Source organism: Scomber japonicus, chromosome 20, assembly GCF_027409825.1.
Source record: "Scomber japonicus isolate fScoJap1 chromosome 20, fScoJap1.pri, whole genome shotgun sequence".
NCBI lineage: Eukaryota > Metazoa > Chordata > Actinopteri > Scombriformes > Scombridae > Scomber > Scomber japonicus.
In genome coordinates this window covers 21639748-21761643 of record NC_070597.1, presented here as the reverse complement: position 1 = coordinate 21761643, position 121896 = coordinate 21639748, and the positions used below count along the sequence as shown (strand labels likewise).

Here is a 121896-nt window from a genome sequence, read left to right as displayed (position 1 = left end):
GTGCACGTGTAGACTTTTTATTGTGTTTGACAAGGAACAGATTGCAAGGACGTTGCTCAGGAATTTTTTCTCTCCCCAGCAGAATTTTCCACAATTGCTGTTCTCAATCACCTCTCAGTGGTAATTCCCAGTCATCTTGAACTTTGATCCTCAGACTGATCTCCAGCCACTGATGCAACTGTGTATTTTCTAAATGTCCTGTTTCATTCGGTTACAACTCTGACTTCTTGCCAGCCAGAATTGAAAAGTTTGCTGTAAAGGACAGTGGTAATGACTTTGTAACAAACAAATTGGATGATGGTGACACAAATGAATGGTTTTTCATTAACAGTCACCTTTCAGACAATGACAATATTTTCCTGTGGTTATTCAGTGTACATGACTTTTAAATAGATAAGAAGACAGAGGGATGAGTTGTTGTGTATCTTTTATCTGATTACACTTCTACCTTTAATACAATACTGCACATTTTACTTAAAAAGTGAATGGAGGGTGAATAGGACACTCTTTTGAATGCACCATTTGAAGTTGCTCATAAAACAAGTAGAGAATGATGAGTCATCTATGAAGTGGCCTTTATTGTAATCACCAAATTAAACACATATCCTAATATATTAATGTTTTCTGATGTTGAATCTGATGTATCTTCCAGTTAATTGTCATCCACTGTGGTTTTTGTCAAAAATGCATTAATAAATAATGAAATTATAGAATTAAAGGGAAAAACAATGTCCAGGCCCCACAGTTGCATCCTTTGATTAGTATATGATCCACATTTTCCACAAATATTAAATGGAATAATAAAAAGTATTTACAGAAATTAATAATAATAAATAATAATAAAAACTAATTTAATTCCCATAAAGGTGCAAAAGTCAAGGGGATGAATTCTGTGACATTGTTTGAAGTGAAGTTTTGACTCATGTGGCATATCTTAAACGTCTCTATCCATCCTTATCTTTTTTAAGGGCAAATCTGTAAAATCTTTCTGCTTATTCTTCAATGCATTGCTGTCTTTGCTGGATTACTGAAGATCTGTTCAAAATGGCAGCTCCAGAAAGAAGCCCTTCGCTCTTTGATTCTGAGGAACTGACATCAAAACCTCATGTTTACCATTGATGTTTGAGAACCCTGCTGTTTTATGCAAATGCCACTTCAAAAACACCTGCATCGGAAATATCTCAATGTGACATCACGTTGCATATTTCGGACAGTTCTGCATGATAATAACAGGAACACGCTGCCAAAGAATAACTGCTTATCAACAGTGGTATGGTGCCACTAGCCCCTATTACAGTGTTAGTCAGTTTAAATACTTTTAGCTGTGACTAACTGTCTAAAAATAACTGCTATTATCAACCATTGTGAAACATAAAAGATACTCTGCTATCCAGGACACAATAAATCACCAGTGTTGTATTTACAATATTTTATGGCAGCTTCACCCATGATGAAACGCAGATGTTGAAGTGCAGTTGAGATCACAGTTCTACCACCATTTCTGTGAATATTTTTAATTTCAGTGTTGCAATTACAGGAAGCCAGATTTGTATAACTTATGTGTAATTCTAGATTTATAGTCAGTGTTGCCGGGAAACAATAACGAGATGAAAATAAGCTGATACCCAGAAAGAATAAACACAATAATTAGACTTGTGGACTCTCCAGATTTCTTTTCTGGCTTCCTCTTACATCCAAGAATGCTGAAGGCATTTGGTGCAGAATGCCATGTCACATCGTTTACTGAAAATGCCCTCTTATGAAACAATTCTGTCAAAGCTAGAATAACACTGCCTGATTCACATTTTACTGGAATAATTATACTTTTGCATGCAAACCGCAGATGGTCCCTGTTATTCATTTGTGGATAGTGTAGCCACGTTAGAATCGTGGATTAATGGATGGCAATGTTGGTCCACCACTTTGATTAAACTATTGGATGGATAGCCATTAAATTTGCCAGGGATATTCATCATTCCTTGAGGGAGAATCCTAATGATGTTGGTTGCCCTCTGACTTTTCCACTAGCTGAAGTAGAGGAACGTTTTCATCAATTTCAGTGACGTGGTTTACTCCTCAAGATGGACATTTTGTACCGGTTCCCAGAGGATGTATCGCAATGACTTTGGTGATTTGGAAGTCCTTGTAGCACCATCATGAGGTTGACATTTTTGGCTTTAAGTGAAATGTCTCAACAATTATTGGTTTGCCCTGATATTTCCTAACTTTTCATTCTATTTATTTTTTTCCATTTTATCAGGTTGAATTTCAGTTTGTCCAATATTTTGGTTTACCACCACATAACTGCAAAACTAATGACATTCTACAAGCTTCAGTTGTACTTGGTGTTAAGTGCTTATTGGTGAACTAAGATGTTGAAGACAATAAATATCATATCTGCTAAACATCTGTATGATTGCAACATTATTGTGAGCATGTTAACATGTTAGCGTGCTGACATTCACTGATTTCATTGTGTAACCTAAGTTTCAATTCTACTTAAACAGATTCACAACATGTGTCAGATACTGTATAGTCTGATACACACATTCCATACCTCACAATCAGTGACATTAACAATAAGTTGACATTTCATTACTAAATAATACTTTTTGACACCAAGGGACACTCCATAAAGACTATATTTTTTGGAGTATATCGGGAAAGTGTTGTCTCAATAACCCAGCTTAAAGATGACAATCTAAAAGTAAGGGCTACAATGAAATGGACACGTGGGCTTGTGTTCCCATTGTAAAAACATTTATTGTTAAGGTGCCAAGCTAAACAATTGAACAATATAAGGACTGCACAAACAACATTATAAAATCATTAAATCAATAGGGGGGAGGGGGACGACACATATCTAAGTACATATCAGATGTTAATTGTAGTAGCACTGTGCAGAAGTACCTCTCGGCTAGCGTGACAGTAGACTAATGACTATTTGGTTAACATTTACATTTTGAGTTTCATGCTCATCTGACCTGTGTAAGGGAAGAATACACTTTCTTTTCTCAAGTATCAACATAACAAATAACCACTCGAAAGGAGTACAGAGTTCAAAGCCAAAGCTGTCACAGTGAATGTGAAAACCTCTTCTTGTGAGCCCACAATGATCATGTAAGATTCTGAAGTGCACAGAAAGTCATTGGAGAAAAATAAGACCTGGCTACAGAGGTAGACAGAGAGAGTTTTTTTCTACTTTCTGATAAATAGCAAAGTGTAGCCCTTAGCCTTCACTTTGCCAATGTGAGAGATGTTATTCATTTGATTCCACATGGCTCGTCCTTTTGTTACAGACAGCCCTGCAGCACGTGGACGTGGATGCCAGACTGTCTCTCTGAACACCGCAGTGAAATACTGCCTGTGAAATACGAAGCTGTCAAACATGTCCAAATTTAGCGCCAGGAAACAAAGTGTTTCCAGTGAGGTTTTTATGGGGGGTAGAGAGGCGGGCTTCATCTTATGAAGTGCTGCTCTCCTGGGGGTACTTAAAGTAAAACCTAATCAGGAGTTTGGACTACAAAGGCATTTTTTCAGTTAATTAGAACCAGTTAAAAACCAGAGTGACGGTATGTTTCAAGAAATCTCTAAGGAAATCTATGGCATCTGATAAATAAGCTCAGATAAGCTGTTAAGTGCCTTTCAAATTAGATAAACGTGGATAAAGGTCAGAGAGAAATGGGAAGAATTGCCTAATTTTGAGTGAGCTTTGCTTGTGTTGATGGTAAATTGCAGCACATGCTGGAGTTTTTCTGGGGGACGTTCCCGGGGTATTCCAACAATGCGTGTCAGAGCAACAACAGGTCATCGTTCATCCATGGTCTTTAATCTTCACCAAACACCCCCCCACACACACACACACACACACACACACTTTCAATTGCTCCCCTTCTACTACTTTCTCCATCTTTTCCTGCTTTTTCAGATTTTTTGAACTACTTCTACTTATATGTCCTCCTTTTCGTGATAAATGAAGCACCCTAGGAAAAACAAGAAGTAGTGTGGAAGGAGTTGCAGAAGCGAAAACAGCATCCCATGTCAAATGTCAAAAAACAAAAGCACCGAAAATGGACTTCTCACAGATTTCCTGTGTTTGGATTTTTAAAGGTGGGTGGCCCAAGGGACAAGATGTGAAGTGTGTGTGAAGTGTGTTCAGGTTTGTTTGTTCGGGTTGTATTACTCCACCACTGAACTATGAAAGAGTAAAAGAGGCAGAAAGGGAGGGAGAGGAGTGTGGTGAGACAAAATAGATGGAGGTGAGGGTGGGAGGGGGTGAAGTAAACAGAAGCAGAGGGGAGAGAAGAAAGGCTGGAAAGAAAGAGATATGAAAACAAGAGTATTGTAGCAGATGGGGCCAAGGGTTTACCTTGGAAACAGCGGTAGAGTAGAGGAACTGGGGGAGTACTCAGAAGGGGGCGTGAGCCAAGCTGGAGTTTATCACGGTCTCTGCAGACTGATGAGCGAGAGGGGTGGAGGGGTTCCACACACACTCACACACACACACACACACAGAGCAGCAGACACACTCCTCATGCTCTGTGGGGGGAAGTGATATAAAAGGGCTCCCAGGGAGAAAGAGCGGTCAGGCAAGAGTCTGATCGGCCGTCCTGCTCATTTCCACAGCGCTGTGCATCACTGAGTGTGTTTACGTGAGTGTGTGTGTGTGTGTGTGAGAAAGTCCACATGGGCATCAGAGAAAAGTCTCTACCACAAAGGAATAAACTGACAGTTTTTTTATGTTAAAGGGAAGTAAGAATTCACTGGTTTGGGGGAGTTGCTGAAGCCTGGCTGTTCTCAAACCTGAAAACGGTGTTTGATTTTCTCTTTTTTCGGTTCAGTTGTTTGCTCCTCAAGTTTTGAGTACTTTTCACTTCCACCACGGGAAGTCAAGAGGTGGCTCTTGATACTGCTTTTAGAAGGATTTGACCTGAAGCAGAGATTTTACTACCTGTGACCTGTCAGCGTTCTGAGCATAATTTTGTTTTGTTTTTTTCATTTTCCTTTTAATCATTTGACACATTAAGGCAAAATGGACGTCTCGTTTTTACCAGATATAGACTACAATCAGACCTATGTGGATGAGCAGTTTTACGCTGAAGACAATATCGATGGTTTTGGTATCACCATGGCCATTCTCTACCTGGTGGTTTGCATCCTGGGACTTGCTGGGAACTCCCTGGTCATTGTTGCCATTTTGAAATTGGACAAAATGTCATCAGCCACCACGGTGTACATTTTCAACCTGGCACTGGCAGACGGACTCTTTATGTTTGGTCTTCCCTTCATAGCCAGCCAGAACTTCCAGAACCACTGGATGTTTGGCGACATTGCATGCAAAGTGGTCATGGTGCTGGACGGCATCAATCAGTTCACCAGCGTCTTCTGTCTGACGATGATGAGCATCGATCGCTACATGGCACTTACCTACCCGCTTCGGTTCGCCCGTTGGAGAACTCCACGATGCGCCAAGATAGTTTCAGCGTTCCTGTGGCTGTTCTCACTCCTGACTATTCTTCCCATGGCTCTTCACTTCTCAGCAGAACGAGGTCTGTGTATACCAGAACTTGTTTCAGGCACCTGGTGGCTCGGCGTCCTCTCTTACACCTTCGTCATGGGCTTCGCTTTGCCATTCACCGTCATGACTGCCTCCTACACAGCGCTGCTGCTCACTTTGAAGTCCAAGCGGCTCCAAGCTACAACCCCAAACCCTGAGAGCCACCGGCTGGAGAAACAGGTCACCAAGATGGTGGTCGCAGTGGTGGTTGTGTTCGGCATATGCTGGCTGCCATTTTACACCTTCAACTTTTGCTCCTTGTATCAAAATGGCTTGGTCCTTACCTTTGCCCGGGCTTTTGAGGTTGTGGTCCTGCTGTCATACTCGTGGAGCTGTGCTAACCCCATCCTCTACACCTGCCTCTCTGAAACCTTTAGGAGGCATTTCCGCACCCTCCTCTGCCCCACCACCAAGACGTCTCCCAGCATGCAGTGCAACACTGAACGGTATGACCTTACCAACACAGATGTGCGGGATATCACAATTCTGGCATAGAGAGATGACAAAAAACTGATACACCATGTAACTCTATTTCTAGTAATGATGCACCGTATTGTGCTTTTCAGCTTCTTCAAGCTGAAATACTCATCTGAGGGACAATTTCTTTATATGTCATTAAATCTAATTTTGCTTTTTTGGCTTCATGAATAACTATTATATTTACTCTATCTTGAAATCTGTTGAAGGTACATTATTTTCCTTGAAAAAGAAAGCTGTATATGAGCTGTCTTCTTGTCCAATTAATTGTCTTTCTGTCTTTCTGTCATACTGTGTGTTTACAAGGTGTAAATTTTGTTCATCACTGTCTGAAATGCAGTTATTTGAACAGGTGTCTCAGATTTTGGGGTTTTCAAACCACTTCTATTGATCACAGAGTGTCCTGTTCGAGTACTGACTGTAAATTTTACTGTCAAGCCGAAGAGTTGACTCTGTCCTCCCTGTGGAAATAGAAATGTTGACTTTGTGCTTTCCAGTTTGTCAGGAAGAGTTTCTTATGCCAAAAAGAAACTAAAAGGCTCATCAACAGCATAATTCAATTCGATTTAGAGGATTTACATAGCACACTCTCTTTCTGACAAATCCTGAGTCTTGATAGAGTACAGAACCATGTGTACTCTGTCTGAGTCAGATGTTGTATAATTTGCCTTCGCATAACTCACCCTTCAAACAACCTGCTCTATTGCACCTCCTCTTACACTGCATTTCACTGAACTGATGAAATGAGGCACAAGAGGGATGAAGTGTGGACAGGTGGAGTGTAAACAGTCTTAACATGGGTCACATGCTGGAGGCCAAGCACACACACACACATACACACACAAACCCCTACTAAACAGCTGGATGATGTCCCAGCACTTTAAAAAAAGGTAGGAGGGCATCAGATGTGTGTTTGTGCCTGGGTGGCCATGTGCATGCACCTGTACACATGCATGTTGGGGACTGTGTGAGCCTCTGGCTAGCTGTGGTATTCTACTTGATCCTGACTTACCTAAGAGGATTTCCAAACCAGCCAAAGGCCGAAATAAAAAGTGAACTCTTTGAAATGAGTAAAAACAACCCATGACTTTTCTTTTCTTAAAATGTCTTCATTATCTGCATCACTATTTGATCTTGAATAAATACTTGCTTTTTGATGTTAGGTGAAAAGATTTAATCTGAAAATTGTCAGCAGTTAATGAAAGCAGTCTTGTCTTTAGCTTGAGGAATGTTGATGAATTCATTCTGATGTTATTCAATGTCACTGGAAAGGCTTTCATAAAGTCACACAGTGGTGTGTAATCAATCAATTTCTGTGAAAATATAACAGTCACCTTGATTGAAATGATAACAACATGCTTTTTTTCCATTTATTTCAGCAATGTGGTTTTGGTTCTAGGTTCTATTTTCCTCTGGGGTTAGCACACATACAGGGTGATCAGATTTAAAGGGGAAAGATTTGAAAAACAAGTAGGAATCAGGTGTAAACACACCCAAGATGAATGGGTGGATCTTATTAACAGCACTTGGCTCAACACTAAACACTACCTTTACACAGATACTTGTATACCTTGTCAAAAGTGGATTGTCAGAATGATTATCAGTGATGCAAATGTGTAGAAATGGGAAAAAAGATGTGTGCGACAATCTGTATTTTGCTTCGAGAAACAATCTGATGTGTATTAGAGAATAACATTGTTGATAATACATTGTCGATTAACTCAACATAGCTGTATTGAGATTGTGACTCAAAATATGGGACTGGACATTATTAGATACTATATATAAGTGCTATTGTCAGATGTGATTGCTATATTGTTTGTAAATAAATATTTTTTCTTGAGTTTTATCGTCATTTCTGCTTCCTACTATATATCTGAATGAAATACATGAAATCACATTATGTATTAGATTCATGAACAGACTTGAAAATGACCACCACGCAATCACGGTTGTTGTGTTAAGTATCTGCTGTAAGTACATTTACTCAAGCACAAATTTTGAGGTACTTCACTTAAGTATTTCATTTTTATGCAACTTCACACTTCTACCCCAGTGAATTTCAGAGGGAAATATTGTTTTTTTTTTCATCCACTACATTTTTAACAAGTGCAGTCAGTGATACGGTTCGGATTAAATATTAAAATTCCATTAAAAATATGCTAAAATGTGAAATCTATTTTCATTGGTAAACATTGAACCAGTGGTTCCCAGCCTTGTTCACTTGTGACTCCCCTACAAAAAACCAGTTGGCTCCTCTTATCACTCTCCAGATGTCTATGAGTAGTTTGGAGCTCCACCAAGGAGACATTTCCTTTTTAAACATCTCACAATGGTTTCAAAAAGACTAGAAAAAAATAAAAAATAGTACAGCAGATTTTTTTTCTCAGTTCTAGCCCATTAATCACATCACAACCTCTCTAATATATCCTGGGAACCTTTGGAGCAGGGCTGACCTCTCATTTGGGGAACTCTGAACAATCTAAATGTAAAGTAGTTAAAGTTTGCTCCACCTCAACCAGCTACAACAGTAAAATCCTGCTTACACATCCATGTATCAGAATTACCAATTTAATAGTGTAATACATCATAATATATCAGTCACAGGGGCATTTCTTTAGCTGAACAGGTCATTCAGCTTTCAATACTTTATTTATATTTTGATAATAGTATATTATTACTTTAACTTCTATTTTAATGCAATCTATTTGTAACATTGCATTTCTACATTGTTTTATTGGTAGTTTTACTTAAAGGTACCTAGTGGAGTTTTTGTCCACTAGTAGTGCTGTTGAGCTGCTTTCATGCGGGGGTCCCTGTTTTAAAAGCCACCGTATACAGACTCTATTGTAGAAAAATAGTTGTTCAAATGCTGAAATAGGCTGGTACACGTTTGGTTTTCCAAAATACCATGTTCCTCACAGGCTGCAAGATCAACAAACAAACAGGGTGTCTTCACAACCGTCTACTCTGATTCTTTCCCCTAAAGGGCATTCTGTGGACTGGAAAGACTCTGTAAATTTCAAGCCTGCTAGCTGAGACCAACTAGCAGACCGACTTGTTTTTAAAAGAGCTAATAAACTCTGCCACATCCATGGAAAGTTTTAAAGAAGCTCAAGTGCCAACGGCAAAGAAGAATTTGATGGACAGTGAAGTGCCAGAGGAGATCAAGTTCAGTGACACTAAAGCCTGAAACATTCACAACATGATATTATGGCACAGCACTGATTATATCTCACAGTGAAACAGTCTTGGAAACTGTCTTGATGTGATACCATAAACAGGCTTGATTTCAAAATGATGGTATCAATTAAAGTTAAGGTTTAATGACTTGGATTTATCCCAAAAGATGTCATTTTAATAATAGACATCAAATAAAAGAAAGAAGGAAATTATAATTAACAGGTTTCTGGTGTCAGATTAATATAACCAGATTGGTGGATTTTGAAAATGAAAGCTCTATTTCATGTTATATCTTTTAAATCTAAGCAGTTAATGCCTCACAGTGGGATACTGCAACTTTATAAATAGAAATGAGTCATAAGGTGTTCAGGTTTACCTGAGGGGGTCATTGAGTTCTTGGTAATGCAATCTGTCTCTGAATATTGTGGTGGGGTAGGGTGAGGTGGTGGAGTTCAGGGAAGGGAGAGTTTGGGGCATGTGTGCTACTCTGTGTCATATTCCCTCTGGCTCCACCTAACCTGAAGTGCCTTGGGGTGAAGTTCTTTAAATGGCCACTAGATGGCTGGCTGTTTGTCTCACGTGTGTCTTGATTTCAATTATTATTATATTTTTTCATTAGAAAGATATCGAAGTCTTTAGTCCCGCTCAGAACAAAGCAGAAAATAGCTTCTTTGTGAGTCATTATGATTTCTTTTGAAAATGCCACCACAAACATGTCAAATGCCAAGACATCTTTTTCTTTTTAACTTTCAAAAGGAAGCCAACTCAAAAACTGCAGCGCACCATGGGGCCTCAGTTGGGTTGAGTTAAGTTAAACTAATTTGTCAGCAAATTATCACAGCTTAAAAAGTACTTTAACTTTTCATTAAAGGTTTAAAGATAAGTTGACTTGGGTGATGGGTGGGGAATGTTTACATTGAGGTGTCTCACTGTACATTTCAGGTGTGGCTTTTGTTACTTGTGTATCTTCTCTGAGCCCCTCTCTCAGCTCCACCCAGGCTCCCTCTCGGTCACTTTAGTATTGATGTCACGGTAAAAATAAATAAAAATGGATGACTAAGAAGTGCCTTCAAAATTTGTCTCATGTTTCCTTTTTGAATTTCTTATAAAACTGTATTTGTGTCACAGTATTCATCTGACTCTCATAGTCTCCATATTAGCTTCAAACATGGGTCTATTGCACATTTTCTTTTATAGGATAACTAGAGCTATTTGAAAATGAAGTATTTAGTATAAATTGCATGCATTATTCATTATACACATTGTAAACAATGACAGGCCACTAATTAGTGAAATCTGTGAGGTATTTAGTGTCAGTGGTGTCAACTGTGGCTTTACAACACCCTTATATCCCTATACATAAAATGAGAATTGATAAAGTGCAACAACAAAAAAGTTCACTCAAAGTTACTGGCTTTGAACGCAGTCAAAACAAGTCACTAAGTCTTCTAACTTCATAGAGGTCAGGGGTCAAAACCTAGAATGTGAACAGTTTACAAAAGTGGCATAACTAATAAATAACACACAGGCAACTATTCAGTGAATTCTTTACAGCTTCACCGAGCTCAGACCACCATAGAACTAACACCATCTCCAAGAGATTATACAAATATACTAGATTGTTTTTCCAGTTTGTATATTCCTTGATGAATGTAATTGCTGAGTTCCGTCTGCGGTGTGGTCTTGGCAACAAAAGCACTTCAAGTTTAGAGAAAGATTGTGGTTAAAATTGTTTAAATTTCCATACAGATATTTGCTTCAAATCACTGCACACTTCTCTCTATATTGATTTAATCTTGAAAAAGAGTCTTTAAAAAGTTTAATAATGCTGTAGTTACTGCCAGCAGATACTGTACTGCAAGTTCAGATATTTTGGGAGATTACTTATCATTAACCATTTACCTTGCTCATTCCGTATCAACATATTTACAACTTGCCAGATCCGATAATTAACCACATTTTCTAATGATGTTGACAGAAACCGTAATTTAAGCGCCATTAGGTTTCCTTCTAAACATATTTTTTCACTGTTGCAACTTAGTCAAGCATAATGTCTAGCAAGCATGATGGCTCGTTTTGCTGAAAGGGACCGTAGCTTTTGATAAGTCGACTGATAGCAAGATACGAGAATCGGTTGTGGAGCAAGCGTCACGTAAACAGCTGGCGGAGGACAAATAAAGGAATGCTTAAGAATGAAAGAGTGGGGTTTTCCTGGTTCATTTAGAGTGTCTGTTTTTCTAGCAGAACATACTGTGTTGTACAAAGCATTAGCAGCTTTTTAATACTATATAAACTACATACCAACGATAAACCGCTGCGCTGCATAACTACACGATCCAGCAAAATGTGTGGTGTATAATACAATTAACAGCCATTCAGTCAAATGTGCAGAAAGATATACAAGATGTATAAGGTATTGTTACACCACAGTCCAAAAGGTCACACTGATTAAAAGGTCTCAAGTGTGTGTTTGTGTGTGTGTGTGTGTGTGTGTGTGTGTGTGTGTGTGTGTATACTGTATGCCTGTGTTGGTGGTAATTAAAAGCACTGGCCGACAGCAGTTATATTCATTGATCCTCTTTACTCTGACTGATTCAGCCGTCACCCTCTACATGTAATTAAGACCAGATGAAAACTGCCGGAGAGGTTCCTCAGTAAAGAATATTGATGGGACCCCTGAGAGAAAGAGAGAGTGCATGTGTGTTTCTGTGTGTGGATGTGCGGATTTGTCCACGACATGAGTGGAGGAGCAGAACAGTAAAAGGTCAATTCATCCATTTATATATCCACTTGCTGTCAGACATTTCTTCATATCTTTCTCCATATCGCCTTTTTGATTGCCACCTCTGCCTTCCTTTTGTCTCCTTCTCCCCCTCCCTCCCTCCCTCCCTCCCTCCCTCCCTCACTCACATCATTTCCCAATAAGGGATTGATCTTTTTAATCTGTAATTCCTATTTCATATTGATTGTACAATTAGCCAAAATTTACATGTTTATGACAAAAACAAGCTGCTGCTGAGCAGGGGGACAGATGGAAATTGTTGTCACTCTGCTATAACAACAATAATGTGAAATATGAACTGAGTTAATGCTTTTGCCATGACAGTGTTTTGCAATTTTTGAAATTACTTTGACATCTGCTCAATGGAGAAGATGTTGGCTCCAGTCAAAGGTTTGTACAGCACATGTACAGAAGCAGCTTTGTTTTACTTGCTTAACTACACCTGCCCTTTGCCTCTAATTCCATTTTTCAAGGAGCATTACTGGGAACCTGAAGTTTCGTGCTTTCCAGCTGTTGTAGGAATCTTCAGAAGAAAGACAGAATCTAGTAACTAGTGAATGAGTTTTGAGCAAGTTGTTTAACATGACTTTTGTACAATCTGCTATGTTTCCAAAGTTCTATTTATATTGCAGTGGTTTATTTAATTTGATTTCCACCAAAGCTCTGTGTTCTTGTAAAGTACATTTTGTCTTTTTTGAAGTTTAGAAATGAATAAAACGCAGTCATTAAAAGTGGGTTATAATCTGCTGAAGGCATGGTTTGTGGTTGAGTCAATACAAGATGGTATTGTCAGTTGAAAAATTGGAGTATCCGATGCTTGACTTTATTTTCATACCCAACCTAATTTGGTTGTGATCCATTTGTGTGGATTATTAGAAACACCTGCTGTACTAATGTATTAGACAGCTGCTGCTATGGTTATAAAGAACATACACAATGTAGAAGAAAAAATAACTCCTAATGCCTTTTTATTCATGTGACATGTGATGATTTAATTTTTTCATTTAATATGTATTGTTTTTACACTTTTGCATTTTTAAAGGTATCATTTCATATTTATTGCCTGTTTTTTGCAAAACCTAAGGTGCAAGACAAAAGCGTTGATGTTTGTAAATTAGATAAGAAGGAGACTTTAGCAGGGAAGCTAATGTTGGTTGTTCACTGTCTACAGATCTTGTGTTGTGTATCAGGATGCAATCAGGCTCAGTATGACTGTCTGCTCTGCCTATGATCAAACGCAACATTATTGCATTATGCAAGATTTGATTTAGTGTATAGACATAAGGACTCAGGCCATTTTTTTAATGAAAAAACTAGCCGATGCATTCATTACTTCTTAGCTGGATTATTGTAATTCATTATTATCAGGCTGTCCTGATAATAATGAGTCGTTAAAGACTATCCAGCTGGTCCAGAATGCAGCTACAGTACATGTGTACTGACCAAAACTAGAAAGAGATTATATTACTCCCATTTTAGCTTCGCTGCATTGGCTTCCTGTAAAATCCAGAATAGAATTCAAAATCCTTCTCCTCACTTTCATAGCTCTTAATGGTCAGGCTCCATCATATCTTAAAGAGCTCATAGTACCATATCAACATACTAGCACACTGCACCAGCATGCAGGCCTGTTAGTGGTTCCTAGTGTCTCTAAAAGTAGAATGGGGGCCAGACACTCTCTCTACATTTCAGAGTAGCCTTAAAACTTTCCTTTCTGATAAAGCTTATAGAGCCGGCCAGACTTGCCTTGGACCAGCTCCTAGTTTACGCTGCCATAGGCTTAGACTGCCGGGGGGACTCCCATGATGTGCATGATGCATGATCCTCCCTCCATCTATCAATCCATTTACATTCATGCACTATTAATGCATTCACTAAGTTAAACCTCTTCCCCGGAGTTGTCTGTGCTCTCTTGTCTCACAGGTAACCTGGGGGTGTCCACGTTCAGGACCTCAAAGATGTTTGGAGCTCATGACTACTTTTTACACTCCTGTTATTTTCAATGTTGATTGATTGTCACTGTGCCTGTCTCTCTCTCTTACTCAACCCCAACCGGTCAAGGCAAACAGCCACCCGCTTAGAGCCCGATTCTGCCTGAGGTTTTTTCCCGTTAAAAGGGAGTTTTCCCTTGCTGCTGTTGCCAGTGCTGCTCATGGGAGAATGTTGGGTCTCTTTAAATTATATCAGAATGCAGTCTAGACCTGCTCTATATGTAAAGTGACTTGAGATGACTTTGTTGGGGTGCTCTATAAATAAAGACTGATTGACTGAATTAAAGAATTTAAAAGATACATTCCTCCCTGTTGTGTTTTTTTTTTTTTTTTTTTTAGTGGCTCTTCTTGAAATATGTGGTAGTGCAATACTGTTATTACTGTTGCTGCAGTATGTCAGTTCATATGATATCTGCTGTGACTTGTCTGACCTATTCAGTAAAGTTATATTTCTGCAAATAGCTAACCAACAGGGAGGCAAATATATATAATATGCATCTCAGGGTCATGCATGTATATTCAATTATTTTTCTGCATTCATTTTTTAAGGCCAAGGTCAGTGTTGTTTCACATGAAGCCTTACATCTGGTGGAGAGCATAGTAAAAAATATATTACAGGGAAAAAGCAAAAGTGCTGCATAAGGTACCATTGAATATAATCAGAAAATATATCTAGCTATAATAATGTGTATTAGCAGCATTCATCAGTTATCCAATTGTATCCCAGAAAAAAATAGTTGTCGACTGGTATGTGGGCTGGTCTTGATAAAAGTCCAGGCCTGAATTTTGGTTCCAGTTAATCCCTACAAAGAAAGCTTCAATACACAGTATATAATGTGTACTTGAATTTAGTGATACAGAGACAGTTTGATTACATATAGTACATATCTCCTTTCAAAGCCATGTTTGTGCCAATCAAACAATCTGAGATCTTTTTGATTCCTGTGAAAAACAATCTGTATGTGTACACTGATCAACTTTTGACATGTGCAGGGGGTTCACAATGTTCTCATCAAGTTAACAGTTCTTTTTTTATACACAATCAATCAATAAAATTGTTGAAATATAAAATAAATAAACTTCTGATGTCTTACACATGCATAGCCAATGACCCCAAACAAGAGAGACATAATAGATCAATATGGAGCAATAGCCAGGATTTGGTCTTGGTAGAAAAAAGCAGAGGTAGAGGCCTTTAGCCCTTAGAGGTGCAAAGTCTCGCACTATCTTCTTTCTGTTATTTGGGAGATATCAGAGGGAGAAAGTGCTGGCGTGACCAGAAAATTGATTTTTCATTCAGATGAAAGCTGCGCTGACACATATCTGATCCTTTTCAGACTATTTTTTCACCAAGGCATGTGAAAACAAGTCGATTCTTTTTACATGTTCGTGATATATAATTTTAGCCGCATCTGAGCAATAAAAACAACCTATAATTTGTTCACTTTCACAAAGCCTGCATTAATGTGAGCCTGAGTGTTCCCTTTAACCAATTGTTTTCAGAATGAGTTTCAAAGTGATTGATATCTGCACTCTTCCTTTTAGCTGTTGAAGTGACTGCTATTCTTTTTGAAATCAAAAGTAGACCCAGAAAATGTTCCTGCTGCATACAAACACTAAATTGGTGTTTCGACAGGGTCATTGAAGATTTTCTTTTGAATGATATTCCTTTTGTTATGTGTGTGTGTTGGGGTATGTAATGTACACAGGAGATATTTTTGGAGTAAAAACAAGATAAATGACGTTTAGTGTCTTGACCACGGACACTAGAGAACAACAAAATCTCTTTTTGTCTGTCCTTTTTGTGGATGTTTTTGTTTTCTTTTTGTATAATCTGAAAAGATATTTTTCCACTTCACTGCGTCCAAAACTGACCAAACCATCCATCTCAATTCACATGCTTCTCAGGAGGGAAACAACATCATTTAAATTCCCACTGGAAATGGTCCCAGGATCATGCAGAGGGCAGTACACAGGACCAAACAGTTTATCAATGCTGCATGGGGATACGATGATGAGCCAAGTCTCACAGTGATAAGGTATTGAGTTTGGGCTAGTGTGTCCCCAAAGGGCTCCATAGGCCCTTCAGTTGAGGCTTGTTATAGAAATAGAAAACAGAAACATGCCTATTTATTGCAGATGATTAGCTGCTACACGCTGATAAAGGTTATTGAACTGCCAGAAGGGGCCGTGAATATTCAGGCAATTACCGCTGGAGTCTCCCAGTCAATTGGTCAATAAGTTGGTTGATAAGCTCATGACCAGATTCTAATGGGTCGCACAATTAAGTCACTGTTACACCCACTACCTAATGCATCTTAACGCTGGTTGCCACCCGCCATAAGACAGAAGAAATGAAAAGACAGTGGTGCACAGCCAGTGGATGCCTGAGAAGACAACTGCCATTCAGAATGTGTCAGATCGCGGGGCAGAAGCAGGACAGCTGCCTGGAAGAAGAGAGGCCTTTGGCTGGGCTTGTCAGGCTCAGAGATAGCATTGTCTTTTTGATTAGGAGTGATGAATTTATGGCTTACAGCAACTCAATATATGTTGACCCCGGATTTTGTTTGTCATCTAGTGTTGTGCTAGTCTAGTGCTGCCAACACTCGATATCACATGTAAAACAATGTAGCGTGCTAACTATGCTACGCCATTAGCGGCCCACCCTCATTTTACCTCATTTATGTGCACTTGTTTTATTTCATGTCAGTGTGAGAGTCTCTACTGTGTTTTGTTGTCATTTATGGTCAAGCTAGTTTCTCTCCTCTACTTTGCTATTGTGGTTGGCCTGGGTGTGCGTCACTCAGACAAAGTTGAGACGCACAAAACGGTCCATTTAAGGCAATGAAACAGAAACAGCTGTATGCATGGCTGTTACAGCTGTAACTAGGTGCCTTAAAACATTATGTCATAATATATTATGACTTTGTTCATTAAAAATTTTAATTTGTGATGTAAAGCAACAATTTGTACACAGTGAAAATTCCCAACTGTAGTGTATAGTAGCCTGATACACCTCCAATGGTTCCATCATGCATCCATTTCACTGGGATTTTCTTATTTTTAGAAATTACCCTTTATACCAGAATGTTTTTAAAGAGGATATAATCACAAATCTAGATGTAGTGACTTCAAGAAAACAAGGGATGTCATATTTCATTAATATTCATTCATCAATGACTGAAATGCACCAAATTACTTTTAAAGCCTGATTCAATCTTCTCTAAATTGCCTCATTCCAAACATGCAGGATTTATTAATTTTCAACATCAACCCAAACATCATTTTGACATTGTTACACAGTGAAAAAAATCATATTAGACGAGCTTATGAAAAACTTTTTAAAGTGGTGACTTTGTAAGCAATTTTCTGAAAGTATGTAGAAAAATAGGATTAAGGCTATTTATGAAAGAACTTTGGTTGTTTGTGGTAGAGTCTGGCATACACATAAAGAGGGAAAAATAGAAAGAGAGAGACAACCATGAGTCACAGACTGCCAAAATTTAAAACTTGTAACTACATGTGTTTTGCACACTGGTTCAGGCCAGAAATCAAAATCTATTTAACATCGAAATATTTGCAGAGAGCACTCTACAAATATTTCGATATTTCAAGGGGCATGGGAAAGATTTCAAATATTGATTACACCGTTAAAAATTATAGGAATAACAAGATGCTCTTATGTTTGGGTTGGATTTGACGCCAACTGAAATTCCCGCCAGTCACTGTCTGTCATCTGCTTGACCTCAGACTTACACATACGTTAACACAGTGTGACAAAGACATTAACAATCACCACAGGAAAACAACTCTCAAATAGGGCAGAGTGGTTATTTTGTTATTTGTCATTTGCTACGTGACAAAAGTCAACCAATAGTGCAGCTCGAGTTGTTTACTGAACAGGCTTGTCACATAAAGAAAGAACTTGCTGAAGATAAAGAAAATTGTTTTGTCAAAGTGATTTGCACTAATTTCTTTTTGTCTGTAACACCGCACAATGAAGTGGTATTTGACTAGAGGAACTCAGCCTGTTCTGTCGGTGTCAGCCAGGTTCTGTCCTCTGAATCAATACGTTGTCAATGATTTCTCAGCTTTTGAAGTCAGGGCTGCCTGTAGGTGAAATGTTCTTCCACTGTGGACTCATGGGGTCAAAGCACTTTTACAATCCTGGTTGTTTATTTCCAGCATACATTTAAAATGTTTCTTTCTGTCCTGATTGTAGTTAAAAAAGTTACTTTACAATAAATTTCTCCTGGTTGTGAGATTAAAGCTCTTAGATGTTCAGTCAGAGTCAGCCTGTACATCTTGTATGTCTGTTCAGTCTTTGAGGATCAAGGATTTATACTGATAAGACCTGAATCAAATGGACTGGAGAGGTTTATGAACTTTGATGACTCACCTCTGAGCTTTGATAAGAGGGAAACATATCAATTACAGGCTGCTTTGTTGTCCTTCAAGCGTTTGTTGCTTAAAGGCTTCCAGTGGCTGTTTTTGAAATTTCCTGTCTGGCTAACAGTGTATGTTGTTCACTACACTTTAATGTGAATTTCTTTTTGTTTATGGCCAAATACCTGCAAAACTGATAACATTTCCCTCAGTCTCAGATAGAGTTCTAAAATGCAAAATTAAGAAGCTAAACATGGGTCCTGCAACACATCAGATGTCAGCATTGTCATTGTGACCATGTTAGATTGCTGATATTACCATTTAACTGACTTTAGAGTACTCCTATAAAATCAAGCTGCAGATGAATGTCCAACCCCATTAATATAAAGTGTTTATAGTAGAAAGATATTTTCAACTATTATTTGCCTTCTATGTATTGTTAGTCTTTTTTTGTTATTGTTCTAGCTCACTGTGTCTCTGTTTCTGCTATAATCAGTACTTAGGGACTCAATTTTGTTCTTAAACTTGAGAGGCTGAACATTAATCTCTATTAGGTGACTGTTGTGCATAATGTAGCAATTGCTATTTTATTTACACTAGTCCAGCATTCAAAATGTCCCTTTTTGGTATGGGTTTCTCAATACCTAGAGAGAACAGTACCTTTGAATAGTAATAGTGATAGGGAATAGTAGAGTTTAACCCTCTGAACATTGTTAATACATTCTATATGGTCATTCGTATCACTAAGGCTGTCCGTATTTCTGCTGGTTGACTCCTCATACTTGTATATGTTTCTTTAGAACTGCTCATCCAAATAACATCACACTCAACACTGCATTTCCTTGGGTCCTCAGCAATGTACCTGCCAAGTGTGAAGTCAATCAGATAAACGGTTTTCAAGATATGCAAAGGACACACATACAGAAAAAAACTAACTAGCTAAACTCATTAGCTTATTCCACAGGTGAGAAAACGTCTTTCATTTGCAAGTCATGAGTAAGTCTAAACTCTTCACTCCTGAGTCACATCCCAAGTCAAGACCAACAAGGCTCTAGTCATGTCCAAGTCCTAAATTTGTTTTTTTGAGTCCTCCTTAAGTCATATTATATGATGCACTGACTGGAGAGCACTTTTAATTTTGTTGTACCTGGTGACAATGACAATAAAGATCTATTCTATTCTATTCTATTCTATTCTATTCTATTCTATTCTATTCTATTTTGCATCCTTCACCAAATTTAATGCAATTTTAAACTTTTTAACAAAATAGACTGTAATACACTGTGGTAAGGCTATATAAATAGTGATAGTGATCATACTCATTACTTTCTTACTTACTTACTTCATAACATTGAAAAGCTAAATTATGAAATGTACCTTTGTATGCTATTGGTGCAGTTACAATCATTTGTACTTTCTTTCTTTTAATCACTTGAAGAGGATATCAAGTCATTCCGAGTCCAAGTAAAGTCGTGAGTCTTTTGTGTTAAAGTTAATTTTAGAACTAACTTTTTATTTTAAGTTAAAAAGCCTGGCAGCTTTTTGCAAAGGTATTTCTGACTCACTGTGTGGAGGAGCTAGTTGGTTTAAAGGTAGGCTTGATTAAGTGGGTCGTGATGTTTAAACACAAGAAAAAGATTGTAGTTGAGTAGAGCTTGATTTGTTTTGCATTTTGTTTTTCATGCTGTTTTCATGAGTGATATTTTATGACTCAGCATGCTTCACAATAATGTAATTCAATGAAAATTGTTTTGGCCCATGTTGAAAATCAAACGTTTTTACAGCATCAGAATAAGAGGGGGATATAGACTGACTATCTTGTCTTCCAACGACTCAAAGCACTTTACACTGTCACTACTGTACATACCGCATTCGCTCATTCACACAAACTTTCACACACTGATTGCAGACGCTGCCGTGCATGATGGGTGCTCGTCAGGAGGAATTTCTAATCATTCACAAACACAATAACAACCTTCGACAGCAATTTGGGATTCAGCACCTCGTCCTTGGACACTTCCACATGCAGACTGGAGGAACCGGGGATCGAACTTCCAATCTGCTGATTATTAGACGAGCTGCTCTTCCTCCTCAGCCACACCTGCCCACGTATCTTTGCTCTTTTTCACAGTATTGTATTGAAGAGGAACACTTAAAACCACAGAATTGCACCTAAATTATAGTCTATTAAAGTGCATATAAGTACCAAATGAAGTATAATAGGGTCGGCCTGATTTTTCTACTTCTTTATGTTTCTCACTGTTGCATTATATACTAAATTATATGTGAGCAAAATTGCAGCTATCATTGAAGACAGCAGATGTCTGCTGAGCACTGAAACCTGTGATCAATGTGAAGGTCCTCCGGAGTAGTAGCACAATTATACAAAAGCTCTCAGTATGAAATCGAATGATATATGTTTTTTGGGGGGCCCACCAATGTATTTACTGCAGTGGTGAACTTGTTGAACATTTTTGTGTGATTTAATGTACTGTATTTTTGCACTGCCTCATTCAAGGAAGAAACTAATCATGTTAAAGCCAGGTGAAGCGGCACTATCTTAAATGAAATTGTATATGATTATAAGATGCAACTGTGGAAATGTTAACTTATCATTCATGTTAAAAGCTTACACATGATTGAGTCCATTTGGTGAGGAATTATCTTTGTTATTGTGAAGATGTTTTTACACCTGCAACATGACATGGTATTATTTTTGTTTTTGGAGGTCAGAGCATAGTTAAACCACTGATTTACTACACTTCAGTTCATATTAATGACTTTTTCCTACAGCCATAGAAGAGGAAATTGTTTGTCTTGCCCCTTTGCCCCTGGCCTGCAATGCCACATCGATTCACTGCTCTGCTGAGAATATACTAAAATATAAAACAAAAAAGGCATTTACAATAACACCCAAAGGCAGGATGTGACTGTAATTTTCCCACAGATTGTCGCTGTTACAAAATGAATCTAAACAGGCTTTAAGCACTGCTGCAAACCTCCAGTCAATCTTCTTTAATCGTCAATAAAACATATTATGGTTGTGCTTTTTATGGATTCCAATTTCACATCACATGGGTGCTTCATGTGAGCAATGGTATATGGTTATTATTCAGCTAAGTGGTACTTCACATCAAATCACCAGGCATGCGACCACGCAGGCCCTCAGAACATGTGTCTGCTGACACATTCAGCTCACAGTCTGATCACAGCAATAACAAAGTAGCATGTAACACACTTGTCATCAAAGGATGATTCATGTTATAAGAAATGCTTCTGCAGAGCCTGGAAGGTTGATGCCTAAGAAATATTTCAGTGGTCATGATATCATCATACAGTATGCTGTCTGGGTGAGTGGAGATTTCTTATGTAAGCTCGCAACTTGCATATGGAGAGCTGAAAGGAGAGTGTTTAAAGTTTAATTGAGGCAGCTGGCAGCAGGCCTGCTGGCTCTGTACATGTAGCAACATGAGTTTGAAGCCCACACTGCATTGACTTTGTTGCCCGATCTACTCTTTACATCATCACGTTCGGTTTTATTGATATCTGCAAGGAATGGGACATTCATTATGAATAATTCTAGTTCATCTTCTCTATCTCACTGTTCTCTCACAACGCGTTGCCACTATTATACACAGACACAATCAGGTCGATCCTTCTCATTCTGTCACATGTAAACAGTAATAAATGCATATTTGATCTCATCTTGACAACTCCAGTTCACTCTGCTCCTGCATTTCTTGACTCATAAAAGCTGCAGCCAGACTCCAGCGAGAGCAATAAAGGAACATGTCACACCGGCTTTAAAGGATAGGTTCACAGTGTTTCAAGTCTGTCTACCCGAAGGCTACTGACTTTTATATCAGTAGAGCTGCTGTGAGTGCAGCCGTCACAATACTGGCTGTCAAAAGATCCTCATCAAATGTGCTTTCAATGCAAGTGATGGGAGACAAAAATCCACAGTGTTTCATTTTGTTCAAATATATATTTAAAAGTAGATGTGAAGCTTATATGATGCTTCAGCAGTCCGAGTTAGTAATATCAAGTGGATATCTGCCACTTTACAGTCTTTTTCTTTGTGTTTCCTCTGACAGTGTTTCCCTGTTGAGCTGTGGTGGAAGTATAGTAACAAAAAGGGGATTTTAGCACTAAAAAGACTGTAACGTTGAAAGATATCTACTTTATTTAACTTATTTGACTAAACTTTTTAATACAATTTTGTTCAGAGGGAGGACTGTGGATTCGTCCCCCATCACTTACAATGTAAGTGTATCATAAAGGGATCTTTTAATGGTCAGTACAGGACAGAATGATTCCAGCAAAAAAAAAAACCACAAGTCAATGACCATTTGGGTGCCAGACTATGGCTTTACAAAAGACTTGAAAAATTCTGAGCCCATCCTTTAATGCTCCTTACATATATTTCTTACTTATTAGCAGCCGGTAAAAGTTCCTCAAGTAGGACACTTCTGGTGCTCCATGAGGTAAAACTTCATTTCTTGGTCACAGTGACATCTGAAACATGAAAGTTTGCAGCCCAGTACATTCCTTTTAGTGGAATTGCAGTAATCAGTGGCAATTCCTCATTCATTATACAAATAATTTTGAGTTGAACTTTGGTGAATTATTACATATGAAGTAGCGCTATTGGCCAATAGCAAGCCACCTTAACTGAGAGAATTGAGATCTGCAGAGTTTAAAATGGTCTAGGTGTGTAGGTGTTCCCTTTTAAGCCATGCAAGCCCAATAAAACCCCCAAAGACTTTAAAGCTTCTGCTGTTATGCACATTGCACAACACATTTCTTGTTAAAGGAGAGTGTACATATTGGGAGTCACCTCTTACAAAAGTCTGAGTGAAATGTAAAGTTATGATATTAATGTTAAGTTGGTTTTTTATAGGCACTGTAAAAGGTCTTTTTTGAGGAACATCATTGTCACGATTGCTGCTGGATCAATACCTGTTTCAAAGAGGTGTTGCAATCAACTGCCTCAGACTTCTCTGACCTCTCTGCCTAGCAAACAAGAGAAAACATATTTTTTTATATCACAAAAAGGATACAAGAGGGAGAAAGGCAATAACCTATTGTCCAACAGCAAGTCCAAAAATCACACAGACAGTATCTGTTGAATATTTAGTGTCTTTCTACTGCTTCACAGTTGAGAAAGACAGTTTTTAAGCTTCATATGTTTCCAAATAAAGTGGGGGATGTAAAATAACCAAATCTGCACTTCAGACTTCAAATATGTATGAGCAGACAGAGTGACGTGGTGATGACGCGCACCTTTAAATCTCTCTTCGCTGTGATGCCTACGCTTCCTCATCAAGAGGGAGACACAATGCATCACACACACACACACACACCACACACACACGCACACACACACACACACACACGCACACACACACACACACACACACACACACACACACACACACACATACACACAATAAATGTAGAATCATAGAATATGGGTACCTGACACCTGGCATTTAAATGAAATATGAAAATACACATACAGGTAATTTACAAACATAAAGCAAGTTAACAATGATTTTTTTATTTATTTCTGAAAAAGCAAGACATAAAGTAAGAAAAAGCACTGATTTCAAAATTCTGAGTTTGTCAGGCAGGTCATTCCACAGTTAAGGTACTCTGAAAAGAAAATCCCTGCCCTGTTTAATATTAAACATAGCCACGGGAACAGCCAAGCGACTCCTGCCTTAGGTCCTCAGCCTGCATGTGGGCTGATAAGGACAAACTAACTCACAGATGTAATCTGGGGCAATGCCAAGAAGAAGGATCTTACAAATTAATTCTAAGGACCTTAAAAGTGGAGGAGCTGCTGCATTCTATGCAATTTCTGTGAATGTTTTTTATTTGTTTAAGTTAAAGGACAAGGCTGGAAAATGTGACGTTTCCCTTATAGTCTGTAGATGTCATGTCAGTTCATCCTACTTACTTCAGTATTGTATCCCTCTGAGCCATAGATCTCTGTTGTTGTCCAAAAACATCCAAAAGTCAATCCTGCACTGTGTGACATGCGTCTTCGCCCTAAAGGCAAAGCTAGTTTGTGTAGAAATGGCTTCAAAGATTAAAACTTTGTACTGAAGTTCTTTGAGAACTTTATAGCATAGAACAACCAGCCAGGGAGACACCATGAATGGTACCCCATGCTTGTACACTGGCGTCTGCTGTATTAGGAACTGCTCTCCTGAGACTGAAAATAAGATTGATTATTAGTCTTGGTTTAACTCGCTTATCTATGACTTATGTGGCCAACACTAAATATTAAAGATGTCTCGAGCAGGTTTCAGGGCCTTACTGACAAATCTGAAAGGATTGTTATCAGCTAGAATAAATAATTTGGGTTCAGCAAGTCAATTGATTCTGACTTCCTGTCAGCAAAATATACAGATTCACTAACCCCTCATTCTATCTCTGTCTCATTGCTAAAGAGTAGCAGAGTACCAGACATCCAGCTCACAGCTTCTCTTTTTCAGCCGGTGCAGACTGCTGCTTTCACTGGTTAAACTGACAAACATCAACAGTGGCAGGTCGTATCAGCTGTCATTAATCAACGTTAATTCTGTGACTAGCTTAATGACAGTCTAAAATGAAACATGCCTGTTGATGGATTGGTGTGCTCTCTCTGCAAGTAAGTGTCTGTTCTCAGTCAAAGATTTTTTGTGAGGGAAGGACCTCCACTCTGTACCATTATTCAGTTACAAGTGGACAGTGGACTGTAGTTCCATAAAGTCCCACAGAATGATTCATCTTAGTGTATCGTGTCATGTCAATTTCAGGAGCTCTTCTGTGAAACTGTAATTGATATCACAGCAAATTTGGATTAAATGGCTTGTGGATAATGTGTGCCAAAGCCAGCAGACGACATCTGTTATTTCAATGTGCCAGATACATATTAAATTAACATTTTATATCCTCTGCTGCTATGTAAATATATTGGATAGGATTCAGTAATGGCAGATATAGCCTGTTGGGAAGGCACCCAAAATTTTGAGATACCTCAAACAATGTTTTCATCTTTTTTAAGGTCTCCCACATAGGAAATGGGTTATTATATAAACATATTTCACTGCAAATTGGTTAAATTGATATTTTAGCGAGTGAGCGATGATACACTTAAAGTCGTGTCATTTTATAAAGCAAGCACTGATTGATCCCAAAGTTGGTGTGACAGCGGATAGGGGGTCCCTCTTCATGCCTGAAACACACAGAATGTGAATATCTTGGCGCACTGAGGAAATGCAGTGCTACAAACACATATCAAATATGAGGGTCTATAATGAATGTTTTTTTACCTTTGGGTATGGTATGTTTCAGCAAAATGAAACAGCCATAAATGGTATGTCTGTAGTTAGTTTAGAGATTGAAAAACACATTCATTCAGGGAGAAATTGTAACAGGCCACTTATCAACTTTAATTTAAGCAGTGACTATATGTTCCTTGATGCAAAAGTACTCATCTGCACTGGCAAAATACACTTTAAAGTATGAATATATAACACTTATACACACACAAAATGTTTCTTGCTTTTTCCATATTTTGTATGCAGCATTCATTCATCCACATTATCGGCTGCAACAAAATGTGGTATGTTTGTGCTCTCAGGAAAGGGGCATGATGAGCAAAACTCAGTGCACATCCATTCCACTGAAAGGCGCAGGTATTTTCTGCGGTCACTGCAGTATAGGTATGTATGGGATGCTTGTGAGCTCTTGTGGAGCAGCCGCTTTCCGCAACAATTTTGCCTCAATATATCTGTCTTCTGTGACTGTTCAGCTTTTTCCAATAGCATTCCAGAGAGGTGTGTTTGGAAGATGGCTCTGACGCAACACTGCTGTCTGATATATTTCTCTGAAATCATGTTGCTTGAAAGCATCTTCAATCAGTGGGAGTTGTGTCGCAGATGTATCACTTGTGGATGCCAAAAGGTATCTCAGCTCATCAAGGCTAGCGCACAGACTTCTGTTCTATTTTCTCTTTTGTCCATACAGCTAGAAGGCATATTTTCTTGCTTCATCCAAGCTGTTAGATCATCCAATGTTTGACATTTCCTCTAAATCAACAGTTGTCTTCCCTTTCCTGTAAAAGAGACTTGTAGTATTATAACCTGTGAGAACATGACATGCAGGTAGACAATGATATAACTGAACTCAAGTTTTTATGAAATAGCACAGATTAGGACTAATCCTTCCTTTGGGCCATGTCCAGAGTGCATGTGGACAGTGGATGATGCAAAGATCCCTTTGCTTGTATAGTGGACAAGCAAAACCAATACATCTGTGTCTCATATCAGCCTCCCCCTGGTTACGGTATAGGTCTACTAAGCTTTCTGCCCCAACTGGCTGACCATCACCTCACCATTTTCCAAGCCTCCTGCCAAAATTACAGTCTTCTTTGATGAGATTCTCTGTGGACCTGTATCTACTATGTAGACTGACAAAGCTGAAATCTTCCTCCAGATGATCTCACATAGGTCGCTGAATGTCTTAAAGTGTGAGTCGTGGATACCCTGAAACAGAGCCAAGCCACCAATGATGGTTCCTCTGAATTTGGCGGTTGCTGTATCTCCTCAACTACGTCCTCAATTTTCTTAGACAGCCTTTGTTGTGGTCCGCTCATGCTTCCATCGTCCTTAAACAAGCACATATTGGACAACATATACCTGCACTGATACAGATCCGTGATTGTCCAATATCAGCCGATAATGTTGGCTGACTAATATATCGGTCGAGTTTTAGTTTGTAGTGCTGTATTTCCTCGATGGGTGGATCTTCCCTCTGGCTTAATATCCAATGTTAAAGGACCCACATCTGGATCAAGCTGCTACATGTAAGTCAGTTCCTGTTTCATTCAAGTTTTAGTCCTCTGGTGCAGTTACAAAGTGACATGTCATTGCAACTAAGAAATCCGCAGTTGAAACACCCTGACAGACTGTGACTGGCAAAAAACACACTGTGTGCCTGGCTTGTCTTGACCTAGTGTGACACACACATGCTCTGGCCCTCAGTGGATTGCACTTAAATGTTGAAATCCTTTAAACATTTGCATGAGGCAAAAAAAAATGACCGGAGTGCTTTTTGTCTGGCATCCACGACCACTGAGAATAGGTTTTGTTTTTCCCCTTCACAAAACCATGCAGAGGGATTTTTTCTTGTCAGGTGACTTGTGTTTGTGTCACAGTGGATTGAAAAGAACTCAGGTAGGACATTTAGAAAATATATTGAAAGCTTTATAGCCTTGAAGACCATTCATTAATTTTTTGCCATGTGAGCCATTTGATGTGTGGCACTTGGGCGCTTGCCATCAGCGTTGGGGTGCATCACATGGTGCGTGTTACATTATGTGCTACAGCGCCGCATTGTCAACAGGAATCAAGGTGATAAACAGCAGATAAATCATGTCACAATGAATGCTTACTTTCTCCCTGGCACATTGTTACGGCGAGCAGACCGTCAAGGTTCTGCCCTTTTGAAGCGGCATCGAATCAGTCACACGGTTGAGTCGTGTTTGTATACTTAGTATGCCAGGGGCCATGAAATGTATGTGCAGAAAGAAAAATGGCATATTTGGCTTGACAGGTTTCTTTAACTGCTTCACTCTTTCCACTAACACCTTGTCTAAAACAGCTAAACCAATTTGTCAGCAGCTCAGCAGCAGCCACTACACTCCCTCCCTCAGTCTCTGTCCTGAATCTGTTCAAACAGATCGGGATTCGGCGCTGGATTCTACCATCTACTTTATGAAGTGTGTGATGGAGAAAGCAAGATCAGTAGAAAGGAAGTCATTTTGTTTTTGTTGTTTGTGCCCCTTTTGGATAGGACCTTTACCCTCCAAACTAGGCTCTGTGTTGACATACTGTAGACATGTGTCAGAGTTGAAGGCCAAGTAGAGAGTTGTTGACCAGCGCAGTTCAAGGCTGTGTGCATGTGTGTTTACGCTGAGAGAGAGTAACAATTTGAGATTCACTAGACATATTTATCAGAAAATTAAAAGGCACAATGAGTATGCATTTTAAACATTGGTGCATCCACTTCATTGAGATGGACATGGTTGCCCAACAAACAACGCTCACTTCAATCAAGTTCCACGCTTTGAATATTTTCATTCCCTTTGATCGTTTGCTTTCAGCGGTATACTCTGTGGGTGGTGGTACTGAGCAGTGGAATCAATTTTAAAAACTGGCATTTTATTGAAATGAGGGATGTTTTGCTGATCACGCATGCAGCACGCTAACTTCAGATGTGTGATGGAAAACAGTTTCATAGCATTGTCGTGGCATGAGAAAACTCTATTAACATATGAGATCAATAATGGAATTATTTAGTGTTGCTGTCCTTGCTGGTGTTTTTCACAGAAGCACAGAGCAAACTCCTTTGATTAGAGTTGTAAAGTTAACATTGTCACCTGTCTCTCCTCTGCAGAGCCTGAGAGGAGCCACAGAGAGAAAAACAATGATTTAACTTTAACTAACTAGTTCTCCTCCTGTAGAGGGCAAACAGTCAGCCGGAAGTTTAAGGAAAGCAGATAAAACATTTCCCCTGCCCAGGCTGGATCAAAGGCATCCTCCTGTCTCACAATAAGTTCATGTTCTTTACACTTATTGTGCTTCCATCTGCATCCATGAAGCTCTGCAGAACCCCGAAGCAGAGTTTCTAATAGTATGAAGGATCTTACAGATACAGTAAAGTAGTAAATTGTGTACACAGAACAAGAGAATGGCAAAAGGCTGAATTCTGTTCAATTGAGAGCACAAGTTATTAAATCGAGAGTACAAATAACTAAATTGGGAGCACACATTACCAAACTGTGAGCATAAATCAGAGCACAAATAATAAGTGGAGAGGACAAATAACTAAACTGAGGGCACAAATGGCAAAAATTGAGAGCACAAATGACTGAATTGAAAGCACAAATAATGAAATCAGAGCAACAAATAACTTAATGGAGAGCACAGATCAATGTATCGAGAGCACAAATAAATTAATCTAGAGCACCAATTACTGAATTGAGAGCACAGATAACTAAATCAAGAGCTCCAATTAATGAATCTAGAGAACAAATTACTACATCTAATTCACAAATTACTAAACTAAGAGCACAAATAAGTCGAGAGCACAATTAACTGAATTGAGAGCACAAATCAGTGAATCAAGATCACAAATTACTAAATCGAGAGCAGAAATTAATTAATCTAGAGCAAAAATTATTAAATCAAATTATAAAAAAATAAAAATTCAATTTAAATAAAGCTCAACTTGTTGTTTTTACACTTTGATTACAAATGAGAAATAATGTTTGGCAAGTCTTATTGCAAAGCTGAGCTAAGTGGTCTTCACCTTATATTGACTAGACACAGATGAGGGTGGCACCAATGATCTTATCTCACTGTGAGTAAGCGAAGCAAACAAGTGTAGTTGCCAAAATGTCAAAAACATCCCTTAAATGATGTCATAGTGCTGTTTTTTAAACCACTTTGTTCTTGTTGATCATTTAAAAATTGATTTTTAAGGCTGGTTCTCATTGACGTCAGACCTCCTGAATGGACACTGATTTATATGAAAGGAAATGTTATCACCCTCTTATGTTATTGTATACATCTCCCTCTGAGTATCCTCGGTCCATCCTATCATTTTGCACACAAATAGAACTATTAATCTTTGATAAGACTATACAGCTGTATTAATAATAGCAGCACTTAAGTGTTGTGATGTTGAGAAAAGCTGTGGGGCATCTTCTCATGCAGCTCTGACAGAGGTCGTGGAATATACCCACCAGCTGCACTTGCTTGAGAACTCCTCCTTTATAAATACTGAAAAGGGGCTGTTAGGGTTTGCTTCATCCATCAGTTCCGAGTGTCCTCACCATCAGTTGACAAGGATGTGTACCATTGACTCTGATCTACAGCTCCAAGGCCTGAAGAACACTTGAAATAGTTTCATTGAAAGCTGTTGGATTAGACAAGAGACTGTGGCATCAGTCTCTGTGTGGCTGCTTGGTTTTCCACACCGCAAACATCACACATAAATCCAATTTGGTTCATTTTGAGATATTTGAGACACTTCAGTGTCGAGCCCTGCACAATTTGCAGCAACACAAATGGTGTAACCCTGCAGTTTAATGATGCAGGGCTCCAGGAAACGAGCCCATTCATTTGCATGAGTCAAAAATCAGCAATCCGGTGGACACCGACGCACACAGGGTGACGCGCTCATCGTTTCTACTAATCTCTCTCCCTCTCTCTCTCTCTCTCTCTCTGGTGCAGTCGTGCGTCCTGCCGCGGTGTCTAGTCTCACGGGATTCAAAGACTTTCTGTTGGACGCAGCGCATTCAGAGCGCACGCCGGCTCTTTCGTAGCGGTCTGTTAAAGTTTCTCTAACAAAACGCGGAATATTTCTTGGAGGTAAAAATGACCTGAGAGACGCAGTTCACCCACCAGCTCTGGTGAAGGCGGCGAGTGGGAGGCTTAACGCCAGCGCCGTGCGTAACACTGAGGGAGCAGGTGGATGGAGAGGCTCGGGATGCAGATTTCCAGCAGGTCAGCGCCGTTTCGGAGCGGCAGGACTCCATATTCTGTGCTGAAGGACACATTGCCACGATGGACCTGATATGAAGAAGTTTTCAGTTTCAAAGTAAGTGTGACTGAAAATAGGAAACAGAGAAAAATGAATTCAGTGTAAATTATTAAGATTGCTCATTTAAAAATCTATCTTCAGGCATGTCGTGAGGACTTTGGCTTGCTTTTGCGCATTGTATGAATATGTTACACTGGTTTTGTGAGGTAAAAGTTTTTTTTAATTGCTCGTGGTGACGGAATATTTAGGTTTTTCATTAAATTAAATGATAAATTAAAACTCACAGCTTTACGCACATTATGATATCTGTCGGTAACAAAGGACAGTACAGCTATAATAATTGGAACAGGTGCAACACTGGAGAAACAAGTGAGAGAATTATCTCAGCTCTCGGGAATCACTGATTTTAGATAAACTAGATGTCAAGGGGAATAAGGGAGGTCTGTCATTCAATTAAGAGTTCAAAGGTTTGATGCCCTGAGCAGCCATTTTATGTCAAAGTGCCCTTGAGAAGAAACATGAAGCAACCTGCTCACTTGGTAAACTGTGCGAGTATTTCCAATGACTGCGGATGAAAGACAGTCCCCTGTTGCGCTGGACATCCATCACACGCAGCCTGCAGGTTAGTGTGAGGCTGCTTTCCCTGGCATCACTTCACCTGCGCTGAGCTGCACATCCATCCTCAAGGAGCCTATTAAACTTTCTCTCTGTAAGACTTTTAATAGAGCAGGAGTAACATAATTACTCTGCTTTATAATTAAAATCCAAGATGCTACCAACTAACACCACACTTAGACAGCTGGGCTTGCTGCTAAGAAACGCAATAAACCCTCTGTGTGGTGAATGTATATTAATGCAAATTGCTTTTCCTGACACTTCCCCCATATAGCGTCGTCCTTATAACTATATTCATGCTTGTTACCTCATATAATGAGAATGCATCATTTTCACCATAATGTTTTAGTCACAAGGATAAAAAACCCTCTAAAACAGCCAAAAGACCAATATGTGGAACTAACCACTCTGCTGAATCTCAGATAAATCCAGTTCTGTTGAAGGTTTGCTGATTGCCATCCTGAGAGCTGTCTCAGCCACATACTCCACAAAAAAAAGAATTGGTGCAAAAATGGTGGTCAAAATCTGCCTCATTTATTGGTTATAATAGTGCAGAAATCATTAATTAGTTGACAGACCCATGAGTGGCTTTAGTCTTTAAATCTTGATTGAACACCTTTTGGTTTTTTAATTGATGGAATGATAAAATATAAAGTTTGAAGTTAAACCTTTAAGCTCTGATAATTGGTGATGGGTTATTTTTAACAATTTATAGACTGAATAACATTTTCTTACCTCTCAGTTAAGAAAATGTTATTCAGTCTATACATTAATTAGCAATTACAATAACCTTTGTAACCACCATACCCCTAATTATCAAAAATATGAATATCCAAATTGGGCCCACATGTGCCTATCACATGTAAATGAGCTGAATGATGAAAGGCAAAGGCAAGATTTGGACTGTTGGGCTGGCCGCTATCACTGCAGGGAAAGAGTGAGTGATCCTGCCACAGTATCAGAGCTGTTTGTCCCCAAGATCAATTGAATAAACATTTGTCTTCAGCAGCGCCGTGCCCTCGTCGTTCTCTCGCTCAGGCGTACCTTTTTGCATGTATGCACACACAGACACACACTCAACTAATATGGACAACTGGGCTCATGTAGCATTGGGGAGATTTATGGTTTGGACCGAGTTAGAAAGGAAGAAAATGAGCAGAGGTTGTCATTATGATGTTGAAATAATGAAGTATGAAAATCATGTAAATATAGGACGTTGAAGGAAGTTGAAGTCGTGATGAGTTTTGTGCCCATACCTTCCTGACATTAGTTCAAAAGTGTGTGAATCAATGTCATGATATAATATTGTTTAAAAAAACTGTGTGTTTGTAGATGTTGAGTGACGCGTGGTATCTTGGTGGTGCAGTTGCAAACCCTAAAGCTACAGTATTTTAAGTTTGAGTCTTACCTATGATCAAAGAGAAAAGGTTATTTTCAGAAAACTGCACATCATGTAAAATTTGGATTTGGCTTGATTTGATTGTCTCCTGCACGTCTGCCAAATACTGGCTGTAGGGGGGAAAGACAGAAGATGAAGGAAATAATTAAGTAAAATAACTGAACATGTAGAAGACTGATTTAGAGTACAGTCTCAAGAGAATATTTTATATGGTACTTTGACTAAAACGAATGAAAGCAGTTATGTAGAGTAACTTTGCAACTATTAACTTGAATCTTAAATTACTATTATTATTTTTCAAAGGATAGATTCTCTCTTTCTTAGTCCAATTTACTGTTCTTTCACTCTTTTGTCTCTTTTTCCATAGATCTATTTTGTTCTTTTGCCATCTCTCTACAGCTGGGATGTGATACTTGTGGTTCCACGTACATAATAATCCCCAGTCATCCCAATCCTCAGAGTCCCAGACCCCTGGATCCCCAAGTCTTAAATGTCCAGTACCCCAAGCTTGTCTTAGAATTTACCTCTAAAATCCTTTTACCCTAATTTTTACAATGGTTTTTAGCATGTAACCCTAACCCAAACCCTACTTATATCTACCATAATCCAAACTCCTGTAGGATCAAACATCTACACTTTACCATGTGCTGTCTGTAGACACTTAGAACCCTTTGATATCCAAAAGCCCTCTTAGCAGTCATGGCCTTGGATCAGTGGCCTTTTCTCCCAACTTCACCCAACATCACCATCCCTGAGCCCCTCCTGTATGACAGCTACATCCAGGGTAACGAGTCCGACCTGGATCTAAACATCACAAAGACTAGAGAGCCTCACCAGGACAAGACCAGCTCAGTGGTCATCACCTTCATCTACTTCATGGTGTGCGCTGTGGGGCTATGTGGCAACACTCTGGTCATCTACGTGATCCTACGTTACGCCAAAATGAAGACGGTGACCAACATCTATATCCTCAACCTGGCGGTGGCAGATGTTCTGTGCATGATGAGCCTGCCGTTCATTGCGCTGCAGTTAACACTGGTGCACTGGCCCTTCGGAGAGGCTCTGTGCAGGGTGATCATGACTGTAGGTAGGTGTAAAGTATATTCAGTGTTTAACTGGGCAAATAATCACTCAAAAAAGTATCTCCAATGGTTGCAATTAAGGGAAAACCTTGTTCAACACTTTAGAAAAAATCAAAAGTAATATAAATAAAAATATATACAATTTTTAAATATATGCATTCTTTAAAATATTTGTCGAGTTAAATCAATAGCCCTCACATCAATAGGGTAAATATGAAGCTATATTCAGGAGTAGCCTTGTTGTATAGTCTTGCTGTCAACCAGGCAACCAGCAGTGAACTCCAGGAAATCACTATGGCCAACAAAGAAAATCAGTATCTGCTATGGTAGCTATTTGATTAGAACCTAGATATGCTTCTTTACTTTTTTAAAGGCTGTAACTCAAAGAGTGATCGTTAAAAATCATTGACACTCAAGACATAAAGATTCCAAGAAGTCACTGCACCCCTTTATTTTTACATTTTAGCTTTGGTGCTGATCAAAGAAGATATAACTTGTTAATAAGTGAGTGTTAGAAGTGCTGGTAGGCTGATTTTTTTTTGGACAGAGCCAGGCTAGCTGTTTCCCTCTGTCTTTATGCTAAGCTACTGGTTCCAACTTCATCTTGAACGAACAATATCAAAGTGGCATCCATTCTCTTATCCAATTTTCTGCAATAAATCAAATAAGTGTAATACCCACAATGTCAAACTATTTCTTCAAGTGAGGATTATAAATATTAAGATTTCAGTTGCAATTCAATCAGCGCTGCTGCTTAATTGTCTTTATCAATTGTAATCACTTCCCCCTTTTAATAAACAAGCAGTACTGATTATTAATAGCTTGCTGATACATATCCTCACCTAACCTTCCTTTCTGCACTCCTCCACTCCCTCCCCTCCTCTACAGACTCTCTCAATCAGTTCACCAGCATCTTCTGTCTCATGGTGATGAGCATCGATCGATACCTGGCTGTGGTCCACCCTATTAGGTCTACAAAATGGCGGAAGCCTCGTGTAGCCAAGCTAATTAACCTGACAGTGTGGGTTGTGTCGCTGTTAGTCAACCTACCAACTATGATCTTCAGCGGCCTAGACAAGGTGCCAGTGTGTGGGATTGTGTGGCCGGAGCCCCAGGATGTCTATTACACAGCTTTCATTATCTACACATTCTTCATTGGATTCTTCATGCCGCTGACAGTCATATGCATGTGTTACCTGCTCATAATAGTGAAGGTGAGACCCTGCTGCTGTGTGTGACATTATAATTTAACATACCATACATGTATTCTGTTTTTGTATCTTCTTATATATTCCTAATCAGATCATTCCGATAATCCTTTTATTAGGGGTAGTCACAGTAGAATGAATAAGCAAGCAATCATTTTTATTCGTGGATTAAGATAAAATGGTGGGATTTAAGATGTCACTGGTACAATTATAGTTCTTGTTAATATGACATGGTCAACAATGGCTGTTGATTTCATCAGTATCCTTAAAAAAGCCCCAAACAGTGAATGTTTTTAAGTTCAAGTTACTTTTGCTTGAGCTACAGTTTATGATACACATGAAAAATGATATTACTCTACAGATACTTAATACAGTTTAGAGTTGTTAAGATTGTTGTCTGTATAAAACAGGTACTAGTAGCCCTTGTGGCTATTTGAGGGAACATTTCAGGCACTATAGACATTCAAACTGGAACCTAAATATTCATCAAGTGGGTTTAAATTAAGAAAAGCATGATATACTCCAGCTATCTTCCACTGAAATTAATAAAAAATGTAAAATCAAAGACTTAGCAGGATTTCTTCTTCACCTGCTGGAGTGCCCACTACTGCCACTGGTGGCTGGAAGCTATCCAGCCACCAACACCCCCTTTTGATGATGTCATGGTTTATATTGACTTCAATACTTTTTTCCACCTTATTAGTTGCTAAAAAGATGCAGGGTTTGAAAAATACAGACTCGGTATGTGATGAGTATTTAAACTTATTTAAAGGTAATAACTTCCTGTTTTTATTATAGGAATAGCTGAGCGACTAAAATTTGGAGTTTTCTGTAGCAAGACAGTTGGAGTATATTATGATCAGGATAATGTTATAGGTATTACTCTGATACGTAGTATGACAGCTAACAGCTAGCCAGCATTTAAGGGTTGGGTACAATTGGAAAATACTTTCTAGTCAGGGTTACATATAACCTCCTAGCTTTGAAATCATAATGTAGAGAATGTAATTTTGTAATCTATTTCCTTGGCTTGGAAGTTATTGTAATGTCACAGTGTGAATGTTGAGCTTTTATGCTGTAGAGATTTTAAGTCACTGACAGTCCTTCCCTTTGGCAGGTGAAGTCATCAGGCATGCGTGTGGGTTCAACCAAGCGCAAGCGCTCCGAGCGTAAGGTAACACGGATGGTGTCCATTGTGGTGGCAGTGTTTGTCCTCTGCTGGCTCCCTTTCTACATTTTCAACGTCACTTCCGTCACCAGCTCCATCAACCCCACCTCCGCTGTGAAGAGCACCTTTGATTTTGTGGTGGTGCTCGGCTACGCCAACAGCTGCGCTAACCCCATTCTGTACGCCTTCCTGTCGGACAACTTCAAGAAGAGCTTTCAGAATGTTCTGTGCCTGAAAAAGGTGGCGGGGCTGGACGAAATTGAGCGCAGTGACAGCAGGGCTGACAGGAGCAGGATGGCTAACGATGCTATAATCATTAACGCCAATTTGGACACACACAATTCTGCCCTGCTCAATGGTGAGCTGCAGACCAGCATATAAAGGAGTGGCAGAAGAATGGTGGTCACATTCAAGGAGGCCAGAGAGACTTATGAGTGCTTGGGGCTTCCAGATTGGCTGCCAGTGTACTGCCAGTGACCCCTACTGAAAGATGCAGAGGCCGGACAATGATGTAATAGCTGCTGCTCATGGACACTGACACATGAACAAAGTCTAAGTGAAATATAAACAATTTCATAAGGGTTTTCAGAGGTCAGGGAAAGTACATTGACTCCAGCTCAGAACTCTTGATATTTGGGTTAATGAGGATACTTGAGCTGCTTAGCCCTGAGGCAGAGCAAAATGCATCTTTCCTCTACTGATCTTAAGCACTAAAGAGGCAAGTAATATTGAAATCAAACAAATAGTATTTCTGTTCATGCACCCTATCATAAAGCTTCTATTGAGTTGTCAGAACTCGTCCTGACTCAACCAAAATCGAAATTTAATGCAATCGTACCAGTTGCTGGATTGGAGGAGGGACTTCAATGGATCCTCTTGAGAAATAGCTTGCCTTTGTGAAAGCTTAGAAGGCCAAACATTTAGTGGAAAACAGCCAGCACATTGGTTCTCTAGAGAAATAAAACAGAAACCACAACACAAAGATGAATAGTTTCATGGTCATGTTTTATTCATACCAGCTGATTAGTCTGGGTTTACATGATCAACAGAGCCACAAAATGGCAAACCTCTCCAAACACGGCATCTTATTTACCGACAGTGAAGGATGCTCTTTTCCCTTTCTGGCTGGCGTCTCCGCAGGAGAAGCGGTATTGATCTGTAAACTCTTGAATTTAACATCCTGGATTATTGATTAAACGGAAGGATGGGAAAACATCTTGGCAGCCACTGTGACCTTGCTTGCTTCAGAACAGCTAAACTTTGTATATAGGAAATGGTTTTCTGTCTGCCTCTAGGGGAAGAGTTCAACACGTGGACCAACCAAAAGGAATTTCAAAGGCAATCATTGCTATAAAATTCTGTCTTGTTGTGGTATGCATTGAGGACAGCTTCTAAACCATGTTTGTGAAACACATACTTCATACTTCACTGTGTCCTGGTACCAACAATAATTACTCCCTGTGCCAACTGTGCCATTGTAAAGAGCCCATTTCTACTTGTAAAGTGTTGTTTTTGACTATGTGAGGTCTCCTCCTGGTTTCATGTTGAAATGTGGTCAGCGTCGTCAGCTTCACATTTGGTTCAGTCAGCGTGTGTTTGCAAAAATGCCTAAATTTCACAGAAGGCAGCGAAATGTGTCATGTAGAGGGAGGGAGAGTGGGGAGTAAGGACAGAAAGAGAGAAGCTTGTGTATGTATTATATCTACAGGGAACATAGAGACAAAGCTGGAAAGATTGTAGTGGGCTGTATGAATACAGAAAAAGGAAGGCTATATATGTCCATGGCTGCATTAAACTGTGCAGGAAAAATGTTGTTGGGCCCCCTACCAGACTCTGTACTTTATGTATATGCCAAGTATGTACTTGACTAATAATACCCTGCCCAAGTCTTCTGTGTGCCAGTGGTATACTAGCCATCAGGCGTACCGGGACAAACCCCTGTGGGCTGCTGAATCACTGAGCTGGTGGACTGTCAGGAAATCCATACAATTTTTGACAGCCCTGTTTGTCCCTTTACCATTCCTCTGTGTGTGCCTATCATTTGGGGTGTGTGTTCCAGGACTAGTCTCACTGATAAATCACAAGCCCCCCACCACCCCCCGCCCAAGTTCAGTCCCAGCAGATAAGGCCATGGCTGTGTGGCAGTTTGTTTGTGATGACCTCATTAAACACAGTTTTATTTAAGAAACATAGGCGCAAACTGCAATAATCAGGGTACAGGCAAATTGCAAGCATTTGGATGGTTGTTCATTATTCAGTTGACAAGAAACCAAACTCTTGATTTTCTTTAAAATAACTCAACATGGCCATCACTATATGCTGATGTTGAGAAACATATATATATATAAAAAGCAATTACATAACTTATGAACTTCAATGAAGACATGTTTCACATGACTATATTTGTATTGAATTATTGTTTCATCAAGATCAGGAATTAACTAATATGTAATGTCTAATATGTCTAAGGCCACCAAACTACTGAGCACATCAGATCATCATTGTGTATGTGCACAACCATGAAAAATACCAAGGGACATGCCTAGAAAGTCTTGACAGGATGAATTATGAACAGAATGAAGTTCTGTCTACCTCAGTTGAATTTATACTTTTTATAGCATTTTACACATATTGGATTTTTGCGATTTGCTATGGGAGACCAGAAGAGTTTACAACAGATGAGCAGAAACAGGCAGGTGCACACAGCTACATATATAGATTACATACATACGTACATACCAAATTAGCTAAAAATGTAGAACCTGCATTTGTTTATATTGCTATTTAGTGGTGTACATCCTTTAAGAAATTGGCAGTTAATAAAATGCAACAAAAGTAGGACTTCTGGGGATACCACCACTAGTACTATAGCCCCAGTGCACTTCCTCTGGTTGATAACTCAGCCTCAGCTAACTCACAGTTGCTGCTTTGGACAAGCGGCAAAACTAGAGAAAGTGCAAACCAACAAATCTACTAGTTTCTAAATTTAATTGTACGGTCCAACATATACAATTATCAGTAATGTCATAAACAACATATGTTTCTGAACATGTGCATAGAACTCCAACTGTATATTTAGTGGCTTCTTTTGTGGTAACAGGATGTCAATATGCCAGATTAATTGATGAAACAATCACTCATAGGAATCATAGAGGTTCCCATCTTTTATTTTGGGTTTTTATTTTGCTACGCCGGTGGAATAGGCAATGTTGTTCTATATGGCAGTAAACCACTTTGGTTTAGACAGGAATATCTCAACAACTCTTGAATGGATTGCCATGAAATGGTGGTATCCATGTTGCCAAGAGACTGAACATGGTACCTTTGGTGATCTTCTGAAGTTCTCTCTTACGCCACCAGTAGGACATATTTTTCATGTACCCAGTGAAGTATCTCAACATCTACTGCATGTTTTGATTGAAGTTTTGAAATTGAGCATGGAGGAATGTTCCACATAGCACTATAGTCATGTCAGTTTGTTTACTTATCCAATACTTTGGTTCATGACCAAACACCTGAAAAACATCCCCATCAGTCATATAAGTTTGCTAATACACTACTAAGAAAGTGAACAAGGATAACTTTATGCCTGCTCACATACAGCAGCTAGCATGGCTGTAGACTAAGTCGTTGCTGTGACTTATTTTTATTGTGACATAGTGATGTCTTGCCTAAACTGAAACAGCTTCAACACATATGCTTATGAATTAACTTTCACATCATTTGACTTCAGTAACAGCTTTCACAAATTAGCTTGGAATTGAATTAGCTGCCTAAAACGATAGTTAACTGTTGAGTTAACTGGGGTCACTTACTAAGATACAGCTTCCTAGAGTCAACTACCTGAATTTGGAAACAATGATACCTTATAATTCATTATTGGCAACTGAAAATGCCCACATCAATAGCAGATATCAATTTCCACATGAGCTACCAACTTATTCGTCTTAAGTGACTCCTCTAATAGACCCCTATGATGGAACCACACTTGGTTGCCAGGCGATTCTTTTTCAAACAACTGCAAAGGCTCCATAGAAGTAATAGGGTCGCCCACCATATGCTGCAGTGTCAGATTCACTTCATCCAAGTGTATTGGTCAAGTCATAAGCCATCAATCAGAGCAATCAAGAGATGACAAGTCAGACATGGCTTGTCCTGAGAGGTTACTACAGAAAATAATTATATGGCCACACACACACACACACACACACACACACATACACACACACACACACACTCAGCACACAGATAACTGTCTCCCAGTTGGCAGTGGGCCACAGCTCTGTAATTTGTCATGGCTATCTCTCTGAGCTGTCAGGGCTCGTAGTAGTATTTCTAAAAGGTTAGATCCCAGCTACACTCACAGGTCAAAGTAGGAACACACATACTCACACATATTTCATCAGGAGGTTATAATAACCCAGAGAACCGTGTGTACATGTGTAGAAATACTATGTGACACAATCCAAGTCCAAAAGCTGTATATGAGTGGTATCCATGTTAATTTAAATCATAACCAGAAACATTTTGTTGTTATATGTATAAAATGTTTGAATGACCCTGTAACATGCATTACCTTCCTGTATGTATCAGTAATATTTTTGTACTTGTGAATACTTTGTGCTCTATCAAATGTTTGTGTGTGTCACAGTGAGAAACTCATTTCGACCTCCCCAACACAGTTAAGGTATTTAGCGCTGTCAAGCCTGAACTGCAAGACCTATTCTCTCATCATCCACAGTTAATTACTGTTGCTCTCTCTCTCTCTCTCTCTCTCTCTCTCTGTGTGTTTGCATCTTTTCCTCCCTCTCTTTCTTTTGTGTGCACAGCCTGTTACGAATAATATCAGCTGACACACATTTTGAACACACTCAAACTGAGCTGGACTGAAATGAACTGAACCATGCCGAAGAAAATGGCCTACACTATTCCTGTCTGTTGGCTGATTGGACATACTTAATGGACTTGTACTAAATGGACCATTCGGATGTTTAGTAGGTGTTTATATGACAGTTTGTGCCAAAACCAGTGTCAATGTAGCGCTAAAGGAACAGCTGAGGCAATGAGACTGTGCCTAGTCGCCCATTGCTACTTCTATTTTGTATAAAACCAAAATATCTCTCTGACTTGAGGCTATATTCTGAAAAGGTTGTGCTCATTTGGGTTGACATGGAGATTGGCAGTTCAGCACCAAATGTGAAAAGAGCATTTGCCTGGATTTCTGGCTGGTTCCTGCCACTGTATAGTGTACAGACGAGAGGCAGAAGCAGGGGGGAAAAAACCTCTGCCTTCTTGCACTCTGTTTTTTTTCCGAAACAGAAGTTCATTTGCGAAGGGCTAGAACGTGCACTCCTGAGGATGTACCGTTCAATATTAACTTTATGTATATGTGGTATCCTGTGCTTATATTTGCATGGGAAGGATTGCATACTGTATATCCCACCTCCTATGTCACCTCACTAACCAAAACCAGTGTTAAAAGTCACACACGTACTAAGTGCCACCTTTTTTCAGTAGATACATCTTTGGAAAAAGGGTGCACGGTTGTATTTTAATCTGGGATCATCTTTAGCAACAACAGATACAACTTTGAAACTTTTGAAGCTATGACCAGTAGCTAATATGAGTCAATCTGTTGGCAAAGAAAAAAGAAACGTGGGTTTTCCACATTATACGTCTAATTCAGATCGAGCCAATTCATAGGTGAGTTGATGATGACTTACATGTGTGTTTCTGACAGTGTACAGCCATGGTAATGTAATTTTTCTGTGCAGTTATTTTTATCAATGTGCCTTGGACCTCAACATGAACTCATGCAATGACATCAGTGTACAGCAAAACAACATTATAACTTGTTTTCCCCATAAGCCAAACAACCAAAGGCCTTTGTACTGCATAGACATGTTGGTAACCAAAACATAACAGAGACCTGCTGTATATCATTTTTAGTACTACTCCCCCAGCGTACATAGCTTATGTTTGTGTGATATAATGCCAGAAGCAGATGTTTATTTGTGACTCTTTATTGTTGCATAGAATATAATGTGATCATTGATTGTAATGGACGGGCCAATGTCCTTGTCTCTGCGATTAAATTGCAGGCCTGTTTCTGCTCCCATGGTCAAACCTGTGTTTTTGTGTGTCAGCGGGTGTGCATAAAGCCTGTATGTGGGTATGTGCTGGCGTGAACTGTCTTGGCTGAATGCAGTATGAAGGCTACCTTATATATCAAAGACAGAAAGCCTGGAATTTGGACAGGACCATTCCTCAATGTATATCCTCCAGGAATACATTCCTTGGAAGAACTCCATGTTTCAGATTTTCTGTGATCCCTGGAGCACAGTATTACAGATTTACATATAATCTCTGCCAGTGATGCCAAATGTGGGATTCAATGACGACCAGCATTGCCCAAGGGTCTGTCAAAGGGCCTTCCTTACACAGAACAGTTAAATCCCCAAAGTTATTGCTGAATTCACTGTTGCTGTTAAGTAAGTTAGCACCGAATTGGTGATTGAAGATCAAATGCTATCTGAATATCTATATTAAAATTTGGATGAAACGGTTCTTTGATGTTCAGGTGAAATTTAAATACTTTCAACTGCGTTCCAGCAACCGCATTTCATCCTGCAGCAAATGCAAGCTTCACATTTAAAGCACCTGAAAACATGACATATTCATGACTAAATAAGCAACATTCAGAATGAAAGTTTTGATACAATATTTTTGCCTTTAATATTTAATAGAAGTTTAACACTCATAAACTCAGCTAATCTACCTAAACAGCTGTGTGTGGGTTTAGTTTAATCAGATGTGAGCACACTGGCCTGGCTATGTAAGCAAAGAACTCCACAGCTCAGTCATGCCCACCTCAAAACAGTGAGAGGCAGTGGTGGATGAAGTACTCAAATCATTTACTCAAGTAAAAGTACCAATATAGCAATGTAAAAAATAATGCATGAAAAATCCTACTAAAGTAAAAGTACATCAGTAGTACTAGTTTAGTCCAGTGGTCCCTAACCTAAGGGTCTAGCCTCTTCAAAGGGTCACCAGATAAATCTGAGGAGTTGTGAGATGATTAATGGTCTTTGGTGCAATACTGGATCATCTGAACATTTATTGAATGAAACCATGCAAGAAGTTTAGAGGGAAAATCACTATTTGGTGGAGCTGTTAATGCATGAAAAATCCTACTAAAGTAAAAGTACATCAGTAGTATTTGTTTAGTCCGGTGGTCCCTAACCTAAGGGTCTAGCCTCTCCAAAGGGTCACCAGATAAATCTGAGGAGTCGTGAAATGATTAATGGTCTTTGGTACAATACTGGATCATCTGAACATTTATTGAATGAAACCATGCAAGAAGTTTAGAGGGAAAAATCACTATTTGGTGGAGCTGTTAACAACTGATAGACATCTGAAATGTGAGCCTGACTACACACTGCTCTTTGTAAGACGTCAAAAGCCAGAAAGGGTGAAAATCTCTGTTTTCGACTTTAACAATATATTGTATTTTAGAAGCTTTTTCTATTAACCATTGTGTCAAATCTTCATCTGAGAAGTAAACAAAGCTGTCAAATAAATGTAATGGAGTAGAAAGTACAATATTTCCCTCTGAAATGTAGTGAATTGTATTTTCTTATAAAGTACAAATTAGCATAAAATGGAAATACTCAAGTAAAATACAAATACCTCAAAATTGTACCTAATTAGTTACTTTCCACCATTGGTAATAGAGCACACTGTCTAATTACATTTAACTGAGAAAATGTGTTTTTAGGGAGTGAAAATGTTAGTTGCAGGGTAACATTGGTGACCCACTGATAGGGTAGTCATTAAGACAAAAAAAGTATTTTTCTTTCAATACTTTAGTTTATGATGGTAAACATTAGTATTATATTAGTAGCAAGCAGCTTTCATGGTGGTAGCTTCTCTGACTTGTTTAAATTTGATGCCTAGATGTGTTTTGATCTACAAATCACCAAATCAATACCTGCTAGGCTCTAATTACAGGAGACAGTTGTGTAATCTTTGTTTCAAATTGTAGCTGACACTAATTTATTGAGACATGCAGAAGAAGATACCCTCCGCACATGAGTGATCCTTCTTGCAACAGCATTTCTTCACATCATCTCTCATTTTCTCTCCCACCTGAGTCGCCTCCATGTGACTCACAACGCTGCACACCGTGCCAGTCCGTGCCTCTGAGGATTCAGTTCCACTGTGAAAGCTGTTAATGTATTCTATAATGATTGCTGTGCTTTGAGGGTGTCTTTTTGTGGTGGTGGCAAGTGAGAGGAAGATGAGGATTAAATGCACAAAGTACAGAGTGAATTTTCATATGCACCTCTAGCCGACTCAAATTGAGTTTTAGGAGAGAGAAGTTTGAATGTCAATGTTAAAAATGTCAGTGAGTGCAGCCCTTTCCTCCCAGTACAATACTTTTATTATAACGGGTCAATGCTGTGCCAAAGCAAAGTGTATGATCCAACCTCGATGCGTATGACCTTTTCAGTAACATGATAGAACAACGACCGGTCCAAACTACCCCTGAAAGACCTTTTGAAAAGTTCTATTGCATGATATGGACTCAAACTGGACTAAAGTTAAGATAAGTAGGCCAAAAGAGAATCAATGTAAGAAAAAATTCATGCAGAAGAGCACGGATGAAGTGCATAGCGTGGGTTACTTCTACTGGACAGGATGGATAAGCTTGAAAGATGTTCTGAACCTGAATTTCCCCAGGCTAGATTAAAGTTTTATAGGAGACCCTTCCAAGCCAGCTGGAAATCTTGTTTTAAGTGTGGCTTTCACATTCTTTTCAAATTGTGTCCTGAAAGGCCTTCCCACACCTAAGAGTATGTCCTCTTTCAGCCAAAATTCAAACCAAGGCTGGTGTTACAAAGCTTGGGTTTTGTGACTAGACATTATGTAATGCAGTATTACCCAGTAATCTTTCAGTAATCTTACAATTTTACAGGGTTAATCTTATCAGGGTAGGTGTCAATCTTTCATGGAATGGCTGCTAATTATCTCTATTGACGTTGCAATAACATTTTTGACCACTTGGGGGCAGCAGAATGATTTGTAAAAACAACACTGGTTTATTATTACCTTTTAGTCTAATGCACCACCCACCCTGCATATACAGTGGAACATAAACATCAATTTACAGTCATGTTTCTGGCCACTAGATGAGTCTTCACTTGGTCTAACTTTCTGACTCTTTAGCTGCCAAATGCTCCATTATGTTCACCAGCTATAGTCGCCAACTGTATCTTCTTGCTGTTTCATGATGGGCAGATAGTGTAGATGTTGCTTTGGGGTTTTTTTGCTGCTGACAGGGCTGATAAGAGCAGTGAGAGTGAATTAAGACAGTGACATTGTGGGTCGGAAAACAAAAAATAATGAACTGACAGATGAGGTGTCAGGTAATAGCACTACATGTGACCACTTTCACACTCAGGTAGTCAAGTGATCCACTGCCAATACAAAAAAAAAAGATTACTGTGGCTTTAATTACAGATGTTTAAATGATGAAATTTAAGTATTGACTTTTTCTGTTTTTAATCAGAGAATCTGAGTAATTTAATCTACTTGAGGCAATAATAAGAGTTTGATTTGATGTCATTGTTGCAAGAACACATTGAGCAGTACACGTAGATATGGAATAGCAAGGTTATTAAGAGATACAGCTGAAAGGTTTTATTGTAATCTGCTGATTTGGAAGTACAAAAGTCGAAGGCAACATTTACACCAATTCCAAAGGCAGAAAAATGGCGATGTTTTGGTTACAAGGATCTTTTACCAAGGTCCTGAGAAAAGGAACTGACTTTTTTTTATTTTAAAATTGAGTTATAAGAAAAGAATCTTTACACTCCAAGATGAATAACGCATTAATGCCCGAAAATGAACAGATAGATGCGCCTCACAAACTGGTTCGTGCGACAGCAGTAGGATCATTTCAGTAGAACCAGATGAGAGCACCAAAGCCATGCCCAGTGCATTAGATGTCTATTCCAAACCCCCCACTTGCACATATTAACACTTTCAGCACGAAAGTCTGGGTGTGAGTGAATTTTTTCACTTTTAAATACTGGCAAGTTCTCCTTATTACTTGCAAACTGAAAATATTCTTAGGGTGTCGCTCTTACGTCTGAAACAAATGTATAAGTGTAACACAGTCTGTTTGATCTAACACAGACAGTGTTGTGGGAGGAAGCCATGTTCAGTGGTCTAGCAGTTATTTCAGGGGAGCATTGCGCAGCAGGTGGGTTCTCAGCCTTTGATCATAGTACATGCTCATACTAATGTCAATACTCTGTGTCTCATAGTGAGACACCTTTCATCCCCTCCAAATCCTTCTTTCAGCACCAACACCCTCATTTTTCACACTTGGTCTTCTCAAGCTACAAAATAGATTTTGTGTGTGTGTGTTTGACTGCTCTGCCTTCCTGAATCATCCATTGTAGGATTAAGAGTGGCAAATGCAGAGTTCCTGTAGTATAAAGGGAGTATTCAGAGGTGAAATGGTGCATGTAATCCTCTGTCAATGTACGACAAGTACATGGAGATTAGGCTGCAAACTGTTGTTGGTGTGGGTCTTTTCAAATACTGCAGGCTGTCTCCATCTACTGGTCTAAATCTGATTCTGTTGGGGTGCCTTTGTGTGTTGCAGCAGTATACTCTGGCTATGCTCAGATTATAAAATGATACCAGAAAAAAAGAACATCGCCCTAAATTCTAAATGTTTTATGGCTTGCACTTTGAGACTCAAGCAAATGTTGCATTTTACAAGTGTTAAATGCTTCTATTTGTCTTCATTTCCACAAAAAAAAAACTTACTATAAAACCAACTACAATAATTATCTCTATCCATTTACCATTTCATCTAAAAAGGTATATTTCACCTTCCTGATGTAGAATATGCAAATATTTCAATGAATCAAGATCTTGATTCGTGTAACATTTTGCATAGGTTGCTAAATTCCCAATTTGGTCATGATTTGGCCATTCTTTGTGTTGTTCTGTTATATTTTCTCTCCTGTGAACTGGCTTCCTTTTTCACTTTAGTTAATTTGACTACCCATCTGCTGTGAGTCTATTCTTGTTGTTAAGGTTTCTGAAGGTTGTTGTTTGGTTAAAGGTGGGATCAGGACAACATGACACCTTCTTTACCATTTCATGGGTTCACACCAATCACTTGCCTTTAATATGTTTTGCTACTATATTAGTTTTAGTTTTAGTTAGTCATTATATTGAGGGCCAGACAACAATATAACAAAATTTAGATAGCACTCACTGAGCCATAAGAACATTTAAGACAATTAAAAACAATTTGAGACATAAATAAAACATTGGCAATCTATAAGAGCAATAAAGTGCAATATGCAATTTTAAGGTGCAAACAGTAGCAATGCTTGTTGTAACAGTAGGTCATGCATACTCTGGGTTAGGGTTAGGGTTAGGGTTAGGTGTGTGGGTGAGTGGGATGAAGGGATCAGGTCATGTGCATTAGTTTAACAGCTCGGGAGAAGAAGCTGTTTTTCAGTCTTGTAATGTGTGACTGACACAGACAACTTTGACATTTTGTTTTTGAGCTCTGGCTTCTCCTGCATCTTGAATTCTTTATCTTTACCGTTTTGTGTATTTATTTATTTTTTTTAACAATTTACATAAATGCATCGTTGAATGCCTTTTTCTGCATGTTTGCATCCTCAGATATGTTATGATATGAGTAATCAGTGCAAATTTTAACATTTCTTCCTCTTTGTAAGTTTTTCTGATTGATTCTTTCAGCTTTATGGATTTAGTTCCTCTATCTGGAGTGTTCAATGAGGTAAACAGTAATGCAAATACTGTTGACTGTTGAAAAAGTTGACATGTCACATTTCTGCTTTTCCATAGGCATAAATATGATCTTGCACTCATATATTTTTTCACATAATTTAATTAGTTTTATTTTGTGTTAAAATATCAAAATAAAAATTGTAAATAATAAATATAGTTAAACAAAGATAACCATTCAATGTTCGAAAAGGGTGTAGAATGAAGTAACTTTCCTAGTCCTACCCCAGTTTTAAACTTTACTATGTATATCTGCGGTCCATTTCTTTTTTCTCCATCTTCTCATTTTTTCATACATAGGTGAAACTCTCTGTCTCTCACTCTTATCAACTAAATTGTGTTTTTTGGTTTGGTTTTGCGTTTTTCAGGATGGATAACCGATTCTCTCTTCCACAACTCACAGAAGATCTTTGTTATACTATTGAAGGTTTACAAGATGATATTTAATCTACTCACAATTTGACATATTTAGATCTCTGTAATGTTTTATATTCTTTCAAATGTTTCATTATCTTTGAACATATTGTGTTATATTATAACATTTTATTTAACTATCTATTTGCTATATTAAAAATTGTTACTTTGTATTTCTTGTCTCTTTTGTATTGGTCTCTCCAACAGTCACTTTAAGATTTAAGTTTTATTTCAGATACATGAACTCCGGTCAGATCAGATAACATTTCATGCCAAAACTTTTGGTTTCACAGTGACTCAACATGGAGCCAAGTCATCATTCTAATCATGCATCCTCACCTTCAACTTCTTGCTTTTATTATCAGATCTTTACTCACAATAAGTTGCATTGAGATGATTTGCATGGAAGTTTGAGTGGAAGTCCCACATTCACTGCATGCTTGCTCAGCTGCACTGACAAATTATTAGCTGAAAATCATTCATTAGAGGCTTTTTAGATTGTTTAATACTTTGCTTTCATCTATCAGAAAAAGCTTTTACACCTGGAAGTCAATGGATTTCAGATACTTGGCTATCATTAATCACAATACGTATCTCTTTAAACCACTCACACATGTTTACCAGCATGACTGCACCTGTTGTTCTCAGTGGGCAGCAGACTCCCATCCTCCTTCTTCCAGATATCTGTTTTAGTTGTCACAAAGCAGAACAAAAGTAACACCTTTTTGCACATTACTTCCGGTTCCAACAGCTGCACAGTAATGCCTCAGTGTAAATCTCAGACTGATCTCAGTATGTGTGAAACCTTTTAAACCTAAAAGAAGTTGATCCTCCACCACATTTTGTTGTGATCCGTCATTACTGTCCCTCTTTTCTGATATCCTCTGATTAGCTATGTTAATTGATCAAAGTGGCGTCATTGACTTAGACCACAAGACTTTCTCATACCTGTTACGGAACAAAAACTAATCTGTGGTTGTTTCTGGTGCACAGTGTTAATCATTTCAAGCATTCATGCTGGGATTGAGTGTTACTACTTGTCTAAAACTGAGAGGCACACGGACAGATATGAGAACTGAACCGAGATGAAATACTGAAATCATGACTTGTGCTCAGTGGAGAGTAAAGCACAGGTTGTGGGGCTGCCCGGCAGTTTCAACATGATGTTGAGAAAGTGGGTTTAGTCACACCTGCTAAGTAAAATACAGCAGTAAGACAGTAAGACTCAGAAATGCATAATACCTCTCAACACTTAGTCACTGATGGCGAGACAGATTGTCACTACCTGGGTATGTTAGGGTTCTATCAGTATGACTTTTAAAAGACTGACTTAATATGAAATATTGAATACAATTTTAGAATAGGCCATTATTAAATAGTTTTACATTCGCAAAGTTTGAACTTAGATAAGTAAAATACTTGTCCATCTTAAAAAAGTGACACCAGACACTGAAACACAATGAGGCATCAACCACTACAAACCAGAACATTTGGGCTATTTTAGATGCAGCCTCTTGTCAAAACCGTTTTTTATTTATTATTATAATAATTAATTATATAAATAATTTCACAGTAGACATTTTCCCTTGTGTTAGAACCCCGCCTTAACAATGGCTGTGTACTTTCAAGTGTCCCACTACGCCAGGAAGTACAATATCAGCCGAGAGAGATTTTAGCTTTTGCATGATAATTTGAGTGGAGATGAATTGTGTGTAATCAAGTCAATCCAGGGATGTTATTTGTGGTCAAAATACAACTGCATGTTGCAGCTTGCTATTGCCGGTACACCTTTTTCCCCCCGCTAAAAATTTGGCTTGTCACAGGAGGCACAATTACATTAATCAGTCTGCACACACAATACCTGGGCTCAGAACTGAAACAAGTACAGTAAATGGACTGTAGTCTAATGCTATTCATTGATTGTTGATTTCTTGCAATGACATGTCAAACTTGTACTGTGAAAGGGTCTATTTCTTGACAAAAACTACAGACTGGTGACGAAAGAAAAATCATTCTCTGTGGCAAAAATGCTAAGCAGGCCCAGTTGATTCTGATTTTGTAGTGACTTTGAAAGAGGTTTGAATGTTGGGGCACGGATGGCAGGAGCTTCAGTCACAAAGTCTGTTCAACTGGCTGCTGTTTCAACAGGAACAGTGACTAAAGTGACATTTGAATTTAGAACTGTGGAGAAGACATCAGTTAATCGTTTCCGAAGTTGTGGTTAACAACACTCATTTGTTGACCATGATGTTCGTGCATTAGTGTGATATGTGAGGAAAAACAGAAGAGCAACTAATGTTGAAGGTGGCTGAGAATGTCAATGCAGGACGTCATCAGACTGTCAACAAACAGTCAGTTAACAGTTACACAGAGAGGGATGTCATGATAGAATTGCAGTGCTTAAACCCCTCATTACAAAGACAAATACACATTTGAATGTGGTGGAACAATCACAGGCACTTGTTTACAGAGATGTGGACAAAGTGGTATGATCAGATGAGTCATCTGTCACCATATTCGTGACAAGTGTGTGAGGGCATGTGTGGTGTTCACCAAGAGAATGGTACAGGTCTGAATGCTTGACCCCTACAGTGGTGGCTCTTTAATGTTGAGGGGGGCATTTTACTGGCATGGTTTTCTCCAATTGTGCCCTTAGAGGGAAGGGTCACTGCAAATCAATACAAAGTCGTTGTGAGTGACCACCTTTAACCTATGAAGAAACATTTCTATCCTGATGGGAGTGGTCTCTTCAAGGATGATGATAGCTCCATCCATAGGGCACAAGGGGTCACTGAAAAGGATGTGAATCATATGCTATGGCCTTCACAGTCATCAGATCTCAACACAATTGAACACCTATGGGAGATTTTCGACTGACATGTTTGGAAGAATGGTGTTCATCCTTCCAGAAGAGTTCAGAGACTTGTAGAATCAACGCCAACGAACACTGAAGCTGTTCTGGCACATGGTGACCCAACATTTTACTAAGATACTGTATGTTGGTTTGTCCTAATTTGTCACCATGTGTACATTTTAAACCAAGGTGAAACAAGGTTTCTGAAAAGTACAAATGGTGGGATACAAGAACATTGTATTGAACATTTCTAAGCACTAAATATCCCTCATAAAAAGGGGATTAGTGTAGAAGTAAGGAGTGTTTTAGTGGACTTTCTGCTGTATTTTTCACCAGGAAGCAAGTCAAAGACGGTTCTGTGGTATGATTAGACAGAAACTGAGCTTATTGCCCCCTGTACATAACATTTTATTTGGCACAACACAAACGTGTCACATCAGCAGAAATGCACCACAACCACTAAGTCTGAGGCTGGCAAAAAAGTTTGTGACAAAAAGAGGGTAACATGAATAAAACAAAAACAAAAAATACTTGTAGAAACTGCTTCAGTCTGACACTAAACTGGGACTTGGGGGAAAGATGTATTTCCGACAAGTTGACTACACCAACCATAAAACCAAAGTTAGAAAAGAATAGTTTCACAACAATTAAGTTAATGTCCTGAAGTGACAAAAACCTCAGTCCAGTCCAGAATTTGCAGCAGCTTGAGCATTATAGAGTTTTCAGTTTTGTAGTTACGTAGTCGTAATTAAAATTGACAGAAAAATATCAGTGTCAAAACATTCTAGATACATCTACTTTGATTCAATCTTAACAACAATGAAAAACACATAAGAGTCAGATGGGGCTTATTTCTTTCTTATAGGCACTGTAGTCTAATCTTAGTGTGTGTGTGTGTGTGTGTGTGTTAGGGTGGAGGGGTAAAGAGAGGGGTCCTCCTCACACACACAAGGGGGAAGTCCCAAATCAGGCAGTGAGTTTATACCCAAATGAGCCTCCATGTTGAAATACAAGCCGGTCTCGCACTCATCTTCACACCAAGGACTCTCTCAAAGCTTTTTCATCTGGCCAGGTAAGAAATCCCTCTCAACATTTTTATTTTATTTATTTTATATTCATGATAACAACAGTAACATCAGCAGGACGAGTGTTGCATTTTCAGTAGTTGTGGTCCAGGTGGGACTCGAACCCTCAACTTCAGCCTTTGTTGTCGCAGTTTCTAATATGTGAAAGTGATGAAAACAAGAGCTGTGGGTGTGTGGTGGTTCTGTGATTACCAGATACATCTTCACTTTGCTTTGAACGCCGTTTCCTTCTGTCTACAATAACACAAACAAACACAATAACAGACAATGAAGGTGAGAGCGAATATAAGAAGCTTACAAAGTCTCTCTAAATGGCATACCTAAATGTGTTAAGAAGACACCAAACAGAGTAATGATGTCTGTTTGTAGGGAAATAAACACTTTTGTTATAGATATTTGTGACTTTGTGTTTATGATAATTATAAATGACTTACTGTCCTTGAAGTCTGAAAGGGGGGGCGTGAGGAAGACACTGAGTGCTGATTATCAGGGTGTGACAAATATACTCTAGTATATATCAGGCTTACCACTGTCTGTTACTGTGTGTGTGAAAGCAGCGGAGGGTGGAGGAGGTTTAGATGTATGTCTTTCACAGTCCGCTGACTCAGTGTTCACTGGAGTGAAGAGGACTGTGTTTGAGAGCAAAGAAAAGACTTTCTGAGAAGATGGAAGTTTATGTAGTGCAGCTAGAGGGAAGTATCGCTCACTGCCTTTTATCTACAAATCCATTGAAATGTGTACTTCTTTTTTGCAGTTTTCTCTCCAAAAAAAAAAGAAAAGAAAAGAAAATGCCAAAAGAAATGGGTCTGCTTTGCTTTTGAGGTGATAGCAGAGACACATTTTTACAGTTTAACAGCCTCTCCCAAACACATCCAGTGTACACCATATAAGGCTGTGGTTAACTGTTGCAAGTGCAGACTTCATGATGTTGTCTCTGCAACTTCCACACATTAGTGCAGCTCAAACTTTCATATTTAAACCACGTATTACACATATGAAGCAGTAGTGTAGTACAGTGTAGTGAACTGTAGTGATGTATAGTACAGTATACCATTGTAGTACAGTATGATACAGCAAAGTATAGTATAGCATAGTAATGTGCATCAAGGTGTAGTAGCGTATACTGTATAGTACTACAGTGTTAGGTTTTATAGTACAGTACAGAACAATTTAGAACTGTATATGGTTTAATACTACAGTATATGGTTCATTACTGTATAGTGTCCTTAAATGTATAGTACTATACAATGCAATGTAGGAAAATGCATAGTGTTGTAAAGTACAATATGGCATAATACGCTATAGTGTACTTAGATCTATAGTCTAGTATAGCATAGTCTAGTATAGTACAATATGGTACAATACTGTATAGTATAGTGTAGTAAAGTACAGTATGGTATAATACAATGTAATGTAGTAAAATGTATAGTGTAGTACAGTACAGAATGGTACAATATGGTATAGTGTAGTAAAATGTACTGTGCAGTATAGTACACTATGGTACAATACGGTATAGTGTAATGAATTGTATATTGTAGTATAGTATATATGGTATGATACAACGTAATGTAGTATAATGTACAGTATAGTATAGTATACTATAGTAATGTGCATCATAGTGCAGTATAGTATAGTGTAGTATAGAATACATAGTATAGTATACTTTAGGACAAGATAGTACGGTGTACTGTATAGTGCAGAAAGATAAGATTTCATTGATCCCCGATGGGAATTTCAGGTGTTATAGTAGCTGAGCTAATCTGAATACATACTGTATATAGAATATCAGACTATCAAATGTAAAGGAAACTAACAAATACAATACAAAAATTAAATACAATAGAAATTGTGTATCCAGTATTAGTCCAAATATAAAGTGAAGACGGGTAGGAGAGAGACACAATGACAGTAGAATATGCAGTAGTAGTATTCCATGGTAGTACCGTATAGTTTAGTATATTTAAGCCATATTTTGACTAAAAGATGCAATTTGCAACTGTGAACTTTGGTAAATAGTACATTTCCAACTTTTTTCTATAATAGAGCAGGTTGTCGTATCAACAGCTACAGTATGTGCTACTAATATAGTCAGTGTACCTAGGGATAAATGAAAAGATAACTTTTGTTGTGATTTGGCGCTATATGAATAAACTTTAATTAAACTGAATAGATGATTACATGGATGTTCAAGGGTCTGGTGTTAGATATTGTATGTAAGCTACATGTGCATTGTATCATTCACATCGTCATAGCTGCTCACCTTCTACAGCTGTTTCCTCTACAATAGTTAGATAGTTTTATGGTCTTTATGTTCATCTGCAGACTTGAGGCTTTAATATTAAAGTGATTCTTATTCACAGAAACATGAAACTAACATATTAATAAACCTCTATTTTATGTATCTATGTGTGTGTGTGTGTGTGTCAGTGTGAGGGTTATCAGGGCTGATGGCTACAAACTGCCCTGAGGGTGAATACCGGGATCCCTTGGTCAAAAGTTGTTTGGCCTGTCGTGCTGTATGCATGAAACCACAGATTATCCCAAAATGCAGCAGATACTGCGGTGAGTACAGCCAAGCAAAACTTCATTTATATAACATATTTCATTCTAGGTGGACACCACATGTGCTTCAAGTGTGTGATTTCACACACTTAGCTGCTTTGGCAAACTTATGATAGAATTCCTCATTTTTTCACATCATATCAGTAGCCCTGGATCAACCTTTGTTCAGTCCTCCCCCGTATATATCTTCATTTCATCATTCTCTCTTCTGTCTGCTGCTCTTCATCAGTAGCCATCAGCTAGGACATCTCCTGCTACTTTTCTCTTTTCTTCTTTGGTGTAGACTCATTTAGTCTTTTGAGCAGCTTTTGCTGGACATGAACTCTCAGCCAGATCCACAGTCAAGTGTGTCTGATCCTGGTTCTCTACATCAAGGAATGGCAAGCGATTAAAACGTGGGTTTAGGACAGCAGCTTGGATATGGTGGTCTGGAGGCTCCCAACTCTTGCCAGTTCCTTGCCTTAATTTTGTCATCAGTGCTTTCATGGTTATGACATGGTGACGGTGGTAGGCTTTCATTTTCAATTTGAAAGAAAGTAGTCGCCAGTCTTCAGAAATAGTGCAGTGACTTTCATGTAGACCTCCATCTTTTGGGGTTCCCAAACTTTTTTAGGACTATAACCCCTCAAAAGAAAAGGTTTAACACCTTAACACCTTGAAAACAACACCCCCCAAAAACTTGCATACTCTATGTGTATACAAGCTTTCAGTTTTAATGATTTCATGTTATATATTACATTATATTAATATAAAATTGAGCTGCTGTGCAGATTTGCCGATTACAAATTTTACTAAACAGCTAATACAATTAAATACATTATTAAATTGAATGCATTTCTTCAATTAAAAAGAGCTTATTTAGTTAAGGAAAAGACAAACTAACAAACCCCCTAAATAAGGTTTGGGGTATTTTAATATGACTGCTGCAGGTCTGGTAAGTTTAATGTCTGCTTTTCATTGATGCCAATAATGACAGAGCCAAATAACACTAATATAAATGTCGTGTAATGAGTGAATGGGTATTAATGTAATTTTTAAAAATGAGATATTACAAGTATGACTTTGTCGGGTGTATACCTACGGAGCCCCAGATATGTCATGGGGGGAAAAATAATAAGTTGTGGCCACGAAATAGCAATTAGTTCCCACAAAGTACTAATTTGTGGCCACGAAATATTAACTCGTTCCCACGAAATAGGTAATTTGTGGCCACGAAATATTAATTCGTTCCCACGAAATAGTAATTTGTGGCCACGAAATATAGCTGTGCACAGCTGGATGAGCAAATCAAGCGCAACTCCTCAAACAAAGACATTTGTGTTGTCAAAGACATGAAATACAAAGACATTTTGAAAAGCCTGGCATTGGAGGGATTCATTATTAGCGAGAGGCATCTCCACAGACTATTAAGAGCCAGGTCGCTGCACCGGCGTAGGTACGACTTGGATTGACTTGATTTGCTCATCCAGCTGTGCACAGCTATATTTCGTGGCCACAAATTACTATTTCGTGGGAACGAATTAATATTCCGTGGCCACAAATTACCTATTTCGTGGGAACGAATTAATATTTCGTGGGAACGAATTAATATTTCGTGGCCACAAATTACCTATTTCGTGGGAACGAATTAATATTTCGTGGCCACAAATTACTATTTCGTGGGAACGAATTACTATTTCGTGGGAACGACTTAATATTTTGTGGCCACAAATTAGTACTTTGTGGGAACGAATTGCTATTTCGTGGCCACAACTTATTATTTTGTGGGAACAAATTGCTATTTCGTGGCCACAACTTATTATTTTTCCCCCCCATGACATATCTGGGGCTCCGTTGTAGAGTTCTTTTAATCGGCGCGAAAATTCAAAGGATGTGATATGTTTGCGCGCTCCCGAGTGCCGTGCAACTCTCCCGCTACTGTCAACAAACAACCGGCATAAGGACAAAGCAAGCACAACTAAAACGGTGCTATCCAGTTATAAACACGCTACAGATATTAGCTCTCCAGCTAATAAGACGGCTACCAGCTGCCATTAAACCACAACACATTTCACAACAAAACACATTTCACAACAAAACACCACCGCAATGACTTGTCGCCCGGCCGCTACCGAGTACGAACGAACACACACACACACACACACACTCAACTAAGCAGCTAAGCAAACAAGCTCCAGAGAAAAAGCAGAGCATAACCTCCCCGTTATGTGTTTTTCTGTCATTTACCCTAAGGTGGTTCATAGGTGCGCATCAAATAGGGAGGGGGCGGGGCCTCACTTGAAATAGTTTCGCGCCACGCCCACGGGCATGCATGCATACAAGCCTTATTGTGTGACACAGGTGTTACTTTCTACATACAGAACCATTAAGCCATTAATCGACTAGTTTTGTTAGTCAGCTCAGATTCAGTCTGTTGATAGCTGAGTTCCACCGTTTATAAATGTTAAAACTTTCCATCTTGATGGTCTGACCCTTTTTAAGTCACAAGTGCACCAACTTATGCAGAATGTCACTTACTTCACAACAGTTGTATCCTTCCTACCTCAGCTTATGGTGACTAACCGCTGAGTGCAGCTAAATGATGCATATCTGTACAGTAGCCTATCACAATGAAGAAGACTATCTGCCCCAACATCACAAAACTCTCCAAAAGAATCACGACAGGACTAAGGGGACTGCCTTTCCAGAAAATATAAAACTCAAACAAGAAAATGAAACCTGCTTTCCATTGTGTGTAACATGACTGATATGAAACAGAAACACTGGGTAGCCTACACCAGTAACATTGGGAACCAAGGTCAAGTGAAATGAGAGAGGAGCAATCATTTTGGAGGAATTATTTCCTTGCCATTTGTCTGATTTGCTTTGGAAACACAAGAATCATCCTCTAGTTTATGGATATAATGTTATTCCATACAGAAAAGTGTCCTCTTCTGTTCATTTTTCCTACTTTTGTGTCCTCCTGTTTTAGTATCAGAACATTGTAAGTCACAGCCTGGCCACTACTACGATGGTCTGCTGAAGAAATGTGTGAGCTGTTCTCAGGTGTGTGGCAGACATCCAGCAGAATGCTTCCAATTCTGTCAAAGTGAGTACTGACCTGATTAGAGACTTAATTATATGGTCAACTAATTTTTCTTCTGAGACAAAAAGGTTCTGCTTTGTTGGTTTGTTTAGATGTCTAAAGGTTTAAATGGTAAAGAGGGAGGTCTGGTCAAACTACAAGGAAGGGCATGCAGCATAAAGCTAACAAACTTAAATACATATGATGACTAGAGCTGAATGGTATTTGGTTTATGAACTTGAAGAACGCTTTTTTTGGTCATGCTTTGGTGTAAAATGTGGGTAGTTTGGGACTCCCTTGTGTCCTGGGGATTAGTAACATTCTTGGTTAATATTCAAAATACTGTTAGAAATGTGGGTATGTCTTGTGGTAGATGGACAAGAAACCTGGATGTTGCTTTTGATAGAGATATAAGTTGTTCTAATATAAAATGCTTGGGTGCACTTGCTGTCTTGAAGGTCTTACACCACATGAACGGATGACTGAGCCATTTGTCACGATGGCTCCATCAATTCCCATGACCACTAATAAACTCCTGGTTAAAATTACCTCACACATCCCGAATAAAATCCCAGAAAGTTCCAAAGGGTTTGTAGTATCGACGGCACTGGAAGACCCCACCATCGTCCTCTACTCCCTCCTGGGTCTATGCATGGTGTTGCTGCTGTCTAGCTTGTCTCTAGCCCTGGCAGTTTTGATAAGGGGAGGCAAGTCCAAAAAGTCCAAACAAGGACCTAAAGCAGCTAATCTCATGCAGGAGCTTGTGGTCCAGCCAGGCCAAGAGGTTGGTCAGCAAGGTGGTCAGCCAGAGCGACTCTCCAAAGGTTTGTGTGGCATTAATTTGTATCTCTGTATCTCTTTCTTCTGCTTATATGTCCATCCCTCCACATGAACTACACCTTCCAGACTAAACAATGTATCATATCTTCTCACAGACCCCATATATAAAGTTTTACTTGTACCTTGCTTTCATTTTACTCTGTGAACACAATGAGTAGGCGACTAATTAGGCGACTTTCTATCAGAAAGGCTCTGGACCATATTTTTTAACCAAATGATAATGGAGAGTTAACCACTAGTCTGAGACGTTGTTTCATGGTAAATAGTCAAATTTGACCATGAACACTGAAATGAAAGGGGAGCAATGAACACAGGAAGAAGGTTAATACAATTCAAAGCTCCAATCTGTGTAACACAGTAAATTAGTGGTTTAGCTGGATTATGGTTTTTGTTAGGACAGTGGTAAAATCATGTACAGCAGTTTTCCTCCAGGTGGAGCTCTTATCTTTTATGGTCATCAACTGAGAAAACAAATTATTACATGGTATTAAAAGTATCTTAATAAGTGTCTCTAAATTGCAGTTAAAAAATCTTTGCATGTGTTTCATATGTGTGCACACTGCCCTCTCCTGTCTTTCTTCAGATTGTGTACCAATTTCAAGCCTTCCCACCGACCGTGAGCCACTGGAGGACTCCAGCCCTACTGAGACCTGTGTTTGTGTCCACTGCTTCCCTGATCTGACAGCACTAAGCCAGAGCAATGACAGGCCAATGAGAGCACCTTTCTCTTTCTGCCAGCAAGCTGTCCTCCAGCTGCCCCAGGTCCAAAAGGGAGGCCCCCGCTACCCTGAGGAGAGCTTACACATCTCTGGACTGGAAGCACAGGAGGAGGCGGCAGTGGGATGAGGCTCATGTTGCTGTCCTTCTTATCTGTGCCTCACAGGAAAAAATGGAAAGAATAAACATGTCAGCAACACATCAGAGAGATTCATCAGCATACCAAAAGAAAAGACAAAAAAAGAACTGTTTGTTGCTTTGAAAAGAGAAATAGCGGACACTGTCTCAACATGAGGCAATATTTTGTAAGTGTTAAAAGTTGTTAAAAGGAGTGAATGCTCACCCACCACCTCTATCGACTCGCAACATGCAGCAGCAGTGGGAATGCTTCATCAGTAATTAGTATTAAAAAGCCTATCTTTATTAAAACAACCTATTTAAACAAGTGAAAGACCAGCTTCCCATTAGGAACATTTCAAAAACTGTTGTGTGGTTGATTTGTATTGAATGTGAAAACTCCATGTTTTCTTCTTTGATGATGATGAAATGTGCAAGTTTTGTGCCACAGGGCAGTAAAAAGAAGTATTACTGCATATTTCAAAAGTGGAAATGTTCACTTATTCAGAATATATTCTTAATGGTTAGGGAGAATGTATGTGGAGAGGTCTTACAAGGTCATTTGGGAGTGGAGGACTGACACGTTAAGGCCTTGAACTCTGAGTGGACTGCAATGGACTGTTGAAGATGAACCGATGCTTGACTTCACATTGCATCATGTCTTCTGTTAGAAGTCACACTTGAACACGTTACAAAGAATCCTGCTTACTGAACAATGACATGAATGTACACTGTGTGCTTGTGCGAAAGGAAATAACCAGATAGTCACTTAAACTATCTTGACATGCGCAAAAATAAAGAATACAAACTGGGAGTGTGTTTGATAAAAGTAAAGAAAAAAAAAGTTGTTATTGGCACGAATGATTTGCTTTTCAACCTACGATCTTTCCATTGTGGGAACAGGACACAAAGGTGGAACAATTTTACAGGTTGCACTTTCCTCTTACATACATGCCATTACTTATGTGTGAAGAGGTTTCTATGATAAAAGGGGAGGGAGGGGGGGGGGGGGCACAATCTTCACTAGAACCAATCACGCTGCTTTGTCTCACTGATTTCCTGTAATCTACCATGCCAGGCACTTGTGACAAGCAAGGCCTGACTACTGCCAATGACAGCCTGATGTAAAACTAGAGGTAAGAGTAATAAACACAAGCGAAACAAATGCCTAGAAACATTTGATGGTTAAAGCTTTGGTGCATCAGACATTTCTACAAGGTATTTTAGAAAGTTACTGCCACACAAAGATATTACTTACATGACTTTAGCTTGGTGCTTTTCCAGCAAAACAAGAGATGCCCCATATATAAAAACACAACAGTTGTAATTTACGCAGTAAGCAGTGCTGGATTATAGACCAGGAGCAGACAGGATGAAAGGCTAAGGCCTTATGTGTTACTGTAATGGAATTAATGCTCATGATGGAGAATTTTGAAACTATTTCCTACAGTGATGCACATCAATTTTAAAATCTCATAGGATCTGTGGTAAAGCACATTACAAAAATGACTTCAAACATGTCATATCTTTACATGTGCTCACAGTGAGTGTAATAATGTGCCTTTCTTTTGTGCTACCACTAGGAGTCACCAATGTTTTGACTACATGGGGAATTTTTGACAACCAGTTTAAATGCAAATTGGTGGAGCAGCAGATGCATGAGCTCATAATTTAGTTAAAAGTCTGCTGTCATATACATGTGCAGCTACTAATACAAATATGTAAAATATATCGACCCCATGTAAAAAAAAAAAAAAAAAAAAAAAAAAGAGGGGGAAAAAGAAGATGTGATAAAAGCATTATCCAAGTATATTTAACCGTTGGAGGTGCTTGATCAACTAGCTATTAACTGCTGATGTAGCGCACAGTACTGTTGCTATGGTTTACTGCTGTTTAGTTTAAGCCTCAATTAGATACGAGTAAAAAATAAATGAATGAATCTCATGAAATTACAAAGAAGCAGCACAAAAAGGCATTTACAGATATAGATTTTTCTTTATTTAAGTGTCTTTCCATCACTGTGTCCAGTTCTTGCAGCAGTTACATATGTGTGTGCGAGGAATGACTGAATGGGTCAAGACGAGTTTCTTCAGATTCTTATTATGACCCCCCCCACCCCACCCTCCCACCCACCCTTTTGGCCAGATCCAGCGATACAGAAGAACAAATCAACTTTTGAGGTTCGTCTCTTACATACAAACTGTACATATATACTTTTACATACATCATCAACATGTGGAAATCAAACAAAACAAAAAAAGAAAATCCTATCAAACTGTGATACCCAGCTCAGACGGCATGCTGAATGCAAGTACTGATTCAGTACATGAACATAATACGGAACATACGCACGCGCACGACACACGTGCATACACACAGCAACACATACGCACTTTGTTTTTATATCTTCAAAAATGTCTTTACACACATTTTTATACAAACACACCTACACAGAGCTTTTTTTTGTAACGTTCCCCTTTCAGGTGCACATGTGCACACACACACACACACACACACACACACACACACACATACACAAACACACCGAATTAGAGCAACATGCGGCCGAAGGTTAACACTGCAGGATCGAGCTTCTGACCCATTATACACACTCTCTATTGAGAATAACGCCTCCTTTTTTCTTCTCTTTTTTTTGCCATTTACCTGAAACAGCAACAGCAACATATCTTAAACATGGAGAATATGCCTCTGTACTGTCTGAAAACTGATTAAAAAGAAACATGCCAAAGAAAATTTAAAAAACTAAAAATTAAGCCACCATAGCAGCATTCTCATGAAAATAACCAGTACTATTCAGCTTTCTTATACAAATAAAACCCCCAAACAAAAACATGATTGACAGCACAATTTAACATGGACAGACAACGTGAGAGTTCAGGGAGAATGCAAAAACCGTAAACAAACCTTTTAATTACAGTATGTATAAAAATATAATATTCACTGTGTCATTTTTATCCCCTCCCTGTGACTGTTGGAAGCAGCGATAGAGGCAGAAAATAACAGATCGGCGATCCTTTGAACTAAAGAAAACATGTACTTTAAAGTTTTCAACTCACAAACTCACGAATAGTGAATAAAATAAACTGTCTCTAGTCTATACATGCTCATAACATCATTTGTCTTGCGATTTCTTTTTTTTTTTTTTCTTCCTCACTCTTTGCGTTCGGTGCAAAAAAAAACAAAAAACAAAAAAGAAGCATAAGACGACTTCCATCCTTGTCATATTTGGTCATTTTGGGGCGTGTGTGGATGTGCTGGACGAGTGTGCTGGTGTCCCAGAGAAAGTTGAATTTGAATATTCACTTCTGGAGCCAGCGAGAGGCCGCCGCTCTGCATTTTTTATTTTTTAAACCCCTTGTGGTATTTGCAGCTGTGTGAGCACGAAGCAGGCCGTCGGTGAAGAACAGCATATGTGTGATCAAGTAAACTGTCCCCAGATAAACTAAGGTTTCCAAAAAAAAAAAAAAAAAGATGCTTTCTTCTGTAAATCCAGTGAAAAGATTTTGCAAGTATTATTCCTTCAGGGCTTCCACAAATCTCATTTCTAAATGTCATCTTGAAGGTTCTTGCATTTGTTTTTAGCGCTCTCCTGCACAGCGGACAGTTTATTGTGTGGAATTATATTAATATGAGAGGTGAGACTTATGAGTTCTGCTTTCTTGCATCTCTCCCATCACTTTGTTGCATTTTTTTTTCTATTTCCATGCACATAATCCTTGCATCATCCCCTCATCTCCTCCTGCAGATGTGCTGATGGGGAGGGAAGAGGAAGTGGTGGAAATGGGGCGGGGGGAGGGGGACTATTCGTACTCCAGGAACTGTTTGTGGTAGAACAAAAGGTACCTGAGGGGGATAAAAGCACCACAGGGTTAGATTGCAGCAATAATAATAAGTCATTGTCATTTTATTTCTCCGTGTGCATTTATTTTGAAGTGTACTCCTGAATCAGAAATTTAAAAATCACTAAATCTGTTTTTCTCAACAAAAACTCAAATTCAGACAGTATTGTCTGAAGCATGAGGTGGTCTCTCAGTGATTGAGACCCTACTCACCCTTCACTGTCCAGGACGTCCTTGATGCTGGCCTTTGTGATGATGGCATCATCACATTTGAACCACTGGTCCTTGTGCTGCCGGATGAAGGTGGTGTAATGGCCGCTCTCTAGTGTCCCCTGGTGGTTGACTACAGCAAACAGGCTGTACCTGAGAGAGAGGGACAGGATGAGAGGAGAAAATAGGAGGTTGCGGTTTGAAAGGGTGCTCCAATAATTTAGTAGTACCTCCATGAAGTAAAAGGGACCTATGAGAGACAACTAGAACCATCACATAAATGTATTACATATTTTACAGCAAAAAAAACAACTATCCGATAATGACTTCATTATGGAACCAAAGAAATCAACTAACAAAAGAAACATTTAGCAGCTTCCCTAATTGAAGGAACAAAAAAGCCCTAAAAACCTGGTGACCCATGACATAATGCCCAGATACAACACAATATTAACCAATTTTGTCCAGTAAACATTGTCCACCAGGTTATTGGGATCATTTCATCCAGGTTATCAGTCCACTCAGACTTGCAAAGTCCATGGAAAATTATACCAATTGCCACTGTAGGCACTGGCTGTACTCCCTTTTCCTACAGCCAGGGGCACAATTCGACAAGATGAAGAGCAGAGATGGAGAAGCATGTCTGTTAAATGGAGGGGAAACATCTGGCGGCAGCAGGAGGCATCATCTTGAACAAAGCATGGATTGGTATGTGTACACACCGCCTTCGTTGCATGAATTGAGCAGCGTATTCAGCACATGTGCCAGCTGAGACCCTTTTAAAATGGTGCCCTGACAGGTGTACACTGATGTGGTAATGGTACTATCTATATATACACACAACATAGCTAAATCTCAGCTCAAATGTCTGTTTCAATATCTTCCAAATACTGGAGTTACCTGTTCATATGACATTTTAAACAACAAATAGACATAACACAGGCCATTCTCTCAAGTGTATTCCCAACATAGAGATCTATTCCCCCATAGTTCTACTTTTCGACACAACTATTCTAAGAGACAAAAAACAGAAGGGTCAAAACCTGCTGAGATTTCCAGACTCCAGCTACCCCCAGTTCCCTGTTAAATATTTGAAGTCTCAATCTTAACTCAGTATAGTTCTTTTAATGACGAGTTTAATTACGAGCAACTACTGCCTACAACTAACTGATACACTTGGGGGAAAAACTAAAGCTAAAAAAATGAATGTAGGTTCACCTGTGTGACACTGAAAAAAAACTACAGTAACGATGAAGGAGAGGTTGATTATTATGCAGAGACGCTCGCAATAAATGCAACTTGAAACGGAGCTAATGGCCAAACAAGTTAGATATTTGACTTGCTGGCAATTTACAAACTCCAAATCAGCATTTGATTAGAATAAATCTCATGCATGAAACATGAGATGTTAGCGGAGTCTCTGCAGTGAAAGGATGAAAATTGGGCAGAGAGGAATGCACTTAATGCTTTGAAAGGAATCAATAAGAGGAGGAGGAGGCTGAAAGGTTTTGTTAATGAAAACTGAATCTGCAGTACATCTGGGTTCATCCCCAGAAGTCCCAGAATTCAATCTGTCAGGCCTGTTTATGACTTAGCGACAGGAAGATCAATGTAAGGGTTTATCGGAGTGGTTACTATAGTAATATCTGGAGCTTTAGCCTTACTTGTTGTCATTGTTGAAGGGGTCCACGGTCTGCTGGTACTGTCCGTTCATCCTGCTCTCTTTACTGAAACACACAACACAACAAACGTGGTCATGACAGCAGTGCTGGTGGGAAAACATGAGAAAATTCAACCAAACAAAATGAGCCTTTATTGTAATGTAAGCGGTTTTCTCTCCTCACCTTCATTTTGAGTTATTTTATATATTGTTAAACCTGCGAGTACAAATGCCTCCATGACTATACAGCTAAAACATGGTTACCAAGTCTATATATGCAGCCTTTGGGTCAAATTCTAAAGAACTCTAATATAGACTATCAGAGTTATGCAGATGACACGCAGATACATGTAGCACTGTCCCCAGGTGACTACAGTCCACTACAGTCATTGTGTCACTGTTTAGAGCAAGTAACTAATTGGATGAAGCAAAATTTCCTTCAATTAAATCAGGACAAAAGAGACGAGCATTGCTATCAGTAAACATCTGGAGTCACTCTCTCTAAAAACTAGGTAAAGGGTCCCAAACCTTGGTGCGCTGATAGACTCAGATTTGACTTTCAGCAGTCACATCAAATCAATCACCAAAACAGCCTTCTATCAGCTTAAGAACATATCCAGAGTGAATCCAGAAGTTGATTCAGGCTTTCATCTCAAGTAGACTCGACTACTGTAACGGCCTTCTGACGGGACTCCCACAAAAAATCTGAGATCTACTGACTCAGGTCAGATAGTTGAGCCCAGAGTTCAAACTAAACATGGTGAAGCAGCTTTTAGCTGCACACAACTGGAACAAACTACCAGCAGAACTGAAATCAGCCCCAACTATGAACATTTTTAAATCCAGGTTAAAAACATTTCTCTTCTCATGTGCTCTTTTAAAGCACTTTAAAACACTGTATGTCCTTTTATTAATTTTAAAGCAAATCATTATTTTATGCTGCAAACTGTTTTTATATTTTTTGTTTCCAATTCTTACTGTTAAATGTTTGTTTTTATGTAAAGCACACTGAGTTGCCCCTGGGTATGAAATACACTTTATAAATAAAGCTGCCTTGCCTTGCTTTACCAATTTATTGTTTTGTCCCCAGAACACACGTCTCCATTTCATGTTTTTGTGGTTTTGATGCAACATTCCTGGTCTTCTTTTCTTTGCTTGTTCTAGCTGAGTGCTTCTAGTCTTCATTCGCATTGTGCTCACCTGGAGGCCATGAAGGGGGTCATGTCCAGCTCCAAAGGGAAGGAGACATAGGTTGTGATCTTCCTCCGTAGTTTGGCTGAATGCTCAAACCTCTGACAACACACACACACACACACACACACACACAAACACACAAACACACACACACACACACACAAGGTGTTAGAATTCAGCTCAATATCTTACAAACAGCAGTTTGAGATGTGTGCCTGTGCCGATAACTGTCATGAAGCATAGAAAAACAGGCTTTATTTTTTATATATTTTATATTAAACTCCCTAAATTAGTCATGAAACCATCAAAGAAGGTCTTACTTTGAGGTGAAAGCAGGCCACGATGGGCAGCTTCTTCATGGTCAGCTGCTTGGTGGACTCCTGGTAACTATGGCAACCACTGCACTTGATCTTAGCGCTGCTGCCAAGGTGCTCTGGTCTGGTGAACCTAAACAGGGGAGGGTGAGATTTAGTGCACATATTTCACTGTGTGTGTGTGTGTGTGTGTGTGTGTGTGTGTGTGTGTGTGTGTGTGTGTGTGTGTGTGTGTGTGTGTGTTCTAATGATGCTGCTGCTGTTCTTGTTCCCTGAAGTCTCTGCTCCAGTGAAATCATGGAGAACAGGAATTAGTGCCAGGGAAGCATAAGTGTGTGTGTTTGTGTGTGTGTGTGTTTTTGGTGTGATGATTGTGGGAACTGGTTTGAGATTGTCAGTGCATGTAAGAATTTGTTTTGACAAGAATAATTAGGACTGCATGGCAGAGATAATAGATTGGTAGATTTGATACCAACAAGGCAGGAGCATACAGTGTATTATGTACATACCTTTATCCAAGTTTTTAGAACAAATTTATTAACAACGATAATACAATACAAATCTGCCTTTCCCTCTCTTCACAGCACTGAGACTGTTATGAGAAGGTTATCAATGACTTCTTACTTACGGCCAGTGAAGGCTTTTCTTTAATGTGGAGTTCCCCAGGGGTCTATTCTGGGTCCTCTTTTTATTCATTATAAACATGCTACCTCTGGGGCATGTCATGTATAAACATAATACGGCTGGGTATCAGTGCTTGACACAACCGTTACACCGGATAAAAGCAAGCACACAAAATGTGTAATAGGTATTGATTGATTTGATTGACTGAGATTGACTGAGTACTCAATTGGTATCAGTATCACTTTAAGGGTACTTAGATTGGTACTGGTATCATAATTCTTTAGACGATACCCAACCCCAGTTTTTATGCAGATGATATGAAACTATACATCCACATAGTACCTGGTGCCACCCATGAGTCTTATATATTATTCCTTACTTAAATTAATAACTGAATATCCAAATATTTCCTGCAGTTGACTCCAAATCAGACAACATTATTATGACTGCTCAAGGTCCCTAAATTATTGACTTGTCTAGTCTGGGTAATTTTAATAATGCTTTGCTTAGGTGACAAAGGTGGTATGTTTCGTAACTGACTGACATTTGTTTTAATTGTTTTTAATTATTTTCTCTTGTCTACTCTTTTATGTTTTGGATAAAAAAGTAATTATAATAAAGTTATAGTGAATGAAAATGTCATAACAGGGAGATCTGCCATACCTTGAGGCTTGAATATACTGGATATAGTGATGGTTTTGATGTGGCTCACATTTCAAATCAAACTGTTATTTGTTAGTCAGTTACCTGCGCAGACAGTCTGTGAGCGTTGTGGCTCCAGTGGTGTGACTCTCTCCGTTAAGTGCTGAACCGTCTCCTCCAGGGCTGAGGGGCCAGAAGGGGGTGGAGGAGCCTGGAAGGTCCAAGCTGATGTCCCAGAAGGGGTCTATGGTCGTTGAGACACCGCTAGGAGGGAGACGGAAAGACAGACAGGATGAGGAGTATGTATGAGAAGGTCAACATGCTGCACTGTAGATGTCTGTTATAGATTTGTGGAGTTGCTGTGTGTGTGCTGTGATTTGTACATCTTCCAGTCTGTTACCCACTTCAAAGGAGGCACAGTAAGACACTGCACTTTGTTGTTTTCCTTTATAGAGACAGACATATAAGTGAGAGGGAGACAAAAGAGGGAGACAGAGAAGATTCTGGCATCAACTACATTTTGGCACCACGGCTTGCTCCCAAAGTTGGCAGCTAAGCTTGCTCATCTGGGCTATGAAGATTACTGCATGCTGCAGGTTAGTGCTGGCAGATAATAAAATAAGACAAATTATAATCGTCTGATAGTCTTTGTGCCCTGAGAAAAATTTGGGTGGCAACCGTCGTTTGTAAGGAACTCCCTTCATGACCGGTCATCATTCCTCTTAACTGCTTATCTTGTTTAGGGTTGCAGGTGGTTGAAACCTGTCCCAGCTCAATCTGGGCAGGTTTCCAGTGTGTCACAAGGCTAACACACAAAGACAGTCACCTTTAATTCACATTCACACCTAGAGGTAATTACATTTTTCTCCCATTCACCTAACCTGCATGTCTTGACAGAGCATAACAACCAGAACCACTGAGCTACTGTACTGCTTCTCTCTGACCTGAACTGATTAAAACTGTTCAGTTAAGAAATACTGCCAAACTACGCCCCTTCTTATCATTCCAACAGCTCGACCAACAGCTTTTCTTGTCTGTTCACATCTTTTCTATTGAACTTTATTCTTGTTTAAGCCAAAACGCTGTGGCATGTGTATGAGTCGTTTCTTTGTTATGCTGGCATCCTGTCAAATTTGGAACTGAATTCAAACTCATTTTATTGCTTTTGAGGCAATACACACACTTGGCTCCACCACGTATTATAGAGTTGCTGAGTCCACAGTCCAGTAGGCCTTTCAGGTCATCAGAACAAGGGCTTCTTGGTGTCGCCTGCTCAAGGCCCAGGACTTGTGTGGTCCAGTCTCTGAGGTAGTGGAACAGGTCAGACCAATGGGTCTCAAAGGAATTTTATTGACGTTCCCATGCTTCAGTTTGTTCTTACTCTAATACTATTCTTGCTTGTGCCTGTAATTAATACACACTGAAATACTGCTGCATAAAATCTTTAAAAAAACAACTCCAGGTTATGGCTATGTCCGAATTTACTCACTTTTTACTCTGTCTGAGGAATGTACACCTCATTATTACAACAATCCCACAATGCACTGCGCCAGATTTTATAGATCAAGAAAATTATGGTTGTGCAACTCCACCTGTCACTGATGACGCGCCATTAAAATGATTTGTAAGCATGTAAAATGTGAATTTACTGCTGATTACAGAGTAAACATCTGAATGTTTTATATAAGGAATGGTGAATGAGGGAGCGATCTTGAAGACAGGTTATGACTTTTCCATGAAGTTCCCCATGTCAGGATCGAGATTAGAACATGCCTGCTCAGGAGACAAAATTCCTGTTTTAGTAGCTCTGACTGCTGACAAGGAAGAACCTGCAAAACGATGTTTGTTGAAATGATGTAGAATCAGGAACACAGCAGGCTTCCTGTATGCAAAGGCAATGGTTTGTTAGCAATGGAGACAGTAGGACCTCCATCACAGAGTAAAGCACCAGTCTGCTTTAGAGCATTCATTTTCTTTGACTTTGGAGCAGTTGGCCATGTGACCTGAAATGAGTCCAAACTGTCCAAAAAAAAAGAAAGAAAGAAAAGGTGACTAATATGGTCTAAGTGGCTTCGGGCTTTCCAGAAAACCCTTTAAACCTTCTATTCCCCCCCCCCCCCTTTGATCAGCATCAGAAGATGAGATGGCACCATGTTGCCCTCACATATCACTTCAATTATATTATATAGTGAATCAATTATAAATGAATGAAAGCCTTGTGGGAAACCCCTGATGCAGGAAAGGGTTTTTCTCTGATGTACACAAACACAAAAGCATCAAGAACCTGAATTCATGCATCTCTGCATCTGTTATCAAGCTTTCTTTAGTAGCTGTGTGAGTATGGGTCCTCAACTACAAAGACAACAAAGAATAATTTCGCAGCATGCTTAGAAATTCTTTTGATAATTAATTGATAGTTTTATACTTATTTCACAGGCACAGTGCTTCTTTTGGTTGGTGTAAATCACTGGATCACTGGATTTTGTGATCTCTGGGTTTCTTTAGACACCGTTTTCTCATGGGAAACTGAAGATCTGGACATCATGTAATACCTAGTTCACCTAAAAGTGTACTGAGTCATAATTTTTTTGGGGAAAAAAAGAAAGACTTGGTGTCAGTTACTGTAAATTCATAGGTCTAGATTCACTAAACATGTGCAGAACATTTCTCAAGCAGGCATCAGGCTGGATTCACAGTTTACGCGTCATTTGTGCTAGAGTAGTGGTAGGAGGATTGATTATGCATTCTGCACACTTTACCAAGGTCACACATGTTGTGATGTTTTGAAAGGAAAAATAAACAGCACAGATGCACAGATGAAAAGAAATATAGCTTCACCTTTATTCTACAAAAACTTGAAACAGTTACTATAATGAATATTAATGAGCATATGTGATTATTTTGTCGCAATTAATGAACAGAAGTTGGGGAGTTGTGGTCTGTGTTCATCACTGAAACTTGACTATGATTGTGCTGTAAAATAATAAATAAATGAATAAAATTGAATTGGAAATGTATATTATTATTACATTTGACAACACTTACCTGTATATGTTGTGTGCATTTGTTACATCTGCGACCAGTTGGATAAATAGTATAGCTGTAATATATAATTTCCCTGGGTGTTACTGTGGCTGAAATACTCTTTTTGACCAGCAGGTGGAACTAGAGATCAACTTTAAAAGGCTGTACCATGAAGGGGTTTTCCTGTTGCTGCAGTGGCGTGTGTGTGTGTGTGTGTGTTTGTGTGTGTGTGTGATTGATGGAGCAATATGTGAACGATAGAGGAGGGAGGGGAGCAGGAAGGTCACCTCAGGGCAGGGAATCAAAGAGTTCTGATGCAGGACGACGAGAGACAAGTGAAGTGCGTCATTGTTGAACTGCGGTTTGGTCGACGCATACACACACACACACACACACACACACACACACACACGCATGCACTTACTGGCAGACTTGACAGGTGACGTCAGACTGCAGGCCCCCTGTGAAGATTTGGTCGATGATGCAGTTACAGTGGTTCGGGTTGTTGGCTTTCTTCCCGTTGTCATCTGAGAGGATGTAAACAAACACAAAAACACACACACACACGCACACACCCACCACCAAGTCGTAAGTAATGCTGAGTAACTGCTTATAAACTGTATTTATCTTTCTCTCTGCCTCTGCAATCTGTCGTTGTTTCTTCCTCTTTCTTGTGGATTTTTTGGGAGTTCTGTTCATGTTTTCTGTTTATTCGTCATATTGTGAGCATGTCTGACCTTTGCAGTGTCTGTGCAGGACGTCCAGAGCTGCGATGAGGAACTCGTGAGCGTCTTGCTGTTCGTAGCCGGCCAGGTGACGGGCGTGAGTCCACACCAGGTGGAGGAGGCGGAACGGGATGTGTGGCGAGCGATGGCCTGAGTAGAACTGGGAAAAAAAGGAATGCGTGTGAGAGAAAACACACCTCAGATCCTTCTTTTTCAACCTATTAGAACGACCCCTTACCTCCTGGAAGAGTTGAGACATCTCGCACACCAGGCAGGAGTTGCTCTGCATCTCGCATTTGTGCCGGTCGGACAGGAAGAAGTCGCGCAGCAGCGGGGTGTGCGTCAGCGCCTGGACGATGCAGTTCATGAAACATGTGTTGCCCAGGTTTATCAGACCACGCAGGCCTAAGAGTGAAGAGATAGATACAAAAGTGAAGAATAGAAATAAAGAAAGAAAGAAAGAAAGAAAGAAAGAAATTAATTAAGAGGAAGTGGGCAAAACATAAGCGATAAAGAGAAGGAATGAGTGGAGGAGGGAGGGAGGGAGAGCTCAAGAGTCAGATCAGTTTTCTTGGCTGCTGCAGTGTGGCATCCAAGCTGCAGTGCTGTTAACGGTAGATGACACACACACACAAGCACGCATGCACGCACACACACACACACGTTGGGTAATACTATGATGGCCCTGAGGCAACGATGGACTACACACAGGGAAACCCTTGTCAGATTACAGCAGACTAAACCACACACAGACAGATATAGTGAGAGGAAGAAGAGGAGGAGGAGGCAGGGGAAAACGTAGAAGAAAGTAGAAAGTGTGCTCACAGATGAGCAGCGAGGGTTATATTTTGCCCTCACCTGAGACGGTGCCAGGGATGTTAATGGTGCTAGAGCAGCTCCCTGTGGGCTGCTACAAACTGTTAAACGTACGCCAGCTCTTCTCACTCCCACTCACTGTCAGAACCCAGCACCGCTTCACTCTAATATTCACTGTTAACTCAAATATTTTGGCTTTTTTACTCTCAAGACAAACCAATAAGCCCTCTTTTATTTGCTACTATGGGATTATTTTGATATGAAGTATTAACTCTCTGATGCTTCTTTTCATGATCAAAACCAGCAAATCCTCCATTTTTTAAGCTTTTAAATAATGATTATTTTGCATTTTTGCTTAATAAATGACAAAAATGACTTATACAGCTATTAATATAGTTTGACAGCTAATTATCTGTCATTTGACTACTTGATTAATTGTTTCAGCGCCCAAAAATCTCAGCTTACACTGAGGACTGTTCTCATCACTTCCTACAAACACAGCACTGTGAGATGTACCATGTACCACTACATGAATAATGATCTAACAGTGATTAGCCTGCTGTTGTGCAGATGGGAAGAAAAGTTGAAATAATGAGCATTTATAGCATCTTAACTAGTTGCTTCTGCAGCTAGTGTTATGCTACCAATGAAAAATAAAGGGAATAGAGGTTGTAGTTCAACTATAGTCTATTTTTTGCAATGCACAATCTTTCTTCTCTCCCTGAAAGTAAAGGTGCCACTGGCCAAGACTGTTTAGATATACGAGTAGATGGTAGGATACTGTATGTGTGTGTTAGTAGCGCTGGCGCTGGGAAAAATGGATAAATATTTATTTTGTAGCACCTCTTTTCCAAGCCTGATACATAGCAGCTCTGCACCGCTGCCTCCAGGTAATAAACATATGCTTGCATTCTAAAGTCATCACTCACAACAGCTCTCGCCTCCACCTGCCTGCTCTGATTTTATGTTACCAAACTAACTGTCAAGCCACATAACAGTGTTTCAACCTCACTCAGAACTGTGAGATAAAGTTGACCTTAAGGAGTGCAGGTGGTGACTGACTGATACTCAAGTTTTCCCCTCAGGGCTTACCGTATCGCTAAATGCTCAATGCTGAGATCACTCTGTGCTACAAACCTGACAACTCAACCCAATCTCACTAAACACATGCTGAACTGCTTAAGAATACTGAAGAGACTGTGGAGTTTGGTGAGACCTGCTGCTGAAGTTTGACTGACAGTTAGATCATTTCTAGTGCCAGTTTCAAATTCATAATAAATGCTTCACATTTTAATTTAAATACATTTACCATTTCCAGGTTATTTCTTATTTCTGCTACTGTGAAAGGCAGAAGAAAGTTGATATCCCATGAAAACTATACCTGCAGTGGGAGATACAGTATGTGGACTTTCTTCTGCCTTTCACAGATTTTGTTTTTTGGTCAGGCACTTGTTCTTTTGTTCCAGATGTGTGTGTCTTATCATTTCTGCCTCTGTCATGATACAACATACATACAACGTTGTATCTCAAAAGCTCAGAATATACTTCAATATATTTAGAAATCCTGAACCAGGTGTAGCACAGCAACCTAATATTTTTACTTTCCAGTAATAGTGTGTACGTTGGGAGAGAGAAAGACTAACCAATTGTACAGTTGGAGGTGATTCTCCTCCTCTTGGGGTTGTGGCGGAGCAGCTCCAGCTCCCTCTTGGTGGGCTCCCATGTCGAGTACTTCTCCCCTATGCCTGGAACACACCCAGACATTGACACACACATTTAAAAAGGATGGCATCATGTGCTTGTCTTTATGTTTTGGATATAATCTAGATAATAACATCTGAGGTCGTCTTGATAGAACCTGGACAAAACAGCAGAGTGGATGTTGGTGTAACACTGTCATACCTTGCATTTTCCAGGCTTTCCTTTGTTCCTCTTTGGCAATCTGTTCCATGTCTTTGTCGTAAATGTAGTCTTGGCACATGAAGCAGTAAATTCCCCCGTACAGCAGGTCAATAGCTGGAGTGACAAACAAGGAGAAGAGGGAGAAGCAAACAAAGAGAATGCATGAGGGAGCCGTTTCATTCAAATGCAGGGATGCTCAGTTTAGAGTTGTCACAGGGTAATGAAGGGGGTTTGTGCAAACTGCTAACTGCTTCATCTGACAGTCTTTTATTGTATTCGGGCCACGTTGCCATGGTGTCGCAATCGCCAGGTAGCGGAAGCTTATCTGCTGACATATCTGCTATCTGTTAACACCATCTAGGAACGATGGAGAGGCGCCCCGAGAGAGGCGAGAAGTGGAAAAAGGTAAAAGAGAGGACAGGAAGAACACACTCGTAGACCAAAGCCATCCTTCCGTTCCCTCTCTACATTCTCTCTTCACCTGCTCCGTGCCCTGTGGCTACCTGTTTTACATTGCCATGACAACTCGCCTGTTGGCTTACCCTGGCTAACATCGTCGTCCTCTGCAGGTATGAAGGGGATAAAAGCAAGCAGAGGACTAAGGAGGAAACAGGAAAGAAGAGAAGGGAGGGAAGTAAACTCAAGTACTTCTTTGTTAGGAGAAGAAAAAGAGAAATTAAAAAAAAGGAAGACTTCAATTAGATGAAATCCTTTTACAATTCTGAATATAGAGAGGGTCATCAGGTAACCATGGGAACAAGAGGTGTGGGGAGGGGGTGGGGGTAGAGAAGGAGAGATGTGTGGTTGCAAACAGCATTCGCCAAATAGCTGAGAGTCAAAATGCAGAAAAACGGTTAGATGAAAGAGATGCAACAGCAGAAAAAAGGAAAAAGAAAAGAGGAGGAGAAGCAGGAAGGAGAGGAGGAGGAGGGGCCGGGTTTAATGGAGGCTAATTCCACAGGGTTTGTTAAAGACGACTTAATTACCTCCTCAACAGTCTGCTGCCGAAATCTTTCCCTTTTTTTTCTCTCTTCCCTCTCCCTCTGTATTAGGCGGTTTCTCACTCTATTTTTTTGCAGCATTTAATTCAGCAGCTAACCTAATTAAACTCACAATTACACTCTGTGGGGAAACACACGCACACACACACACACACACACACACACCGGAGGGGGGTCTTCCTGAGTTGAGCGATAACGTTGAGTGAAAGAAAGACACTCGGTTGACAATAAAAGCAGGCGGATTCTCGACATCTGCCGAATGAGGCCTTTGTTAACAGACAACCCCCAGTATTTTGGTGCAGTGTAGAACGTATTTAACCTGCAGCTTAAAAAACAGCCCGATTCTATTACGTGGAGATTTTAAAAAACAACAGAAAGCTACTAGGTGTGGAGACGGTGGATGACGCCTTGTGCTGGAGATAATACCACCTATGATGTCTCTCTTTCTTGTACAGTGTCTCCTAAGATCTGCACACATGATCAATATGAGGTCTGATCAATGTAAGTTAGGGCTTAGCATCATTTAAAAAGTGACGATACCAGTACCAAGTACCCTTAAAGTGATACCGTTACCAAGTGAGTGAGTGTTTAAGTGTCATCTTAGCTGCTGAACTACTAAGCATACTAACTCAAATTCACCATCACAGACAAGCAAGTCCATACAAATAGTCATATTTTCTAGCTCTGGGTGCAAAATGGATAGATTGCAGGTATCGTTTGATAGGAGATGTTTTGATACTACTTAGTATTGATTTATTTCGGTCCTGGATTTCGGTGCTTGATACCTTAAAAGGCCCTAATGCAAGATGGCAACTAGAGGTCAGTATGGGGGAGGGGTGGGGGGTATGAAATTGTGTGTAGTTACCAAGAACTGTTGACTATTAGCCAATTCGCAAACCTGACAGCCCTGTCTGATCGCTGACATGGTGCAGTACAGTTCTAAAATACCATGTTTTAAAATATAATTTAAAACATGGAGAACGAGCTTCTCCTCCAACAATGGTTCCTTTCAAGTGAGGTCATGGGCACTGGTCGTCTCTGGTTGTGTGTCAATAGTCCACAAAAGATGACCGGTTCGATATACTGTATTTACAAAAAGTTACAAATTATAATACAACAGCTTGCTCCGAGATGGGGAGGGAAACGTATCAGATCGAAACTAATGATGCGTTTCGTTTAGTTCGGAAGTTGGCAGATGGGGAGTGATGTCACATCAGAGTTTGAAGGGTTCCAGTTCAAGAAGTCAGAAAAATCAGTAACAGCCAGGTCAGCCTTTGATAGTAAACACCAGTTGATAAAAACAGTGTAGCAACATGTCCACAGGCAGAAGTTGGTTCAGTGCTCATTAAAAAATGTTAGAATGCTAGCATATTCTTATTAGCACAAAACACAAAGTGCAGCTAAGGCTAATAGGGATTTTTTATTTTTTGCAGGTATTTTGTGATGAACCAAAGTATTGGGCACATTAAAAATGTTGCCCTGATAATGGAGATAGATAAAAAGGCAAGATAATTCATCCTGAGGGGGGCATGCCTCTACCAAATTTTCATGACAATCCATCCAATATTTGTCAATACATTTGACTTAAAACCACAAATGTCAAGGAAGGTCAGGGTTCACAAGATCAGTAAGATACATCATCAGGGAACCACGACTGTCTGTACAATAATTGGTGCTGATCTGTCAAGTAGATGTTAAGATATTTTTCTAGATAAATTCAATCTTTAACCTGTAGGAGACGCTAGAGGAATAGACAGGTGATCACCATAGTCCTCAGGATCCATCTTCTGGGTACCATAAATATCTGGACAGAATTTCATGGTAATCCATTCAAGGGTTGCTGACATATTTCAAATGCGACAGATATGCTTGAGGTCATTTAGAAACAGTCTCTCTTTTATGGGTTCTGCATACATATATAATGATGATGAATGATGATTGTAAAAGTCTTCATGTAAATCCTGATACTGATGACCACTCCTCCTACACATTCCAGTGGACATAATTTACTGGTGAATCCATTTTCCCCCTCATGCTACAACCTGTTCAGTGGTTGTTGTACTGGGCGAGTTCTGTTAACATTCAGCGATTGTATCTGTAATAAATCAGTCATTTCTAAGCAGCGTTCTGATCATTACAAGCTGTGTGCCCCTGTGGGAGTAGCAGGGACAGATGGGAAAATAGCCAACTGTGCCTGGTGCTCGGCAGACTCCTGTATCTTTGTTCAAATCTCGAGCCGTCCAGATTGTGTCTGTGTCTGTCGGATGCAAATGTTAAAGCCAGCGAATTGCAAATGCAACTTTACGATTTCTCGCTGTGGACACGCGCCAATAAAGTGACCTCAGTGTGAGCGCCGTGGTGAGAAACAGCGCCAGTGTGTTGCACGCCATTTCTGAAAATAGAATCAACCAATCCGCTGCAGATTAATCACTGATGTGCAATGTTTTACATCTCCTCCTTCGACCTGGAATAATAATCCTGTCAAAAACAAGGCGGAGACAAACCTCATTGTTCTGTTCCGCTTCATAAAACACCATTGAATGTTTTGAAGGGTTTTGGAGGAACAAACCCAATAAAATAGATTGTTAGTTTGTGTAAATGTGCAGAGACGGACCTCAGTATCTATTCATTAGTAAGTTCACTAATGCATATATTCCCCCCCATGGGTTCCATGAGACCCGATACACAGGTGATGTTCAAATCCCCCTTGTGGCCAGCCCTTTTAGACTGTGTTGCAATTATGTTGCACAATGTTGCGTAATCGGCTCACTCTGTCTCTCCTGATTATTTTGCTTGATTAAATGCGCCACAAAAACACAAAAGTCGGTGAAAAAGTGTTGAAAATGTAAATATTATCACACACACACACACACACACACACACACACACACACAGGGGCGTTTATGTACTGTCAGTGCTTTATGCAATCACACCAGGCTACATCTTCATTAGCCACTCATCTGTATAATTAGGCCTTTTTAGCATCCTTTGTTTTGAGAGAGGCAGCAGTATGGGCGGTGGTGTGTGTGTGTGTGTGTTTGTGTGAGTGATGTATACGCTGCCGTTTGTGTGTGTTTGTGGTTAGGAGGAGGTATCAATTCACTTAAATGAAGGGGTGTAATAGCGGGTTTGGATGCCTGTTGTTACATTATGTGCATAACAGAACCGTTGAAGCACATGCTCCAGCTGCATCTGTGGACTGTCTGTGAATGACTGTACGTGTGTGTGTGTGTGTGTGTGTGTGTGTGTGTCATACCTAGGTTATGCCTTTTGCTCTTGGCGTGTTCGTGGATGTGTTTTTTGGCAAAGCAGGCGAAGAAGACGCAGTAGAGGCAGGAGTGGAGTCTGTTGAGGTGGGCCCCGCACATGTGGCAGATGCATGACTTGGCCTGGAGAAGGGTGGAGATGAAGGTGGGGGGTGGGGGGGATGGGATTAGAGGAAAGGACACAGAGATGCAGACAGAGAAAATAATTATCGCAATTGTTCCCTTTTTGTACTGTAAACAAGCAGACACACAATGACAAATAATGCACACTGATGTTTCCAAGCATCACTCAATTATTATTATTATTATATCAACTATTAGTGCTCGGTTAAATGGACAAAATCAAATATCACATCATATCAGTGTTTTTTAACAAACACCTCAATGTCAATATCGCAATACTATTGTAGGGACAACTACTGGTGCTTTCAAAAAATATTTACACTGAGATTTTTGATAAATCAAGAGGGTAAAGACAAATATTGGAACAGAAAATGACATTACTTTACTGTAATGCAGCCTTTACAACCAGGAAAAAACAACACTTATGCCATATGATGATATCACGATATCTTGTCTGTTATCACGATATGTTGCCTAACCCTAACTAGCAGCTTAAAAATCTTAATTAAAAAAAAAGAAAACTGGGATACACGATCAGGCATCAAAGTTATACTTATCAATACTTTTATGGATAAAATGACTAATTATTTGTTAATGTAATGTGAAGGGGTCCCCGTCAGCTTTTCAGAACCTTTTAGCCTCTTTAGCTCACGGTTTTGGTTTTTCCAGGGTGCAGCTGTACCTGTTTTGGCTGAGTCTCACCACCTTCATCAACCTCATTTCCAGCAACGGCTAAAAAGTTTTGGTAAACCCACCACGTACTACTCAAAACCAAACGAAAGTTAGCGACTAGCTGGTGAACACAGTGGCGCATTTAGCAGCTAAAGAGCTTCTTATTTCCCTCACAAGTTAGTAGAGAGCAAAACAGAGCTGATAAAGAAAGTGAATATTAGATTTACATTTGTCAGGTGAGGAGACACATGACTCTAAATGAATGCTAATGTTGCGCAATGTGTGCCGGGGTGTGAAAATATGGAGAACGTGTGAACAGCAGCCTAACAACTTTAAGGTGATAATGTGTGTGATAATTTTCAACCAATGAATGCAGCTTTAATTATTCTTTCTTTCAGTCTTACACAACATTACTTTTAAGCAGAAGACAAGATGAGGAAATGCACTTTGAAACATTATTGGAATCCACTTAAACTTATGTAATGATATGTAAAAATTTGTTCTGACATCTCTGACAATCTGACATGGTACTGCTATTTACGTTATAATTCCTTTATCTAATTAAGTGTAAGTAAAGCAATCTAACAGGGATATTTTAATGAGTGTGTGTGTGTGTGTGTGTGTGTGTGTGTGTAAGTGTGTGACTATATTATAAGACTTTAACACAGATTGAATGAGGTTTAAAATCCTCAGAGTATTCAGGCCTGCGTGGCATTTTGTCTCTTAAATATGTTCAATGTTCCCCTGTGATTCTTCCTGCTGCTGTAATGGCTAACGTAACCCATGGCAACCATCTAAGATTCATGTAATTAATGTGTAAATCTAAATTGCTATGCATGGTCATTAATGATTCATTGTGCTTCCTATACATGTAGTGGGAAACGCGGCTGTGTGAAGATAGGCGTGAATGTGGATGGAGGGTGGAGGGTGGAGCGCAGCGGTTCAAAAGCATGCAGATGAGAAGCTGAGATGTGTGAGCGTGAATGTGAGGAGGTGAGAAGAAAGAGAGAGGAGAGAGCAGGGGAGATAGCATACATATGCAGACTGTAATAGTTAAGATAGGGGAAGAAGAATGGATAGATATGTGGTCAGTGTGATAGTGGACTGCAGTGGGAAACAGACTGAACACTGTGGTGCAGTGTCAACACCACTCCTCCTCTACTGGCTGTTATATTATATATATTAGGGTTATCAAACATTGGTAACAAATATATGTAATGGACGCATGATTTTTCAGAGTTTAACGATATATTAGCTTTTGGGAATTTAATCATTATAAATAAATACTAGACCTGTCACAATAACTACTTTTTATATTGTCTCAGAAATAATCGCGATAAACAATATAATTGTCACTTGAAGATCATTTTATACCACTATATAACATAATGGCATAATAATGAAAGGTGGTGGTGGGAGATGGGATTTGAGAGTGGGCGCTACACTGCCATTATGGGCCGGGACAGTTATTTACCTTTAATTCCATGTAAGTGGCACCGTTCCCTTCTGCAGTCTCCACCAGGACGTACACAGTGAGGAATGGAGGACACTACTTTGGTTAGCCAATGTTAACATGAATAGCCTCTTAGCTGCTAATGTGAAGTATGGCTTTATTGAGGTAAAAGAATGATCAAAGTCATATCCATGTATCATATAATAAGTTGATATACAGACATGATGATAATTACATTGTTGTATGATAAGTTATTTACGTGTTCTTCCCCTCTCTGTTAACTATTCAAGTAACGTGTCTTTGACTACTTTGAAAGGCGTCTACAAATAAAATGCATCATTATTAATGAAGTTGAATTAAGAAAAGGGAACAAATATACATAAACTGCTGCATACATCATTTAAAAATATATCAACATATAAAACGATATATACGATAAATCTGTGATGTGTGCCAATATCAGTCAATAATATCACCTGACCAATATATCGGTCTGGCTCTAATATGAATATATCGTTGTTACGATCTTTAGAAAGATTGATGATGTTGGTTATATCTAATCTACAATGGTATCAAACTAATGTTCAAAACAGCTGCATTCAAAAAGGACTAGTTCAACCTTTTAGGAAAACAAGTCACCTCCATCATTTGGCTGAAAGTCTTTGATCCATTTTATTACACATCTACTGAATAAAAATGTGTCTAGAATAAACAATCTAACTCTGTCACTGATTATTTTTAATGTAAGCTGACTCTAAAATTGACACAGATAAAAATATTGATAAAAAATTAAAACCAAAAAACACACCGATTCTTATTCCAGTCACACACACACTCCTCCATGCTTAGACAGCACATGAATAATGAAAAGGCATCAATATGCAACAATCTCTCCTTGCTCATTCTTCTGACTGTCAGTGTTACACTTGTGTGTATTTCTTCTGCTCCCAGAGAGCATTGTATTCATGCAGGAATCGTGTTTGCCTGTCTGTCGAACAACATCCTCGCATCCTCGACCGCGGCACCAAGTCCAGTTTAGCTGCATAAGTAGAGAGAGCTGGAGTGTTCTTTCAATAGATGAATGTAAAAACTGGGATTAAACCAATGAAAATCTGTCCAGATACAAGAAAACAACATTTGTATATAAAAGGTAGATATGAACATGACTCCTTTATCACGTGAGCCATTTACTAACTGAGAGGCCTCGTGCTCCTTCCAACACCCAGAAAACACCCAGAGCTCCGTCCATGTCATATTTCTGCAGGCGTTGCGGTGTCGGTGATGATGAGCCAGCCGGCAGGAAGTTATGTGAGAAGAGCCGGAGCGGGTAATGGGCCGGAAAGAAAAGATCCTGGTTAGGAGTGTAAAGTGAGGACATTATCACATTGTGAGCCAAACGCAACACCATCTGCCTCGTCGATTGAAGAGAAAGGCACCGTGTCCAAATGAAATTCAAGAGTAGGTGTCGAGAAAAGGTGAATTAAAGGACTATTCCCTCCAAAACCAGGAGTATTATACCAGAAACGGTACATTCCCGATTCAAAAATAATGGCCTTTGGTCTATTTGTTGCCATGTTTTCCATGATGAGTTGGATGCGATACCTACCGTCCAAATACAACAACACTACATTTGAGTACCTGAATTAAAACCTGGCAAGCTTCCCCACCTGCCAAGTAATCATCAGCAGAAGCAGTAAGATACATCACATCCTAACAGTGATGTAGACTACAGAAGCACATCTGGGCTTTTGTATTGTCTAATTACAAGCACACCAAATTATACATAACTATGTATATTTCAATGGCTCTCATTATTTTTTTAAGGCTGATATGAAGAATTAAAATGTTATACCAATTTTTGTGCCTCAAATATTTGATCTTCTCCACCATAGTTAAAAATAAATGTGATTTTGATGACTGGAGTTACATATGTGAATTAATTACATATACAGGAACACAGCTAATTAGCTGCAGAGCTGTGAGCCTTATGTATTTAGTGCAACAGCTGGTAATGCCAGTAGTGTTTTACCAAGCTTCTGTTTTTTTGCCATCAGTGCCGATTTGATAACCAACTGGACCTCAATCACAAGGATTCCATTTTGTGTCGCTGTGCTGAGTGGAGGCAGCAGCAGTGACAGAACAGCCTTAACAGGACTTACAAGAAAAGTAGTGCTGAATCTGCAGTTGAGCTCTGGGAGGTGACTGTGACTGATATTCTGATTTAACAAGTCTAGATCTTATTTTGTGGTGGCTTTCACCCACTAGTATCATTATTAAATGGACATTTACAGATAATCCTGTGCCACAATTTAATGTTATGATGTAAAATTGAAACATCTTGTCAGCCAGTCAAACAAATTCTCATCCAATCAGAGTTCTTCAAAGCAAAATTAAAGTAAAAAGTCATTTGTTTGGTGGTGAATCGATCACATTCAAAAAGCAGCCGTCACCCAGACGTGCCACAAAACACTCCTGTGATGGACACTGAAGATAAAAGAGCAAAGCCTTCAAATCCTCAAGATGAACAAGTGCTTAATATTCACTCTGCATCAGAAGGTCAATAACTGAGTGTTGATTATGTCCATCTCAGGCTGACACTAAACAATGTAGCCTGAGAGTGATGGAGGGGAGAATCGCCTGAAATGTCCTTGAGACCAAAAAAAAAAAAAAAAAAAAAAAAACTTTCAGGCACTGAAGCTTGAAAAATGGTTAAATTATTTAACTGTAAGGTTTGTCTTACTGGCTTTTTGGACAGATGCACTATTATTTTCTCTTGAGGTGTTGTGGGATACATGGCACTCGTTTTCATTTAAGATGGGGATTGCCTGTTCACCCTAGAGGCCAGTTGCACACCCTTATAAACTGAAGCACATGCTGGTGCAAAGATTTGACTAGAAAATGGATGCATGACATGTGCAACTGATGTAAAACACCCTCACTAAACTCACAAAACATGTTGAAAGCATATGTCTCACTGAACAAATACAAGCGTGTGGAATTCATAATAGAAAAGGTTCTGACTGAACAACTTGAGGTGAGATCAATACAATTTTGTAGTGCCACAGGGAAGGGGGGGGGGGTACGCAGTGGGAGCGATGCGAGCCCTTCCTCCTGCTCCTGCCAAGCCTCGTCTGCGGGCTGCTGTGGGAGGGAGGAAGAGGGAAGAGAACCTGCAAATATTTACACCGGTCAGCTCCCTACTGCTTCTGATCCCACGCAGATGACACAGGGTTGTCCCAGAGCACCAACACACCAGGCAGGAGTGCACTGCAGATGCAAGAACATGTGGACCTGCACACTAAACATGACTCATTAAAAACACAGTTTCCCTACTCTCTTAAGGACACATGAACATAACAAGCTGCACCAATGTAATAGAGGTTGATTGAATCATATTGCTTTAAGTCATGCAAGGATGCTTTTCTTTCTTTATTAGCACCCATTAAAAAAAAGGGTGAGGGGAGTGATTCACATCTGCTTGGCTTATTTTATTTTAACCCGTGAATAAAATACCAGCTTGTGTGTAATGGTGTACTGCTGGCCTGCGGTCTGCTGGTGTGGGAGGAAGACGAGCCTCTGTAGGCGCGGTGCCAATGCAAACAGATGCACATCAGCTTTTTTAATCTATTATGCGACTCCTCTGCTTTGAAGTAGGCTACCGTTTGTTTAGAGGAGATTCAATGCTGCTAGTTTGCTTTACTTTGTGTTGTTTAAAGTGAGCCAGCGTGTCCGCTTTTGCCTAGTTTGGAGCCCCTTCACTAGCCTCGAAAGCGTGGGTAGTATTAGACTGAGGGAGCAAACAGTAGCTCGGCATTGAGCGTGTCGGATGTTGTGTTGTTTTTGGAAGGGCGGGGAACTGTCCCCCCCACACACATAAACAAGAACACGCACACACACAAAGACACGCACTAACCGCACTTTCTCTGTCACTTGTTACCTTGCGTTTTCTGGTCTCCGCCGAACCGCTCCACACGAAACACTGATAAATAACCCTCAGGTTCTGCTTCCAGTTGTCCACTTTGAAGCTGTTGACATGGGGGCAGCCTGCGGGACTCATGGTAGTCACAGCATCCGGCTTTGCTTGTCCTTCTTGGGCGACGAAACCTGTTCAAACCCAGTCCAAACGAACTGGCTCGGCTCGGCTCGGCTAACTCACCAGGTTCGTTATCCACCAATTTCTGCGTTCTGGCTAACTGGACATGTTCTGGTGGCGGTAACGGAGACACACGCAGTAGCGAACATTAAGACAATTATTTCAGTTGCCTTATGTATGAATAGAAATGTCATATGGTGCATTTAAGTCCAGGAAAAGCGCCGTGTGTGCCGTTCAACCACATTCGCTGAATTACATGTTAGCAAGCTGGCTAAAGTTGGTTAGCATTGGAATTTCAACAGTGGCTTACACACGGTGACTGTCGTTAGGACCCACCTCATTCATAACGCTCGGCCAATCAGGAGCGAGTGCTTCGCAAGATTGACGTGTGCCAACTTTCTTGAAGCGGTTAAGTCCCGCCTCTAGGAATCGGGGTGATGCGTCATGATTGGTTCAATTTTCCTGCGAAGCACATCCGCCCGTACGAGGATGCTGATTGGCTCCAGCTTAAAATCAGCTTCATTGTATCAATCAAGAAATTGACAATCAAGCGTGGAAGGCAATCCAAATTAAAGGCATTAAAAAAAACCCAGATCTATATTCTTAAACAATTTATTATAACAGATCCACAATCGCAAAGCTCAAGCTCCCAAAAATGACAAGACAGTTTGGTTTCATCTGTTGAGTTGAACCTCTTGTAAAATAACAAGCTGTCAAAACGATTTTTCTGTACAGTGCTCTAGCGACCTCTAGTGGATCCGACCTAAAAAACAAACCAAAAAAAAAGAAAAAAAAAAGGGAAAAAAAACAAACAAACCAAAAAACAAAACAGTGCACCAGATTGTGAACGACTCCTCCATTGTGACGAGTTTGGTCAAGGGGCATGTCTGTGTGTACAGATTTTGCTATTGATGATATATCTACATTCTAACTGAAAAAAGGGGGCGGGAGAGGGAAAACGATCATATTGTGGTGTTTTACAAATGTATAATATATTCAGATTGAACTCGTCGTCAGCCGTAGATGTACTACCTTCATATGCAATACCCTCATGCAGCAGAACCAAAACAAAGAGTGAGATTATTCACACATATGTTTGGAACAAATAAGTCCAGTTTTTATTATTGTGTTTTTCTGTTAATGTAGCAGTGGCGCTCCAACCTGAACATTGATAAATAAAACACTGACAAAATTGTAATCTTTTTTTTTTTTTTTTTCTTTTTTCTGTAAGGATCGTTTTGTCATCCCTAAGACACTGTGAAGAAAGAAGAACCAAATTTATCATCATTCCACACAATTAGATTTTTTTTTCCTTGACCAATGTCCTTTATGCAATAGAATGTTTTTTTTTTTTTTTTTCCTCTTTTAAAAAAATCCAACTCATCCCGGGAAGAACGTGTTGGGGGGGGGTTTGGGGGCGGGGGAGAGGGGAGGAGGAGGAGTTGGGGGGCGTGGTGGCTGCAGTGTTGTCTCCCTGTCCAAAGGCCCCTCAGGAATAACTTGATGTTTTGCTACCAACATCATCCTCCTGCGATCCCATACTCTGAAAAGAACACGAGAGCGTCACATGTTAAGAATGTGTTTGGACTGGTTCCTCATAATCTGCTCTTCCGTAAACAACACCTGTCTGTTGTTATGTCATGCTAATAACCTAGGGTGGCTTGTTCCAGGAAGCTGCTTTACAATTTAATCATATGAATAGATTTGATGAACCCAGAAAACCCACAACGAAGCTTGTACTTGCTTCAATCGACATCAATAAACTCAATTATCCTGCTTGTTGAAACACTAGATAATGTTAATTCTACAATGATTCATCATTCTACCAAGCAGAGATGCATATATCAATATATATAGACTGGGGAAGCAGATATATCAGCAATATATCAGTATTGGCTGATATTCCCCTTGTTAACTTACATCAGCCTATCTGTAAATAAGACATAATTCATCTATGTCAGTGGCCGATGATCTGGTTACTTGTGGTTGGACAGTCAGATTCAAACAGTAGTAGCAACAGTAGTTATGGAAGTACAGAAGGTAACTGTACAGCAGGATAAAGGGATTTTGAAGCAGTTGTTTTTCAAAAAGAAAAAAATAATTTCTTGTGAAAGTTATTAAAGATCATTTCATTGAATATTTTAAAAAGCAGTATCGGCATGGGCACTAACCCTAACCATAACCCTCAGTGCATCCCTAATATATACATAAGACACAATGCTGTTTAAATTCCACAGAGCAAAATCTACCCATGCATATGTTAGAAAAGGTCACAATATATTTGATGCTGTTCAATATCATCTCACCTTCTGCACAAATTGTGGGTTTACTGTGATTTCTTGATCCATAGACTTTAGCTTCTCGTCCAGCTCTATACATTTCAACATCTGAAAGTTAAAAAAAAGTAACACAAGTCAGTTAGATGTAATTAATATCCAAACATTCATGCAAAGTAAGAAAAACAACAGTGAAGTTGAGCATTCCCCTTCCTCACCTCTTGGTCAATTTTGTGGAGCATTGCTGGGTTGTTGTATTTTTCGGGGTTGTCGTGGAAGCAGACCATGCCGTCCTTTTGGTTAATGCTAGCATAGATCTCACCATCTTCAATCTACACAGGAAGCACGAGGAACATCCAACATAATATTTATAGCACTGATCGATAGTTAAAGCTTCAAAGTTATAGTTTTAAAACTGTTCATTCAACATGGAATCGGATTAAAGATTAATAAATAAAAAAAACTCTTTGAACTACTAAAGCTGGATATAAAGTCTTAGATATTAAAAGAACTAAAAAACCTGTCTTAAATACCAGAATATGTCTTTACTTTGTAGAGCTGAAAGAACATTTTTAAAATCAGTATTAATAAAGATATCCTTCTCACCATGTGTAAGACGTATTTCTCTGCTTCCTGGGGGCCTGACAGCTGCACTCGACTCGCCATGTCTTGCAAAGACAGTGTCAGGAAGGTCTGGGGGGGGGACAAAACACAAACATATGAGGACAGGTATCAGACGGAAATATTTACCGACAACTGCAGTGTTGGTTAAACTGCAGTGGAAAGCCTTGGATTTGGTTGCCAGGAGCTCAAGTTTATAACAAGTTCCATTTATCATCATTCCTCTCTTTACAGGTTATGTAAAAAGAAAAAAGAAAAAGTAGGAATGTAATATATACGGTCCCTGAGGCCATGGAGCAAAACACATAAAAAACAGTAAATGAATAGAAAACAAGTAGAGAACAACAGGAGCAGTGAACTTAGATGCTACACTTACTGTAAGATTAAAGTGAAAAAACATCAAAGACTCTGAATGCTGGAGTGCTGAGGTGCTTATGTAAGACTATACACCCCCCCACACACAAACACACACATCATCTCCCACCTCCCGCTTTCATCTTTTCTTATTGGATGATGCACAATACAGAGACACACAGGAAACAAGGGAACACAGTTATATGGTTGGTGTTTTAACTCCGAGTGTCACTTCAACTATTCAAAGAAGAAGGTTAGACACTTTGACAGATGTGGCAATAGAGATGACTTTAGGATCATCTTGAGAAAACATCTGGATAACTGCACTGAGTATTGATATGGAGTGTATTATAGGGATGATTTGGGTGCTTTTGAAGGATATTTAAACGCACACACACACACACACACACACACACACACACACAGGAGAACTAGAACTGGAAACACAAGAAATACTAACAAATGTCATGATATAGACAATATATTGATTAACAAGGACAGCAAGCTCTTGTTTCCTTTTCCGAGCAACAGCTGGTTTTCAGATGCTACACAGCTGTACAGATGTGCGTTATGAGCGTGTTTCCTGTCACTTCAAATTAGCTGCGCTGAAGTCGGAGGAATGATGAGACCCCTCAAGCATATTTTTTCCACTGGTACTTTCTCATGAGAAAGTATCAGTGGAAAAAATCTTAGAAATGTTGGAATTAGGAGGCCCGGCCCACCTTTGTTAGCCTCTGGATGTTCTTCTTGTACAGGGAGGAGAGGCACTGTTTGACCAGGCCCGTGTTGTTGTCTCGTGTGAAGGTCTCGCTGTGTTTGTTGACCACGTTGCGCAGCTCGGCCGGGTTGTTGGTGGTGTAAATCTGGGCTAGCTCGTGGTACGCGTTGCTCAGGGGCTGGAGATAGAACATAGAAGAGGAATACACAAAACAATCATTTTACATTATTAATTCAGCAGTCACCAGTCTATTTATACCCACGCGCGGGTGACCTAACGCTCGACTCAGCACCTGAACGCCTCGCGCTATTCTTCCAGTCTAGACATGGCCTCAGAGCTTAATGGTGATTGGCCGATGTGTGGACAGTCCATTAAGCTGTACAGACGAGGCGGTCGGCCATGGCGGAGCTTTGCTTTGTCATCATCTGTCAACGGCAGCTCGCATATTTGCATTTCTTTGCTTCTCTTTTGATTTCACTACAATAGTTCTGTCCAGTAAGTGAGTGCAAAGTGGAGAAGCTGGTAACAGCCGGTCTAAGCTGCTTAAAGCCCTTTAGACTCTGTAATAACAACAACAACAACAACAACAACAACAACAACAACAACAAGAATAATAATAATGATGATGATGATTGATTAACTCCAACACAATCAACAGATTTTTAGATCATGTAAATGAAAAAGGTAGTTGAAACCTTATTCAGCTGTTAGACACATATACAATTACTCCAGTTTAACTGCAATATACATATATATTTATATGTTTTCACTTTAAAATCAGAGGAATAATAATATTAAACTCAGGTATATTAACATTCAACACCAATATTACTCTTGTACATAATGTCACTATTATTTTACTATATCTTTTCCTACTATTGTTTTTTCTTCTTGCTTCTGTTCTGACATGTTATTTATTGATCTTTATTCTTTATATTGAGGCTCTTTCTTCCTATTTTTATCCATTTGCTGCTGCAATAATGTACATTTACCCACCGCGGGACAAATAAAGGAATATCTTATCAAATATATCAAAACACCTAGAACAGTAATATCACAATAAAACTTCTAATTAAAATAAGAGGTAGAATGAGTGTACAATATGATACAAAATGTATGGTACAAAATTCATAACGTCTATATAATCCTTACACAAATGAAAAGTAGAACACCCAAATCTCTAAAACAAAAAACCCTACACCCACCTCCCTCTCTCCCCTACAGAGACAAAAAGAAGAGAGAATAAAGGTTGCCTGATTTCCTCAAAGTGTTTCACTTTTTCTTGTATAATAAATCGTTTTCTCTCTAAGTGTGTCGACTAGTTCTGTGAGCCCAAGTTTCAGTGTTGGGATTTCTTTCTTTTTTCCCCAAAACAATAGGATAAGCTTCTTTTCTTTATTTTTAACAGTGAGTAATCCGTATGTTAAGAGGTGCCACTGTTCTACTTTCACTTTCCCCACCAGTATTGACATGGGGTCTGGGTCTATCTGAACCTTCAATACAAGTGACTAATAATAACCCTGTGCTTTGGGACAGAGCGCGTAGCGTAGCTGTGATGTAAATGACCTACACACCCCCCCCCCCCCCCCACACACACACACACACACACACACACACATATAATAAAAACCTCTCTTTGTTTGTACATTAAGCTTATTTTAATGCTATATGTTACTGTGCTGCTACATGCTACAAGTAACCTCATCAAATGAGTTTGCTTGTTTTCAGTAAATTTGAACTGAGAAGATAAAGATTTCTTTTTATTACTCATTTTATGTTCCATCATATATTATATTAATGTTTTGCTCTTTTAGCCCCTTTTAATGTGAAGCACTTAGTAGACGTCATTTCTTTTGTTGTAAATCACATTGAGCTGCAATTTCTTTTATAAATAATAATCTAATAATAATAATAATAATAATAATAATCTGCTTCTAATATAGTCAACCCAATATTTAGTAATGAATGCTGACATCTTTTGAAGATATAATTAAAGCATACATAATGCTGTGAGATGTTTCCTGTTTAAACAGAAACACATTTTGACTCTTAAAGAACTATTGATCCTGACAACACATGTCTACTCACCTTGATGAACCTCCCTACTATTTGTGAGGTGTATTTGGGCAGCTGTTGCACTTTGCCGTGGAGAATGAGCGACACCAAGATGTATTTCTTATAGGCTTCCAACATGATGTGGCTCACTGCCATGGCTGGAGTGGTTATTGCCTGATGAGAGAGAGAGAGAGAGAGAGAGAGAGAGAGACGATGAAATATATAGATTATCTGGGTATACAGCGCCTTCAAACACCAGCGAAAACAACTGCTACGGTAACGCTGTGACATGATGACGTACCTGTTCATAAAAATACAGTGCTCTTTCAAAGTTTTTGAGGCCCGTGTAGATCATGCCACCGTAGTAGTAGTAACATAAAAAGTGCTTTGCGTCGTAGGCTCCGTTCTCCTTACAGATGTCCATCATGTCGAGCTCCAAGAAGGGCAGGGCGGGCTTGAAACACTTTGCTAACAAGCACAGCTGTAGAGGAGAAAGGGAGAGGGGGGGGGGGGCAGATAGACAGAAAATGAGAATGACTTACTGGACATAGCATTAGAGGTAAAGATTTAAGTCAACCTGACTGTGCTGGGACTGAGTCTGTGAATTATTTAACACAACCTTTAAACCACAGAGTCAACAATCGTGCATGTGGGAGAAGAAGAAGAAGAAGCTGCATTGTTCAAATTGAAGCCTGTTTGTTTTATTACAGTCACATGACCTCACAACTCACCTGACACAGGTCTGCATGAACTGAGGTAAGTTGGTTTGTGTTCATCTGCATTTTGTCTATCGCCTGTTTTAGGACAACGACACCCCTCAATGGCTGTAGAGGACGAGAAAAAAAGAAACAGAAAGAGGAAAACATGAGTTATTCAGCTGCAGCTTGCTTGCTACCACACTTTCAAATCCATTCAAATATTTATATGAAGGAGGGAAAAAGGAGAACATGCTACACTCTAGGAGGAGGGGGGGGGTGGAAGTCAGTGCTATTACATGGCGGTATGAGTCATTTAGGGGGGCTGTTTCTCATTTTAACACTTTCATTATTGATTCATGTGTTGATTTAAATATTTTCTCCAGGATTCATTTTGTCTAAAAAAAAAAAAAAAAAACATCTTAAGAGGTGATGTTTTAAAATGCCTCTGTTTTGATTGGTTGGTGCAAAATCCATACATGCTCAATTTACTTATAAATGACATAAATGACACATGAAACATTCAAATTCTCCTATTTTGAGAGGATGCAATGTCATTTTTTTCCTTTTAAAAAATAACTTAAATCATCATTTGATTATTAAAACAGCTGCAGCACTACATTTGCCAACAGCTGAGAGGAAACTGCTTTCGAGGGAACGTGCATATGACATTTAAAAACACACAGGCTAGCATCAACAATGACACAAACACAGTAATGACAACAACACAAAAACCACAAATACATGAGGAAACACACAGGGGGGGCCGACACAAACACGCTTACTCAAGCATTTATTCTGTTATTCTATAATTGTTCTCTATTAGGAAACACAGCCTGGGGTCAAGTGCTGCTGAGAATTACAGATTGCTTATGTGTTATGTCAAACTGTCACCCTGTTCACACACACACACACACAACAATCCACTATCCTGACTATCTTTCCTCCCGCCTGAGTCAGCGCTCTTACCTGTTTCCGCTCTACGAGGGCGTTTGTCAACTGGTGGCAGAGACCAGCAACTGTGAGAGGAAGCAGAAAAGGAAGGGAAAGGGTTAAATGAAGACTAGAGTAGAGATTGGCTGGATGGTTTAGTGGTTAGCTAGTGTCACCTTCTGGTTTTGTACATGCAGAGCTTTACAGGAAGCAGGTTCAATTCACTTAAAATAACAATGTGACTGTTCTTCCTCAAGCTCAGAGGCCACACTATTTATTACAATCCATTTGAATTATATATTTAAGTGCTTGACTCTTGAAATCTACATTGCAAATATCACAATGTGGAATAAAGGAATGTTTTCTTTGCGAGCAGACATGTGGCCAAGCTTCAAGCTGAGTGCAGAGAACACCACGTCCTCAACGGGTGAGATGAGAGTCGATCAGCAAGAGGGGGGGGCAAACAAAAATAAACAACCTGTTCCTCTTTCTACAAAGAATTGTGAAACGGAGCAGCAGGTCGCACAGATGCCTTCTAAATACCTGCGAGAGAGAGAGAGAGAAAGAGAGAGAGAGAGTTTTGTTTTCATCAGCACTTACAAGTGTCTGTTGCATATCTAATGTGCTCCCCGTTGCAGGTGCTGATGAAGAGCTGAACTTGGGAGAAGAGCGTCTCAAAGTCAGGGATGTTTGGCATGGAGAACTTCACAAATCTGAAGGGAAGAGATTAAAAAAAAAAAAAACAAGAGTGAGAGGCGTACACTCAGCTGATACTGGAAAGGTTTTTATTCAGCTTGTTCGCATTGAAAAGTGTGAGATGCAGAAGTGAAGTCATAACTTTCATATTCAATGCAGCAGGAACACTCCTGGCTTCACTAATAACAAGAAGTCATCACTTTCTCTGCATCACACATTATTAGTTAGACATACAACAGGTGGAGTGTGGCTGCAGGACTTTCTCAACATTCTTCACATTCTTACTAAGGATGCAACACACTGGGAATATTCATGCACCTGCACTGGAAGATATGGAGGGTATTTTTTGCAGTGTGTGGGCAGGGCACTTCTTGCAGCGTGGAGAGGAGTAACGCTGAATGCAAAGCAGATTTTTTTTTTTCATGCAACAATATTACGTTAAAATTCAATGCCAACATATGAATCTGCGTCTATTCGCTTCGTATTTGCGTGAATTCAAACTTTTCACAAATTGGCATCACGATATCATTTTTTCAGCATCCTTTTTATACATTTATTGCGATTATTCATTTATTGCTGAGTTTATTTTGGGTCTGTATCACTTAAAGATCTGTAGTAGCTGTCTGAGAAGTGCAGTATATCAACAGATGTTTTTTTTTGGGGGGGGGGGGATTTGTGAGACTGGTTAATGTAGTTTACCAAAGCAAAACCAACAGAGAGGAGCTGATCATGTACTTTTCAGTGCTTATAAATACATGTTTTTATTCTAAAGCAATAACTGCTCTAAAAACTTGATCCTGTAATAACAGCAACAACAATTTTTGAGTGTAATATTAAAGGGAATCATGCAATATTGGTGGCAGTGAGTGGAATGTCTTAGTTTTAGTACTAATTACTCATTTATTTTATTCCTTTACAAGCACCTTCTTTCTTTTTTTACTTAAGCTACCGTAAGGATTGCTTTCAATGTGGTTGTACAATGATAATAAAGACTATTCTAATTCTACTGAGCTGTCTCTTATTGTCCAGCTGTGGACTAGTGCATACCTGCTGTTGCTCGCTGGCTGTTTGGAGCGAATAAACAGAAATAATCTTGCAGCCAAACACACACGAATTACGTGAGGCGAAAAATAACCTCTGTAGTACCCACAGGAAGCACAGTACTGTTCTTAATGCCTGTTTGAATGTTGATGTCTTCATTTAGTTCTTATTTTTTGCTGAAGGGCCACAAGCTTACTTTCACTGTGTTTTACCAGCGACCATAAAGATCTATTTATCTATCCATAAATTCACTTTATGTTTGATATGAACACAATTTTAAGTCAGCTTTCAGTCAGTCGGCAGCAGCAGGAGTCACCACATTATCAGCTAGTGCTCTATTAACCAAAATAAAGCAACATTAACCAGGTTAACTGACACTAATAACACACTTGTGGCCAAATAACGTGTGCCGTCTCTGCTCTAAATAAAGCACCTCTGCTATTTTTAATCCAGCTGCTCATTACTGACTGACTGTCTGTGGAATTGTGCAATATTCTGTCAACTGCTGTGGTGTGTTAGTCATGTTAAATAAACAGTAAGGTAACCACTGTTGATGTAAACACTCATATTATAAGCTTCTCTTTCACATCCAAGAGAAGTTGGTGTTGTAAGTGAAATATCCCACCACTGAAAATCTAATCAAATTGGGGGAAATGGGAATTAAATGGATCCAATAAATCAGTGGTAACACTTTCACCCTCTGCTAGAGACCGCAAGAGAGTTTTTGACCTGGGTGAAATCAGGGTGGAAATGTATGGTACTCACAGCACAGCCAGCACGCCCAAGGAGTGCTCCTGGATGTCCAAGGCTCCCAGCACCGTGTCCAGATGGGACAGATTTTTGGCCAGCAGCTCCCCGCTTTTGTTGATCAACTCGCATAGCTGAGTCATCTGGCCTGGAGGGGTGGAAGAGGGAGAAAAAATTAAACCACTTTTGGACCTATAGATCATTAAAGGATCGACACAATTGTCTCGAAATGTCTACGGGCACTCAAAAACAGTAGGTGCAAATTCAATTTTGGAAGTGCTATTTTTAAACAGGCCTGCTGCTTGTTTCTTTAATTAGACTGTTATACTTGGGGTTCAATGTCATAAAGTTTCAAGCACACAACACAGGCTTAGTGGATGCTATGAGTGATGCACAAAGATTATACAAAAACTAAAAATGTTATTGCAACAGTGTACACTCCCTGCCATTGTTAATAATTAATTTAACCTGCAAGAAGAGGGATATACTTCTTTAAAGAGTGCTTAGGGGATTTTCTTTAGCACTGAAGTAGTCAAATTAATGATTAATTATCTATTTTCTTGCCAATGACGGACAACAGGCTTTTCTTTACAAACGTAGAAAACATCTATTATATTAAATGCTTTACAAGCGTCGTGCTGTGGCGGAGTATTTCAACAGAAATCGGCCGGTCAAGTGTCCTGTCAAGGCCTTGCAACAGAGGTAATGCAACTGAGATTGACATACGACTCAGAGCCAATAATTTTCCTTAATTCCGTTCGCGAGCCAATCAGGTGGGGTCAGGGCGGGACTACCGGTAGGCAGTCCCCAGAAATTATTTTCTAGATCAAAAACAAAAAAGTATGATTTTGACATTTTGTTTGATGAGCTACGCAGCCCGCGGTTACCCTTCACGCCCCCGTGTACTAACGCATCTCCTGGTGACACTTTGCACAACTCTAGTCCCCAGAGAAAGTGATTTTTAGCGGTGTGTTTACATGATAAGGCAAAAAAAGAGGGCTCTGGCCAGTTTGGGCTGCCTAGCTATCGGCAAGGCATTGGATAGCATACAGTAGCTAACTAGCTAGTAGTTGCCATTTGAATGAGTTTAGCAAGCCTACCTTGAGCGGAGAGCTGCCGCACATTGTTCACAAACTGCTCCAAGGCTGAAGCCATTATTTCCTGGGTCCAAAGTGGAGGTAATTTGCACTGTTTTTCATTCAAACGTCAGAAACAACTCCGTCCGTACTAAGACAGGGGGCCACACAGCCGCCACTGAGGAGAAGCTATCGCGAGATCCTAAGAACAGAGCAGACTGCAACGAGATTTACAATCCGGGCGACGCATTCTTAAAGGGCCACACATATACGTGTATATATGTCTTTCGGGCCACACACCTCCATGAGTCAGAGGAACGATGTAATGATAGTATTTGTAACGTAGCAGCCTCCGTTTGTGTAAAAGTATTTATTTATTATTATTTTGTTTGTCCGTATGTGTTAAAAAGGCTGCAGTAGTCAATTTTAGACCATAGTGCCAGCTTTCCCTTTAAGGAGGAATAAATACAGGATCTGACGTAGAGTTTACCGGGTTTTTAACAAAGATAGGTTAAAAAATAAGAGCTCCACTCATTTTGAACTTTAAGTGACCCATTTTCACACAGTCACTTTCATGCAATTAAACCAACAATGCAACTACTGCAAAATACCTTGTTGTCTGTGACCATTATTGATTGAGGTTTGTTGTTTTTCGATTATTGTTTTTTTTTTTTTTTTTACAGATGAAATACATCAAGTACTCAAACTGTTATTTTGACAACCGATGAATCAGCTGTATTTCAATGTTGGCATCCATTTCTCTATAAGCATCTATTCTGTTAAGGGTTCAAATACAGCACCGTCTTACTGTAATGCAACAGTGCCAACAGTCAAGTCACAGCAATCCAGCTACGCATCTATTTTGAAGATAATTATTGAGAAATGTAATATGTTCATGAGCTATCCAGATATCTAATGTAAAATAAGCAGATAATGAGCATTACAGCACATATGTTCCTTGGACTGTAGCCAGGAATTCTCATATTTGGTATGCTTTTACCATCATTTGTCTATTTTCATGAGCAAAAATGGTGATGAGGATTAAAAAAAAACCACAAACTCAAATTTAGGAAACTTTTATTTTGTCACATTTCCAGTCAACTTGTTTTTCATCTTCTGCTCATATCTTCATACATTCATGTTGGCTATTGTCACTTCTTTACAGAAACAGCCTACTATGTGAAAAAATAATGAATGTGTACCAGCACTAAGTCTGTATTCAAGTCAGGTGGGCCAAATGTTATTGTTGTGTTAATTATGCCCAAAACTATATGTTAACTGACACAATTTGCACAATATTAATAACAATGTGTTTTTTTCTTTGCAATATTGTTTAACCCTTACATAATTGGTTCAAATCTGACCCATTGTGACATTTGAAAGCAATAAAAACACATTCTTGACCTTCTTTAAACCTGGGATTTTATTAATTTTTTAAAAGTGACCCAGAATGTACATAAATATATACAAATATTTCAATATTTGTGCAACTGGAACACAAGTATTAGGGTTAATTGAAGGTTTTAATGGTTAATATGAGACCTACCATTCACGATTCATAAATTCATAGAAATAATTAAAGCTGTCATGTTCTTTTGTTTTAGATAACATGAGATCATAATATAGTGTGATTGTGAATGGATTTTCTCTACAAACAAATAGTGTCAACCCTAAAGAAAACACTCTGGAACATTAATAAAGGATCAATCTCTCATTTATTAAAGACTGATAACATATATATGGATGAAAATACATTTGTGGCTCAAATTTTGGCTCAGGGACAAATTATAAAGGGATAATTAAACTGGTGTTACACCATGTTTGGTCACCCATCAGATTATGTGACCTTCTGTGTTGGAAACAGTACTCAGTTATGTTAAAGTATCAATACTACATCTAAAAATAGGCTACTTAATTTTGTGTAAAAAGCCTGCATTTAAAATCCTATTTAAAGTACTAAAGTGAAATTAGTACTTTTATTTTAATACTTTAAGTAAGTTTAGCAGGTAATACTTAAGGAAATGGTGTACTTGAATCTGATGGGTCACTAAATACTGTGTACCACCAGGAAATGTCAGAATATGAACAATATATAAGGGTCAAGCACAACTTACTACTGTATATGAATTTTACACAATGGAGGAAAAAAGGGCGCAGTGAGACATCTCGCTTAGCTAACCAATCTTTGCAGCGAGCCGAACTGCACTGCAGAGCCAGTCAGTCACTGTGTACCGTTTTAGTTCAGCATATTCCAGCAGCCATTGGGCTTGAGAAAGGGGGTGGATAGCCGGCGGCCAGTTAGTACACACTGACAGACGATGCAAACAGAGCCCACCACACTGAGGTTAAAGGCCCGTCACATTTGACCTGTCCGAGCTAAAGTCAGCTACAGACCGTTAGCTCCACTGCAGCTGACCCGCCCAGAGTGTTAAAGTTGAGCTCTCAGTGACCCCCCAAAAAATCTCACCAACAGACCAATAACAACACAGACGAACTATTTCCCCCCCCCCGACTCCCATGCGGACTTTTTCCAGTGTTTCCACTTTGGAGACGGTTAACGTTAACGTTCTGTTACCGTTCAAGTCAAAGAGTCAACAATGTTACTGCTGTCCGGTACAACCCGCCTACTCGGAAGAGGGAAAACTTTGCTCCGTGATCCGGTTAAGAGCATTTGCGTAAACATGTCGTCGCCTTCGTCCTCTTCCTCTTCTCCTTCGGGTAAGAGACTGCGGGTTCTGGTTGATATGGACGGGGTTCTGGCGGATTTCGAGGGAGGATTCTTGAAGAAGTATCGGGCCAGGTATCCGGACGAGCCCTACATCAGCCTGGAGGACAGGAGAGGGTTTTGGGTGTCGACGCAGTACGGGAAGCTAAGGAATGACCTGTGTGTAAGTGACATTAAGACATAGTATAAGTGTACATTAATAGTTCATAGCATTCACACAGATGTAGTTACTGTACATGCTGTTAGTCATCAATAGAAATACGGAAGTGGTCCTATGCAACCACTAAAATACTGCAGAACAGTGGTCCTCCAGGGACCCCACTTTGACAACCAGGGAAAAGGAGTCCCAGAGGGTTCCCAACAAAAAGGGGACTCATTTATTCTCACTATTATTCCACCCATAAGTAACACAGTGACTCTTTTTAGTCATGGGTTTCATACACTTTCTGTAATAAAACATCTAAAAGCACAGACCTGTGGACAAAATCTTATTAGATGGGGGTCTATGGTCTAATTCATGTCAGTTTAAGGGTCCACGATGTGAAAAAGGTTGAGAACCACTGTTGTAGAAAGTGCATTTTGACTATGTTTTACCTTTGATTGAGGATGGGGGTAATGCTGGTACCTCACTAAAGTGGTTCTTCATAGGATCCAAAGTGTTTGTATTCAGTAAACGAGCAGTAGCAGCTCATGCAAGACATTAAATCTCCCCATGTTAGGATCCAGGTACAATGTGATCAGAGAGCCAAGAGCAGGTACAAAATATCTATTTTTATTCTTCAGTGTGAAAATGTGTACTAACCTATGACCCCCACCCACAATATCTCCTTGAGTTTGTTGTTGTTATTACTGTTATTAATATCGCCTCCACTCACTAGGTACAAGGTGCAAGGTTCATGCTCGACATAGCAGAGATAGACCTGCAGAGTGTTTTTCACAGATCCATGTCCATACACCTAGCACAGTCTCATTCTAATTAATATCACAGTGTCTAGTTGACCTTGAAAAGACACACTTCTCTCCTGTAGAGCACATGCTGTACTCACACTCACGTGTGCTCACGCATGCCGTCATACACCTGATCAATGTACACTGCTGATAATAAGCCACCTCTATGGTTGTGTGTTTTTACTCTAGGAGAAAGCCAGTAGTATCTGGCAGTCCAAGGACTTCTTCATGGAGCTGGAGCCCCTGCCAGGAGCAATAGAGGCCATCAAGGAGATGGCTAGGATGGATAAGTAAGGTTTTTTTTTTACAGTTCAAACATCTGTTAGAAATATAATTCTGAAAATAGAACTGCAAAAGATAGTATTTACCTCTAAGGGGTTTAAATACGGCACTAAACACAAGGCTTTTATTAAAAACGAATGTTCCTCCCTATCTGCAGCTACAGATGAGCAGTCTGATAAATACATAACCATATGTGATTTTACCCGCACACCTCTCACAACTGACTATTATGGCCATCATTAGGAAAGAGAATATCAGTATAAAGTGGTCATATACTGAGAAAAAATACAAGTATGTGGACAGTAGAGTCATAAAATAATGAAAAACTCATAATATTTCAAGGTCTGTCAGCTTTTATGAGTGGCGTGGATGATCTGCAGTTACAGATTTGTCTCATAGAGATTTCAGGACTCTAAAAAAACAATGAAACCACTTGTGTGTCACATTACCAGATGTGGTCTGAGGCAGCGGTTGGAGCTCAGCGAGGACTTCCTACTGACAGGCATCAGAACACAAGCTTGTCATCAGAAAACAATAACAGCCCAGTGGGCTTCATGACTTTCTGGAAATCATATGAAGGGGTTGCTGTATTATGCTGTGCAGTGTGTGAATGTTAATACTCTGCTCAGATGTAGCTAAGATTCCATTCAGACTTGGCTCCATCTGACAGACAATTATAGCCCCATTAGCCAAACCAAAAAAGTCCAGCCATTTCTATATTTCTCTTCAAAACCGAAACCTACTTTATGTGGCCGCTTCACTTCCTGACGTCTGTTAAAGAGCAGCTAGAACGCACAACTGCTTCCCTAAAAACTTTTCAGTGAGTCAGTCCAGAATGGTGCTAACAGAAGAGTCATGTTTCTGTGTGAGTGGGGAGGTGAGCGGAGGTGAGAGCCTGCAAGAACACACCAGAGTTATTTACTGACGAGGGGAAAGTAACCATGCAAAACACACTAACACAAGCTAAGCACATTCATATTTAATTCAGTCACACAGGTCAGAGTAACCGTCATAATCATAACACTGCAATTTATTTATTTCAATGTTACAACTCTATATTCTCACAAAATGACAAACAGGCCTACTTTTGTTGGATGATATATTGTCTCAGAAATAATCGCGATAAACAATATTATTGTCAATTGTAGATCATTTTATACCACTGATATAATGATATTATAATAGCATAATAATGCAAAGTAACTCTTATACTTAGAATTAATTCTGACCAATTATTGTTGTACTATGATAATGATAACTAATCAATAGTGATTTTTGAATGCTGTTCCAGATTTAACTCCACCCTGAATGTAAACAGCATCTACTGCAGTATATTCAATCAATCTGTCAAGTTAGCATTACAATTCCAACTAGAAGCTGCCTTATTTATGACGGACTCATGGTCTGGACTCAAGTGTCCTGTAACTGGCATCGGTAGGAACGAGTCCTTTCTTGTATTTCATTCAGTATAAGTGTAACGTGAGTCAATACGAAGAAGCCTTTGATTGACGTTTCCTCATACATTCTCAGAGGCGCGCAACACAGTGGAATAACATCTAAAAATAGTCGTCGTAGTTATGAAACTGTGTGTTTGCATTTCCTCTCCTGGTGGGAATGAATGGGTTTCTTTAGCTAACGGCACCTGTATGTTTTTCTTATCAGGGAAATCAACCATATGGTGCAATCTCATATTTGTTTTCTACCTCTTTGTTTTCCCCCCATTATTGTTATTAATTCAAATGATAAAGAGTCAATGTATCTTTCAAGCATGAGCAGCTGGAATATGAAAATGTTTGCTTGTTTTTGGGGTAATTTTTCCATTCTGGTTTTGTTGTCTCCTTTTTCTTCCCGCAGCACAGATGTCTTTATTTGCACCAGCCCTATAAAACATTACACGCACTGTCCGTCTGAGAAGGTGAGCTCTCTTATGATCAACAATCTATTCTGTTGCCTTTGGAAATGATGAACGTGTTTCCTTTTTCTAATCCGATTTTCTCTGCTGTACGTGTGTGTGTGTGTGTGTGTGTGTGTGTGTGTGTGTGTGTGTGTGTGTGTGTGTGTGTGTGTGTGTGTGTGTGTGTGTGTGTGTTTTATTTCTTACAGTATGCCTGGGTAGAAAAGTATTTGGGCCATGACTTTCTGGAGCAGGTTATCCTGACCAGAGACAAGACTGTGGTCTCCGGAGACCTCCTCATAGACGACAAGCCCGACATCTTGGGTGAGGGTTGTGTGCATGTGTTTATTTGTGTCTTAACATTTTAATCCACTCAACAATTTACAATGACAATAAAATAATAATAATAAAATAATTCTTAGTATTATTACAATACAGAATGTATGGACATTATTATTATAATATTATAATATAATAAGAATTATTTTTATATTGATATTGATGACAATTCAGCTCCCAGATCAACAACTGACCATTCGCCAAGCAACCATCATTCTTAGTTACTGTTGCTATGGTAGACACACTTTACGATGATTGACCCTTCAAAAGCTTTAGTAAGTTATGAAAAACTGAGACCTTGACATCAGACAGAAGTAGACAAAAGCAAGCTTTCTAAGCTGGCTAGTATTACCTCCATAAATTGCTTAAACACACTGTCTCTGTTTTGCTTTTGAAATTGCTAACATTCAACAGGAAATAGTAAAAACTCAGTTTTCTTAGCTAGCTAATACTGCTAATTTTAGCTCCATGAATTGGTTTTAAAACAATGTGTCTGTTTTGCTTTTAAATTCTCTAACAGTCAGAGAGAAACATTTTTAAAGTCAGTTTTCTTAGCTAGCTATTCATGCTAATGGTAGCTCCATAAATTGGTTGAAAACACTGTCTCCGTTTGGCTTTTTAATGTTTCCTACTGAATGTTAGACATTTTATTATGTCTTTATGACATGAATATGCACTTGATGGCTAAATACATGAGGTTAAAGCTGCATGTTACTGGCAAAAAAGTAGCATCCTCTCCAGCTAAGATTTATACAGAAGACATGTAAATGAAAAAAACACAACATTATTCTTGTATTACAGGTTAAAGCCAGTTAGTCCTATAATTGTAATAAGGGATAAGTCTCTTAGCTAGTTTGTACTTGTAAACAGTTTTCACTTTTAACATTAGAAAAGGCTTACAGGGTGAGGTTTAACTGTGTGTTTGGCAAACATAATGTGAGCTGCTGTAACATCCCTAAATCCTATAACAAGCAGAGAAGAGCTGCTAATGATACCATTACAACCCTGATAGCATATAGGATTGGCTTTCACGCAAATACGGGAAATACTACACAGTTGATGTGCAATTTGTTTTGTGGTTAGTACAGTTGGTGGCTAGATAGGAAAGGCTTAACATGACACCACACCCCAGAGTTTAAATGCAGATGCACACCATACCAACATGTGAGGAAACTCAAAACTTGACAAACTTGTCATGCCTAGTTACAGTTGTCAAGCCAAGCAACTAGTAATAAATACTACACTTACAAATACAACATGATTTAACAAGATACCAAGGAAATAAGAAACATGAAATGAACAAAAGAGGAGAATTGGCAGAAGATAATCCTGGAAAACCAAAGAAATACATATATGAAAGAAGAAGACACGATGTGATGAATGCTATTTATATAAGTTGGAAAGGCATGATTGCGATAACCCCTACGTGACCGTTACATGGCATGAGCAAACCGTAAATGATACTAAGAAATACAGCAGTGCAGGCTCTGTTGGGGTATTTTTGGTAACGAGAAGAACATACTGTTTATGAAGATTACAAAATGACAAAAAAGCAGCAATGACATTACATGATCAGAATGTAAATACATTTGTAAAAATAGCACTGTTGCTAAAAGCATGAAACATGCATGAAAGAAAGACCCAGGGAGGAAAATCCTGTTTGTGTAATGTCTTGTGGGTGTCACAAACCCTTCATGTGTACATTATAAGCCAGCTGTTGCACTGTGTGTCTCTCTAAAGCAACCGTGTCTAGGCTCCATATGGTGAAGTTCATATGGTTTTCTGTTACATAATGTGTGTGTGTCTCCTTATCAGGCGTGGAGCCCAAACCAACATGGGAACACATCCTGTTCACCGCCTGCCACAACAAGCACCATTCCCTCAACAACGCTCAGCGGCGCCTGGTGTCTTGGTCAGATGACTGGTGGGCCATCTTGGACAGCAAAAGGCGGTGAGGAACTCCTGTAACTGCAAGCAGCAGCTTGGATTCCTGGTGACTGCAGAGGGCGGAGGTCACTGCCAAGACACCAACATGATCACCACAACGCTGCCTGCCACTGTCTTAACAGATAAAAAATTAAGGTTAAAACATCAGAGGGAGCACAATCAGCCAAATGGACAATTTCAGGAAATATGTAGAGGTCAGCTGTTTAACACAAAGCACTCAAAGTTGGGAGAGGACATTCACTTCTTTGACCACAAGGGGGCACTCTGAGACTGAGAGTGAAACAGGGTTTAAAACCACATATACGTCAGTTTAACTGCAAGAACTGTGACAACAAAACAAACACGAGGTCAAAAACAATTCAAGCAAGTTTAAAAGGGCACATTTAACTTGATGCTAGCAGCTCTGTCTGCATATTTTTAGTTGTTTGTTGTTTTTTGCCCCTTAATATGGGTATTTCTCTTAATTTTTGAGCCACACGAGCAGTTTATTCAGGGCATCAGAGGTTCACAGTACTGTGGTTCATTAATGAGTCAACTGACTCTGATTCACTCACAACACTACACTGAAAATTTACAAAAAAAATTCTCTCTATATGAATTGCAAGGCACTGGCAAATATGTGCGATACATAAACATAGCAACTTACAAAGGTACCTGTCTTTCAGATGGTTCATTTATTCTCTTTTTTTCAGAGTGTGACAGCATTGTTTCACTCAAACATACATATATAAACAGATATCTCTTAAGGTTTTTAAGAAAGCTGATGTGGTTATATTGGTGCTTTTTTAACTTCTCTTTATGTTTCATAATGATCTATGCATCAAAACTATCTCCTATTCACAATGAGAAAAATACAATTTTAGTTAAAGCTTGAAATTGCACACACACTCGTATATGCATGTTGCCAAAACCATCACTAGTGTTAAATAGATTAGAATCACAGTCACTTGAAAATAAGAGCTGAATATGTTTACATTAACATAAAGGAATAGTTTATTAGGGGTTGGGTATGATGTTTATTTATTTTTTAAATGAACCTAGAAGAATCATTTCTAGATCTAAAAATAATCTTTAAAAAATCCTAATGAAAAAGATGATTTATATTGTTAGAAACTAGCTATACTCTTTGGTTTTTATTGCTTTCATCACCTCACGTTTCAACAATTTCTGGTGCAATGTTATTACCATAACTGCACTAAAATGAGAGAATATGAGTGCTGCTATATGTTAGAATATTCATTAAAAGACATAGTCTTTACTGCAGCTACTTATATGTACTGTAGGTCATTTCTGATTAAAGAAGTTGTGGCAAACGTCTCACTTCATATAAGCCTTGTCCTTTCTTACATTTTCTCATTTTAGCTCATTTACAGTAAGCACGTTGTGTCAGATTTAAACCAACTATGAACTAGTAATGACCTCAACAATAAAAGCATGTCACGAAATATGTCTGTGTTCGTTCACTATACTCTGTCTGAAATGTACTACTTCAAGCACACATTTTAGTAAATAACTATATTGTTTTACTTCACAGTCAGTCTGACATCAAATCCATTTCTGGGTATTTGTGGCAGAGCAGTTATGATTTTGTCTGTCACTGCTAATGTGCTTTTTGGACAGAAAACGGTAGATGCTGAACATGTGTTATGGATGATGTACTTAGTGCTGAGTGCTGTGTGTTATTGTGCCTAGCTTAATGTACTAATTCAAACATGCTTATGTCTGTCCATGTGGTGCTGTCTTTTATTCCACACATGCAATTAAAGGTTCCTTTTTACATTTTTCTTTGTTCTGTTTTTTTTTAATACTCTAATACTATTTATCTTCACCCTGCCAAAAGTTTTTTTTTTTTTTTAAAGCTTTTGACAGAATGAAAACATCAGTTAAGAACACATTAAAAATGGGCTGAGTATTAACATTCGTCTAGACTGCAAATTGCCCTTGGTCCATTTTTCTACATTAGAATAGACTTTGCTACGCATGAGAGACTGCTCAATATCAAATGTCAACATCTGTCTCAGCATAACCATTAATCTTTGGATTTTGGTATTAAGTCTTTGTTGTTGGTTTTAAAACTCACCGCAGTTCTTTTCACTGTAAACAAAGACCTGTGTTTTTTAAGGCGATTGACTGATGTCACCTCAGTTTTATTTGCATTGTTCACACTTGTCTAAACAGAGCAAATATTGCAAGGACAGGGTCACAGGAGACAGTCAAAAGCACTATAGGCTAGTTTTGATAGCCTTGCAAACTTTAGTTTATGATGAATAATAGCAAAAGTTCTATTATGTTTGTTAATCAACATGCTGTATTTTTTTAGTTGTTCATCTCTGTTTAGTTTGGACAAATTGAAATTGCAAAAAAATGTATGAATATCTAAAAAATGAAGAAAACTAATCACGGTCAACCTCCCTCCAAAATATGACAATCATGAATATTCTGTTTTTCAAATCACTAATTCATGATGAGGAAGTTCAAAAATAAAAAAGGGGAAATATGCACACATTTACGTATTTAAAATACGCTGACACAAGAAACCGGGATCTCCAGAAAGTGTCCCCAACAACTATTTCCAAAAAAAAAGAAAAACTTCCATCCGATAAATATTTGGATACAATAGATTTCATGCATCCTTGCTCACAGACCCACACACTGTTTGTGTATATGTGTGTTTGTTTTTGTCATTTGCGTTATGGTGCCCATTGAGAGTCACGCCTCTGCTTCCGCACCATTCTTCCAAAACAACTAGTTCAATGACTTCTCTCCAGTACAGCTGTGCACTAACTAATCCGAATCCGTTCTGTGTAATCACCCCCCCCCCTTATAGCCATGTTGTTGTTAGTGTGACAGCGAGATACCAGTCAACCGTTGCACAAATACATGTGTCAGTTGCATGTTAGCCATTTTTGTCAATGAATGTTTACGAGGCCAATGCTCATATATGCAGCAGCTGCTTTTGTGAGAGAACAATGATAAACCCTGATTCAGAAACAAGAGATTTAATGAAGAGAATGTGTAAAAATCATATATCTTCTGTGTTTCCGCCAACTGTGAACTCTAATGACTCAAGTCCTTATGTGAACCACAACTGATGTTACTATGTAGCTAATTGTGTGCAGTCATTGTTCAAAGTACAGTCAACAGGGTGTGATGTAAAAAAAGCAGTTAGATAGTCTTTTATCTTCTGGAGCCCTCACACAGCATCGGGTCTTGGGTAGTTTGACGTCTTCCATCCACCTCTTTGTTCTTATAAACACTTAGATTGTAGCCTGTCCTCGAGGCCTGTTGTGCTGCTCAGTTTAGCTCTGTCTCTCCAGTGTCATCATAGATAGCTGTTGTTGGAAAGAACAAAACTTTGCCAGCATGTCATTCATTTATATTCTACCGAATCCTTGCACGATTCCGACTGCCTGGAGACTATTCCAGCATGTATTTGTACAAGGCATGGGGTCTACGCTCGGAACAGTTTTCCTGTCAGTTAAGGCCATTATATTTCCAAACCACATCTCAATTGGTGTGTTGTCAATGTAGGATGTTGAAAGGCGCCATTTCCAGACATCGTCGTATTTGTTTTGGCATTAATATCGTATTAAAAATGTATACATACACAAGTGGAACACATACCCAAAACAGATGCTTCCCTGCTCAAAGCATTTTGTTTTTCTGTGTTTGGAAGGCATTTTTAACGAGTGTAATTCAAGCACATTTTACACATGTCAATACTAATGTTAAAATATAATCAGATTGGAATAGTAATGAAGTTGGAAATCTGTTTGGCAATGGATGCAACTTTGTCTTCTCAGCTGAATGTACAAACTCAATGACTGTTCAGCCCAGCTATTGAATATAGAACTGTTCATTGTTGCTCACAGTGTGAATATTGTTCAGTAAATGTCAGCTGCACTTTTAAATTATTCATATTCTATCATCGTAAAATGTTGGACACTATAAGATCTCTGGGGTTTTGCTTACTGACAACTCTTGAAGCAATTTTCATTCCACTAAGCTGTATCAGACTATCCTTACTCATCTCCAACACTGAAAGTATTTGTTTGGTTGAGGCATTTGTGTAGTTTAAGAAATTATTTTATGTAATTTTATGGTTTGTTGTTGACAGAAGGACAAATTTCCACCATTGTGGACAATAAAGTTTTAGTCCACTCTATTCTATTCTTATTCTGCTTTGATGCTTGGCTCACATAATGTGGGCTGCTTTAAGTAGTGGAGGTGTTTGGAGTAGTGGCATTGAACTTGAGTCTTTTGGGAGTGCTTTCTTTTCATTTCAACAAGATACAAGGCACAACAAACCCCAACAGAACATGATGAATGACATGCAAAGTCCTGCTTGGACAAGGTTAGTGTTTAAGCACAGTGTGTGTAAAAGAATCAGTAATGTGTAATGTTAATGGATGACAAATCTGTGCTGTTACAAAACATGCTTCCGCTTCGTCTGTCGTCATCACTGCAAAAATATGCTTTTCCCTGATATGTAACCTCTCAGTCAGTAACAATATGATTGGCCTGCAAAAGAAAGCAAGAAGTAACAATGGGAGCAGAGATTGTGCTTGTCATACAAAAATAGCAAATATCAGGAAAAACCTTGGTTATGCCTGAAATAGGGCTGACAACAGAGAAATCACTCTGAGTAATAGAAGTACAGCAGATTTGAATGGAACAAAAATGACTGGTTTACTTTTGTACTGGCATCGCCTCATCTAACTGTGCAAAACAAATTGTGGCCTAGTAGCACATAAAACACTATTAACTGTGTGTGTGTGTGTGGTCACGTGTCTCTTTGTATTTGTATGTAAATCACTCATCACCCACACGCTGGCTCACTTCCACCCATAACACCAGTTCAGTAAAACAATCAGCCGTGTCTGGTCCCTTGCTCTCATCTTGCCCTCCCACAGCCATATTTCTTTTTAATGTGTGTGTCACTTTACCTAGAGGCAAAACAATGCGTTGTGGTGTTGTGGTGGAGCTGTTTGGTTTTTCTACATCCAACAGAGGGAGAAAAATCCCCTCTGTCACTTTGCTGGAGTTTTCAGTTTTGTCAAGGTTGCATAGAAATTGCCACTATACACGTAGCTCTGGTCCTTGCTGTCCATGCACGTTTTTTAAATTTTGAGGACTCTGTTACAAAGCTTTTGAATCTAGTTTTATACTAGCCTGGGTAAACTCATGCTCTCTTTCCAGCAACATTCCATTTCACTTAGAAAGTTAGCCACCAAGTCTATTGTTGATATGATTGGCTGGAAGTTTGTCCAGTAGCGCACAGAAGCATTTGATCGACATTTGTTGATCCCGCCTCAAATACGAGGAAATGAACGGCTCCTCGCCAAACCCTACCTCAATTGTGGTAGGGTCTGGCGTCAGCCAGGCTAGTTTTAAACATAGACTGTATAAAAGAAATGGACGTGACATCCGTGACATCACCCATTGGTTTGTGGACTGCTGCTCGGAAGCCAATAGTTTCGGATCTAGGCAGCGCCATCTTGAACATTTCAGGTGCATGCCGGGAAAAAAAGAACACAGATTCTACTTAAATGGGCATGAGGCGGAGTCATAGGCGGAAGTATGGGCGGAGCCAACGGCGGAGCGGGGAGGTTGCGATTGGTTGCGAGGGCTGGATCTCGAGGACATTGGTCAATCAACCTGTCAATCAACCTGTCAATCATGACGTAGCCACACCCTAATGCATACCCTGCTTTATCATCAAATATAAAATCAGGGCGGCCAAAATTTCATAAATGAACACCAGACTGCATTGAAGAAGGCTTTAAACTAGCGATTGAGACCATTAACACATTTTGAAAACGTTTACTGAGGTTAGAAATCAAGTGAGAAGGTGAATTCTCCATTGACTTGTATTGAGACGGAAGTCCTTTTGACACCAAAATGGTCCCCCCCCTGGTGGCCTTTTGATAGAATGCAGCTCTAAGTTACTTCCGCATTGGCCTCATTTCAGAGGACCGGAACTCCCCACCTGGTTTTATACCATATTGGGACACTAAAACCTGACTAATACACTTTTTAAAGAGGACATACCATGCTTTTTTTGATTTGCTGTTGTATTTGTACTGTTACAATGTGGAGTATGTATATTAAACATGATCAAAGTTCTAAAATTTATAGCATGTCAAAAATGCGCCCAGAAAGTCAAAAGTCAGGGCTTCGTTTGCAATGTTACCTCTACTTCCTCCTTGTGAGCTTGTTCGTGCGCGCCCACAAAAAACATGTATTCTGTAACCTTTGTTGCTAATGTTCATGTTGTCCACTGACATATTTCAAGCTTGAACAGGTTCCGATGTATTTGTTGAGTTTCAATTTCAATTCAAGAACAATATAAAGAAATGAAACCCTTATGCTAATGTTTATTCATGTAACAGAGTGAGATCATCAGGGGAGTGTCTTAAAGAGACAGGAGCTAAAATGGCCTGTTCCCCTTTAAATGTGTTAGCAGCTCTCTACAATTAAGGACACATTTTGGCTTTAAATTAGGAATGACTATAAATAATATACAGTTGATGTGGATGAATGAATAGTGAATATGGGTAATGAAAAGAGTCAAAGAACAAAGTTTCATTACAGTGTGTTTTTAAGCAGGATGAGTTATGAAAGCGCCATCATATCAAAGGAGGCTGACACTGTTTAGTACTACTAAAATAATATATTGGTCAAATTCAAGTCCTAGTTGATTATAATGGTGATTTTGGAATTGAAACCTTTAAATCTAAATTCAAAGATCCATTTAACCAATGCCAAAATAAAAACAAAGAAATGAGGAGTAGCCCTTATAAAAGATCTGTATACAGCTTTGGTGTTAAGAGTACAGCCTCATACTGTACCAAGGTTTTCCCTTTTTAGGCAAATACGTCACAGTTCTGAGGAGATCCCAACGGTGCTGTGAAACACACAGGCCTTATGGGACCGTGGCTACTTCTAAGGACGAAAATACTCGTCAGCATGTGTACAGCATGTATGGTTTATACATTGAAATGATTATGTACAAGATGTCCTCAGTAGGACAGAGGGGTGCTTAGTGTCAGTGTTCATAGTTAATTTTAGAATCAGTGTAATATGGAGTGACATATTCCATGGAAGCTTCCACGTATATCAATATGTTTGTGCATATGACAGCGATTTCTGTGAATATGCGTGTGTGTTTTGCATCTATAGAAAAGTACATTTCACAGAGGAGGACAGTACAAATGTGTGAGTGGAAAAAACTGGAAGTACAGAAAGTGCAATCAAGCACGGAATAGAGAGAACAGGTCAGGTGGAGCTTTTTTCCTGTTTGCTGAGTTGTTTTTGTTCCTTCCGTCACAGGCCCTCGACCACCTCCCCCCGACTTTCACACTGTTATCCTCCTCTGTCTGTTTGTATTGCCCTCCTTCCATTTTGTGTAATTGATTTACAGCAGAGAGGGAGAGAGATATGACCCAGTCATGATCAGCTGCTAGTTTTACAGCCTGACAAGTGTGTGTTTTGTTTTTATAACATGACATTACTCAGATATTAGTAGTAATAGAAAATTTAAGGTAGAGTCAGCGTTTTTAACTCAATACACTTTTTGTCACATTCAGCAAATATCTTGTTGCGGTCCACTAGCTGTCCATTCTGTATGTGCGTTGAAAAAAAACCCACAGTGTCCATATCAACACAGTGGCTCAGAGAAAGACACACAACACCACTCCGGCCAATCAGCAGCAGGGGGCGTTTGTGTTCGTCCAGAGGACAGTGGGAAGTCATCAGAACAGTCTTCCGTCTCTAGCACCAGAGAGAGGGGTCAGGGCCAATTCTCATATGCCGTTTTCACATGTGCTCTGGACAGTGTCTGGAGAATCAAGTCCGAACATTTCTGGAGTTTCCCTTTGACATGTGTAGCATACAGTGGAAGATTGTCCATGTGAGACATGTTCTCACCTACTGGAAAGAGCCCATTTGGTTTAGGGGAGGGATGCGAAGGCAGGACATGACGCAAAAAGTTAACCAGGTTGTTGCATTAAGTGAAGCGTAATCTGAACTTTGTCAGTTTCCTGTGAAGATGACATGCAAACTATTTTGGTTCAGTAAATTTCAAAATTCAAACCACGAGAGGATGTTCACTCTGCTTATTGGTTAGTTGTGTTCAGGGGCAGGAGCCAGAAAACACAGGAATAAGGTCCCAAAAAAGGTCCTCTGGCCTTTGAGCATAAACATCAAGCATAGGTATTGGTATTTTTAAAGCTATAGTATGTAACTATTCCACATTAAAATGTCTATAAACTACCAGATCTATGTTATATAATTTAAGTTGTGTATTTACACCCTAACCCTAACCCTAACTCCCTAACCCTAACCCCTAACCCAAATATTGCCATCAATTTTAAAACCTAGAGAAAGCCGTAATTTCTACAAAATAACAGTCCGTTTAATTTGGTCACCTGACAATGCCATCACAAACCCTTTACCAAAGAGTATACACACACAAAGTGATGATAATCATTATCACCATACTATATCTGTGTTATGGTTGTTCACCAGAAACTGTTATAAATGCTTTTATTGTAATCCACATTTTAAGATGAACTGTGTAGATCTTGGTCATCTTAAGTATAACGTTTAATCGGATGAAGGATGAAGTTATCATATGTCTGAAAGTTATAAGTGAAACAAGCTGAGCAAATTTTACCGACAGCTTGGCTCACATTTAGCCCCTCCTGGACATCAATGTCTGCCGAATAGCTTTGGAAAACACTGATTTTCAACATGAAATTGCTTCATTCAGTGTTTTTAGTGGTTTTAGTCAGCATGCATGTTTGCTTTGGAGAGGACAAGACCTCTGCGGATAATTCAGCTCTCTGTAAAAACCCCCTGAACAATGAACACTGAACGGTAATGGTGGCTGTTTAACAATGAAAACAATAACTCCTATGATCCACCGCTACTTCACGATGTCATCAAATTCTGTCTTTTGTTATTGTTTTGATTGAGAGATCCCTAGTGGCAGAAATGACATAATGTCTAAGTAAAATGATTGCAGATTTCAGTTTTATAAACCTAAAAGAACAGCTGTATATGCAATGGATGCATTACATTTGTTTAATGTGTGTGCGATTGTGTGTGCACGTGCAGACATGGGTCCCATTGTGTTTTGTGTATGCAAATTGTCTCAGATGCTGGCATGCTGGCATTCAGGCTCAGTTTGACACTGTGTTTATACCAGAGTCAAACAACATGATTTATCTATGGAAACTATTCTGTCTGTCAGTCTGTCTGTATGTCAGTCTGTCTGTATGTCTGTCTGTCTGTCCGTCTGTCTGCCGGACAGTCATCTCTCCATCCAATCTGCTTGGCTAAGGGAACAGGACGCTGTGTTTTGCTGAGGTGGTGTTATGGGTGGAAGTCAAACACTGCAAGTAATTACTGCAAAAACAAACACCTACACTCACCTACAGAACACTAACACTGATAAGCTTATTTTATGGTATCTAGTGTTTTGCCTGCCTGTCCACTATATTACATAAATGTACAAAATATGAGGAAGCAGCTTCATCTGAATCAGAATTGTTTATATTTCTGTTACACCTATGATTAATGCAAATAAATCTGAAACCAACCTTATTTAAAGCGATTCTGCTAGGTGTGTGTATGTGCTCCATGAGAGTGAACCCGCCTTGCAGGGTGACTGTTAAACATCTGAGGACCTAATGTTTAAACTGTCATCAGGAAGACAGCTGAGTGTCAGGATACAGACTCCACCATGTGGGTTACAGGCATGTCGCTTTAATGTAGCCTGTGGAAACAAACGTTGTAGTTTCGGAGGTTATTTTAGTTCTAGTCTGCCTTCATTTTATGAATGTTGCAGAGGCAGTATTAACAAGCTTTGTATGAGAAAAGGAATACCGACTAATATTACTCTATGCAACAAATTAAATATTGTTTACTGTTCACACAACTTAAACCTACATACATTCATTTTTGGCCACTTCGCGAGCAGTGGAAACAAGCTGTTAACACAACACTGACTTATTATCACCTTGTAAGTTAATATGCTAACCTGTAGCCTTTAAACTGTGTTCAGACAGAATGCAAAAGGTAATGTAGGATGCGACACGATTATATACAAAGTCAATGTACAAATGCAAACTCACACAAAGAAAATTAATTGACAATGTTTCAACTTGGGTGAAAAATTTGCAGGAATTCCAGAGCTTTATGAATCTACATGCGTCGACATGGTTTGGGTGGTTCTGCTAGCTAGCTAAAGAGCTAATGGGCAGTTGGTATTTTGGCTGTTTGGGGTAAATAAACACAAACTGTCCAGTGGTCAATCTTGTGTGAATGAGGTAACGAGGTAAAAATTCACTTTGCATTCTTACTGGACACAGAGTTACACATTCAGTAGATACAACATTGGCAACATGCAACATTAGCATTCCTATGGTATCACATTTTAACCAACCTGAAGTCCAATATTCACTCTTTATTAGCTCTGTTTTGGTCTTCTGACTCCTCAGGAAAATATCAGGTTTTTTAGTGGCTCCACTATGTTCACCAGCCAGCTGCTAATTTTGTATGCCTGCAGTTTGGTTCTGGACAAGTAGTGTACAGAGTGTTTTAAGAGCTTTTTGCTACCCAGTGAACGTAGGAGAATCAGTTATCAGCTGTTATACAGTGAAGGCTCCATCCAGAAAAGATCTCTCCACTTGCAAAGGTGCAATGCAATGTTTATACCCGATCACTTGGGATTTTCAAGGCATTCTGAGCAGTGTTGGAAACCACAGACAAAAGTAGAGGTTGAAGCAAAGTAGGTCAGGCAATGTGAAGTCCATTCCCCACATGCAGTGAATGCAGCTGGTTCCAACAATGTAGATTATAAGAGGGTGGAGAAGGATGTTTTATTTAATGGGACGCACTAGAATAAAACAAAGTTTAGATAACACTATGTTAACAGTTCTCCTTTTCTTTGTCACACAATGCTGAATAACAAGGGCGCCAGAGTTTTGTCTGTAAGAAGCTGCTGCTAAGAAACCATTAACACATGTCAGGATTACAAAATATTAGTCTTTTCCCTCTTTTTCAAAGGAAGCCAAAGAAATTGGCATTAATCTCAGAGTGGAACAAGACATTAATCAAGCACAGAATTGCATTTTAAACACTTCAATTCCCATTTTCTTTTCTAATTTCTAAAGGAACACTGACACACATTTACTTCACATAATAGCTCATTATAAGGAAGTACTGTTCTGCTGAAGGTCCCTGGAAATGTAATTCCCTTCTGAGTATGCCTGATGATTTCTGCAGAAAAGATAAAAATGAAAGGAGCTGGGAAAATAGATTGGTGTGAGAAATAGAGATTGGGTGGAATATTACGGCTCAATAGAACAAGTTAAACACAGCAAAGTTGTAATTCTGCTTTACGCACTATGGAAATTGCCAAAGAAAAAAACATGCTGTCTACATGTCAGCTGGGGTTGATAAGCTTGAGTGTAGCGTACCATTGATTATGATTAATTTCCTACTGTATGTGTTCACACAGTATGACTAGGACAGTACAGCTTGTGTGTGTTTGTTTTTGCTTGCCTTCATGTGCTATACTGCATGTGTGTGCAGGGGAAGTGGAAAGGAAAAATCAGGTAAATTTCCACGGCGGATGACCAGACCACCAAATTACTCTGCCATCTATCTTCACTGAGGCACAGATATTGCTGTCGACATGCTGATGGCCGTAGAGGTAACATCACTTTATAGAGCTGCGTTATTTCCAGGCACAGGACTGAGCTGGAAAATTTTCAGATTAGGCTGCTCACGTCAAACAAATAGACACTCATACACACACTGATGTTCCTTTCATCCTATTGTTTATTTGGTTTTGGTATCTGAATGTCCTCTCTGTGTTAACATCTTAACCTCTGACACATGATTGGACACATCATCACCAAACGCATACACGTGCTTACACACGTGTGCAGACATACTTGCGTACAGAGCCAGCAAAAAGTAGATATAACAAAGATTATTGAAGGGGTTCTAGTTTGCATATCATTTCGGTTTAAAGATACATCATAGGATGTGCTGGGACATCAGTGATGTTCCTGAGATCATTAGGTGTTTCGGGTCTCGCAACATCAGACACCCTCACTTAGGTGACCCAGCCAAAGTTGATCAGACCCTGATTTGTATCTTAGCAGCATTAGCCCACGGTTCAGACCTAAAGATCCAAAGCCACAGCCACCGAGAGGCCTTCTTCACAGCCTCAATGGTGGACTTTGTGGCTCTCCAATGATACAGCAGATGACACAATTTGTTGTCATTGTATTGTTGTTATTAAAGTTTGGTTAGCTTTAGCTACAAAAATAACTTGGTTAGGGTTAGGGAAATGTCATGGTTTGGGTTAAAATTAGTAGTTTGTTAGGGGACCTTTGTTGTCATGGTTAAAATAAGCACTTGGTTAATGCTGGGGAATAATTGTGGTCATGGATTTTAGGAAATGATATTGACTGAGCAAGCGGGAAGGTGGTTTGTGTCCAAATTCAATGTCCTGTTGAATTATCTGTCCACCCTAACCTCCCTCTGTAGACTTTGTGGCTGCATGTCACGTCTTCATTCATAATTCCTGGAAGGCTATTTACTGAAATGACTGATGCAGGGAAGAACAGTCTCTACTGTACTGTATTATACTGTCCAAAAAAAGACACTATTCCCATGAAACTCTTAACTTCCCATCACAAATTACCCTATGCCACCCCCACAGCATTGCTTAATGTGTATTTCAATCAAATGCAAAAGGAAAGATATGAGTTTCTGAAAATAGTGTACAAGCTAGATAACATACAGGAATAAAATGTGGGGAATGGGAGAATATTAGCAATAACAGCAATAAAAAAAATGTTAAAAAGAAATCGCAACCTCCTTTTAAATTAAAAGTTGTGTTAAGAGTTGTTTTCTTGGCCTCGTAAAAGTGTTCTGGTGAAGTTTTTAGCTAACAATCATACTCGGACAGTGCTTTAAGTGGAAAAAAATAAGTGCTGGTACTCCCTTTATACAACTGTTGCCAGGTAAATTAGGCGGTGGGCGGTCGGTTCCAGCAGATCATTAAGTGATATATTCAAATACTAGAACATGAGGCTGATTTTTTTCAAAGAAATTTGTTTTATTGAACTTTCAACTTTCCAGACAAATTATGTTTGTTCACTTGCATGTGGTCCAAGGGAGGTCTTCAGGAGGGGAGTCCTCAAGTAGCATACAGGCTGATGCACAAGGTAACTAACTGGCACCTACCATTCCCTGTGGACACACACATCAAAGACAGACATGGATAATGGATGGAGACCAGACATGAAGAAAATTGGAGAAGCTATGCAGTTGACAAGTAAATCAATTAAATGGCATACTCCTGTGTTTCTATCATAACAATATATATCATTTTTTTCCAGACAACAAATGTTAAAAACTACTAAGCTTTTTTGAAGCAGAATTCATGGCAATGTTGCTGTTCTGGATGGCATTATATTGTACAGATGTGTCAAAAGAAGTGGACTATAAGTATATAAGACAATTGTGATTATATTTCAACCTACTTAAAAAGGTCTTGGGGTAATCTTTGCTCATCTTCTTCTTCACGTGACGTCCTTTTCTGGCACACTCGGCTCGCGAGACCTCCTCTTGTGAGGGGCAGGAGTGCGCTGCATACCAGTGCACACTGGGTAATGTAGTATAGCCATAGGAGTATGAGTATCACGAATCGCAAAGACAGAAATAGAACAGGACAGCGTACTATGAGCTCATGTGAAATCCTGTACCGGTGCGTACTGGCCCACTTAAAGCACTGCTGGCATTTATTTAAAGTTGTGTTTATGGCCACCTAACACACCTGAGTTACCTGAATATATGTCCAATATTGCTTTGTTTTGTTCTTCACTAACTCCTTAGAAATATATCTGTAGCTCTTTAGCTGCTAGTTCATCAGCTAGTCGCTAACCTTCCCAACGAAGGTGCTAGCTCTGGAAGACTTAGGTATGGTTTTTACGCTCTTGTGACACATTCAATCCTAAATACATACTGTATGCTGTATTTATAGGACACAGCAGGCTTGAGATGCAGTTTGTGTGTCATTTTTGTGTTAGCGTTAGTTAGGCCCACCTCACCTCATTCCATGTGCATTTCAGGACGTTAATTTTGTATCCCACTGGATTTACAAAGGTCACAGGAAACATTAAATATAAACTCGTTTATAACTAAAAATGAATCAGAAACAAAAATGAAGGAATTATGCTGTTTTTAATTAACAAAAATGCCTGTTTAGCATAACTCAAATGAATAGTGGACAGGAAGTTTTGGTTTGGGTTTATAAAATTTGAATTTAACCATTAACTACACACAACAGAACACACTACAGGCTGCAACTTAGATTTTCTTTCTTTTGACATTTGAGTGAGCCTCTATCTCAGCATTAAGATAACATCTAGTAGGCAGTACCACGTTTCATCCAGGAGCTGAATGCTGTTTTACTAAATCAGACCCTAACCCTCCAGCAACATTAAAGGAGTTAAACCACCGGAGGTCAACAAAAACCTTTGGGTGACCCCATTTTCTTAGTAAATCTGGCATTTAGTCTTACAAATACAATAGTTTATGATCATTACATTTTTGAAAGCAAGACATGTTGATGCATTTTGTTTGTCTTAATCACTCTGTGGTCATATTTAGGCAGAGGTTATATTTACTGAGTGCACAAGCAAACTGGTATAAATATTTAACATTTCTGGATATGTGACTTTATGTAGTGGCTGTATTAATCTCAAAAGTCATCTCAACAGGCGCTGTGAAGTTTTACTATCGGTAGGAAAGGTTTATTTCCATCATGTGCTCATTTCGCACTGGCTATGCAGTGATGCTTTCCACTTAATACAAGGAAATAAATAATGTAAGAAGCCGAAGAGGCAAAAAGAGACTTCATCAGTGCATGAGCTGTGGAAACAGAGGATGACGCAAGCAACACTGGTGCGTGTTTGTACGCATGTGTGCATATGTGTGTTCAGCCTATGTGTGTGTGCGTCTTGTAAAAGAGAAAGAAACCCCTTCCCTTTCTAGTGTGATGGGGTGCCTTTATTTGTGTGTGTGTGTGCGAGGGAGGTAGAGCAAATCCTGAATCATCCGTCTCTGAAGTGAGAATAAAGTGCTTAAATTAGGGATTTAAAAAACAAAGACGATTACAAAAATAATCTTTTTACATCTTTTTTTCTTTCTCTTTCTAGGATGGTGAATCATGTGTGCTGTGGAAATGTGAAAGCATCTCTTCCAAGCTGGTGCAGAGGGGGTGGAATTTTCACAGGGATATCTTGTGGTCTTTAAACCTCAGGAGGGTCGGTTTGAGCACAAAATAGAAGCTTGTTCTAATTGTGTCTCATTGGTACGTCCCTTTGTTGCGTCCCCTTCTGTTGCGTCCCCTTCTGTTGCTCTAGTGGACCAGTATCCACTTTGGAATCATTAAAAAGGGAAAATATATCTTTTTTTTTGAGTTTCTGTGTAATACTGTCCAGAGATCTCCTGTCAATCAAACTATGTTGGTGGTTCTCATTTTTTTGTTGATAATTGTCAACCGTTTTTAATCTATGACGCTATCACTGTCAATGTATTACATTAAAACTAACTTCTTTCAATGAAGCTGATTTTTTCTTTTTTTCAGATGTAATCATGATGATATATAGATGATGATATATAAATAAAGATGTTATCATCATATTCAACCTTCACATCCTCTGTGTATCTGACTATGTTATGTGTGTGTGTATCAGTATACTGTGCATGTTTGTGTGTGTCCAACAGAGAGTATGTGATGATGCTGCCAGGAAACTTCACACATTGACGTCTTTGCTCAACAGATTGAGTCTGCCACACAGAGGAAGACTCACAGCATGATGCCACACACTGAGTGCCAAGTTGTCAGTCAAAGATGTGCGTGTGTGTGTGAGTGTGTATATGTGTGTGAGTGTATGAGCCATTCCTCCAAGTCCGTATGTTAATCCTTACGTGGCATCCCCTCCATCCCCTGGTGTTTAGCTGTTTTTAGAAATAGATTGACGCTGTGTGTCGTCATCAGGAAGTGGGAATGCCTCCTAATGCAACAACGCACGCTGTGTACATGTATAGATAACATATTAAATTCAAGGTTAAGAAATATTAGTGACTGTTTTGCATTATTTATCTGACCTGCCATGATCAACTCCCAGTGCCATCTGAGCTGTTGCTGTTTTAAACATGTTTACAACCTGGCATGAGCTTTTTGGTTTATTTCACTCATGCCTCAGTCATTCAGAATGAGGAATCTAATAAAATAAGTGTAAAATATGTGACATGTATGATGAAGTGTCTTGGAAAAAATAGAATTATGTGAATCATTTATTGTATGTCAACACTAATGTGGATACATTGCCTGCTTAGAGGAGATCAACAAATTGCACAAAATTAAGCCTTCATCTGGCCCCCTTGACATTCTTCCCTCATCCTTGTTTTTCAGTGTTTTTAATTTAATTGGCTCCACTATTGTAGCCATGATCAATCTCCCCCTTTCAACAGGCTCTGTCCCTAGCCAGTTCAACATGGAATCTAACAGCATTTGCTGAAAAAAACAAATTTAGACCCCACCCTTCCAATGAATTATAGGCCTATATCCAATCTGCCTCTTATGTCCAAACTCCTGGAAAAAGTTGTTGCCTAGCAGCTAATACTGTTTCAGAAACACAGCCTGTATGATTCCCTTCAGTCAGGTTTTCATAAACTGCATTCAACAAAACAGCTCACATACACTAACGACATTATGATGACTGGAGATGAAAGGAAGGGCTCTTTATCAGTGTTACTTTACATCAGCTCGGATTTTGATACTATCAATTGCGGTGTTCTATTAAATAGGCTAAACTAGTTAGTGGGTATTTCCAGGTCTGCCTTGCATTTGTTCTCATCCTATTTTGCTGATGGGAATTTTTTGGCCTCTGGGTCAGTTCATGTTAGACACAGTGCCTCGGTCATGTGGTC

General features: G+C 39.3%; 6 protein-coding genes across 10 annotated transcripts; 4 read left to right on the top strand and 2 right to left on the bottom strand.

Moving 5' to 3' along the window:
* The first annotated feature begins 4671 nt into the window (after positions 1–4671).
* LOC128381753 (somatostatin receptor type 5) lies at positions 4672–6071 on the top strand. Its single transcript, XM_053341788.1, has one exon. The coding sequence runs from the start codon at positions 5033–5035 to the stop codon at positions 6050–6052; it is 1020 nt and encodes a 339-aa protein (XP_053197763.1). The 5' UTR covers positions 4672–5032; the 3' UTR covers positions 6053–6071.
* Positions 6072–30687: 24616 nt separating this feature from the next.
* On the top strand, positions 30688–42573 carry sstr2a (somatostatin receptor 2a). Of its 4 annotated transcripts, XR_008323590.1 has the most exons (5): positions 30688–31033; positions 33358–34077; positions 34961–35286; positions 36398–41446; positions 41478–42573. XR_008323590.1 is itself a non-coding variant. In XM_053341784.1 (4 exons), the coding sequence occupies exons 2-4, from the start codon at positions 33690–33692 to the stop codon at positions 36827–36829; spliced, it is 1146 nt and encodes a 381-aa protein (XP_053197759.1). In that variant the 5' UTR covers positions 30688–31033; positions 33390–33689; the 3' UTR covers positions 36830–42573. The 4 variants fall into 4 exon arrangements, 3 of the variants coding, with proteins under 3 accessions (XP_053197759.1, XP_053197758.1, XP_053197760.1); XM_053341784.1 differs by having other exon boundaries at positions 33390–34077; positions 36398–42573; XM_053341783.1 differs by having other exon boundaries at positions 36398–42573.
* A 12519-nt stretch (positions 42574–55092) lies between these two features.
* On the top strand, positions 55093–59957 carry LOC128381174 (tumor necrosis factor receptor superfamily member 13B). Its single transcript, XM_053341122.1, has 4 exons — positions 55093–55207; positions 58179–58295; positions 58730–59095; positions 59695–59957. Exons 1-4 carry the CDS (start codon positions 55093–55095, stop codon positions 59955–59957), a joined length of 861 nt encoding a protein of 286 aa, XP_053197097.1.
* Positions 59958–62458: 2501 nt separating this feature from the next.
* On the bottom strand, positions 62459–85806 carry usp22 (ubiquitin specific peptidase 22). Of its 2 annotated transcripts, XR_008323588.1 has the most exons (14): positions 85369–85806; positions 79174–79306; positions 74917–75030; positions 74658–74759; positions 72437–72603; positions 72211–72358; positions 71898–72000; positions 68555–68713; positions 67190–67316; positions 66876–66967; positions 65680–65742; positions 64019–64168; positions 63175–63809; positions 62459–63119 (listed from the first exon to the last, which is right to left on the bottom strand). XR_008323588.1 is itself a non-coding variant. In XM_053341781.1 (13 exons), the coding sequence occupies exons 1-13, from the start codon at positions 85486–85488 to the stop codon at positions 63767–63769; spliced, it is 1521 nt and encodes a 506-aa protein (XP_053197756.1). In that variant the 5' UTR covers positions 85489–85806; the 3' UTR covers positions 62459–63766. The 2 variants fall into 2 exon arrangements, 1 of the variants encoding a protein (XP_053197756.1); XM_053341781.1 differs by having other exon boundaries at positions 62459–63809.
* A 314-nt stretch (positions 85807–86120) lies between these two features.
* On the bottom strand, positions 86121–96906 carry cops3 (COP9 signalosome subunit 3). Its single transcript, XM_053341782.1, has 12 exons — positions 96761–96906; positions 95679–95808; positions 93777–93889; positions 93213–93262; positions 92280–92372; positions 91850–92029; positions 91582–91722; positions 89498–89671; positions 88407–88493; positions 88019–88132; positions 87831–87911; positions 86121–87067 (listed from the first exon to the last, which is right to left on the bottom strand). The coding sequence occupies exons 1-12, from the start codon at positions 96813–96815 to the stop codon at positions 87014–87016; spliced, it is 1272 nt and encodes a 423-aa protein (XP_053197757.1). The 5' UTR covers positions 96816–96906; the 3' UTR covers positions 86121–87013.
* Positions 96907–99004: 2098 nt separating this feature from the next.
* LOC128381754 (5'(3')-deoxyribonucleotidase, mitochondrial-like) lies at positions 99005–106641 on the top strand. The gene is made up of 5 exons (XM_053341789.1): positions 99005–99624; positions 100599–100699; positions 102546–102606; positions 102795–102909; positions 104740–106641. Exons 1-5 carry the CDS (start codon positions 99334–99336, stop codon positions 104877–104879), a joined length of 708 nt encoding a protein of 235 aa, XP_053197764.1. The 5' UTR covers positions 99005–99333; the 3' UTR covers positions 104880–106641.
* The last annotated feature ends 15255 nt before the right edge of the window (positions 106642–121896 follow it).

Coding starts and splice junctions, on each gene's coding strand:
- LOC128381753 (XM_053341788.1), top strand. CDS start 5,033: ATGGACGTCTCGTTTTTACCAGATATAGACTACAATCAGACCTATGTG.
- sstr2a (XM_053341784.1), top strand. CDS start 33,690: ATGGCCTTGGATCAGTGGCCTTTTCTCCCAACTTCACCCAACATCACC. Junction 34,078..34,960: donor CAGGGTGATCATGACTGTAG/GTAGGTGTAAAG, acceptor CCTCCTCTACAG/ACTCTCTCAATCAGTTCACC. Junction 35,287..36,397: donor ACCTGCTCATAATAGTGAAG/GTGAGACCCTGC, acceptor TCCCTTTGGCAG/GTGAAGTCATCAGGCATGCG.
- LOC128381174 (XM_053341122.1), top strand. CDS start 55,093: ATGGCTACAAACTGCCCTGAGGGTGAATACCGGGATCCCTTGGTCAAA. Junction 55,208..58,178: donor AAAATGCAGCAGATACTGCG/GTGAGTACAGCC, acceptor CTCCTGTTTTAG/TATCAGAACATTGTAAGTCA. Junction 58,296..58,729: donor ATGCTTCCAATTCTGTCAAA/GTGAGTACTGAC, acceptor GCTGTCTTGAAG/GTCTTACACCACATGAACGG.
- usp22 (XM_053341781.1), bottom strand. CDS start 85,488: ATGAGTCCCGCAGGCTGCCCCCATGTCAACAGCTTCAAAGTGGACAAC. Junction 72,001..72,210: donor CCTGCACAGACACTGCAAAG/GTCAGACATGCT, acceptor ACATCCTCTCAG/ATGACAACGGGAAGAAAGCC. Junction 64,169..65,679: donor CCCTTCAACAATGACAACAA/GTAAGGCTAAAG, acceptor CCTCTCTCTCAG/GTACAGCCTGTTTGCTGTAG.
- cops3 (XM_053341782.1), bottom strand. CDS start 96,815: ATGGCTTCAGCCTTGGAGCAGTTTGTGAACAATGTGCGGCAGCTCTCC. Junction 95,809..96,760: donor GCGGCAGCTCTCCGCTCAAG/GTAGGCTTGCTA, acceptor CCACCCCTCCAG/GCCAGATGACTCAGCTATGC. Junction 93,263..93,776: donor TAGATATGCAACAGACACTT/GTAAGTGCTGAT, acceptor TTCCTCTCACAG/TTGCTGGTCTCTGCCACCAG.
- LOC128381754 (XM_053341789.1), top strand. CDS start 99,334: ATGTTACTGCTGTCCGGTACAACCCGCCTACTCGGAAGAGGGAAAACT. Junction 100,700..102,545: donor GAGATGGCTAGGATGGATAA/GTAAGGTTTTTT, acceptor TTCTTCCCGCAG/CACAGATGTCTTTATTTGCA. Junction 102,607..102,794: donor CGCACTGTCCGTCTGAGAAG/GTGAGCTCTCTT, acceptor TATTTCTTACAG/TATGCCTGGGTAGAAAAGTA.